The sequence below is a fragment of the Oryza sativa genome, chromosome 11 (genome assembly GCF_034140825.1).
Source record: "Oryza sativa Japonica Group chromosome 11, ASM3414082v1".
In the NCBI taxonomy this organism is placed as follows: domain Eukaryota; kingdom Viridiplantae; phylum Streptophyta; class Magnoliopsida; order Poales; family Poaceae; genus Oryza; species Oryza sativa.
The window spans coordinates 11307578-11444292 of record NC_089045.1 but is presented as its reverse complement, the minus strand read 5'-3'; the positions used below and the strand labels follow the sequence as shown (position 1 = coordinate 11444292).

The 136715-nt window shown below is 42.6% G+C and overlaps 7 protein-coding genes, 2 long non-coding RNA genes and 1 pseudogene across 12 annotated transcripts in view; 1 reads left to right on the top strand and 9 right to left on the bottom strand.

Annotated features, from left to right (window-relative positions):
• Positions 1-25150: 25150 nt before the first annotated feature.
• Positions 25151-29209, bottom strand: LOC4350319 (probable beta-D-xylosidase 7). The gene is made up of 5 exons (XM_015761032.3): positions 28717-29209; positions 27404-27685; positions 27094-27263; positions 26888-26985; positions 25151-26646 (listed from the first exon to the last, which is right to left on the bottom strand). The coding sequence occupies exons 1-5, from the start codon at positions 29140-29142 to the stop codon at positions 25283-25285; spliced, it is 2340 nt and encodes a 779-aa protein (XP_015616518.1). The 5' UTR covers positions 29143-29209; the 3' UTR covers positions 25151-25282.
• Positions 29210-38204: 8995 nt separating this feature from the next.
• Positions 38205-39435, bottom strand: LOC4350318 (uncharacterized). The gene is made up of 2 exons (XR_001541089.3): positions 38761-39435; positions 38205-38641 (listed from the first exon to the last, which is right to left on the bottom strand). It is a non-coding gene; the product is annotated as an uncharacterized lncRNA (long non-coding RNA).
• Positions 39436-43286: 3851 nt separating this feature from the next.
• LOC136354013 (uncharacterized) lies at positions 43287-43871 on the bottom strand. The gene is made up of 2 exons (XR_010737694.1): positions 43598-43871; positions 43287-43480 (listed from the first exon to the last, which is right to left on the bottom strand). It is a non-coding gene; the product is annotated as an uncharacterized lncRNA (long non-coding RNA).
• A 2102-nt stretch (positions 43872-45973) lies between these two features.
• Positions 45974-47767, top strand: LOC107276460 (cycloartenol-C-24-methyltransferase 1-like; annotated as a pseudogene).
• A 2274-nt stretch (positions 47768-50041) lies between these two features.
• LOC4350317 (uncharacterized) lies at positions 50042-54706 on the bottom strand. The gene is made up of 10 exons (XM_015762190.3): positions 54456-54706; positions 54079-54142; positions 53625-53869; positions 52925-53045; positions 52777-52851; positions 52560-52686; positions 51733-52478; positions 51477-51607; positions 51036-51125; positions 50042-50672 (listed from the first exon to the last, which is right to left on the bottom strand). Exons 2-10 carry the CDS (start codon positions 54103-54105, stop codon positions 50567-50569), a joined length of 1668 nt encoding a protein of 555 aa, XP_015617676.1. The 5' UTR covers positions 54106-54142; positions 54456-54706; the 3' UTR covers positions 50042-50566.
• Positions 54707-65061: 10355 nt separating this feature from the next.
• LOC136354156 (uncharacterized) lies at positions 65062-67905 on the bottom strand. Its single transcript, XM_066305836.1, has 3 exons — positions 67732-67905; positions 65719-66336; positions 65062-65631 (listed from the first exon to the last, which is right to left on the bottom strand). Exons 1-3 carry the CDS (start codon positions 67903-67905, stop codon positions 65062-65064), a joined length of 1362 nt encoding a protein of 453 aa, XP_066161933.1.
• A 5090-nt stretch (positions 67906-72995) lies between these two features.
• LOC4350316 (uncharacterized) lies at positions 72996-78750 on the bottom strand. 4 transcript variants are annotated; one of them, XM_026021286.2, is made up of 6 exons: positions 78680-78750; positions 76098-77341; positions 75372-75866; positions 75017-75150; positions 73749-73919; positions 72996-73419 (listed from the first exon to the last, which is right to left on the bottom strand). In XM_026021286.2, exon 2 carries the CDS (start codon positions 77339-77341, stop codon positions 76103-76105), a length of 1239 nt encoding a protein of 412 aa, XP_025877071.1. In that variant the 5' UTR covers positions 78680-78750; the 3' UTR covers positions 72996-73419; positions 73749-73919; positions 75017-75150; positions 75372-75866; positions 76098-76102. The 4 variants fall into 4 exon arrangements, with proteins under 4 accessions (XP_025877071.1, XP_025877074.1, XP_025877075.1 ...); XM_026021289.2 differs by having other exon boundaries at positions 75372-75664; XM_026021290.2 differs by having other exon boundaries at positions 75372-75525.
• A 4674-nt stretch (positions 78751-83424) lies between these two features.
• Positions 83425-86697, bottom strand: LOC112936826 (succinate dehydrogenase subunit 8B, mitochondrial-like). Its single transcript, XM_026021126.2, has 2 exons — positions 86599-86697; positions 83425-83502 (listed from the first exon to the last, which is right to left on the bottom strand). Exons 1-2 carry the CDS (start codon positions 86695-86697, stop codon positions 83425-83427), a joined length of 177 nt encoding a protein of 58 aa, XP_025876911.1.
• Positions 86698-97270: 10573 nt separating this feature from the next.
• Positions 97271-102254, bottom strand: LOC4350315 (AP2-like ethylene-responsive transcription factor BBM1). The gene is made up of 7 exons (XM_066305119.1): positions 101851-102254; positions 99892-99974; positions 99559-99647; positions 99376-99449; positions 99244-99294; positions 98864-98940; positions 97271-98390 (listed from the first exon to the last, which is right to left on the bottom strand). The coding sequence occupies exons 1-7, from the start codon at positions 102189-102191 to the stop codon at positions 97615-97617; spliced, it is 1491 nt and encodes a 496-aa protein (XP_066161216.1). The 5' UTR covers positions 102192-102254; the 3' UTR covers positions 97271-97614.
• Positions 102255-134617: 32363 nt separating this feature from the next.
• Positions 134618-136715, bottom strand: part of LOC9270866 (adenylylsulfatase HINT3) — a 6278-nt gene continuing 4180 nt past the window's right edge. Inside the window, exons 5-7 of the mRNA XM_015762566.3 lie at positions 135797-135852; positions 135394-135447; positions 134618-135272 (exon numbers count right to left, since the gene is read on the bottom strand). Coding sequence (XP_015618052.1) covers positions 135144-135272; positions 135394-135447; positions 135797-135852 — 239 coding nt within the window. The 3' untranslated portion in view covers positions 134618-135143. The remainder of the gene's footprint in view (positions 135273-135393; positions 135448-135796; positions 135853-136715) is intronic.

Sequence of the window (136715 nt, the reverse complement as noted above, 5' to 3'; positions counted from 1 at the left end):
ATAGCCTCCTCAGTCGTGTAACCTTCAATGATGCTCCCCTCGGGTTTAGCTCTGTTACGAACGTACGACTTCAGAACTCCCATGTACCTTTCAAACGGCCACATTTCCCTTAGAAAAGCCGGGGCACATAGTTTTGTTTGCTTCACCAGATGAACAGGGAGATGAACCATTATATCAAAGAAAGACAGTGGGAAAAACATCTCCAGGTGACAGGGTATTCACAATATCGGTCTGCAGCCCATCTAGATCTTCTGGATCTATAACCTTCTGTCCAATTGCATTGAAGAAGGCGCACAGACGTTGGATCGTGTGACACACTTTCAGTGGTAGAATGCCTCTGATAGCAACTGGCAAGATTTGTGTGATTAGCACGTGGCAATCGTGAGACTTCATTCCAACAAGTTTTAGATCGTCCAATTTAACATACTTACTTATCCTTGCTGAATAGCCCGATGGAACTTTAATATCCTTCAAGCATGATAACATTGCGATCTTCTCATCCTTCGACAGTGTGTGGTAGGCTGGAGGGAGGTACACTTTACCTGTCTCTGCATCTCGTATGGGCTGGAATTCACTGCGAATATTCATGTCCTGTAGATCAAGGCGCGCGTTCAACCCGTCCTTTGTCTTCCTGGGAATATTCAACATCAGGCCAACCAAACTCTCACACACATTCTTTTCTACATGCATGAGATCAATGCAATGACGGACATCAAGATCTTTCCAGTAAGGTAGCCGCCAAAATATGGATTTTTTCTTCCACATACCCTTCTCCTTTGTCTTGCTACATTTTCTTTTCTTCCCAAACTCATTGCTTATGTCCTTGACCATATTGTGGACCTCATCTCCAGACAAATCTTTAGGAGCAGACTGAAGTTCTCTGTTACCATTAAAAATTTTCTTCTTTCTTCTAAATGCGTGATGTAGCGGGAGCCACCTCCAGTGACCCATGTATACCATCTTTCATGCTTTCTTCAGCCACCGGCTTTGTGTATGTTCCTTGCAATCAGAGCATGCCTTCTTTCCTTTTATAGTTTGTCCGGAAAGATTACCGAGTGCAGGGTAGTCATTAATGGTGCAGAACAATAGAACTCTTAGCTTGAAGTTCTCCTGACCATATGCATCCCAAGTTTCCACACCTTCTTTCCAAAGAATCTCCAAATCGTCGATAACAGGCTCCAGGAATACATCGATATCATTGCCGGGTTGCCTCGGACCTTGGATTAACAAGCACAACTTAATATATTTCCGTTTAAAGCATAACCATGGCGGGAGGTTATAGTTTGCAATAAGAACTGGCCAAGTGCTGTGAGTACTACTCATGTCACCGAAAGGATTCATGCCATCCGTACACAGACATATCCTCATGTTTCTAGGGTCGGCAGCAAAGTCTTTGTGTTTTCGATCGATATTCCTCCATTCAATCGAATCCGCTGGGTGTCTAAGCATACCGTCATTCCTTCTCTCCGTGGCGTGCCAACGTACTAACTTCGCTTCGTTCGGGTTGGCAAAGATTCTCTTGAAACGATCAATGATAGGTAGATACCACACAACCTTTGCCGGACCACCCCTCTTTGACTTATTTCCTTCGTCAGCACTTTTCTTTCGCTTGTATCGAGAAGCCTTGCAGACAGGACAAGCATCCAAGTCCGCATATTGCTTGTGGTACAATATGTAGTCGTTGGGACAAGCGTGAATTCTACGGACCTCTAACCCCAGTGGACACAGAACCTGCTTTGCTTCGTGTGTCGTCTCGGGCAATGTGTTCTCAACAGGAAGCATAGCCTTCAAAATTCCTAAAAGATCTGTGAAACTCTTGTCTGTCCATCCACTACTTGCCTTCAGCTTCATTAGGTCCAAGGTAACTGACAACTTAGTGTGTTTTGCTTTGCATCCAGCGTACAGAGGCGTCTCGGAATCACTGACCAACCTGCTGAACTTCATTCCATCTCTCTCATTCTGGGTTAGGTCCTCAACGTCACGTAACATGTCTTGCAGCAGATCGTGATCCACATCAACCATTTCACCGCCCAATGGAGAAGGTATAAACATGTCATGCTCATCTTCTTCTTCCTGATTATGCGCACCACTTCTGTCTGCTGCTGCTCCACTTCCTGATTCTTGCTCTCCATGCTTCACCCAACATGTATAGCCCTCCATGAATCCTCGTTGTATCAGATGACCGTGTACGTCCTCTCCGCTATCAAACATATTCTCATTCTTGCAATCTGCACATGGACAACACATGTAATCACTGTTTCTTCTTATCTGATCCTCCTCCGTGTCGTTCATAAAATTTATTACGCCCTTTTTGTACTCCGTAGAATGACGTTTCAAATTTTTCGCATACATCCAACTTCGATCAATTTCTACAAAATAAAAAAAAACAAATTAGAGGCACATATTATAAGATCAGTATTGCAAAAGTAAGACGTGATGAAATTGCTCAATTAATGATTAATATTACTCACTTGATTGATCCATTTTGATCACTTTTGGGAATTTAATTTCTGTTTTCCTTGGAAAAAGGACAAAAAATTGCCCCCTATAGCCTCCCACAAAAATAGTGAACAGTGGGATACAGTTACACTAGGTGGTGGGGGGTATTTATACTGTGCAACAAATATCTGTAACAGCCCTAAAACAATCAACCATGACGGGCATACAAGTAATCTCTATCGGGCCTTAATAAAAGCCCGTCAAAAAAGAGTGTCATCTGTGACGGGCACTAAACTTATCTCAATCGGGCCTCTAGTTGGAGCCTGTCACACCCCGAAGTTCTCCTCCCAAGCCTAAATTTAATTTATAAATGACCCTAAGAAAATACCGGTGCAAAGCAAGAGTAAACCCTTTTAAATCAATGCAAATAATAATCGGAATTGGCATGTGGAATTTTTCTTGAGTTCTACATGTCGAAATTCTCTAACAGGATTTTTAGTGGAATTTTCAGAGCCCTAGAAATAATTTTAACCAATTAAAATTGAGCAAGCAATATTTTAATTCCAGGGAAAATCCTTTTCTCTTTTTTCTTTTTCTTTTTCCCTCCTTTTTTTGAATGGGCCGCTGGCCCATTCTCTCCTTTCCTCCCCCTCCTCCCTGCTGGGCCGGCCGCAGGCCGAGGCCCAGCCAGGCCGCCCCGCCTTCCTCCTCTTCCGGGGTCGCCGACAGGTGGGGCCCACCTGTCGGGTCCTTCCCCAACCCCGCCGCACGTGCCCTCCTCCTCGTGGGCCGGCCCAAGCCGCCCCTCCCTCTCTCCCCGGGACGCCGACAGGTGGGCCCCACCTGTCAGACCCGTCCCCTTCCTCCAGCCGGCGCCGCCGCGCCCGCAACCGCCACAGCGCCCACGCCTCCGCCTTCTCCGGGCCACGTCAGCCACGTCCGCGCGTGCGCCGCATCTCCCACGCCCACTCCCCTCTCTCTCGCGCCCGCGCCCGCGCCCGAGATGGCCGGGATTCGATTTTCGAATCCCGCCTCTCTCTCCTCCCCCACTTCCCACGTTGGCCGGCGAAGCCCCGCCTCTCCCGGCCACGTCCGGCCCTTCCCTCCCCTATTTAAGCTTCTCCGTCACTCCCTCTCGCTTTTTCCCCATTTCGCCAAACTCCCTCGTGCTCCCCATCGCTCCCGCGCCATGCAACCACTCGCCGCCGCCATCTCCGCTACTCCGACCGCCGTTTGCCGCCGCTAGGCTCGTCGCCGCACCGCGCCGTCGCCGCCGTCGGGTTCGCGGGGCCGAGATCCACCCCGTCCACCCCTCCTTCGTCAAGGTTCGTCGCCGGAGCGCCATTCCCATCGTGCGTCGGTGAGGGTCGCCATGTCCGCCGCTTTCGGCCGGCATTCCCGTCTCCTATGGCCCCTCTCTTCCTCTCTAACCTCTTTCTTTTCGCTCTTTAGGTCGTCCCGGTCGCCGTCCGCCGCGTGTCGACCTCCCTCCGTCGCTCCTCGTCGCCGGACGCCGCCGTCCCCTCCGGTGAGGACTCCCTCCCCTTTCCTTTTCTTCCCCATTTCCCCGTGCGTCGCTGCCGCTCCCGCTCGCCGTCGCCTTCGGCCGTTGCCGCCGTCCGCTGCCGCCGCTTTCGCGTCGCTTTTGCGCCGTCGCCTCCGCCGCCGGATGCCGTCGCCGGCAACGCGACGCGCGCGTGCCGCCGCCGCTAGCCCTGGCCGGCCGGTCGGCTTTGATGCCGAGCCGAGCCCGGCGGCCGCCTCTATCGCCGCCCGTCCGATCGGCCCGAGGGCGATCTGGGCCGTCGGTCCCGTGGACCGGCGGTGGATCACCTACGTGGTCCTGGTCCACGGTGAACCGCTCTCCCTTGAGCCGCTGACCAGTGGGCCCCGCTTGTCGGCGCCGCACCCCCTCCGTGCTGACGTCAGCCCTGGGAAAATATTGCGCAATAAAATATTTAAGGATTTTTGTTATAGTAATAAACACAGTGAATCTTCTAAAATTCATAACTAATTCATCCGAGCTCCGTTTAAGCCCATTCAAGTCTCAGTAAATCAAGAAAAATATGTAGAATCCTTTAAAAATGGTTTTGTTCTCTGTTTCAGTAGTCTTATAGCCTGTTTGCAATGTTTGCCTTGTATGTCGCTAGATTCCGGTTCCTCCGACGCTCCGGTGTACTTCGAAATAGTCGCCGAGGTTCCTCCAGCAGCAGAGCAAGGCAAGTCATGCTTGTCACTTGAACATGTTGATCCTATATTGCAAATGCTCTATTGTTTTCCTTCAAATATTGCATTGTTTTATAATGTTACTATGGGGTGTTTACCTATTGTCATAGCCATGCTTTTGTTGTACCATGTCCCTTTGTCAGCTTGGGGTTATAACATGACTAGAAATTGGACTAGGGATTGCTTAGCCATGCTTAGTTCAACTAGTGCACAATGGGGAAAATCTTATTAATGTTCAGATTGTTGGATTAGTGCCACCGCTTTGATGCTGGTTAATTATAATAAATCACATGGTGGGCTGTGGGTGCATGGTTTTGCTGGTCGCACCCATGGCAGTTAAGGACCGGTTCGCGGGATGCCCTGGAAGAACTTATCGTACATACCACAAGCCAGCGTGGGCAACGGCTGGGCTTGTAGTGTAGCTCTCCTCTAGCCGACGCATCCAGGCAAGGGTGGGCGTGATGGAGCGGGGTGGGCCCTACGACGGCCTCTGTTGCTTCCGGATTCACCTAGGCACGAGAGGGGACTGCCCGCTGCCTTGCGAGGAGTGGGGGTGAAACCTGAGGTGTGTGCTTGGTTAGAGGGGGTTATGCGAAGGGTCCTGTCACGGCCTCTTTCCGGTATGTCGTGGTGACATGTCGGCGCACGGTAACGTGTCGTGGGGCTGTGTCTTGTGGGTATAGTTGTACACCTCTGATCAGAGTAAAACTATTCGAATAGCCGTGCCCGCGGTTATGGGCGGTCAACCAGATTCACCGTGATTAGTCTCACCCTAGTGTAATCTTTTGGAATTTGGATAGTTTAGGTGGATGGTTGGGCCTGTTGCAACGTGGGATAACGTTGGACAGTGGATAGTTAATACTAATTAAATATTACAACTGTTTAATCTTTCAACTTCTGTTTATAAATGCTCGCTTTATGCAAATGAACCACTTTAGCTCTTCTTTGATGATTCCCTGCATCATGCCTCTATTCCGGTATGACTTGCTGAGTACAGTGGGTAGTACTCAGTCTTGCTCTACTTTTCCCAACCCCAGAGTACGAGAGTGTGTCAGATGAAGGTTTCTCCGAGGAGTAGGCTTCGTCCGTGCCGTCGAGGATGCCTGTGGAGTGGTGTTCCCGCTGCAGTTCTAGTCAAGGCGTAGCTCCTGTCGTCTTTCTTTTCTTCCGCTGCATTTGTGTAAGACTTTTATGATGTTTGTAAGACGTGGATCTGAATGTCAACATTGTCGTTTGTGTACCCCGGCCGGTCCTGGACAGGGATTTTAATGCACATTCTGCTTGGAATTCTACTCGGGAATTTCTGGGCGTGACAGAGCCCGTCACAGATGACCCTCATCTGTGACGGGCTTCTTTTAGGGCCCGATTGAGATATGGAACCCTCATCTCAATCGGGCCTCAACTATAGCCCGTCACAGATAAGTGCCATCCGTGACGGGCTTTAGTTTTATGCCGATATACCATGGCTGTGCGACCATATCTCAATAGGGCGAAACTTCGGCCCGATTGAGATTACTTCCTTGTGACGGCCCGCAAATTCCAGTCTTGTTATGGGCCGTCACAGATGGAAGGATCTGTACTAGTGTAAAAAAGGTATACTAGGGATGAGCTAAATATTCAATGGCCTTGAGTGCTGCGGTGGATAAATATTATTTTTTAAGCATGCAAATGCAAGTGCTACCGTAATTTCAATTTAATTAATAAAATAAATAAATAATTAAATACAAAGAGACATGAGAAAAAAGGAATAATGTGACTAGTGTATTAAGTAATCTTATATCATAATGGCGATATAATAAATTGGTTGAGATATTCCAGTCCATGTAGCATATATGTAAGATACTTTATTTAGGGGTTAATTATTTATACTGTTTAAAAAATTGCACGGTTCAAAACATACTCCCTCCGGGTTGATAATGCTCGTCATTTTAGACAAGAGCACGATCTCTAAAAAAGAATTTTGACAATTATTTTATATTATAATATGTATAATAGTGTTAACATATATATGATTTTATTAAAGTACTTTTTAAGACTCTATACATGTAATCATCATATTTAAAAGACAAATATTTTAAAAATGATTCATAGTCAAAGATTTTAAAGTTTGACCTCAACCTTGTCTAAAACGACAAGTATTATAAGCTTGGAGGGAGTACTAATTATTTTTTTTTGTGTAGGAAGGTATTAATCCTTTTTCACTTGCACGTGATATACACTGTGATCAGATGAATAGGAAAATAGAAAATCCAAGAAATAGCATTGACAAGCACCCAATTCCAAGAAATACCATCGACAAGTACGAGTTCCATAAATACCATCAGACAAGCGGCTTTATCCTAGAAAAGTCATCGCCATTAGGGTTCCGTTACCAGCCCTTCATTTAGTGTTGTAGGATAAACAATGCATTTTATGGCCTGGAATAGATGGATCCCTAATGGCGATGGTATTTTTGAGACAAAATCGCTTGTATGATGATATTTTATGGAACTTGCACTTGTCGATGGCATTTCTTGAATATGGGTTTTTGTCAATGACATTTCTTAGATTTTTCTCATGGAAAGATAGCACATTGAGCGTGCATCAATGAAATTCAATTTCGGTGCTAGCAAGAATAGTTCTTTTACTTTCTCCCTTTTTTAATATATGATGCCGTTGATTCTTTTAATGTGTTTGATAGTTTGTCTTATAAAAAATGTAATTATCTTTTATTTTGTTGTGACTTGATTTATCACTAAAAGTTTTTTAAGCATGACTTATACTTTTGTATGTTTGAAAAAAAATGAATAAGACGAATGGTCAAACATATTTCAAATAGTCAATGACATCGTATTTTTGGTTTGAGATTGATTTTGTTCAAGTTTTATATATCATTATGATTGGATATATTAATTCCTTAGATGTCATCACATGTTTTCTCCATATGCCATTACTGTCCATGTCCACCCAAGCTAGGCACTTTGTTGATCCTGCAAGTTTTCCTACGAAATGTCCGAAATATCCCTTCCATGGCATTTGCTTTTGCTTCTTCCCATCGAAACAAATGGCTTGGACCGAGGTATGTGTACCACTACCAGGTTATCAGAGTTCGAACAGGAGGCAGTGATGGGAATAATGACCATAACAACAATAGTAGAATAATTAGGCGGTCTAATTGAGGAGAAAATTCGATTCATAGCACAGGAAAAAAAGGTACCAAAAAATAGCACAAGAATTTTTCGCTTTCGATCATAAGCATAGGCCACCAGTTTTTTTTCGCCCCGTAGCACTTCCGTCATGGTCATCATTCCAGTGAACTGTTTAGTTGCTAGTCAAGAGTTAGAAAGACCATATTGCCCTTGTTCTATCTATACCGTTGGGCTAGACCCCTAGCACAGTCCTGCATTGGTTTCGCTCATTGAGCTGAAGAAAAAGGGCGATGGCGGCGGCAGCTGGCAGAGCGGAGACGCCACTCCAATAAACAAAAAATTCATGCCCACGATACTGTGGTAGAATTAGGTTTTCACTCACAATTGTTTAAGACAATGATAATCAGGTTCAACCCAAATAGGCATCCAAGATCAGTGGTCAACAACTAAAGAGTTTATTAAAGCATGCGTGAACCCTCACAGGCATTTCCGCAAGAACCTGGCATGCAACACAGAAAAAGGAAGAGAATCCCATCTCCAGCGCCACTCCTTCTTCTCCTACTCAGCGGCATCCTCGTCAGCGTCGGAGCCGTGCTCATACTCTAACGTGAAGCCCTGCCACTCCTTCCCTGCTGCGATGTCCTCAACGACCTCATCCGCCGCCGCCTCCTCCTCCTCCTTGCTAAAGAACCAGCCTAGCCTGTTCGCCTCACTGTCGGAGGTGGAGTAACCCTCGGGCCTGGTGGGAGGCGCCGAAGCTGCACCGCCGCCGCAGGGCATAGGCCGGGATGGACCGGCGGGTGGCGCTCGAGCGTCGTCGCCGCGGCGGCAGTTGCCGGCCGGGGAGAGGGAGGTGGCGGAGCAAGGAGGTGCATGCGCTCCGCCTGCTCAGCGAGGAGGCCGCCGCCGGAGCATGTCGTCGTGTACTCGTGTCGAGGCTAATAGGGTGAAAACGGAACAGGTAAATGACATGAGAAAAATACGGCGAGGAAGACGAAGGGCAAATCGGTCCAACGAAATTTTGCTGTATTCAATCTAACGATGTTAACTCTAAACCTGATGGAAGTGCTACAGCCGAAGAAAAACCGGTGGCCTGTGCTTCTAATAGAAAGCGAAAAATTCTTGTGCTATTTCTTGGTACCACTTTCTTTCTTGTGCTATGGGTCTAATTTTCTCCTAATTGAGAGCAATGGAGAGGCAATATGGGAGAGCAAACCTCATGTTGTTTGGGCACGTTTGAAATAGCTGAAGTTGATAATGGATTGATAATTTAATTATTGTGATAGCTATTTGAGGGTGTAAATAAATATATTAAATATTGGACAGTTTAAAGGATGGTTTTGAAAGTACTCCAAGAAAATTCTATATATAATATTTTTATAAAATGCACCATTTAAAAGCTTTTGGGTAGCGTGCAAACGAGAACTCAAAATCGAGAATCAGAAAGGAACAAGGCTACAGAGAACCTTATTAAGGGGTCGATCCGGATTGAGAAAAACATCCCGATGGAGCGCCTAATGATAGTATGAATATTGTGATGAAACAAAGGGAAATAGTGACAGGGTCCACATCAATGGAAAGCATGAACGAAAATGTGTCTGAGAACAATGTAGGGGAATTGCCACTTTGGAGGATAATGATGAAGTGAGCCCTCTGCATATTGTCATTAATTTGTATGTCACTCTATTATACAACGTTCAATACAAGTAATTCATCATCTGTGGAGGAAGGATGCAATAGGACAACTGCTTTGTTTGGGGGAAAGCTAAGTAAGAAATGAGGAGACAAGGCTGAGCTATGGAACTATGAGCGGCGCCCATTCAACTCAAAGAGCAAGGTGAGGAAATGATATACCAACAAACAATATCATGAACTTATCAGTGCCAGCACCTGAAGGTCACTAGTGCGGATTTTGGAAACGACTTTTTGGCACTGATGAGGGGGACTCATCACTGCAAACTGGGTTTCCACGAGTAAAAATAAAAACAATGAGCCAAATTGATTTATCCAGCGGATGCTTCAAGCACATTAATTTTGAGCTAGTTAGGTTTGTCAAAATGACTGACACATATGTTGGAAATAACATAGTAAATCCAACAAAAATTGAAATCAGAATAACATAACCACAGAATAATTCTATTTTCTTAAAAGAAAATAAACTAAAGAGAAAGCTTGTATTCACCATAGAAAAAATAGGGATCACATTCTTGATCTAACAAGTAGATCACTGCAGGAGCACTGAATCTCCAGTACTCAGTGCAGGACTTCAAGCTCATTGCTAGTTGAGCAAGAACATGGGCTACCTTATTAGTTATTAGGCTTATCTCTTTATATTTAGCACCTTGACACTTTTGGACGCATGGCAGACCCTTTGCTTCAAAAATTGTTGCTGCCCAAGAGGATCGAGACGATAGATCTTCCACAAGGACCGCTGCGATATCAACATTGTCGGTTTCCCAAATTATCATCATATGAAATCATAGAATAGTTCTAACAACAATTGAATCATGCTTAGAGTAAGAAAAGAAATGAATTATAGAATCTAACATGTCGCAAAACCCATTGGAATAATCACATATCTAGAGGCCATAACTGCAGCAGTGCAGAATTCCCCACTCTCGCCACCACCATGGATAAGCCATTTTCCCATTGTTGTCGAACGGGTCCCCTGTGTGTGGATCTGGCCATACCCGAGCTTGTGACGGTTGGATCTGGCTACCCCCAAGCTCATAGCTGGATCTAGCCCTCCCGATCTTATGACAACCAGATCCCCCATGGCAATGTCTCATCCTCTATCCCATTCTGTAATGTTGTTGGTGAAATGGGAACCAGGGTATCCTTTTCCCCGATAAATTAGTATTCTTTTATAGTTAAAATAAATGGCATGCTTAAACCATTCTTAGAACCGAAATACGTATTTAGAGTAAAGCAGCCAGGGACCCACTAGGGGGTTGGGTCCCGGGGCCTTCCTTGTGTGTTTCGGGATTGTTACATTGGTTAAAGGGTTTAAGTCCCCGGGTTGACCGAAGACACAAGCCCTCTTATGTACTTGTAGGTTACGCGACATTCCTTGGATGGAGTGTTGAGACCTACAAGATGTACATCTTAAATGTATGAGGCGAAGGGAGTTGAGGGTCCTAGCCTACCCTGGGACCTGGGCACGCCATCGCCCTAGTACGTCACACGCACTTCCTTTAGAGGAGCATGGAGACGTATAAGATCTACATATCAAGATCTTAAACTAAGGGGATCCTAGATGACGGCCTGGTCCAGGGCTTGGGGCCCCTGACTCCTTGTAGGTTTCACCGGCATTCCTAGAGAGGAGTGTCGAGACCTACAAGATGTACATCTTAAATGTATGAGGTGAAGGGAGTCCAGGGTCCCAGCTTGCCCTGGGACCCGGGCATGCCATTGCCCTAGTACGTCACACGCACTTCCTTTAGAGGAGCGTGGAGACGTATAAGATCTAAAACTAAGGGGAGCCTAGATTACAACCTGGTCCAGCTCCCAGGGCACCCGACTCCTTGTAGGTTTCACGGCATTCCTAGAGAGGAGTGCTGAGACCTACAAGATCTACATCTTAAATATATAAGGTGAAGGAAGTCCAGGGTCCTAGCCTACCCTGGGACCTGGGCATGCCTTCGCCCTAGTACGTCACATGTACTTCCTTTAGATGAGCATGGAGACGTATAGGATCTACACCTTACGATCTTAAACTAAGAGAAGACTGGAAACGGCCTGGTCCGGGGTCTCGGGCCCTCGACTCCTTGTAGGTTTCATGGCATTCATAGAGAGGAGTGCCGAGACCTACAAGATCTACATGTTATATTACGCGAAGGGAGTCCAGGGTCTCAACATGCCCTGGGACCCGGGCACACCTTCGCCCTACTACGTCGCACGCGTTTCCTTAAGAGGAGCATGGAGACGTATAAGATCTACTCCCTCCATTCCAAAATATAAGGCATAACCACCCCTAACCCAAAGACCAAGAAATAATTATTATCATCTTATAGTTTGAATCATTCTAATAAATACAATGCATGCATCCAATAGAATTAGAGAACATGAGAGTGGAGGACTTAAAAAAGTAATAATTTAATGGAGAAGGGGTCATGGTTAATTGCCTACATGCATGCATGCGTTATATTATGGAACATCTAAAAAAAGTGGTTGTGCCTTATATTATGGAATGGAGGGAGTACATCTTAAGATCTTAAGCTAAGGGGAGCCTAGATCATGGCCTAGTCCAGGGTCCGCCCCCCCCCCCCCCCAGGTCCTTGTAGGTTGAGCATATCTCCTTATTTGGAGTAGTGAAACTTACAAGAAATACATCTTGAAGATGATTAGGATAGACTTGCGGACTAGCTTGTGCTAGGACCCGAACCCACTTCTATCTATGTGTATCTCTCCTCTTATCTAAAGAAGAGTATAGAGACGTATAAAATATTCAATGACTCAAAACTCTGAATATAAGGAGTCCGGGTCCCGGCCTGTAATGGGACCCATGCCCTCCTTATACTCTTGTGAGATGCATCTATCTCCTTGAGAAGAGCGTTGAAACATATAAGATATATATCTTTGTTATCTTTTCATCAAAGACATCTTCGAGAAGCTCATCCAAAAACTACTTAACTACCTTTTTAGGGATGCGGGGGCATGACCTGAAGGCTTGTTGGGGTGACGAATGTATTTCACAGCCAGTTGTGGAGCAACGTTATCCACCATAAATGAAACAGGTTTATGGAAGGAGCTTGAGCCAGTTTGGAGTCGAAAAGATGTGGACTGGACACGCGTCGTGTATGCCTAGTGACACCCGATCTCGCCAAACGGGCAAAAAAGGAGCTATGGTGCTATTTTGGGTAGGTTGGGAGTTGCCAGGCCCACCACTCGCCACGTGGTGGGTGAGCTGGAGTAGCCCATCTAGCCCAAATAAGTGCCTAGGGAGCCCAGGGCAATGTAATCTTGCATTTTGGTAGGTTTCTCGAGGAGATTAGGAGGGAGCCAGCCGATATTGACAAGACGACTAAAAAACAATACAGAAGGGAAGTAGAAAAATAGCACTATGAGCTCCTCCTTGAGCCATAAAAGGAAGGGGAGATGCTATGAAAAAGTGATTGCTTGTTTCTTAGCTTGAAAAAGGCATAGTTTGCATTTTGCAGATCCAGATAGCAACGAAAAGAACAGGAGTAGGGTTTTACACCTCCGATGGTCTGAACCTGTATAATTCCTTGTCTTCATTGCTTGTTGGGGAGCTCAGGCCCCACACATTTTTGTTTCTTTCACGGTGTGCACAGCTAACCCCCTGGTCGGATCTTCACTTCGGGGAGGGGTCTGCACTTCCCCGCTGCTAGAGAATTACTCCTCCGACAAGCGTGTACTCCTCTTCTCCCTCATCCTAGTCATACACCGGTACACGGTGCCCGATTCGACGAAGTTGACGGTGGTAGAGGAGATGGATACGTAGTCGGAAACGAAGAATGGTGCGAGGAGGAGGCGGCGGTTGGAGGAGGCGGCGGTGAGGAGAGCTTGAGTGATGATGGGGTGGGGGAAGCGAGTAGAAAGTGAGAAACAAAGAGGAGGATAAGGCAAGACTTAAAGAATCGATCTCCCTCACACGGCTCAATCGGTTTGGTCCGCGTGTGGTTCAACTCGATTTTCTATGCTAGTTCATCTAAAAAACCGACAGTAATAGTAGGTTTTATGTGCCATTTTTTCTAAAACTGCTACTGAACACATTGGTGCTGGTTCATCTAACAAGCCGATACTGGTGCGAAGTTATTAGTGCTCGTTGTTGTATGCTAGGGGTGCACGTGTTCGAGGGGCGGGAAACACCCCATACCAGTGCTAGTTTTTTTTTATCAGATCAACCTTGCTGGGCTGGCACATTTGAGATGTTCTGCACTAGAGAAATATTACATTGATTTATATCTCCAATGGATTTGGGAGGAAAATCGCCTTTTTCACAGAGTTGGCCTCTATTGAAAATCTTTGATAGAAATGTAATTAAGCTAACGTGGACTACCGAGGAGGAAATTGATATCGAATAATTGAGAAGAAAGCTTTAGCGTGTTGAGTATTGAACACGTACGGAACATCATAATAAACTTGGTATCAAATATTAAGAAGAAATCTCATGAAAGTAAATGAAGTCGTGTCACATAAAAGTTGATAGAAAGAAGATTCCAATGGAACCATGATAAACTTAAGAATGCCGTTCGGTGAGAAAGGTGATATAGCTTTTCCTGCAGTACTACTTATAATTTTGGGACCTCTTATGGTATATAGTAATTGCTAGCAATACCTATAAAGTGGATCAGGATGAAAAAAAAAAGTCCCTAGACACATAAGTCCACAAATAGACCTCATGTACCCGACAAATTAAAAGTGTGCATGGATGCCATCCACACATACTCGTTTATCATTAGTTTCATGTGACTTCCTCTTTGACTTATTGAAAGAAAACAATGGAATTGCTTGTCATTAGGTGTGGAATTATTAATTTAGTAATTAGTTACATCTCCATTTGCAAGCCTGCATCAAGAAGTATATATGTTTGCAAACCGTGATAAGCTAAAGTACAAGGGACTGGACTGTTGCATGCCCAATATTAGACCCTGGGTATAAATAGGTTCACACAATGACACAACCTCTGCAATTGCATGCATATGCTGTCGTCCTTTTGGCCCTTTTCCTCCGACCCATTGTGTACGTTATGCCACACATGTGATCAAGGGCCGGAGAGCCGGCTTGTAATCTTGTGTGTGGCGTTCGATTCTTTATGCTAATCTTTCGAGACTTGTTGAATTGAAAGATACTACTGGTTTTCTTGGTTTCATGTCACAGCGTACTCACAAGTCCTCTATCCTGCAAAACGATAGCTGCATGTGAGGAGGGTTTTGTACTCACCTCTCTGAAAAGCTCGTAGCATTACCAGGACACAGTATATGTGTAGATCATGCATCTTTTGATGAAAACTACTATATGTGGCATTTTGATGTATTAGTATATATATATGTAGTCTACTAGTCTGTACTAGGTTATCCAGTGAGGTTAATTAATTAGGGAGGTTCAATTTTGATGGGATTTTTTAGAGTTCTATTATTTCCGAAATAAATTAAAGCAAAGAAAAAGAAATATACCGGGTGAATTGAGTTCAAAACAGTATGATGTCGATTTGGGACATTTTGGTTTCAAGCCAAAATGTGCCCTACCAAATCTAATTGTTCTTACTTTAAATAGTATTTTCCCCTAATGTTTGGTTTGCTACCAAATGATGCCAATAAGACATATCATATACCACTACTAGCTTAATTTTTTTTTGCAGACACCCCTTTATTTTTACAAATAGGCTAACGGCTTGTTTGGTAACTCGAGGGAAGGGGATTGGGAGTTTACACGAGGGAATTGATGATGAGATTAAGATGGGAATTTGATTTTTAATTCCAATATCTTGTTTGGTAGAGGTGATGAAAATTGATAGGGAGTTTAGTTGGAGATTAGGTCATTAATAAAAACGAATGACTGAGATTTGCTTAGACAAAGTAAAGTAGTAATTCCCTCCCAATTACCTGCCCCTACCCAGGTATTGAAAAGGAGGAGTTCCTTCCTCAATTCCTCATCCCCATCCCACCAAAATTCACATACCTCCTAACCAAACAAAACACTTAATAGTCTCATCCCTCTGAACTCCCAATCCCTCCTAAAAAGTCCCTCCAACCAAACGGGCCGTAAAAGAACATTCATATGCTAAAATGATTTTAGGGGTTTCCAGTAAAGGCCCGCCTGTAAAAATTAATTTTTAAAGGTGTGCTTCTTATTAGGCTGGCCTGCAAAAATATGGTTATTTTTGTAGATGGACCTCTTTAAGAGACCTATATGTGAAAATATAGCATCGACTGGCCACACATCATCTCTCTCGATCTCTGCATTAATTTCTTCCTTCTCCCTCATTTCTCTCTAAGTCCGGTCTACTCTCTCTCTTCTCCCTCGTCTCCACTCCTCTAGAGGCAGCGATGAGAGACGGAGATGAGGACGGAGGGTATCTGGCGGCAGCGGCTGCTTCAGGTGGTGGAGGTGGAGGAGCATCATGCTTTGGGCAGAAATGACGACAAAATCAATGGCAATGCCCACATACGGGAGTGACGGATCCGGCATCATGGGCTTCTAGCAATGGCTTGTCCGTCGCTGGGAGTTCGGCGATGGCGAATGCGACGGCGGGGAGCTCAGAGGAGGGGGATCCCTCCCTCGGGAGCTCGGTGTGGGTGGATCTAGCGGTGCTGACCTCGGGTGAGGCTAATCCGCCAGTGGCAGTCTCGGGAGCTGCGGGACCTTGGCAGTGATGGCGACGATGGCGTACTACCACGGTGGCAGTGACGGACTGCGGTAACGATGATGATGGCGGCAACGATGGATTGGAGCTAGCTAGCGTTTAAATTTTTGGAATTTTTATATATTTTCATGATTCTTTTTTGCAAGTTGGTGGCTTAACTAAGTGCCTGCGAAAATCATTTTCACGCGCGGGCACGCTGCCCGATTGGAAATATGCTGACTTTACAAGCACGGGGGGAGGCGGGTGAGGGTCGCTGATCCGCGGCTAATCGCGTGGCTGCGCGCGTGCACGATCAGCTGCCCCCCTCTAGTCTCTCTTCTCCTATATACTTGATATATATATGTATGTATGTACTATATATACATACGTATAAACTTTGTATACATGTATATTAAATTTATACGTATGTATATAAGTATATACATATGTGTGTGTATATATAATTTTTTATATGTATACACTTTAATGTATAAAAATATACAGATGTATACAAAGTTTGTGTACGTACTTATAAAAAATCTTACATGTATATAAACTTTGTATACGTGTATACAAACACCTATATAAAGGTTGTGTACGTACGTATACGAACACCTATACAAAGTTTGTGTACGTACGTATAAAAACCCAAAAAATACATGTATATAAACTTTGTATACATGTATACAAAGTTTGTATGTGTACATATATAAAGTTGCATACATACGTATTAAAAAACAGAAAATACTGAAAATATAGGAAAAAAAGGAAACGTAAACTGAAAAAGATACGGAAAGTAAAAACAGAAAAAAAGAAACCGTGCGCCGAAAAAAAAGAGAAACCACACGCCGTCCGCCACCCTCCACTTCGCGCGTGACGCGTGTCCAGTCACGGATTAGCCTTCTCGGGAGGTGGGCTGCCCATCCGTTTGCAAAAATAGGTTTTAGCCGTTTGCAAAGCTCCTTTCTGTAGTAGTATATACATATGGAATTCTTGGCCTTAATAACTCTGTGTACAGAGAAAAATAATATAATCTACATTACTAATCAATTCAATCTGGAGAATGACTTATATAAAACTACAAATACGGTTTGCGAAAGGGAGTTATGATAAATGAAGCAAACCCCTAAATCCCTAATCTTTTGACTTTTGAGGATAACGTGGGCCACCGAATCCACTTGGCAAAATGCTTCATTGACCCTTTACAACAAAATGAAAATGACGGGAGAAAGGCAACTAGCGGTCATGGCAGGCAAATCTTGCTTCGGCTAAACGCATTCGGTGCTTTGTGTAACCGGAAAAGTTAACTTTAATTTGGATGACGTAACATGCAGATATCAGATTGATATTGCTCTCTCACTTGTAAAAAGTAATTAAGACCACATTTCCTTCTTTTTCTATCGGCCGTTTAGCTAGATCTCATATGTATGTTGCCTATACGTTGCCGGTACACAATCTATCTATATCTGGAATTTGGTGAATCTGTGAAATCAAAGTGTGTTTTGATTATTATTTTGTGATGAATAATTTGTATGATAGATAATCGGTTTTCATATTTGGAGATTATTGGTTAAGTGGTTTTTGTTCTCTGTGTGGGATTGGTTAGACCAAATGGAGTGTGCCGATCAGACCGACGTGCATGATGTATGTGGTCAAACCGGCAAGCCCGATGGTTTGACCGGTTGGTTCCTGATTAGTGTCGTTTTCGGGTTATCTCATAATTATCTCGTAATTATGACTTGTAGATAATTTCTATACATGTGTAGTACTGTTGTGTGCTAATGTAGACTCCAGTTGGGAAAAGAACTTATGCTCGGAAATGATTTCCTATTTGATTCATGTATAGGTGTGTCTTGATACATCGGGAGAAGATGACGTACGGACGATCATGATATCATACAGGATGCTTTGGCTAAAGAATAATGCATGTGGTTGATGGCGATTCCATATGGCATACAATGGGAGATTATATGCGTATGAAAAGCAATAGTCAAATTGGGAAGAAATCAAAATTTGAGAAGATTGTAGGTTAAATTGTAAGAGGTAAGTTTGTTTCTTTATAGGAAGGTTCCTTAGTGGCTCAGGATTTCTTGTACAAGTTGGATTCGTGGCTTTAGGCTACCTATCTCAGATATAAATAGAGAGTGGGGTTGAGGCCTCCCGTTATCGATTTTGTGAGAGTTGAGTTCAGAGAAAAGTTAGGGTTTAGAGTTTAGTTGAATTTTGTGAGAGGAGTGATGTTGTTTCACTTTGTAAATACGAATAGAAGCAATAATGTTTAATCTACTTTTCAAGGGTTTTCTTTATTTGTGTTTCCTCGGGTTCAGAGGTCACACCGGTGAGAACACGGTGGTTAGACTGGCGAGTCTAGGGCGGTTAGACCAACGGCGGAGACAGGGGACGACGGCTCGGTGTACGGTCAGATCGACGCATGCATATACACCGATCATACCAAAGGATTCGAAATGGTCAGACCAGAGATTCCACGCCGGTTCGATCGATCTCCATCGACTTCAAGGGTAAAAATTTTCAATTTTTGGTGTTCCTACCATTCATCCCTATCTGATTGGCTTAGTTCTTGTTATTCGAACCTACAGAATTCCCCAATCCAGCGGGTGAGGTCCTTTCCACACCTCAATTTAGATCCAAAGGGCAACAACCAACGGAACAAATCGACCCGACATCTTCTCTTGCGCGAATCCACCTCGGCGCCACCTCCTCATTGAAAAAAAGGAAAAATTACAAATACCACCCAAAGTTTGAGATTCCACCTATAAAATGATTTGTTACAAAAAACCCCCTCATAATTTACCTTGGTTTGAGATCCCCTAATTGTCGTTGCTCACCCATTCTCGTGACCGCAAACCCCAGATCGCTTATATGAATACCAATAGACAAGAAGTCTTAATCGCCACTCATATCAGCAATGCCCTATATGGTATGATCATAGCATCCCCACTCATGACGTCAAGTACATTGTTGTAGAATGGTGGTCTTAGTATCTTGATCGCTGGAAGATGAGTTGTTGTGTTTGCCTTATGGGGTTCAGATGCATGCAGCTTTTTTTTTTGCATTCAAGATGAGGAAGATAAGCTTGGTGCGACACTGTGGCGCTGAGAAAGATGTCTTTGGGGATATGTCCATCAAGGGATGCACTAAGCCATATAATACATATGGAAAGAGGACAAAAGAAAAAACACGTGGACATCGCTAAAATGGGGAGAAATATCAAACCAAGGTGAATTAGAGGTGGTAATTGTAACCAATCATCTTACAAAGGGGAATCCCAAACTTAGGATGATATTTCCCTTGAAAAAAATAAACCCTAATATTTCTTAAAAAAACAAAAATTAACCCTATGCTCTTGCCCGAGTCTGCCTCCTCTAGTCCTCAGGGGCACGCGATTCCACAACCACTGGCGCGTCCTCTTGCGCGAGTCCACTTCCCTGCCGGCGATCCCCTCATCCTAACCCTGCCCCTCTAGGCTTCCATACCCTATGGAGAGGTAAAGGAAAAAAAAAAGGGAAAATCCCTTTGGAATTATTCAAACTTATGTTGGAATACCTCTAAAACTCCATTGTACTATCATAAGATTTGGGATGGATCTTGAATAGAAACAGTTGAGGAGTGTAGTCCTCATCTTGTGACGAGCTAATGGTGCCCCCCCATCCATGGTGCCTCGGTCAAGTTAGTTGTCTCATCCACGACACCTCGTTAGCAATGTTCACCGGAGTTGTAAGCTTTGCATCAATTTATTTTATTCTCGTATTGAACATTTTTCATGTAATGTGCCTTGAATGTTTTCTCTCAACTCCATGTTATCAATCGGTCTAGGTAGCGGTTTTATCATGTATTTAAATCACCGGCTATAGCGGCCGCTATAGCCGAAGATAGCTGGTAGGAACAACATCCGTAAAAATATGCGCAAATTGTCGTGCTATGCTTTCTTTGGCGATGTCAGCTGGAGTAGCTGCTAATGGGCCTTAAATTAGCAGCCGCTAAAATTATTGGTGGGCTGAAATTCCACCGCACTAGCAAACAAACCATAGGATATGTGCCCTCTCCTATCCTCTAACCTAACCCTAGCTCTCTCCATCACTCCTCTCATCCTCTCCTTCTCCATAGTATATGTGCCCTCTCCTCTCCTCTAACCTAACCCTAGCTCTCTCCATCACTCCTCTCATCCTCTCCTTCTCTCATCGATAAAAAAAAAGGCGATGGCGATGGGTGCTGATGTGACCTGCTGGCTGCAGTAGCGACAACAGAGGCTGCGGTTGTGGCTGTGAATTGCAGTGGCAACAGAGGTGGCTGTGCGTGGAGGCAGTGGTTGCTAGGTTGCACCAATCCCTCCCCATTGTTCTCCCCTAAGTATGAACTATTTATCTTGTGATGAAATATAATGTCAAGTGTCTTGACTCTTTGAACTGTTGAATTTCTAAGCACATAATGATTTAATTTATTTCATAAATAAATCATGACATTGCAGATATAAACTAGCATAAATGCATCATCTACACATGTATACTAGACAGTAAAGTGTGAACAGATCAAATATACGCAACATGCTGAACACACACCGAGGGTACCGGAAGACCAATTGTTTAGCAGGAAGTACTCGCGGTTGCGGGCATTGACGACGGCGCGTAGCACGTGAGCGAAGAGAAAGATGAGATGTTGTGGTCGAACAAGGAGCAGTTGCACGAAGCGCTTCCCAAAAACCTTATTGCCGCCTTCTCCGGTGCAGGACGTCGAAGGCATAGGTTTTGGAGACCTGCTCTCCTGATCGCCGGTGCATGCTGACGAGCGGGATGGAGTAGACTACGAGCGATGGCGCAGTACAGAGGAGGAGGCAAACCCTAGATTGATCTCGCTCACCGGTGCACACTGACGAGCGGGATTTAGTAGACTACGAGCGATGGCGCAGTACAGAGGAGGAGGCAAACCCTATATTGATTTCGCATGTGTTGCATAGAGGGGGCGGCTTAGCTTATGTAGAGATATCAGGACGCCTGCACGATCGCTGCTCCGCGTAATAGAACCGGATAGGTCGCGCGTAACTTACCCGGACTCCACGCAGTTTTGCGCACCGGATCTTTCGCCGCTCCGCGTAACTGAACAGGATAAGTCACGCGTAACTTATCCGGACTCCATGCCGTTTTACACACCGGATTTTTCACTGCATTTGTGCAATGGTGAAGAACCATTTTTGGCGAACCATTTGACGCGTACGTCATGCATGCCATGCCAGGCGAACCATTTGACGCACGCATTTGACGTGTATGTCATGCATGCCATGCCAGGCGAACCATTTGACGCGTACGTCGTGCATGCCATGCCAGGCAAGGTGAGGCGAGCGAGCGTGCATGTGTTCCCCCTCTTCTCCCCCTAGAATAGATAATGTGGTACTCAACTCTCCATACATGCCATCCCATGAGGTGGGCTTTTGTGATTTTTCAAAGAATTAATCTTCGAATAGGCTAAGGCTATCTATTAATTCCAACATGTACTGTACAAAAATTGCAGATTTTTATGTCTATTTTCGCAAAACCGCTAGTGACTTAGACTTACCTATAGGTATAGCCAGCTATAGCTGATCGTAGCTATCGAAGAGCCTAACCACTAAAGCGCTTAGCCAGAGATTTAAATACTTGAGTTTAATTTGTAGACTAGCTATTAATAATGTTGAATAGGAGTATTTCCTATGGGAATATTGCTCGTGCGGTTGCAAATTGAACTTAAGAGCTGTTTTTGGGTAAAAAGAAAATGCCATTAATGAGCTTGAGCGATTATGAATTTTGTTTACCAAATATATATATTCGTTGGTATTGACCTTGACCATGACTGAAAGTTATTTACAAGCTTCATTCAAAGTACGAAGGACAAAACATTTCCATCTATCTTTTATTATATAGTAAAAGTCTATTAACCTCCCTCAAAACACTCTCGAGTTGCCACATGGCGCTCAAATAAATTATTAGAGAAATTCTTAAAAATTATAAAAAACAGAAAATCTACCTTGATTTCAGTTAAATTGGTGGGTCTACTATTATAAACCATTAGATTAATCTATCCGAGAAAACTAATACCCTTATTCCGTACACACAGACTTTCGCGGCGCCGTTGCCCGTCTCCTCTGCCTCACCCGCGTGCGTGTATATGTGTAATCCTCCCTCCTATTTTTTCTCTATCGAATTTGCTATATATTTGTCGACAAATTTTTCACCAAAAATTTGACAGATGTAACTACAGTACAATCGTAGTGTAATTACACTGTAACTTGCATGTAATTACACTGTAACTATAATGTAACGTGTATGTAACTTTCAAAAATCTCTCCACAACATTTATTTCGGTAAAATGGAGGTTGTGAGAACAAATCCTTTCACATATGTGTGTGATGTGATTTTTTTTCTTCCTCACAAGAACAAATTTTGTAATAGATCTAACGATTCAAAATTACGTGAAACTTATATACAAGTTACACTATAGTTACATGCAAGTTACAGTGTAATTACATAAAAGTTACAGTGTAATTACACTACGATTGTACTATAATTACATCTGTCAAATTTTTAGAAGAAAATTTGTCGACAAATGTATAAGTGGTCTCTTTCTCTATCTCTATAGTAATTAAGATCTGCAGCATTATTCTGTTAACATGAGTAATTTAAATAGTACTATACTCCCTCTATTTCGAAATGTTTGACACCGTTGACTTTTTAGCACATTTTTGACTGTTCGTCTTATTAAAAACTTTTATGAGATATGTAAAATTATATGCCTACATAAAAATATATTTAACAATGAATCAAATGATATAAAAAGAATTAATAATTACTTAAATTTTTTAAATAAGACGAACGGTCAAACATTTGATAAAAAGTCAACGGCGTCAAATATTTCGAAACGGAGGGAGTATTAGATATATCTCTCAAGACGCCTCACGGGGCCAAGGCATAGACTTCCATTGTTATATATTAGCCCAATCTGCCAGCTGCAAGAAGTGTCTTCATGCAAGCATATATGCATGCGTGGACATGCACTACGTACAAATAATTTTTAACTTTATGTTGAATCGATTTATTTTTAGTTTATTTTTTAATATCCTGATATTTCAATCAATTATTTAAGGTGTGAATGGACTATGATTATTGTCAAATGGAAAAAAAAAGTGCGAGCCATGTACCTTCACGCTTTACATTTTACTAGTTAGTTCCTCCGGTTTTTCATAGATTGACGCTATTAATTTTTTAGGTATAAATTTGATCATTTATTTTATTCAAATATTTTTTTTGAAAATATAAAAAATGTAGGTTATGTGAAAAGTACCATTAACGATAAACCAACTTACAACAAAATAAATGATAGTCACGTAACTTATTAAATGAGGCGAATGGTTAAATATATTAGTAAAAGTTAACAACAGCATATATTAAAAACTAGAAGGAATAAAATTCTTAAAAAAATAAATAATATGCAATTAGGTGAAAAGCCCATAACACAGCATAATAATCACCGGGTCTTAATTGCTAGCAAGGCTTCTTTGTAAAAACTAAATTAACTTATTGGAACCACATGAGAAACCCTACTCTTGATAATTAGCTGTCAGTTGTAAAAAGTAAACAAAAATCGAAGATACTAATTAAATTTGAATTCTTACTGTCGTATTTGAAATTAAATACATTGCAAAAGAAACAAACAAATATACGCAAACGAAATAAATTAGTTCCAACCAATTACTTGGATGATTTGTTGGCTTATATACCAAAATTCCTAGGTTGAGATCATAAACTATTTGGTAAATTGGTCAGATTCAACAAACTTCAAACATTTTAGGACAAAATTTGACTTCTCAGGTTTTTGTGATGGAGTATAAGTCTATCTTTAATTAGATGACGTAGTCATATTAGCAATATGTTTAATAAACAAATACCTTCAATTAATTTATCCTAAAATCCAAAAAACATCTACAGTATAAAAAACTTCGTAGAAATCAATTCCATGGTTGCGATTACGACACCATATTTTCTCATAAATAAATTCAAGACTTCACGATTTCACATGATTTTAGTTTACAATTTATATGATGCAAGGGTAATTAGAAAAAAATCATTTCCAACGTAATCCCAAATAAATTAGAATATAGTAAAAAATATATTTCAATAAAAAAAATCACTCACACATATACATTTGTAATAAAATTTTGAGTGGTAATCCGATGCTCTCTACTGATACTATTATATTACCAATAGAAATGATCTGATCCATTTGTTATTTACTAATACATTGATTAAGGGTAACTTTTCATTTATATATTTTTTCGGGCATTGATCAATCTGTGGTTATTTATTGCGCTGGCATCGCTCATATTCCATCGAAATAAGCCAAACAAGAATAAAAATAGGTTTAGTGACTACTAAATGATAATTATACCCCTTTCGCACTTTTTTTACAGTAATGTCCCTCCATGTTTGAACTACTGCTATTTAGGGTGATGTAAACCATTCGATCAAATGAGATCAACGGATTAGATTACTTTCTACTATCAATAGAGAGAATCGTAGTGGGTCTCAAATTTTAAACGTGTTAAACAAGATGCCCGCGCATGCGCGCGGGCTACCTTCCTTATTTTATTAATAGTTCCAAGATTTTGTTAATAATTCCAAGAATAAAAATAGTTATTACAAAATTATATGTAGCATCCATTACTTTCAATGTTTAATTCAATATTTTAAACTTTGATTGCGAGTATTTAGTTGTATTGTTTTTGTGAGCCTCAATTATGCTTCACGATTTGATAATTCCCAAATATGCAATTAATATATACCGATTTAACTCGGTTTGAAGTTTCAGTTATAGTTTCTGATGATTGAACGATTTCAAAATTCACATTCTTCGTTTTTAATTTATATGGACTCTCGATATGGCATAATTTATTTAACATGAATTCTCAAGACGATTTATGGTCATGACAATATACTATCCTCATAGTGCTAAAATAGCACAGATATAGACAAATATCAAATATATAAGTCTAAACCAACCTACATTTCCGACAAAAGAACTTTTCCTTCTCTATTAATTTAATATCAATCCATTGGATCTCCTTTTATGTATCATCTCAAAAGACATAAACAAAACCAAAATTTAAAAAACAAGGAAATAATCTTCCATCTAAAACTCAATCCTGGAACCTAATCTCCAACTCATCCTCCTCAACCATGAGGAAATGCGATCCTCTGTCGATCACCTTCTCGCCGTCCACCCTCGCCCTGCTCAGGTGCTCGCATGGGCTGATCTCCATCTTCAACTTCTTCTTCTCCCCTACCTTGAGATGCTGGTTCCTGAACCCGATCAGCTGCCTCACCGGCCGGCCGCCATCCGTGCTCGACCACCGGACGAACATCAGCACGGTGTGCTTGCCATCCATGGGGCCATGGTTCTGCACCTCCACCATGACCGGGAACCTGAGCCGCTCGCACCGGTCGTCGCCGATCTCGTCGACGCGGTAGACGGCGTCGCCTTCTGGTGTGGTTGCTGCCCTAAGGCCAGCGAGCGCCGCCTTGCCGTAGGATGACGAGTTGCCGGCGCCGGAGACGATGCGGCAAGCGAACTTGGAGTAGCTGAGGCCGTACCCGAACTTGTAGACGGTCTTGCCCTTGTAGAATCGGTAGCTCCGGCCGGGGTAGCCGGTGGCCGGGTCGGGGCGCATCCGCATGTCGGTCATGGTGAACTTGGTGAACTCCTCCGGGTACCATGTCACCGGCAGCTTGCCGCTGGGGTTGAACTCGCCGAAGAGCACGTCGGCGATGGCCTGACCGCCGGCCTGGCCGGGGTACCCCGCCCACAGGATGGCGCCGATCTTGGGGTTGGTCTGCGCGAACGTGATGTCCACCGGGCCGCCGGTGAGGAGGATGAGGATGACCGGGCGCTTCGACGCGGTGGCGACGGCGGTGATGAGGGCCTGCTGCTTGCCGGGGAGCAGCAGGCTCGTCCTGTCGAGGCCTTCCTGCTCCTGCTTCTGGCTGAGCCCCATGACGAGGAAGACGTAGTCGGAGGACTTGGCCAGCGCGGTGGCCTGGTCGGTGGCGGCGACGTCGCAGGCGGCGGAGCTGCAGCCGGGGAGGAACTTGGCGCTCTTGACGTACTTCTGGATGCCTCCGAACGGCGTGGTGGTCTCGCAGGGGAGGCCGTAGTAGTTGCCGAGGAGGGCGAGGATGTCGTTGGCGTTGTGGCCGATGACGGCAGCGGAGGCGACGGTGGGGGCGCGGAGCGGGAGGAGGCGGGCGTCGTTCTTGAGCAGGACGACGCCGCGCCTGGCGGCCTCGAGGGCGAGGGCCTTGTGCACCGGCGTGCAGACGTCGGCGGCGCTGAGGCGGCCGTACAGCTTGTTGCCCCTTGGGTCGCCGTCGAAGTGGCCCAGCCGCATCCGGATGGCGAAGAGGTTCTTGAGGGCCTTGTCCACGTCCTTCTCCGTCATCTTCCCCTGCTGCAGCGCCGACGCCGCGTTCTGCTGCATGTACACGCCGCAGTTTATGTCCAACCCTGAAAATATTCACCAATAATTCATTCTGTTTCCAAAATTCAAATATTCAAATCTTGCTTAAAGAGATGCACTTGATAGTTCGGTGGGAAGGAGTGCGTGGTTTCAACTCAGAGAATCCTGTGTTCAATTTCCAACACGTTTATAATTTATTCTTTAAAAATTATTTGGAGGGACATATCTCCCTCCAAATCATGTTTTTTTAAATCTTGTTTAAAGTACTTGTAATGATTTGCTACTTACCGGCCTTGAGGGCGACGGCCACGGCTTCCTCCGCCGTCCTCGTGAAGTGTTCCGATTTGTGAAGGATGGCGACCGCGTCGCAGTCCGACGCCGTGTAACTGGCAAGTACATATGTCACGTTGATTTTAGCTATTCGTCACATGATTATTTCAGCCACTGATCTGAGCGATGAAATGAAATGAGGTCGAGCTCGATCGATCACTCACCCATCTAACTTCCATTCTCCCCTGACGGTCTTGGTGAGGAGGTCAGAACTAGCACACGCCGGGACGCCATTGATGAGGGTGTAGGCACACATGATGCAGCTCGCCTTCCCATCCACCACACAGCTCCTAAACGGCGGGTTGTACGTGTCCGCTAGATCTTGCGGTGTCACCTGCACAACTCATCGCACCCGACATATGTCATACTCACTAGTCACTACTTCTCATACATAACGAAAAATTAGGGGCATGTAAGAAATTTTCTTTCTCGATCTATTTTTTTGTCTTTTTTCACCGTGCAGTCATCGCTCACCTTTGCATTGAAGTTGTAGCGTGAGACGCCCTTCCACTCCTCGATGTCGTAGGCGGTGATGTGCTTGCAGCACGCGGAGGTCTGGAGGTTTGTCAACGAGCTCCCCTGCAGGCCCTTGACGAAGGCGGCGCCGTACTTGCTCGCCGTGGCGGGGTCCTCGCCGGGGGTCTCCTGGCCACGGCCCCACCGTGGGTCCCTAAAGATGTTCACGTTGGGGGACCACATGGCCAGACCCTCTGCTTGCCCCAGGTTGTAGAACGCCCGACCCTCTTTGCCGATCGCCTGTGTTATGATTTATAAACAAAGTTCAGTGACTCACATACATCACATACATACATACATACATACATACATACGTGTGTGTGTGTGTGTGTGTATATATATATATATATATATATATATATATATATATATATATATATATATATATATATATATATATATATATATATATATATATATATATATATATATATATATATATATATATATATATATATATATATATATATATATATATATATATATATAATCCACGTGGATTTGACATGGTAGGCACATATTTAATGTGATCAGACAGAACAAACCAAGCAGGATGTCAATAAACTGACAGAGAATGAATATATGCAGAACGTGATTGGTTGTACAATGTGTGCATAACCATCCAGGTCATATAAATTTATACAGTTCTGTTTCATGCATAGGAAAAAATATACAAGATCAAGAATATAAAGTTTAAAATTATATCATTTTAGCTTATTTTTCACACATAAAACGCTGATTTCAAAATAAGCTAATTTCGGCATGGAAAATGTGACAAAGTAAAACTTGCTATTTATTTTGAACTAAAAAAAGAACTGCAAAAATGCCAATACGATGTATTAATTAATTCCATGATAGATCACTACTCCCTCCGTTTCACAATGTAAGTCATTCTAGCATTTCCCATATCCATATTTATGTTAATAAAACTAGACATATTTATTTATCTAAATTTATTAACATCAATATAAATATGCGAAATGCTAGAATGACTTACACTGTGAAACGGATGAAGTAACTAATAGTAACCACGTGCAAAAGAGAAAAAAAAATACTGAAGCAGAGTATTGTGATTTGTATCTTGTACAACATGAAATGGAAGTTAAACAGATTCATTAAGTGTTCCCTTCATTTATTTTCCCTCTCAGATTTGCAAAAAAGAAAAATCTTTTCAAATATAAAAAACATGGATCAGATATGTACACAATCGTAAATGGCGGCGGCGATCGATCAGCGCGCCACCGCAAGAACACATGTGTATATACGCGTACCTGGCCGATGCGGAACCAGAGGCCGTCGTCGAAGGCGGCGGCGGTGTGGATGACCTGCGGGAAGCTGGTGGCGGTGCGCGCGGGGCCGTTGCCGAAGTGGATGCCCTTCCCGGAGATGGCCAGCCCGTGCAGCGCCTCCGACCACCACTTGTACACCGGGATCCCCAGCCTCGGCACCCCGGGCGCCTGGTCCCCGAGCTGCCCCACCTTCTCCGCCGTCGTCAGCCTCGCCACCAGGTCCGCCGCCCGCTGCTCCGCCGGCAGCGCCGCGTTGCAGAACGCGAACCCCTTCTGCGCCGACGCCGGCCCGCACGTGAACCCCGGGTTGCCGCCCCACGCCACCCCGCCCAGCATCGCCAGCGCCGCCACCGCCGTCACCACCGCCGCAAGCACGCCGCCGCCGCGCCTGGAGGTGGAGACCGCCATTGGCAAGGTACGTAGAAGGCGAGAGGAGGTCGATGCGATGCGAGTGAGCTGAGTGAGTGAAGCGCCAGCCTCATATAGGCCACTGCGGCCAATGGGAGAGAGCCACGTGTCACCCCACGAAGACAAGTTCCTCCTCCGATCTGAAGACATTTTCTCCGCACATAGAGCGGACCTGAGTGCGAACGACAGGAGAGATCCAACGCTGACGTGGACGCCATGCATGTCTCAGTAGAACTTGTCAGTGAAACCATGCATGGAAGATTAAGATTTGGTATGCACGGCCAAATTCCTCGAGTTCCACGATGTCCTCTCGACCAAACATGTATGTTTAGGGCTGGATCCATAAAATTCCTTGCATCTTCAATTCACTACATCAGGTGAGTTTGTTTAGTGCTGGATCCTAAATTTGATCGAATGAGGTTAAAGAACATGTCGACCATAAAAACCAACACAGCTATGCTGAATTTGCATTTCTAGTTAATTACAACAAACAGTAAATCTAAGCATGCATATTCTATATGATATAAATTAAATGCACCTAGATATTAGATGTTCAAGAATATTCATTACCAATGCAAAACATGTTGCCGTGGCGCTTGCACGAGTTTATATGTTATTTAATTTACTTGTGGACGAAGCAAAACCTAAGTTTTTTTTTAATCTTGATAGATATAACGCGGGACACAGAATCCACTCGGCAAACAATAGTATAACATCACTGAACCTTTATGACAAAACAAGAACAATGGGGAAAAAGTACTTTTTTTTCAAACGGTCAGGCCGTTGCCGACGTTTTATATAAAGAAGAAGGTGTCCCATTTTGAGGAGAAAACGGGACCAAAACCTTACAATGCACAGTTAATTAGGGGAAACTGCGCGAAAACCACAACCACAACACTCTAACTAACCTAAGCTAACAAGACCGTAAGAAATGGCGAAGCCCAAAACAGCCATCGATAAAAAGCTTGTTGTAAGCAACACAAAGGCTTCGACTTCGCGAGGCGAGTGTTATCGTTGCCGAGCTTGTCGCCTAGCGACACAGTAGCTTCGACTCCACAACTATCACATCATCGTTGCCAAAGGCATCACAGAAACAAGTAAGACACCGACTGTCCACTTTGAGCATCAGCCCAAGCCGTCAGAGCTCCATATCTTGTACGCAGCAAACACCAACACCCCTCGAAGACTACAACGTGTTATCGTTGCCAAGCTTCATCGCACCACAACAAAGTAGCTTCGACTTCACCTAGAAGAAAACGAAGGAAGTTGGACGCTCACCACATCCAAGAACAGAACCCAAGATGCAAAGGCCTCGCCGAATAGCTAGGCTTACAGAGCTTCGACACAGGGGTCCATAAACGACCATCATTGCACCGGAAAGGTTCTAGAAAGCGAGGGAAGACGCCATAACGACGCCTCCAGAAAGGGGAACGACGCCTAATGGCGCCGCCGTCGTCAAGCCAACCAAAGGCCAGCCAAGACTTTCGCCGGCGTCAACCAAAGCCACACAACCCACCCGCACAACGTACGTCGCCAGACCGCCACATCGTCCCTCTAGTCGCCAAGCCTAGCCCACCACCCATAGTTCAGGCAGGCTCACGAGTCCGCCATGCCGCCGTGCCGCCCCATCCTCTACTGCATCGGTTGACCAAGCATGAGACGTCGTCGTGGACACCCGCAGCGCTACCGACCCAGTCAGCCAACCACTGCCATCGCCACGAGCGCCCGCACTCCGCTACACCGCTGCCACAAGCACTCACAGCTTTGCTGCGCCGCCATCACCGTCTCCACGCCGACGAGGCATGCACCCGATCCCCCCGCCTCCGTCGCACGTCCGGCTTCCTCCTCCGTCGCCGGCCTCCTATAGCCGCCCCAGCGCTGGCGAGGGCGCACCGGCCGGCCAGCCCCCACCTTACCTTGGTCGCTCGCCGTCGTCGCTTCCGACCGAGGGAGCGCCGGATCTGGCCAAGGGGCACCGGATCCGGCCGCCCCCAACACTGGACCGAGGGTCGCTGCCGCCTCGCGTCTCCCGGCCCCTCCAAGACCCTCGCCGCCACGGATCCGAGCTCGGCAACACCGGAGCTCGCCGGCAGGCCCAGATCCGGCGGCGCCCGGCGCAACCTCGGCGCCAGCTTCCTCCTACCCCGCCTCCACCTCTTCCCGTGCGCGTGCCTCGACGCCAGTGTTGCTTCGGCCGGCTCCACCTTTGGTCCGCCGCGCCGGATCCAGGGGTGACCACCGCCGTAAGCCCCGCCGCCGCCATCCTCGCGAGCCGCCGGCTTTGCCGCTACTCGCTTAGGCGTTGGCGAGGCAGAGAAGATAGGTGGAGAGGGGCGGCGGCGGCGGCTGTTAGGCTTTCGCCGCCCGAGTCACCGACGCGGGGGCAACGCGGGAAAAAAGGATCAGGGCGTCAGCATTTTGATTGGGGAAAAAAGTACTAGTAGCTGCACTCATGAGTAATGGCTGCAAAACGCATCCGGGGCTTTGTTTAACGTGACAAGTAAACTTTCTTTCAGGTCGTGAAAAACTGTGATCGATTCGCTCCTGCAGAAACACACAAAATGAACGGCACTAGTATAGATCAGTAACGGGTGAATAGCTAATATGGTCCCTGAAGTTTCTCTTTGGGCTCAGTTTAGTCCTTGAAGTTTTAAATCGTCCAAACAAGTCCTCTAAATTAATCATTTGGGTTAATATAGTCTTTGGACCCACAAAAAGTGCCACGTGAGCATGCCAAATCATCCTCACATGCAACGGTCTGAATGAAATGACCATTCTACCCTTTTATACCACATAGAAAAGAAAGAAAAAAAGAACATAAATGTTTTCACACGTGTATGATCGTTTTAGAACTGTCACTTACGATTGCCGCTGCAATGTTATTTTTTTCTGTTTGTGTCTTTTCTTTCTTTTCTATATGGTATATAAGGGTATAGTCGTCATTTCATTCATACCGCTACATGCGAGGATGACTTGGCATGCTCACGTGGCACTTTTTTGAGTCCAAGGACTATATTAACCCAAATGATTAATTTGGAGGACTTGTTTGGACGATTTGAAACATCAAGGACTAAACTGAGCCCGAAGCGAAACTTCAGGGACCATATTGGCTATTCACCCATCAGTAATTAAGAAAAACCAACACTTACCTTTTCCAACCAGAAACGCACAACTGCAGGACACCATACGGTAAATTAAAACCGATACCTTCATGAACCGACACCTATAACTCCTTGCAGAGAAAAGTGTTGTTCCCTATTAAAACCAACTGAGAATGTTGTCCCATGGGAGCAGTTGTTAGTAGGGTCGGGATAAAAGTGACCAATTTTCTTTAAAAAAAATCACAACTTTTAGGTGAGGAGCGGAACCAACCCAGTCATCCTTATCCTTTTCTCTGCCTCTCTTGCTCCCGTGCCCTCCCCCCTCCTCATTCTCCCTCTCAAGCCCCTCATTCTCTCACCCCTCTCTCTGTAACTACCGCCGCACCTCCTCTTCCTCCTCCTCCCCTTAACCCTCCATGCTGCAAGATGACGGCGATGGCGGCGTGGCCAGATCCGGCTCCGCCCCTTAACCTTCCTCTCGCCCCTTCATATCATCCATTGGAGCTCGGGGGTGGCCAGATCCGGCTCCGCCCCTCCCCACCAGCACATGGGAACGGCCAAATCCGGTGCTCGGCAAGCGGTCGGATCCAGCGTGGCCCCTCCTCCTCTCTGTCCCTTCCCATTGGTGCTCGGGGGTAGCCGGATTCGGTGCCCCCCACCACCCACCCACCAAGCGAGGTGCAGATGGACTTTATATCTTTTTTCTGATCTGTTCATCTTGTTCTTTACCTTTTATGCATATAAATAATTCGTGTAATTGGAGTGATGGAATTCTTCATTTGTACCAAAAAAATGTGATTTAGTTTCTTCAATTTGTGCTGTGGATGGATGTGGGATGGATGGATGGTAATTCGAGCCGATGCATTGAGCATACCTTTTCTTTCATTTTAGGAACCACTAAGGTATAGTTCTTAAACCAGCATCTTTAAGTCCACCTCAAAAATTGCCGCCTGTGAGGTGCAGGTTCGTAATTAGTTTATATTGAGCAAAAAACGGTCGGATCCATTAAAGTTCCCTCCTTTCCCCCGCCGACCCACTCCCCCTCCTCTTCCCGCACGCCAGCTGGGCTGGCCCGAGGCCGAGGCCCAGCCAGCCGCCGCGCCACCCCCTCCCCTCTCCGGGTCACCGACAGGTGGGGCGGGGCCCACCTGTCGGGCCCATCTCCCACCTCCGGCCAGCGCCGCCGCGCCCGAAACCGCCGCTCCCGCCCTCTCCGCGCGCACCTGCGCATACGTCGCCCATGCTCCCGCGCCACCTCCCACACACCCCGCAACCGCCGCTCCCAACCCTTACAGTTCGAGTATGCGTCCGATGGTGGTTTCTTCGAGGAGTAGGCTTCATCCGTGTCGTCGAGGATGCCTGTGAAGTGGTGTTCCTGCTGCAATCCAAGTCAAGGCTTAGCTCTAGTTATCTTTAATTTTCCGCTGCATTTATGATGTTAACTTTGTAAGACGTGGATGTTTATGTCAACTTTGTCGTTTGCGTACCCTGGCCAGTCCTGGACAGGGGTTTTAATGCACGTTCTGCATGGAATTCTATTCGAGAATTTTTGGGCGTGACAGTTATGGCTACCAACCGTCTCAAGCAACATACAGACGGTCGAATGTAACGGACAGCTCACAGTGAAATTCAACTATAACATAACTTTTTTAGGCCAATCCTTCACCCAGTCCAGCAGTTTCCGACTGTTCATTTGAAAACTGAATGTAATTATTTATAAAATATTCAAGATGATATTAGGGTATACACAAGATTGCGTTAAAGAGATAGGAGATGCTCACTACTGGAGAATGCCTCTTTTCTCCCGGTTCGCAACCCCCTGTAATCCCGGATTGCAAACCGGGAGAAGGAATCTGGGACTAGAGATGATGATGATGATGATCTTTAGTCCCGGTTTAAATACCCGGGAGTAATGATGCATCTCTACTCCCGGTTGGTGTTACCAACCGGGAGTAGAGACATTTTATTTTATTTGCTTGTAGATTATTGTTTTTAGCTATTTGCACTTGTTTTCCGGCTGAACTCATACACGGATCATCTCCCGACATCCCAAATCATCCACAATCCCAAATCATTCACGACAACAAAATCATCATCCATTATCTCAAACCATCCACAACAACAACTACAAGAATCTATTTAATCTGTGACGAAAAAATTCGTCATGGATCACTTAAAATTCGTCACAGAAATTTGTCTGTGACGATTCTACTTATCGTCATCTATTGAGCGTCACAGATTAAATCTGCCGATGTTTTCTCCGAAATCGTCATGGATCAGCACAATCTATGACGTTTTTTAACCGTCATGAAATGCTTTTGGGCTCGTGTAGTCCAGCCCAGGCCCAACCTTTGTGACAAAATTAAACGTCACATATGGTTGCCACGTGGTGGCCAACATGGCAGGTGACGTGGTTGTTGACACGTGTGTGATGACGTGGTTGACACGTGTGATGACGTGGCAACCAACTGTTTTGATGGCCCATTAATTATTTAACAGCGGCCCATCATTTTTTTTAGAACTAGTCCATTTTAAAATAGGCCTATTTTAAAATTGGCCCATTTTGTTAACCAATTATCAGATCAAAGCCTACTAAACAGTCCCATTAAATTTGAGCCCACCAAATTCAATCCAATTTCTCATACCATCTCAGATTCAAACATAATAACAGATACTATCTCAGATTCAACTAATAACAGATACAATCAGAATACAACAGAATTCAAACAATAGTTCATCTCAGATTCAACCTAATAACGAAATCTGAAAACAGAAAACCAAAACAAATCTTTCAAACATTCAATGGAGTCACTCCATGCTTCTCATCCTCCACCCATAGCAAGTAGAGGATTGAATTACAGCAAGGCTTTCTTGTTGATGTGCAAATGGAATTTTTTGCTACAACTTATACATAGCTTCTTGAGATGTGCTGCAAAAATACAATTTTATTGTCAATACCGGGAGTCAACAATATTAAGTCACTAAACTACTCAACAATATTAGTCCTCCCTCCTAATTTTCTTTTTCTAAATGTGAGGGAAAAGCAAAAAGGTACCAGCCAAAACCAAAGTAATGATTTATCCATACTAAAAGAACACAACTGATAGGTAAACAATCTAAACTGTTCACGTAGTAATTTTCTCATAATCAGGAAAGTAAACCAAATAATTTATCCAACATGATGTTTATTCAGCAAAAAATTTTGGAATGGACAGGACTGTGAACGTCAATATGTCAAGTTAAACTATTGGTTGTGCATCTTTTAAGTATAGATTATAGGTATGCGATCTTAGTACTTCAATCATTGCAAGCACAATATTTTTGTGAGCAGATACAATATGTTTGAAGGAATATGGTGAGTGCAACATAGTCAAATACATAACTTGGTTATAATGGGATTTCAACAAAGAGGGCAACACTCAATGTCTTAAACTGAAGCTTTATGGTAGCATGGGAAGTTGGTTACCTGTTGTTAACGAACTGAAATGAAGATAAGCAGAAACAAACCAAGTTTCCACTAATTTTTGCACCTATAAAAAAGAAAATTAATCATCAAAGATCAAACCATACGAGTTTGATTTCTTATCACTTAAGTTAGAGAAAGACCTAATCCTTGTACTCCTAGCAGCCATTAATATCTTACAGGCAAAAGGAATTCCAAACAGACAATGCACAGGATTCCTAGGGCAGGAATTCCAAGTGTAAAATGAACTAGGACTTTTGGCGCGCTTCGCTGCGCCCCTCTGTTCATTTAGGGCTATGCAGTTAAGGGACAAATATACACTAACATGGTAGATTACTTTGAGGAAAGCAAATAATAGGAGCATAATAATAGATGAAAAGAAGGAATTTCAAGGAATAGCCAATATAAGGGACAATGTTGAGTACAACAGGAGTAAGATTTCCTACCGTACAACTTGAAACTTGGAAAATTTTTTGAAAATATACAATTTTTTTACTGAAATTGTAAGAATATACTGATTAGGGAAAGATTTGCGGAAATATACCGCCGTCGCACTTTGGTTAAGCGAGAGCGCGATATCACATAATGTATTAGTGAAGGTGCCAGCGTTATCGTTAATTGAAACCGCGGGAGCGCTAATGCATCGGTCTCGCATTCCAAAAACGCTCGTAGAGCGATTTCGCGGCCGTCTGACGCGAACCCAGACCGGCGGGGCCCCAAGCAGTCTCGCGCTTTGACAGCGTGAGAGCGTGTCCCACCTGCTAATTGAATGCATGAGCCATGCATGCACGTACTGGCATATGTCCATCTATATGTGTGTTCAGCCATATATACATGCATGCTTGGCTAATGTATATACGTATACATGCATGAGCCAACAAGAAGCTAGATGATCTATTTGACGGCTATATATATGTGTATGCATATTCGTATATACGGCATGTTCACTTGTGGCCTGCATGGACACGATTCAGCGGCCGTATTCACTAAGGCTATGCACGTATTCGCTGGTATAGCCGGTATTGATTTTTGATTGAGCGATAGCAAAGCGCTCTCTCGCTTTGCCAGAGCGATACCGCCGTCGGTCTCGCGCATTGGGACAGCGATACCAATATCGGTCTCGCACTTTGCGCGTGCGAGACCAACGGCCCACTCGCGCCCAGTCGTTTCGCCAATGTGGGTCCCGCGACATGCTCGGTCTCGCGTGTTGGGATTACAAGACCGATTTCGCTCTCACGCTTGCACACCGTGATACCGGCGTGACAACGGATCAATTCCTTCACGTGGCGCTCTCGCTCTACGAAAGAGCGATATCATGACAGTCTCGTTGTTTCCACAAGCGACACCGCCAGCTCAAATGCACCCTCGCGAGTTGATAGTGCGATAGCGTGGCGGTATCGTATTTTGTTGTCGCGAACCTCGGTATCGCTCTTCCAAGCCGCGATACCGATACTATATTTGTGCAAATCATTCTCCATCCGGTATATTTTAGCAAAACAAATCTATAAACAGTATATTTTCAATTTTTTTCTTGAAACTTGCAGGTAGATAAGAACATCCCAGCTAACTAATTTGTGCAGCAAAGCTCTATTATCAGTCTGTTTGTGCAGCAAAGCTCTATTGTGCAACTAATTAGCAGTGACACCCTTAATATACTTAAGCTAAATGGCAATTCTCACATATACAAAGATTGTTATAAAATGAGATGGCAATGCAACTGCTTAGGACTGAGAAAGCACAAGCTCAAGGCTGATTGATAGCCAAGCATGCACTTACAGTCTTCACAAGCCTGAGCACCTTCTGTGGTAGCAACCAATCATTTTTATACAGATATGACAAAAATAATTATCAGATTCAATATTCACATTTACAATTAGATTGCACTTATTTCTCTCTAAAAACATATTCTACATATAATTTCAAACTACCATCTAGAGTAGAAGGTAAACTGGAAAAGAACATAGATATTAGCAATATTTATCCTTCTTGTACATAGAAACACAACTGTAATGTACATTCAAATCTAGTAATCTGCTTTTTAATTAGCTAATGACGATGGCTCGGCGCCTTACCGTTTGTTTTAGACATTGTAAAACTAGAACTTATATGAGTAGAACGTGAAAGCATCTAGAGCAGACTAAACTTGATAGGAACCAATGTGTTTCTTGTGGTGTTTCAAGGTTGTCAGTGAGAAAAAGTTCTTATCAAGAACATGTAAACAGATAAAAGGCAAACATATTTTTGGCACATTGTGCGGCACACTAATGGCATTACAGAGGGCACCTGATCATATCTATAACGAAGCACAAAGGGTCAAATGATCACCACAAAGCCATTAACCGAATTAATTGGCTTCCCTAAAACATCTCTACTAAACTAATTATTTCGGCATTAGGTAGCAGAAAGGTAAATTGATCAGCTAAGATATTCTTCAAAATATCTGGCAAGTATGAAACCCTTTTATCATTTATGGGTTTTGCAAAAAAAAAGGCGTTCTATTGGTCAATCAGGATATATAAATCTTCAAGGAAAAAAAATACATACTTCATAGATAATGTCAGAGAAGGAAGAATGGCAATGGGCAGCTGCACATGTGAACCATAGAACATTCGTAAACAAAATTCATGCAACGATACCAACACTGAAATGTTTGCAGTTCGACCAAAAAAATACAACCATTATAGCTAGTTTTATCACCATGTAAAGGGAAAATCTGGAGGGCTTGACCAAATCTGGCGCTATGTTCTGCTTTGAGCCATCGTCAGGCCACCACACGCGCAGCACGGCGGCACCGCTGGGCGCTGGTTTGCCACGCCATGAAGAGCGAGAGAAAAGAGCACGAGGTGGGGGATTAGGGTAAGAGGCCACTGAACCCATCCACATCGAGATGCAGAAGGGGCGCCAGCCCACTGGAGCTGGAGAAGAATTGCACCGGCTGAAGAGAACACAAAGCAAAAAGAACCAAATATGAATTACAGAGACAAAGAACTACTAAACAACGGAGAATTCATCACAGCAATAGCCCATGGCAATGCAACATCACTGGATCCAGACCTTCATGGCAAGCTTGAGCTCATGTACCCACCGCCTGCAGCCACAGCAGGTGCTCGAACAGCAGCGCGTCCATGGCGACCGCCACCGCACCGCCGCGGGCCCGCTGCCCAGCCACCGCGAGGAAGCGCCGCACCGACCCGGTCTCAAGCACGGCCGAATCGACATGGAATAAGCTCCTATCCCCCTTCGTCGTCCCAACCTCCACCCAAATCACATCCGTTGTCGTGGACACGGAGGCGGAGGAGCCGAGGCGCCGGTACCCGCCCCGGGGGGTGGGGGGATGAATAGGGCGGCGAGGCGGCGACGAAGGGGCTGCATCTGGCCACCTCCTCGTCGTCGGCGGTGAGGAGGAGATGGCGATGGCGCCGCCACCCACTCTTCCCCCAAGGTCAACGAGGTCGCCGCCCACTCTTCCCCCGAGGCCGCTACCGGATCCGGGCGGGACGAGGCCCGCCGTCGCCGGATCCGAGCAGGACAAGGCCTGCCGCCTCCGGATCCGAGTGAGACGAGGCCCGCCACCGCCCACTCTTCGCCGAGGTCGTCGCCCCCGCCGCCGTTAGCTCCAGGCAGAGCCGCCCCAGCCACCGCCAGCTCCAGGCCAGAGCCCGAGGCGGCCGAGAGCCCCCCTTGACGCCGCCAGCTCCTGCCACCGCCGCCCGAGGAGGAGTGGAGAGCAAGAGAGGAGAGAAAGAGAGAGTGAGGGGAGATGATAGAAAGAGAGAGTGAGTGAGAAGGGGAGATGAAAAAATTTGAAGGGAAGAGAAGGGAAAAACAATTAATTTTAAAATATTAAAACTTCGAATCAAAAATTTATGGTATTAAATGAACTCATATGAAAAATTTTTGTAGAACTCGTTGAGATCTACCAATTTTCTTTTAAACATTTCTCCATACGAGTTTGATTGAACTATGAAAAATTTGAATTTTAAAATATAAGAAATTCAAATAATATTTTGAAGCAATATATGATTTCAAATGAAAAAGTCATCAATAACAAAGTTGTATAACTCATCAAGATCTACAACTTTAGTATTGGTCATTTTTTCTATATGACTTTGTTTGAATAGTTTAAATTTGAATTTCAAATTATGACAACTTCAAACAACATTTTTAAATACTAAATGATTTCAACTGAAAAAGTCATCAATATCAAAGTTGTATAACTCATCAAGGTATATAACTTTTATTTGGGTCATTTCTTTATCCGGCAAAGCGACTTGTAACATTGTTCACAAAATGTACATATCTCTCTAATAGTTTATAACTTTTATTTGGGTCATTTCTTCATCCGGCAAAGCGACTTGTAACATTGTTCACAAAATGTACATCTCTCTAATAGTTTATAACTTTTATTTGGGTCATTTCTTCATCCAGCAAAGCGACTTGTAACATTGTTCACAAAATGTACATATCTCTCTAATAGTATATATACATATCTCTCTAATAGTATATACTATTAGAGAGATATGTACATTTTGTGAACAATGTTACAAGTCGCTTTGCTGGATGAAGAAATGACCCAAATAAAAGTTATATACCTTGATGAGTTATATAACTTTAATATTGATGACTTTTTCAGTTGAAATCATTTAGTGTTTGAAAATGCTGTTTGAAGTTGTCATAATTTGAAATTCAAATTTAAACTGTCAAACAAAGTCATATAGAAAAATGACTAAAACAAAAGTTGTAGATATTGATAAGTTATACAACTTTGTTTTTGATGACTTTTTCAGTTGAAATCATTTAGTATTTAAAAATGTTATTTGAATTTGTCATAATTTGAAATTCAAATTTTATATAGTACAATCAAACTCAGATGGAGAAATAACCAAAATCAAATAGGTAGATCTCAATAAGTTGTACAACTTTGTTTTAGACAAGTTTTTCACATAAGTTCATTTAGTAAGATAAAATTTGATTCGAAGGTTTAATATTTTGAATTAATTGAAAGAAGGGAGGTAAAATAGACTTCTCGGTGAGTGAGGAGCAAAAGGCCTATTACGGGCCAGCCCTTTTGCTCATCTCTCGCCGAGAAGTCCATTCTGCCTCCCTATTTTCAATTAATTTCAAAAATATTAAACCTTCAAATCGAATTTTGTCTTACTAAATAAACTTATGTGAAAAAGTTGTCAAAAACAAAGTTGTATAACTTATTGAGGTCTACCGATTTTATTTTGGTTATTTCTCCATATGAGTTTAATTGACCTATATAAAATTTAATTTTCAAATTATGACAAATGCAAACAATATTTTCAAATAATAAACGATTTCAACTGAAAAAGTTATCAACAACAAAATTATATAAATCATCAATATCTACAATTTTTGTTTTTATCATTTTGCTATATGACTCTGTTTCAATAATTTGAATTTGAATTTCAAATTATGACAAGTTCAAACAACATTTCCAAATACTAAATGACTTCAACTGAAAAAGTCATCAACAACAAAGTTATATAAATCATCAATATCTACAACTTTTGTTTTGGTCATTTTGCTATATGACTCGGTTTCAATAATTTGAATTTGAATTTCAAATTATAACAACTTCAAACAGCATTTTCAAATATTAAAAGATTTCAACTGAAAAAGTCATCAACAACAAAGCTATATAAATCATCAATATTTACAACTTTTGTTTGGGTCATTTTGCTATATGACTCTGTTTCAATAATTTGAATTTGAATTTCAAATTATAACAACTTCAAACAACATTTTTAAATACTAAATGATTTCAACTGAAAAAGTCATCAACAACAAAGTTGTATAAATCATCATTATCTACAACTTTTGTTTTGGTTATTTTGGTATATGACTCTGTTTCAATAATTTGAATTTGAATTTCAAATTATGACAAGAGCAAACAATATTTTCAAATACTAAATGATTTTAACTGAAGAAGTCATCAACATTAAAGTTCTACAACTCATCAATATCTATAACTTTTATTTTGGTCATTTCTTCATCCGATAAAGTGATAGTAACATTATTCACAAAATTTATATATCTTATAATGGTTAAAAATAATGGATACAACAATTTAATTGGATTTTTTTTTAGAATTTTAGGATATGATACACAATGAGTCATGAGCGTTCTAGAGGGCGGTTATTGATTTTTGTTATGTACAATGATTTAGTTCAACATGTTACATATTTTTAATTAATTTTTTCGTTGTTATTTAATTGGCATGCAAACGATAGTGTCTACCTTCAAATGATGCATTTTTAATTTTGTATAGTAAAATATAGCTAATGTGATCTTGATTTATTTATTTAGTTATAAAATAAAACAATAGCTATGACTGTTTTTATATTATGTTAGTTAAAACAAAATAGAAGATGGGATAATTGAGCTGGAGAGGAGAGGATGGGAGAGTCAGAGAGGGAGGGCCAGAGGTATATTTAAGGCAAGAGGATACGAGGAGATTATTGTTTTTCAAGATAGATCGAATGGATCCTATAAATACAATTTATCTTACGGCTACTAGAAATACTTTGGGTATTGTATTTTCTAATTAAACTACTTAAATTTTTATAATTTAAGTGCATGTTATTAATCAGAAGATTTAAAAATCTATTTGATTTTTTCTTAAAAATTTATGGATGAGTGAACCATAGCTAGTTCGTAGAATATATATGTCCCAAATTAATGAATTTCTATAATAATATTAGCTATATGATTTTAATAATATATGTCCCAAACTTGGATCTTCAATCTTAAAATATATAATAGTAAATAATCTATTGGAGTGTACCAATAAAAAATTAGCTATATGATTTAGATAATACAGTTGTTTAAAATTTGTTATCATAAAATATTTTTTCCATCTATCTAAAAGAAGAAAATAGTAGAGAAAGGAAATAGGTGTGGAGGTATGCACGCACGTACGTACTGGACTGGCGGGGATGAGATATGCGGGCCTTTTTTTGTCATTTTCTTTTTGGTGAAATAAATATAATGACAAAATATAATTGGTAAAAAAATATTTCCACCTTTCTAATAGAGGAAAATAGGAGAGAAAAGAAATAGGTGGTATTCCTTTTTTACTTGGACAAATAATTTAATAGTAGAAAACAATGGGTCCACCGTATATTACAGAAAATCGACGGCCAAATGTTTTGTTTATTCTCAAAATTTTTGTGATTTTTCTAATTTATTAAAATGTCATGCGGCGACGTAGGAGCATTTGTAGGAGTGCTACGTGGTGTCCTGAGTACGATTGTAGGATGTTTAATGGACTACTAGTATATAATAGACGATATTACACTAGTGGAGAAGTGCTTTTTAGTCCCGGTTCGCAACCCCCCTATAGTCCCGGTTTTCAAACCGGGACTACCAATCTATCTTTAGTCCCGGTTCAAATACCCGGGACTAAACATCGATATTTAGTTTCGGTTAGTAACACCAACCGAGACTAAAGAGAGGGTTGGGGCAGTGAGATGGTCCCCTTTTTCTTTTTTTTTCTTTTTCATTTTCTCCCAAATCAAACCCCCAATCCAAAACTCAAAGTAACATCTCAAATCTACATCACAAATCAAAGTTACTTATACACACAAATTAAATACATCACAAATCCTATAAAAATTACAAACAAATCAAATACATCGCAGATCCATACAAATATGCAATGAATCACAAAATTATTCATCCAAAAGTACATCAGTGAAATCACAAATAATTAAAAAAAACAATACGGGCTGCCGCTGCCGCCGGCCGCCTGCCCGCCGCTGCTGTGCGCGGCCCACCGGCCGCCACCAGCGGCCCCGCCGGCCGCCTGCCCGCCGCCGAGGGGCGCGGCCTCACCGGCCGCCGCACGGCCGCCTCGCTCCGCCACCGCCGCACGGCCGTCACCGCCCGACCGGCTCCCGGATGGCCGCCGCCTCCCGTCCGCCGCACGGCCGCCTGTCGCGCGGCCACCTCGCTCCGCCGCCCGACCGGCTGCCGCACGGCCGCCGCCACCCATCCACCGCACGGGCGCCTGCTGTGCGGCCGGCTACCTCCGTCGCCGCCGCCCGGCCCGCAGCAGAGAGGAGAAGAATCGGAGGAGGCGGGGAGGGGAATCGGAGGAGAGGGGAAGGGGGAGGAAGGGGAGATGAAGGAGAGGAGGCTGGTATACCGAGGAATTAAACAATGGAAAAGGAGAGGGAGTCTTAAAATGAAGGAGAGAAAAAAGGGGAGGGGTACCGGGTACCGAGGAGAGGGTAGCGGCATGCGCGCGGCTCGGCAGTTCATTTTTTGTCCCGGTTTGTATAAACAACCGGGACTAAAAATAGATCTTTAGTCCCGGTTGTTTATACCAACTGGGACTAAAGATAATTGGAGCTTGACTCCACCCACCAACTTCTTTGAACCGGGACTAAAAATGATCTTTAGTACCAATTGAGACTAAAGATCAAAAATTTTTTAACTGGGACTAAAAATGATCTTTAGTCCCGGTTTTTATTGCATCCGGGACTATTGTGGAATTTGGTCGACCGACCAAAGATGGTTTCTCCACCAGTGTTAAGATGAAGCAAGCTAATGTAAAGGTATAAAATAACGGATCCATAAATTTAAATATAGTGCTACATGAGATTACACAGTGCCACGTGATGACCTAAGAGCGCTTATGGAAGCACCATGTGACTATATTTATAGAGTAATAAATTTTATTTTTTATAGTATAGAAGATCTTATTTTAAAAAGACCGTCTATTTTTTTTCCGATGGTTATAACATCGTACATATATTTTCCTTTAAGGCTTTATAGCATTTTTTTTTATCGTGCGTTCACCGTACATATGTACGCATGTTCCTTTGTATATTTCCATCCAAGTGAACAGTTTATCAATGTTTTTTTTGTCTCTATAGGTTTTTTATCGTACACACGTATGTTCTTTGTTTCTTTTTTAATAAACAGTACCTAAAGATTCATATATGTATGTACTTCCTCCGTTTCATAAGGTAAGTCTTTCTAGTATTGTCCATATTCATATAGATGTTAATAAATCTATACATATATGTGTGTCTAGATTCATTAACATCTATATAAATATGAGTAATGCTAGAAAGTCTTACATTATGAGATGGATGGAGTAATTACTTTCATACGTACACGTATGTAAGTATTTCCATCCTACGTAACTATTTTCATGTAAATAAGTATTTTTGGTAAATTGCTCGGATATAGAAAGCATAAACTTTTCAAATAGATCTAATCCGACGGTTTAAAATAATGAGTCCACCATTTTAAATGAAAATCGATGGTGGGATTGTAGAATGTCACATGGCGGCCTAGGAGCGCTTGTAGAAGTGCCACGTGATGGCTTTGGAGCATTTATAGAATACTTAATAGATTTTTAGTATATAATAGAAGATAGATAGATGTTATTGGTGGTAGGCCCATACCAAACATAGCAACAGGTGAAGATTGTGACAGCGTAAGAGAGATCTTGCACAGCAAGTATAGTAAGGTTGAGTGATCACTGATCAGCAGGCTATACAAATTGGTCCACATTAGCACAATCCTATATGGAAGGGAGAGAAACAAAAGGAGCGATCAGAAGAGAGTCGGAAATTCATCTGTCGTGGAGCACTAGCACAAGAAACAAGCTAGGCTCTATCGCTCTTCTGCACCCAATGCACTTGAGAGGTTATTTGGTTAAGTGCCACACAGACACACAGTATCACGTCAAATGTTAGACATGTTATAGTTTATTAGGTTAGTTTTTATTTGTTTGTTTCAATTGTGATAAGCCACACTTTGTTCCTCCATTGGCTTGTATACCATATACCTATTGTCTAGCCAGACATTGCCTTACTTGTGGCCAATAAATTGTTGTCCATACTTATAGCAACTTGAGTTATGTCAATGTTATCCAGGGTTTCAAATTTTGAAACTGACACTTCTACCACAGGTGGGCGATAGAACCGAAATTTCTGAAATTTTGGAAATTTCAGAAAAATTTTCTACGGAATTTTTTGAATTTTTGACAGAATTTGAATAAAATTTGACCAAATTCAAAAAAAGAAATTGCAAAAAACCGAAATTTTCGGGCGAAACGTGAGCATTTCGGTGAACCCTGATGTTATCCAACAATCAAGCAAGTGCTGGTCAATATAGTTTATGCGTTTTGTGGGCCTCTATTTTCTCTCCACCATCCTGTGTGACCATAAGATAGAGAGAGATGTTTATATCTGATCCAAATATTCTGTACACACGCAAGAATAAAATGCTTGAGAATTTATGCACAGATGGATTTCAAGTTGTAATAAGTTTTGTTTGCTTGAATCTTTTTTTCAGATGGCATGGAGAAACTTTACGCGAAAGCCTTAAGCGCCGGGAGCATTTTCTGGCCCTGCAACTCGGCCTCAAGAAGGGGATGAAGGTCAATGTTCTGTTAATTAACAACCTTGCATGCGATGGGACATGGCAATGTGATTATTGCTACTGATGACACAGTTGAATCATGCATTCCTTCTCTGTATATACTGCAGGTCCTAGACGTGGGGTGTGGAATTGGAGGGCCCTTGAGAGAAATTGCCAGATTCAGGTAATGAAGATTCTATAATCACCACACAAATTTATGCTCATGTGTAAATTGACTTTAGTAAAACAATAATTCAATGCTACCCAAATTTAGCTCAGCATCGGTGACTGGATTGAACAACAATGACTACCAGATATCAAGGGGCCAGGTAATGAGTTCTTGTTTCTTTGTTTTCTTTTTTTTTTAACTTTTTTGTCGGGAGTCATAATATACTCCTTCAAGTGGAAAAAAAAAATGAAACTGCCACCATGGCGAAATAAACAGTTGAAATTTGATCTTCAATTTCAGGAACTCAACTTTTCTGTCGGTTTGAGTGAAACTTGCAACTATGTGAAGGTAGACACGTACCCTCCAACCACCATTTCAATATTCTAGGATCATTTCAGCAACAAAAAAAACAAATTGCCATGCAGGGTGACTTCATGAACATGCCAATCCCTGATTGTACCTTCGACGCAGCCTACGCCCTCGACGCGACGTGCCACGCCCCTGACGCTGTATGCATAGTAGCTCACAGAGATCAAAGAAAAAAAAATTTCCCTTTAATTTATCATATCTCCAGCAGATTTGGTAAAATGAAAATCGTTCTCGGTGTGTGAGTTCGTTCAGGTCGGTGTCTACAGTGAGATCTTCCGAGTGTTGAAACCGGGAAAGTTGTTCGCGATGGACGAGTGGTGCCTGACTGACAAGTATGATCCTGACAACGCGAGGCACCTGAGCATCAAGGGGGAGCTCTAGCTCGGCAATGGCTTGCCGGACATCAGAACCACCAGGCAGTGCATCCAGGCTCTGAAAGATGCAGGCTTTGAGGTGCAAATGAACTTAATTGCATCTTAATTTCAGAGCCCAGCAAATTAAAGCTTCTGAATTCTTCAAACCTGCAAATTGGCAAATCATTTATTTATGACCAGATCATCAGATTAAAGCTTTCTTAACTCTATGATCTTGTGTTTATGAAGGTTATATTGGCGAAGGATATGGCAGAGGAATCGCCGTTGCCATGGTACCAGCCTCTTGATCCCAGCCAGCTCTCGCTCACACACTTCCAGTTCACCCGTATCGGCCGCTTCCTCGGTCAAACACTGGTTAGTAAGCAGTTCATCACCCAGACTGAAGCAACTGAATTTTTAGCATGTTCTTGGGAGAGACTGTACAGTACAATTGACTTCTTTTTACCTGCGAAAAATCCACAGTTGAAGTCGCTTGAGTTCCTCCATCTTGCCCCGGAAGGAAGCCTGAGAATCTGCAGATTCCTTGCGACATCGGTCGATTCCCTCGTGAAGGGCGGGAAGTAAGTCGATCAGCCCTGCCATCCTCGAGCAAATTTGAAGCAATAAAGTTTGAATTCATGTCCAACTTGAAACAAAACATTGCTGATTGAATGGTGATTTTTTTGTTCCCAGGGAAGGGATATTTACACCCCTTTTCTTCGTCTTGGCTCGCAAACCTCTGCAGAAGCAGGAAGAACAAATCTGAAAAGAGCAAGTGTGGTACTAGTATCACCTTTACTACTACTTTTCTACTTTCAATGGTGTGCCAAGTGTTTGTCATAAAATGCAAAACAGTTTGATCAGAGTGTACTTGTCTGAACCTGCCTGTGAACAGTGTGTACATGGAAAACATTGGTTGTAAACTTAGTAATTTTGTTATGTGGAATAATTTCTGTATGTACATGAATTCAATAAAAAAAATATGTTCCATCTTTCTCTTTTTCCAGTAAATTCAACATCAACAACAGGCGGAGTGTTTCAGTCAATAGTATTTCACCAAACCGGAAATAGAACACTTTAAAGACTATTAGGACTACTTTGAATCAAATGATTTACGATGGAATTTTAAAGGATTCAAATCCTATTTGGCTATTTGACACAAAGGATTGGAGCTGTCCAAATCCTATGAAAATCCTATAAAATAACTCATTGCATGTAGATTTTAGAAGAAACTTAGCAAGTGCTTCAACATCATGGAAAATTCCTTTGAGTATCTATCTCTCTCATTCGATTGCAGTATTTTTATGCGGTCTAATCAAACGACTATTCATGTGTTTTGCAATCTTCTATTTTGCACTTACATTCCTATTAAAATCTTATATTTTTCCTACTCTGTTTTTCCGCTTCCAATTTGAGTACAAATGTCCATGTTTACATCGAAGTAAAATACAGTTAAAACCTACGGGGCATTGCAGAGTACCTGAAGTTCTGAACATGATCCGCATATTTCTGAAATCAAAAATAAAAAAACAACACCGAAACATAATTACGAAAGAATTGACAAGAGATGGATGCATCGATGACAGCGAAAGAATCAAACGGGAGTAGATGCATCGATCAGAGCAAGTTCTATAATAGAGGTAACTACTGCCTTTAATTTTATCCATATCATCCACCAATAAATTAAGAAGCAACGTATACAGTAATTCACCTCAAATATATAAATACCAATGCCTCTATTCCTCTCGTACCTTTTTTGGAGTTTATGTGGTTGTTAACTTTCGCATCAGAGCCTCCATCTCATCACCCAATCAGATGTGATATTCTTAGAGGCAACGCATCAAACATTACCATTACAGTACTTGCTCTCATGCATCTGCATCGCCACAGTAGCGACTCAAATGCTAACAACACGTTGGTGTATGAGTCCTCCCCTAGGCCATACTGCAGATCAAGTGATCTTCCGATCCCCTCAGACATCTCTGGTACAGATCGAATGCTCCTTGATGGCGGCACCTAGGAGGAAGCAACGTAGATAAGTGACAATGGCAGCGGCAGTGCAAAGAGAGGTGACTCACCTAAAACTGTTTAGGGGCCTATCCAGGTGCGCTTTTATGGGCCCAACTGAAAAATGTTTATGTGCCTGTATTTTATATTGGTTTAAGCTCTAAAACTGTGTTTCTAAGTAGGCCCTTACCGCGGGTAGAGCAGCATATGCATGATTCCACGCCTACAGGTATAAAAACAGCAAGAATAAGAATTTCAGAAAGAAAAGGAAGAAGCTTAAAGTTCAAATATAAAGGATGAGAAGTACTAACATACATGAAAGAAGTTAGACTTTAGACTTAGGGAATGTGAAGAAATCGCAGCATGTGCTTACTCAACAAGGGCATGTTGTTGCAGTGATGCAATCGGTGAATAGCTAAATTAACATGTAAATATCGAATTGTTACAACATTCTTGCGCTGGCAGTATCCTAGCGACTATTCGTACATCAAAAACTCCAAAATTGAAACTGGAACGAGTATAGTTAGCTATTTCTTTCATGCTATCCACTATAATACAGAAATTAATACCCTTATGAAATGAGAATTTAGTGGAAAATAACAACATGGAGGGGTTATTTAGAGTTTGACCTCGCCCTTAAATTGCGCCCTCATTATAGGCTAGTGCAAGTTCTCTAAGATGCTATTGTACAATCGATTTTGTTTTGTTTTGGCCAGCAAACTCCGTAAACATCTGGTAGAGAGAGGTGCGCGCTTGAAGATGTAAGGGCCCAAAGAGGAAAAAAATTTGGGCAAAGTCCTTTCTAGTGAATCTGATGCAGCGCTATCCACGGACAAAATGGCAGAACCGTGGTTTCATACTCTGGGAGACCGTTGCACTCTACTGCGTCGGCCGTTCTTGCGTGGTCCTCCTCGCAGGGCCAAAATACTACGGTAACAAAATTGCTTATACAATGGCATTTCCTCGTTAGGGACAAACCATAAAATCAGACGTTTATCATTTATATGCAGAAAACGGTGGCGATAATTCCGGCTAACCGATAATCGCTTCAATAATTCATTCAACCAGTCCAGTAATAATTGTCTAAAACATTGTTTATTAGAACACCGGTATATCCAAATCGAATCCAAACACGGACAGGCGCCAGTTGATTTCTGGCATCTTTAGTACTCGACCAACAGAACGAATCAGCTACATGAGGAAGAATATCATGTACAACCCAACAAAGTGACAAGGTGTAGGGACGTTGGCATCACCACACCCTCACGGGAGAAGTTTCTGCACGATCAGCGTCAGCATCAAAAAGATCTGTAGTTGGCACAGCTAACAGTTTCAGCACAAGCTACACCACTTCACATTACGTTGGAGCATCGTTCTCCTGCCGTTTTGCTTGATCCCTGCCGTTTTTTTCTTGATAGATCTCTTGAGAAATCGCACGGCAAATAAATGGGGGTAAAGCGTGCTATCATCTGCAAGCACCATGGCCCGTACGACCGTGGAATTGCAGTTCAAGCCTTGCTCAAGCTGTAACTCAAGCATTTGTACAACTTAGCTGCTACTATCGGCCACGCGCCATCTTTCGCCTCTTCCTCTCCTGCTCACGTCTTTCTTCCTCCTCAATCAGGCGAAGTTGCTCGTCATCCTCCTCCTTTGCAATTCTCGCGCTAAGAGGTAACAAAAAAAAAGCTAATAAGTTAAGAGATTAAAAGCAAAATATCCATATGACAAGTGAATTTGAATGTACAGCAGTCCTGCAGTTCAAGTTTCTGGAAATGATACTCAATCATGATGTCAAATGCATCTTGATCAAGTGCATATGCAGCGCAAAATCATGCATAAATTAGCATGTGATAGTACAATATTATAGCGAAAATAAGCATTCTTTTTCCATTATGTTCCTCACTGAGGCAGAATATAAGATAATCCTTAATGATCCCTATTTTTCTTCACTTACCATAGTTTAACAGATTATAATGTTCTAAATGAAAAGAAGGTATTGTGTTAGAAAGCAATAAGGGAGTACATACCTTCTTTGCTCTTCCATTTCTATAGTAGCAAAATCTGCTTCCATGTCGCTATCATCGTCATCTCTGCCTGCATATTTACTAGGATCATACCTGCACAGGACAACCAAAGTTTTCATATAGTGTCCTTCAAAACAAAAAATAGTATGGAAGCATAGTCCAAAATTAGCTCATTCGCATGCCATAAAATTTAAAGCAAATGGACTTGATTTCAAGAAATCACCAAACTGAAATGCATAATGGCAAGCCTGATCTATCTTTTCAGCAGATCTTGAAATCAGAAAACAATGCTTAGCATAACTAGTGCAAGGTCCCTGTTCAGAGTATCATTCCAACTCTTTGTAGACACTCAATAACAACTAAAACACTAGCCAACAAAGTATATAAGACTAGCCCAGCTTGTGCAGAAAGGACCACATACAAGAAATTCATAAACTGACATACCTAAACATGCTCCTGATCATTGCCAACGGATCTTCCTCATCTTCGCTAAGATCATTAAATCTTCGTTTCATCGGTTGCTTTTTCTTTGCATGGGCATCACGCATTCCGTTGGAAGGTATTTGTCGTGATGGCTACAGGAACATGATAGCGAAGAAATAAGCTTCAGAGAAACATATGATCCTAAATAATTGCCCAAATGCATGTGAAACATGACAACAAAGGAAAAGCTGACAAATTTGCTTCGCAGAAGTATTACCATGGGTTTCGAGGGAGGCCTTATCTGCCTTTCTGCCGACTTTACTCTATCATTTGCCTGGATTCTTCTTTGCTCGGAGTACTGGCGGCCTTGTACTGAACTAGGCCTCTGCCCTTGCGACGACTGTGGCCTGTAGCTTTGTGAAGGTGGCCTTTGCCTCTCCGAGGATTCCAATCTCTCATTTTGTGAGGATAGCTGTGGTCTCTGTCTCTGTAATGATTGCTGCGGTCTCTGACTCTTCGACATCAGTTGTGGCCTTGTATTTTGTGGTGACTGCTGTGGCCTTCGGCCCTGCAATGACTGCAGCGGCCACTGACTTTGCACAGGTTGATGTGGCCTCTGACCATGCGAGGTCGACTGCATCCTCTGACTCTGTGAGGATTGTGGTCTCCCATTCTGTGACAAAAGTTGCTTTGAAGCTGAATGATTTGCCCTAAGAGATTGATCACTTACACTCTTTATAGGAGGCCTGTTGGCAATAGGAGCCTTGCTAGGAAGCTTTTGACTTGCAGCTTTGCTTGTAGTAGCCTGGGTGGATCCATTTCTAACCACACTATGCATTCTTCCATTGTCAGGCAAGACAACCCTTTCTCTGTTTGCACCAGCCACCTTTCTGTTGGAATCTACCCTACCTTCAGTATGCCTCTGACTGGACAATGTGTTCTTCAATCCATATCCATTAGACAATCTAGCAGTTTGGCCTGTCGGTGCTCTGCTCTTCACAGCTGAATGTGTCGACTCGCGATCTTCGATGTCAACGAACCAACTATTAGCATTACTTCACTAAAAATTAAAGAACAAGTTCAGTGAAATCGCAATTCACTCACCAGACTTCTGACTCAAGGAGGACCTAGCCACAGGTTTCTCCATTGGAGAAGGTGAAATGTCAGCATCATCTGACAGTAGAAATGAATAGTCTCGATTATCCTTAAGTGCCTCAGCCTTTCTTTTTGCCTGCAAATTCCAGCTGCTATTTTATGACACAACTCAAGTTTTAACATAGCAAACATAAAAATGATCCAATGAAAGAGAAGTTCATTGTACCTCATTTACAATCTTCTGTTTGTGGTGATGTCCATTTGTTTTAGATTGCACTTTAGATGATGATGGTATCTCCTTCTACACATAGTTAAACACAATTATTACAAAAGTTGAATCAAAGATAATTAGGGTCAGATGTAGGGCTACATACTGCAGAAGGCCTTCGATCCCTGGACATTGACGCTGTGTTCTGTAGTTCTTTCAGTGATTTTCTTTCTTCAATTACCCGCTGGGAAATCACCGGCTTGGATGGCCCAAAGAAGGATCCAAAACTACACAAATAACATAACTATAACAAAGGTCTTGGAGAAAACATAAAAGATATTTGACCTCACATATCAGAAAATACAAAGTATGCAGAGTAGAGCAATAGCATAATGTATACAAGTGTGGTGTAGTATTTAAAAATAACACCCCCACCCAAATGCATCTACGGTTTGTTTCCTGCAGGAATCCAAACGAAAATTGATTCGACACGTTCGCATTAAAAAACAACTATGATGAAACAATCCAATTTCAAATACAACATTTCAAAAAGGATGTACCGGGGAATGTATTAACTGATAACTCTCAGGCTCCAAAGCAATAGTAATAAACAATGTAACCAACAAATGAAAAATACTCAGCAAGTTTTGATGAACTAAACTTAACATGCTAAAGATTGTGATGGGACGTAGATAAAGGAGCCATACATTGACTACCTTTTTTCAATCAACTAAAAATTTCAGCATTATTCAAGTTCCTGGAGAAAATCAAATATGATGCTTGAGAAAGTTTAACAGAGGTTTATTGATCCTAGAGACAAAATTGCATAACAATCAAAATGTAGAAGAGACATACTTAACACTTACGTGGATTGAGGTTTTCTATCATGTGAGGAAGATGAGCGGCCAGCAGCGCTAGCACTAGCAGCCTGCGCCTTTCGCCTAATCTGCTCCTTTAATCGTTCTCTAATTTGAAGGAACTCTTGCTGTCCCTCCGGCGGCTCGTCATCCTCCTCGGCATACTCTTGACCAGCACCCTCCCCTTCCTCATCATATGGATCTTCACTGTAGTACTCGTCTTCATAGTCATCCTCCATTCCCCGATGATAACCCTTCAAGATGATCGATCGTCATCAGCATGGGAAATAGAAGCGCTTTCACATTGAAATGACTCAAGTTCCTATTGTTCTTTCAAAGGATTTAGGTACTATACTCATGATTATAAACGTAGTATTCAGCAAAGTTTGATTCCTACTGTTTATAAGAATCGCATCCAAAATGGAACTGAACAGGATATATCGTGCAAAAGAACAGATCTTACATTGGTCGCGTACTCGTAACCCCCCATTTCCAGCAAGATCCCGGCCGTATCAGTCCCGCAATCCCTGAATCAAAGCCAACAACTTGGTCAGTTCAAGAACTCGTCGAGAATTCTCCACGGCGCGTTCAACCTCGAACCAATTAAGCACCCCGATCGGAACCAAATATACACCGAACAACGCAACAATCGACCAAAATTCCCGCTGCAACAGACCCCTCCACTGGAAATCCCCGCTCCGAATGCAAAGCAGCAGGCTCCCCCCACCAACCCATCTAGGGTTTCGACAGGTACAGCGACGCGAATCTGGGACACCCGCGTGAGGCGAAAGCAACCCGCGGAGCCGCCACAACCCGGATTAGGAGAGGGGGGGGTCTCACCTCTGGCCGGGGGGAGCACGGAGGGGGCAGGCGCCGGATTGTCCGGCGGCGGCGGCGGCGACGACGACGGCGAGGGCGCGGATTCGAATTCGATGCCCCCCGGCGCCGCGCGCGACGCGGCTGGCTGGATCAGAAGGAAAAGGCGCCGGGGCCGGCGGGGAACCAGCGAGGACGACGACGAGGGGCGGCCTGCGGGGGGGCGGATCCCGGCGGCGCGGCCGGGTGGAGTCGCCGGAGCGAAGCGGGCGCCCGAGGGGGTTGGGGGGGGGGGGGGCGCAGCTAGTACTAGGAAGAGGAGACCGAGATGAGGGTGGATTGGGCGCAGGGTTAAATAGGCCATAGTAGATGGGTAAGAAACTGACGTCGTCGTCCTTCCGCCGTGTCTCTAGAATGTACTCATGGGCTGTCTGGCTGGCTGAGATGGGGGCCCAAACTGATCGAGGTCAGGAAGGCCGTTTTGTTGCCCGAAATGCGAGGGGGGCCCAAATGATGAGAGGATGTCAGAAATGGCCTTTCTCCGACTACAATCCTCCCCCAGGTACCCGATTAAATTATTCTATATGAAAAATCGAGGTTGTCTCCCGATCCGTATCCATACTACAATTCTACTAGTCAAAGCGATACTGACACCATCTAATATCTTAACTTTCATAATATCTCGATTCTATTATTTATTACCACACGATCTTACAAAATCTTAGCTATTGTATCGATTCAACAATCCTTAAGATTGTAAATAATGTAAATAATCTTAGCTACTATTTACATTATTTTTAAACCATCTAATTATGCTCAAGTTTACATAAAAATCAGTTGAATATGTGGTTTCTCTTGATAAATATCTCTATTTGCATGGCATATATTATTACTATATTTTTTATATAGAATGGCTATATGTAATTAATACAAATATTAATTAAACTTAAAAGAAAAAATCTCATAGTATCTCGATACTACGATACAATACTACATTGAGCAAAACGATATTACCTAGGATCCCGATATTGATAACCTCAGCGGTACCTCCCTATTTCTCTCTCCATGCATACATAGCACTGTAAGTTAGCAGCTCTGCATGCACATTAGTACCATGTTGCACCTGTCTCCTTTGACTACCACAATACATGCATGCATAAAAGATTTCGCAAATTTTTAGACTTTTTCTCCTATACTATATATCCGATCTACAATTCGATTACACAATGACTATTGTGTTTATTGTAATTAATTCTTCACAACAAGATCTTACTCCCTCCATTCCATAATATAAGGCACAACCACTTTTTTTAGATGTTTCATAATATAAAGTCATACATGCAATTAACTATGACATCTTCACTCTCACATTCACTAATTCTATTGGATGCATGCATTATATTTATTAAGATAACCCAAACTACAAGATGATAATAATTATTTCTTGGTCTTTGGATCAAAGGTGGTTGTGCCTTATATTTTGGAATGGATGGAGTATATGATTATACTTCGATGTAAATATAGTTTTTCTTGTTTTTGTTGTTCGGAGCTCTCTGCAGACAACGGCCATGGTCACACAGCAGCTCCTGAGGTACGAGTTGAACCATACCTCGCGACCTCGGAGCGCCTCCACGGCCCGGTCCCTCTTCACTTCCAATATAGTCCTCTCAAGTTCGGCGACATCGAACTTCGTCTTCCAGTACTGGATGCGATGGTCGCGATCAGCAAGCGCACTTTCGAGGTCTGCTTGACATGCAAATATCTAAGTCAAGCTAATCGAGACAGAAGAGGCAAAGGAAATGGAAACGACAAGAACCAACCTAAAGGAGTCGTCGCCACGTCCATCTCCCCGGGAAGATCCTGGTCTACGCTGTCCAGCGGCACATACGGCTCAAGCTCAAGTGCCGGAACGACTATAGGCAATTCAGGCTGCCCGCGCTACTGGACATCCTCGACATCGGCATCTCTACAAACAACAAACAAAGTACCCGGAATCAAAACGCCAAAGAAAACTAAGGTGACGATTGCACACACAAAAGCAGTCGGAACCAACGAAAAGTTTTACAAAGCGTGATTGGTTAAGAGGTACAGACAAGCGGCGGCCCTACTCTTCAAAAAGCGGGAGGACGGACTCCCCTAGATCGCCGACTTCTTCCATCACATCCTTGCGCGCGTCGCTAGCCGCCCCCTGATCTAAGATCTTATGGAGATCGAGTTCAGGGTGCGCCAGCCTCACACATGCAAGGACGTGGCACGCCCCGGTATAGATCCCGTTGGATGTCTCCTCTCTGATCCTGCCCGCGTGCTTGGAGGGGATCGCCTCCATCACTGTCGCCAGTTCCGCAAGCGAGGTCATTAGCGAGAACTCGTCGGGATTCGCCGATATGGTGGTCGTGACACCGCACTCCCCGACGAGCTGGTGCAGACCAGTGTAGGTGACCTGCAGTGAGCCACGGATTTTTGACAGGTTGTTCTTGACGTCCGACATACGGTGCTCGAGCCCCTGCCGTTGTCGCTTGTTGCCGGCCACTAGCTCCCTCATCTTCTGGAGGTCCTCGCGAACCTCCGCCAGATCACACGTCAGCTAGTCGGCGCGCTCATTCGCCGACGACGCCGCCGCCGCCCTCGCCTCCGCGATCTCGCGACTAATGCCGCGAGCACCAGCCTCGAGGATGCACCCCATCTCGACCTGGAGCTCCTCCCAAGTGAGGACGGCAGCTGGCGGACCCCGACCAGCCGCGAGGTCGCTGGCTGCGCCGTTGGGTGTCACCTCGCGGCTCCTAGGCATGACCACGACCTCGGTCGAGGCCACTGCAGGAGACGCGCTGGAGTTTGCTCCAGACCCATCTTGCGCCGCCTTCGCCTGCGCCCTACGAAAGACGACCATGTCGGTCATCGCAACAAGACGATAAAATCCGATCAAGTCAAGAGCCTCAAATTTCGTCCACTTACTTCTTGCCGAGCGTCACCAGCCTCTGCCGTCGCAGAGGCGGGCGAGACGCATCCGAGGCCTAAGTAAACCGAGTACGACATGAGGGCGACATTCTCCGACTATGTAAATCAATAACCTAGGAAGCTTACCGATGGAGCGGGCGTCTTCCGGCGGTTGCCAAGCACGGAGGAAAACTTCCTCCCCTTCTTCGGAACCTTGCCGCCACTGGTTGTGGCAGCAGCAGCGGCAACGGCTGCGTCGGACGCCTCCTGGGCAACGCCCTCCTTCAACGAGGCCGCCGTCTGGTGGTCCACGAGTGGCCCGATGATGTCAGTCAGGGGGAGAGCCTGCACAACATGAAGTCACGATACGATCAAGGAATTGAAGGGTAAAGGACCATCGACTACACTCACATTGATCGCGGCTTCACGCTCAGCCGCCTCCCTCTCGCAAAGAGGGGTGGGGACGTTGCTGCCATCGTGGGACCGCTAATCATCACCTGGGCAACACGGTGCTCCACGGTTGCGCTGCTCAGACCTGCAGATCGAGAACCAAGTTTCGACAAGTCAGGAGGAATGCACTTAAAAGGAGAGAAACCCAAAATACAAGAAAAATACCCCGAGTAGAAACTCGGGTCGCGTCCTCCGGCCCAGAGTAGTCAAAGGCTGGATGGGCTCGAGTCTGGAGCGACTGGGTCCGTCTACCAACAAAGTCGGCAGCGACTTCATACCCCGACAACCCTCGTACTCGGAGGTCATCAATAATATCGATGAAAGATTGGAGGGATGGGGTCAAGGCGGGTTTGGCGGTCTAAGATGGAATCTTGTCTGGTTGCTCCTCATGAACAATGAAGATTGGATCCGAATCTTCTATCTGAAGATAGAACCACCTCCCCCGCCATTTGCTACGAGACGAGGGGCACTGGAAAGGAATGTATCGCGACTTCAGTCCATCCCGAAGTCAGAAACCGACACACCCGGATACCTTTTTGGGTTCCATCCAGCGCAACTTGTAGTAAAAGCGGAAAAGGTCAAGAAACGGCTCTACCCCAATGTAGGCCTCACAGAGATGAGAAAAAATGCTGAGGAAGGCTATGGAGTTGGAGTTCAGATGAAGCAGAGAAAGACCGTAGAAGTTCAAGACGAGAAGGAAAAACTCGGAAGGCGGAGGAAGAAAACCACAGAGAATGTAGTCCTCAATCGCAACCATGCGGCCTAGGACGGGTTCAGGTTCAGTACCTCCCGGTTCCCTCTCCATGGTCCCGTGACCGGGGAGAGTGCCCTCCTTCTGCAGTTTCTTCAAGGACGCGTTGCTGGAGGTGGACTTGTCGAGGTCCATCGCCGTTGGAGATCGCCGGAGAAGAAGCTGAGGCAGACGAACTTAGGGTTTGTGTGGAAACGGAGAAGACGAAGAGCATTTGGAGGCAAGAAAGTTCTCACAACAGCCGGACCCCAAAATGGATTCCCAAAACTCCCTTAAATAGGCGCACTACCGACGGTGCGAATTCCAAGGAAAGGAGAGAAATGGCCGCCGGAAATTTCTGGGTCCATTGCGCGAAGCGGTTTCTTGGACTTCAATTTAAATTCACTCATAACCGTTGGACTTCGCATGGGGTTGTCGATCACTCTTTGTCTCTACGGTCCTCACACCGAGATCGACCAGTCGAGAACGACAACAACTTTGACATCAGAAGTTGCGATTGGTTACACGAGTTCATTTAAGAAGAAGTCGGGGGCTCACTGTCAGGGTTACGGATAAGGTATACCCTCTACCCTTGGATGTACGCTATACGGCAATATGGTATATCGGCGCATATAAGGACGTTCTCTGAACACGCTAAGGAAATCCATCACGAAGTCTACCAATGGGAAGGTTCCTACCCGTATAGGACTGGGTCATTACTATATCGTGCAGGGTCCGATGTCTCCAAGTCCTACTTGGAGACCGCCTGACCTGCGATATAAAAGGACCCCCCGAGGGGACCTAAGGCATCCAATCTCAGAGCTTACACAATGACCACAGCCTACGAAGTCGAAGACTACAGGGGCCAAGTCGCCGAGTGATCTAGTCGAATCAACTTGACTACGATCTCGTCGGTACCGCCGAGTTCTACTATTCCCTTTGTAATCTGTGGTTCTTTCCATATAATCCCATATTAACTAGATTAGGGCAATTACCTGCTAAGGGGACTGAACCAGTATAATCTTTGTCTTTTGTTTCCTTGATATCGTATTACGTAGATCCTCGTACCAGCGTACCCCAATACCCTCTATATCCGGTCTACGGGTACCCACCGTTGACAAATTCTATAGTATAATTAAATTATGTCCAGAATCATCTTTAGATTTGGTTTTTTTATAGGACAGAAGATCTTTAATACTTGTATATAAGTTACATAAAAAGATGTAGTTATAAATAGTTAAACTACAATTATTATACTTTAGTTACATTTAAAAGTTTTCTAGGAAAAACTTGTGGAATTTCTTTTCTGAGAGTCCTAAAAAAACTAAGATTTGAGCATCATTTGAAGACGCCGCTCCTTGCCCCATCACCATTTTGTCGAGGAGAATACGGATCGGACGCCCTATTTTTCTCCAAAAATCGGGTACCTTATCACTACTACGCGGCTCCTTGATCTATTTAGTACTGGATTGCTGCTTGTATCGGCCCCACCTTCCCCTAGGTGTGCTGCTGTACTTGGCTTCACTACATGCCCCCAAAAGTTGTTCATCTATCTCCTTTTTAATAAAACTAATTTTTTAGTAGTAAGTTTCAAGCCACTTTTTATGCTAAACCACTTACCTAATCTATATTCCGATTATATCATTGTATTCATTACAATTAAATAATTACAATAAGATCTTGCACAATTATATTTTAATAAAAAATAATATTAAAAATTGTTTCATCATTTGGTCAAATGTTTCAATTCACTTCGTGAAATGTTTTAGAGATATACAACATTCAAAAATAATACTAACCGCAACACCAAAAACCACTATATGAAACATTGAGTTCCAACTAGCTAGAAAATTGAAACATAAAATATATTTGCAAATATATAATTTTATTGAAGCATTAGTATATTACGCATGAAACATCAAGATGTTTCAAAAAGCATTGAAACATAAAAAACTAAACAAAACATTATAAAACATGTGTACCATTTCCAAATAATAATAGTGAAATATCAGAAAATGCTTATAGAAACTTTACAGACTACACCATATGCAACATTAACACAATCTATTACAACAAAAACAAGAAAAACTATATTTACATCGGAGTATAATCATATACTCCATCCATTCCAAAATATAAGGCACAACCACCCTTGATCCAAAGACCAAGAAATAATTATTATTATCTTGTAGTTTGGGTTATCTTAATAAATATAATGCATGCATCCAATAGAATTAGTGAATGTGAGAGTGAAGATGTCATAGAATTGTCTGTAGAGAGCTCCAAGTACCTCGCGGGGATCCCGAGGAGTCAGCGGCTGGCTACATCTCGTGGCTGAACGGGGCTTGTGCTCAGCTTGAAGGCATCGGCGGGCGTATCGACGAGGCCCTGAAACAGGAGGAGTGTCGTTGATCGAGCCGATACGCCGGAGGGCACGTGCTGGCGTGTATACGAGATCATCATCCACAGTTGCACCTCGAGTTCCTTCACGAAGGGTTTTCCCGTTCTCGGAGGAGTCCTGCGGAGATAGACAACCTAGCAAAGTCGATGGCTCCGCTAGCGGAGAAAATCTTTCGGTCAATGGACTGGCGTTGGCCTTCCTGGTAGTGCTTGTATATCTGTGACAAACATCTTAAGAAAAATGTAATATATTTTGGAATTATTTGCAATCTGTAAGAAATGCTTGTGAAATAGAAGGGAAATCTATCTAACTAAGCTTTCTTACTCTGGATGCGGTGTGCTCAAGTGTCTTCTCACTTCGCGACTTCGATCAGTCACTTGAGTTATACACTCTTCCTAGCCCCCAGCCTTGTCGTCGGAGAGCTCCTCTCGGAAGATAAGGCTCTTGGACCTTCGACTTGCCTTAGTTGAATAAGCACTGATCCTAGCCCCCAGCCGTGAAGTTGGAAAAATCCATTTCCGATTACACGGCTTGGTTAATACGAACGGCGAGAACTCTTACACGACCAGATCTTACATGGTCTTTTGTCTCTGAAGGATCCGACAAGGCCTTATCAGCTCTGGACGTCCCCAGCCGAAGTTCCCTTAGGTTCCTCGGAGGCCTTATCAAAACGGCATAAAGGGACATGAGGATGGGTTTCAACGCTAGGTGTCGTCTGGGTAAGGGATCATCGGGAAGGGGCACTGTGATTGAAATCTGTGCCTTAAAACAGACTTTATTGAAGTTGTAAGATGTCTTACAAGTGTGGACACTATTGACTTATACATAGAATTTATGTAATTGGTCAATGTTCCAAGAATTTGCTAACTCGCGACCATCGCCGTCTGCAATTTTAAATGCGCCTGGCCGCAAGACTTGTGTGATCGTGTACGGTCCTTCCCATTTGGGCGAGAGTTTGTTTCGCCCAGCTTGGCTCTGAACTCGTCGGAGGACGTAGTCACCGCTCGAAAGTATGCGTACTCGGATACGCTTCTCGTGATATCGATGAAGGGCCAGTTGGTAGCTAGCTGCTCTGACGGCAACCCGTTCTCGATGTTCCTCGAGTAGGTTCACGTCGTTGTTTCGCTGTTGCTCCTGATCCTCGTCGGAGTACTTCTGTACTCGTGTACTTTGATGTCGTAACTCGGTAGGGAGCATGGCCTCCGAGCCGTACACGAGGAAGAAGGGTGTCTCATTGTTGGACGTTGTCGGTGTGGTGCGTACGGCCCATAGTACCGAGGGGAGTTCCTCGACCCACTTCTTGTCATGTGACATGAGCCTATCGTAGACACAGGTCTTGATCCCTTGTAGTACTATACCGTTTGCCCTCTCGACCTATCCGTTACTCTGAGGGTGAGAAACCGAGACGAAACATATCTTGACTCCCAGTCCGACGCAGCAATCTTGGAAATCGGCGCTGATGAACTGGGAGCCGTTATCCGTTATGATGCGGTGAGGCAATCCATATCGGCAAAATATCCCCTTAATGAATTTGATAGCGTTGTCAGCCTTGATTTCCCCCGTGGGTGTTGCCTCGATCCATTTGGTAAATTTGTCGATCGCCATGAACAGGAATTTGTAGCCGCCCTGTCCTCGTAGGAATGGACCGAATATGTCGAGCGCCCAGCATGAGAACGGCTAAGTGAGAGGGATGGTTTGTAGTGCTTGCGCTGGTAGCTTTGTGTGTTTGCTATGAGATTGACAAGCTTCACACCGTTGTACCATGTCGCAAGCGTCTTTGAGGGCGGTTGGCCAAAAAAATCCTTGTCGGAAGGCTTTTCCGACCAATGTGCAACCGGCGGCATGTGACCCACAGACTCCTTCGTGGATGTCGAGGATGAGGTGTTTGCCGTCGTCGGACGAGACGCATTTTAGAAGTACCCCCTTTGGCGCCTTCTTATATAGATCGTTGCCGATCATATAGTAGATTTTTGCTTGACGGGTTATTTTCTCGGCTTCTCCGTCGTCCTTGGGCAACTCGTCGCTGCTTATGAATTTAATGAGTGGGGTCTGCCAGTCATCCGTGGTCTCGATGTCGGCAACAGCGCGCTCTACCTCTGTAGCCCCCGAGCTGATGTCGGGGGTGACTGGGCTATCTTCGTCGTTTGCCTCTTTCACTGATGGTTTTGTCAGGATGTCCAGAAAAGTGCCGGGTTCAAGTGGCTCTCGTCTGGACGCACGCCGTGCTAGATCGTCCGGTTCGATGTTGTCCTTGCGATATACGTGTCGGACCTCGATCTCATCAAATCTTTTTTCCAGCTTCCTGACTTCTACGAGATACTTGGACAGCTCAGGGCTAGAGCATTTGTAATCTTTGTGCACCTGGTTTGCGACTAGTTCGGAATCCCCTTTCACGATCAGTCACTTGACTCCAAGTGCAGCTGCAGCTATCATTCTAGCGAGTAGTCCTTCGTACTCGGCTGTGTTGTTAGTCGCCCTGAAGTTGAGGTGAATTGCATGCTTGAACTGATCTCCCGAAGGTGATGTCAAGATGAACCCCTCACTTGCTCCTTGGCTGTTGAGCGCACCATCGAACGCCATTGTTCATGTTTCGTTGTCGGTCTGGCTGTCTAACCTGTTTTCAGGCATAGTCCAATCGGCTACGAAATCGGCGAGAACATGGGACTTGATGGCTGTTCGTGGTACAAAGTGGACGTCGAACTGGCTTAGCTCGACTACCCATTTCGCAATGCGACCGACAACATCTTTGTTTCTCACGACTTTGCCAAGAGGGAAGGCGGAGACAACTGTGATCCTGTGGGCTTGGAAATAGTGGCGTAGCTTTCTTGACGTCATGATTACTGCGTAGAGCAATTTTTGGATCTGTGGGTACCTTGTCTTTACGTCGTGTAGAGCTTCGCTGACGTAATAGACTGGTCTTTGCACCTTTTCTCTTTCAACAACAATGACAGTACTCACTGAGTAGGGCGTGGCGGCGATATAGAGGAATAACTCTTCATTAGGTTGGGGAGCAACAAGTACAGGGGGATTTGACAAGTAGCGCTTGAGTGCGATGAAAGCCTCTCCGGTTTCCTGTGTCCATACAAATTTGTCTTGCTTTTTTAGCAGTGCGAAGAAAGGCTGTCCTCGTTCTCCCATCCTAGCGACGAACCTACTTAAGGCCGCTATGCATCCGGTTAGCCTCTATACTTCCTTGAGTCTTGTGAGCGACTTCATGTTCTCGATTGCCTTGATCTTCTCGGGATTTGCTTCTATTCCTCTGCCAGAGACGAGGAACCCGAGCAGTTTGCCCGACGGTACCCCGAACGTGCACTTCTCAGGGTTGAGCATGAGGCGATATCGTATGAGATTGTCGAAGGTTTCCCGTAGATCGTCAATCAATGAGTCGTCTGTCTTGGTCTTGACAACGATGTCATCGACATAGGCCTCAACGTTGTTACCCAGCTGATCGCTAAGTGCCCCTTGGACCGTACGCTGGAAGGTATTTCCTGCGGTTATGAGTCCAAACGGCATTTTAACGTAGCAGAATACACCGAACGGCGTGATGAATGCTGTCTTCTCCTCGTCCTTTTTTGCCATGCTGATTTGGTGGTAGCCGGAGCAAGCGTCAAGGAAGCTTGACAGCTTGCAACCTGCTGCTGAGTCCACTAGTTGGTCTATTCGAGGTAGAGGGAAGTGATCCTTGGGGCATGCATTGTTGAGGTCCGTGAAGTCGACGCACATCCTCCACTTCCCGTTGGCCTTCCGCACCATGACTAGGTTGGTTAGCCACTCTGGATGGAGTACCTCTCAGATGAAACCAGCCTTAAGAAGTTTATCGAGCTCTTCTCGTATGGCCTGTTTTCGATCTGGTGCAAATCTCCGCAGTTTTTGCTTTACTGGTTTGGCATCAGGTCGCACGATGAGTTTGTGCTCAATCATCTCCCTGGGGACCCCCGGCATGTCGGACGGCTGCCAAGCGAATACGTCTGCATTGTTGCGGAGGAAGGTGATGTGCGCGAGTTCCTATTTCTCGTTCATTGATGCCCCGATCTTGACTGTCTTGTCGGGGTTGGCACTGGAGAGTGGAACGATTTTGATTGCACCGTCTGGTTTCGGCGTCTTAATCGTTTTGATCACTTTCTTGGGTGGCCGTCTGTGGCGGGTGGGCTGGGAGTGTGCTCGACTATGTCGAGGCTCCGCTTGTCGCATTGGACCGCCAGCTTTGCGTTTCCTTGAATAGTGATTGTTCCCTTCGGCCCGGGCATCTTGAGTACCTGGTACGCGTAGTGAGATGCGGCCATGAACTTCGCGAGTGCCGTTTTTCCGATGATGGCATTGTATGCTGTGTCGAACTCAGCAACATCAAATGTTATCTGTTCCGTTCGGAAGTTGCTCGCTTGGCTGAAAGTCATCGGAAGCGTGATCTTGCCCAATGGCTTGGATGAAGATTGAGGGGTGATTCCATGGAAGGGTTGATCGGTAGGTGTCAACTCGCCTCGTGGAATTCCCATTGCGTCCAAAGTGCTAGCGAAGAGAAGATTGATGGAGTTGCCGCCATCGACGAGGACTCGCGCCACCTTGACATTCCAAATAGTGGGTTCGACCACGATCGGATATCGTCCTGGTATAACAGCAGCCTTGGGGTGGTCTTCATCTGAGAACTCGATCTTCTGTTCAGACCACTTCATCTTGGATGCAGTCCCCTGCCATGTCGAACAAACCTCACGCTCCACTTTTTTGTATTCTCACTTTGAAGAGTACATTGTGGAACCTCTGAAGATGTGTGAGACGTGAAGATCGGAATCTGGGTACGCGGAGTCCGAGTCCTGAGTGGTTGCCTCAGTTGCCTTCTCGACTACACGTACTCGCTTGCCCTTCTCCAAAGCCAGCTGCCTTTCCAACGATTTTTTGAAGATGAGGCACTCCTTTAGAGAATGTCTGTCCGACTTGTGTATGGGGCACCATATTCTCTTTGTATCATTGCCTTGTGGGTCTGGGTGTTTGGGCGGGCGCTCGTATTCAGATGCGAGGACTACTGCTTGAGCTTTCCTCTTCCCACTCTTGCCGCTTTTCTTCTTGCTTGGTTCGGGTGTGTCTTTGGCTGGCTTCTTCTCTCCTCCCGCCTTGGGTTTGTCGTTTTTGCGTCTCAGCGCATCGTCTCCATGGGCACATCGATCGACAACCTCGAACAACCTTCGAGTAGTAGTGATTCGCCTTGTTGCCAACTCCTGGGTAGTATAGCGATCTCTGACGCCGGTTTTGAAAGCGCGGATCAGAGAAGCATCGGTGATATCGGGGATCGTATTTCTGCACTCATTAAAGCGCTGAACATAGTCCCTCAAAGATTCACCCTGATTCTGTGTTAACGCGTGTAAATCGTCTTCGATCGCGTGGCGCTTGTAAGTTCCCTAGAAGTTCGTGATGAATTGTTGCCACAAATCTGCCCATGAAGAGATCGAGTAAGGTGGGAGGTGCATCAACCACGAACGTGCAGAACCTTTCAACGCTGTTGGCAAATAGTTTGCTAACGCGTTGTCGTATGCCCCAGTAGTGTACAGTACCATGGAGTAGACCTAGAGGAATTCTTCAGGGTCAGTACTTCCATCGTACTTCTCTATTGCTCCGGGTCGGAATCTCTCGGGCCATCGGACATCACGTAGAGAACGGTTGAAAGCTCTACACCCAGCGCTGGGGGCAGTGGGTTGTCGGCGATCGTGTGTCCTCCGTGGACGTCTATCGGATGACGAAGATGAAGATGATGATGACGACGACGACGATGGCTTAGTCGGCTCCAGCGTGCGATTCCGAGGGCGACATTCAGGTTCTCGAGAATTCTATCGCCGTCCACCGTTGTTGTTCTGGCGCCGGTCACCATTATCATCACCTTCATGCTAACGCCCCCGACCATCATCATCCGGTGTCCGCTGCTCGCGGTTATCGCGATCGCGGTGGTTATGACGATCACGGTGATGTTGGTCCTCGTTCAAGCGACCTCCTCGCTCCTTGTTCTCGCAACGTCGTGAAGACACGCGATGTCGGGAACGATTCTCGTTGTCTCGCGTGCGTCGTGCTTCTCGGCGGCCGTTCAGATGATCGTGGAGATCGCCGGTGCCGCGAGGTGGACGGGTAGCTCGTGCAGGCAATGTTCGCTGCTCCGGTGGTTCACCGTCGGCACCGCCAGCTGTCAGTCACTCCGGTTGTGCTCTGGTAGCAGCTTCCTCGAACGCGTTACTGAGATTGGCTACCGATTCCCGTAGTCGTTCCGTCCATCGTGCGAGATCATCGTTAAGCACGGGGTCATAGGGAGCTTGTCTCAATATTGCGTTGACAGTGCCGAGATGTTGAGCTGGCATGGCCGTCTGATTCTCCGCCTCTGCGTTAGCCTGTGCAGACATGCTAGTCCCACCGATGGTAAACACGTCGCGTGGTGTACTGGAAGATGACGAGCCATAGTCTTCGAGCAAGTGTAGGACTAATGGTTCGCGGGGATCGATGTCAATTACTCCAACGAATCGATCCGAGGTCAACGTCGCTCCTTGTTCCTTGTCTGTACCCTTGAGAGAGGTTCCTCACTGTTGGACCTTCGGAAGCGTCGTCTTCATGGCACGGAGAAAGATCTTGCAGCTTGAGAAGTCGTGATTCTTCGTCTTGTGAATAGGACAATAGATATCACGAGTTGGAGAAGTACGCTGGATTCCACGTTCTTTGCAAGCACGGATTTCAGCTTGTACGTTGAGAAAAACCCAACAAGCTTGCAAGTTGTGCTTCCTGGACTTGTGGATAGGAGAACAGGACTTGGTTACCTCGGAAGCTGTCCTCGTCGGCTCGTAGTACTTGTCGGAAGGACAAGGCTTGGCCGCGCTAGGAACCTTCTCGGGCTCGTATGACGTCGATGTTCCGTTCTCCGCCACGGCGGGAGAATTCTTCGACATGGGATCGTCTGGGTTTACAACCACGGCGTTCTCGTTTCCGGTCATTGATGGACCAGCCCGAGATTGGCACCGTGGTGTAAACCGGGAAGACGATTTTGCCGACTTGAGTCCACAGCAGCATTGTCGAAGCAGGGATTCCTTGGATGGGGCCGGTGTTGACGCTGTTGTCGACGAAGCTCGATGTCATAGTAATAGAACCTTGAGCACCAAGTCCCCCTACCTGGCGCGCCACTGTCGACGGTGGGTACCTGTAGACCGGATATAGAGGGTATTGGGGTACGCTGGTACGAGGATCTACGTAATACGACATCAAGGAAACAAAAGACAAAGATTATACTGGTTCAGGCCCCTTAGCAGGTAATAGCCCTAATCCAGTTGATATGGGATTACAAAGGGAATAGTAGAACTCGGCGATACCGACGAGATCGTAGTCAAGTTGATTCGACTAGATCACCCGGCGACTTGGCCCTTGTAGTCTCCGACTTCGTAGGCTGTGGTCGTTGTGTAAGCTTTGAGATTCGATGCCTTAGGTCCCCTCGGGGGGTCCCTTTTATATCGCAGGTCAGGTGGTCTCCAAGTAGGACTCGGAGACATCAAACCCTGCACGATATAGTAACGACCCAGTCCTATACGGGTAGGAACCTTTGCATTGGTAGACTTCGTGATGGATTTCCTTAGCGTGTTCAGAGAACGTCCGTATATGCGCCGATATACCGTATTGCCGTATAGCGTTCATCCAAGGGTAGAGGGTATACCTTATCCTTAACCCTGACAGAATTACATGTAGTTATACTCAAATTTATTCTATAGTTACACTTGAAATTGTTTTATCCAGAAAACTTGTGATATTTTTTAGCAATTCCTTTTTTTCTAAAAAAAATCCTAATTTTTGGCCAAAAAAATCAAGTGTGTGCATCAAAATTCATAAAAATATCTTAGGTAAAATAGTCTTACAAAACTATTTTGTCTAGAAATTTTATCCGTATAAAGTTTCCTCTTAAAAATAAGTTTTTGAAAATATCTTTGTCAGGGTTACAGATAAAGCATATCCTCTATCCTACGACATATGGAATATACCGATAAGATATACCTTCACGTATACGTATACGGTTGGTTTCCATATATGCCGTTAGGAATTCGCCTCAAGTTAAGGAATATCTCCACGAAGTTAAGGAATTGCAGAAGTCCTACTTGGAAAGGGTAAAATCTCTAGTATATCGTGTCGGTTTACATATCTCCAAGTCTTACTTGAGGGTCAAGGTATCCCACGATATAAAAGGGACCCCTAGGGAGAGGCAAAGGGCATCGCATCTCATCGCCAACACACCCACCAGAGTTTATGAAGCCAAAGTCTACGGAGCCAACTCGCCGGGAGATTTCATCGAATCCCTCGACTACGATCTCATCGGCATCGCCTGTTCGGTTACTCTCTTTGTAATCTGTTCTCATCGTCATTATTCCCATATAAACTATATTAGGGCTATTACCTGATATGGGGCATGAACCAGTATAATCCTTGTCTTTTGTCTATTTTGATGTCGTACTACACAGATCCCTGTTCCAACGTACCCCAATACCCTATTCTTCCGGTCCACGAGTATCACTCGTCCACAATCTTGCAAGATATATTATGAAGATACCTTCAAAAGAAACCTTGAAAAACAACCATAGTGCTTAAGATCCTCTTTATCTAGGCTTAGGCTTATTGGTTTAGACTGTTAAGCCGATATTTTCTTTTGTGTTTTATAAGTTGGTGGTTTTAAAGAATTAAATTTAATGGTGAAGTTCTACATCCACTTCAAACAAGAAAAAAAAAAGTACCTCGCGACCTAGATTTTGCTTAGGGCATCTTTGTTTATGCTTAGGTTTACTGGCTTAGACTTTTAAGTTAGCCTTTTGCTTATATAATTAACAAGCCGATGAATTTAAAGTTCTAAGATTAAGGATAGAGTCATACATCTACCTCACATAAACCAAAAGGCTTCTCCACGGCTTAATAATTTAAGAGTGGCTTATGGATTGGAAAAAGCTAAATGAATAAACTTCTTGTTTGTTTGTTTATGGTTAGACGTATCGACTTATAGGCTGGTTTATAAGTGTAATAAAGAGGACCTTTAACATTGTAAAATGAGCTTACGGATTTCAAAAAGCAAAACAAAAAATAATTGTTTATTTCTGATTAGACTTTTTGCTTATAAGAGGTTATAAGCCTAAACAAAATGATCGCTGTTGAGCTTAATGCCAAATGAGTTGTACTGTTTTGACTTCAAATAATGAGAAAATCCTCTATATACGCTTGAGAATTCGTCCAATCCCTTATGTACCCCTTAATTTTGCCTCATCCTTTATATACCCTTGAGTTTTCATTTTGATCTCCTTTATGCCCATTTTGTTAATTGAACATGAGTTGACCGTTAATTTTTTTAAAATTGACTATATTACCCCTCTTATATTTATGTGCTAGTTTAATGATAAAAATACAATTCTTATATTTAAACTCGGGAGCTTGAGGTGCTACTCAGGTCACTGCAATCACTAAACAATATTGTTCTTTTGACAAGTCAAACTAAACATAGCAACATCTATAACATCAAACTAGTTTTATTAAATGTAACATTAAATATAAGGGATATAAGGGATTCTCTCATATGTTCCTAGTATGTTTGTTTTGTGTTAGAAATGTTGCTATGTTTTTCTAAAATATTTGACTCAGAAAATAGTCTAAATGCCTCATAATATAAAGCAAATTTGATACACTTTTACCCGGAAGTAATATGTGCACTTATTGATCTTTGTAGATGGCCGCCATCGTGACCGAGGAGTTGAGCTGAGGGCATATCGTTCCAACTGAACATGCATCTGCAGCTGTTGTCAGCCACCGTCCACCGTTGCTGCTTCGTTCCAACCACGGTCATCGTTTCATCTGCCGTAGCACAATTAATCTGGTACACCACTCCGAGATGAATGAATGATGCTCCAAGCCGACTTTGGGGAGGGGAGCCTCCGATCAGCTGATTCAAGGGGCAGGACGTACGAACACACAGGAACAAAGGTAGCACAACAACAGTACATCAACGTGAAGATAAGGGCAGGTGCTTTCCTTTCTATTGGGACTTGAGGGAGCCGGAGGCACTGAGCATCGATCAGTTTGTGATTTGTTTTAAACATCAGCAAGTTTAAAGCTTTTGTTGGCATGCTTGTGTCCATTCAAACTTCTTTTCCTTTCCTTTCTAAGCAATTGAGTTATAAGTCTGGTGATTGTAAAAAAAAGTGTAAAATGCACGGGCGGTCCTTAAACTTGTAGCGGTGTATCATCTAGGTCCCCAAACTCTCAAAATGCATATCCAGGTCCTAGAACTTGTCAAAGTGTATCATCTAGGTCCCAAACCGACACATCCCCTCTTGGATCCTACGTGGTGCTAATGTGACCTGCCACATGGACGTGACGCGTCTTTTTCTTCTTCTTTTCTTTTTCTTTTCCGTTTTCTTCTCATTCTTCTTTTTTTCCCTCTTCTACTCGGGTCATAGAGAAAGGAAAATACAAGAGAAGAAAAAAAAGAAAAAGAAAATTTTTAAATGGATCCCATTTGTCAGTCAAAATTATGCCACATCAGCGCCACGTAGGATCCTGAAGGGATTGTGGTGATTTGGGATCTAGATGACACACTATAACAAGTTCTGGGACTTGGATATGCATTTTGAGAGTTTAAGAACCTAGATAACACACCACTACAATTTTAAGGACCGCCCATACACTTTACTCTAAAAAAGCCTTCATAATCGTTGCTAATATGGAACCAAACCTGGAATACTTTTGTTACTGATTTGGGTGGTTTAGGGGACTTCCAGTAAGTCACAGCTCAGCTCTTGTCTTAGGCTGTGATCAATTGTGGGGGTTTAACGCATAATTAATTAAGTAACGACGGTTTAACGCATAATTAATTAAGTGTTTGTAAAAAAGACTTAAAATAGATTAATATGTAAAAAACTTAAAAACTGCTAGATTAATATGATTTTTAAGACAACTTTCCTATAGAATTTTTTAAAGTTAATGTACCTTTGGAAAACATGTACGCAAAAAACGAGGAAGGAGATGTTAGTTACCTAGACAATCGAATGCAGCCTTAGCAGGGTTAATCGGTCAACTGCTGATTCATTTTCAGATATTGGTGTGTTGGATAGTGCTGCTTGGTAACTTTGATTTCCCCACGAGGTAGCTCACTAACGTATGATTAATTAATTATCAGAAAGAAGCTTGAAAAATAAACTAATATTATTTTTGAAATAACATTCCTATAAAAAATATTAAATAACATATTGTTTAACCGTTTGAGAAATACTCGCGTGAAAACGACGAAACAGAAGTTAGGAAAGTACAGTTGAGAACACACACAAGGACACTTCTTTTGACCAACATTCATACTTACTAAATTTGGAATAGAACTTATGCAGTGTGAATTTTTCTAACACAAGTCAATTATGTGTGGAATGGTACTACAATTCTACATTATGACTTAGGCCGTGTTCAGTTGTTTTGGAAAAAAAAAAATTTGACATATACGGACACACATTTGAAGTATTAAACGTAGACTAATAACAAAAACAAATTACAGATTCCTCCTGTAAACAGCGAGACAAATTTATTATGCCTAATTAATCCGCTATTAGCAAATGTTTACTGTGCACCACATTGTCAAATTATGGCATAATAGGCATAATTAGGCTCAGATTCGTCTCGCAATTTACATGCAAACAGTGCAACTGGTTTTTTTATCCATATTTAACGTTACATACATGTGTCCAAATATTTGATATAACGAAAAAGTTGAAAGTTTAAAGGGAACTAAACATAACCTTACCACTACCAGAGGGGTGCCACAATGTCACTGCCCTTGATATTTGAATGAAGCTTACATATTGCCTGATTCCCATTTGCCACTGCCTTTGATATTTTAATGAAGCTTACATATTACCTGAAACTATTCTGCCTTAATAAGTTTGCAGAAATAATCCACTGTACATACCCTAATAAATGATCAACCATCAAGATTATCCGAATAATAGCACAAACACTTGATACCAAACTTCAGCTACACATGCTTGCTGGTTTCCACGATACCAGGAAGAATTAGAGATACATACGAGAAATTAGCATCCATGTTCTGTGAATATTTCAGTGCGCATGTAGTATAAAACATGACAACACAAATGTTATGTGAATATTTCAAAATACATGTATAACATAATAAAGTGAACGGTAATTAACACATCGCAAATAATCCAAAATGCCCTACAACATGGCTCTCTCACAAGTCATAACTTCACTAAATCGCATTTTATCTTAAACAAAACGATTTATGAGATAAATTTCCTATTACCAAAGTATGCAAATCACATTAAATCAAAGGGTGAAATGCAACTCTTTAGTTCACTTGCAGTTGGTCTGCCAAGGGCCAGTGCATTTTCTAGTTGTTCGCTAATATCAGGCAAGCAGGCATTGCCATCTTCCAGCAACTCGTTGCACAGAGCCTCATGCGACAATGGCTTACCTCCTTTATGCTGAAAAGAATACATAGAAAAACATCAAGGGCTGATTAGATAGACTTAGCAATGGAGTTGCAAACGCACAACAGATAATTGCAATCACACAATTTGAAATAATAACATATGGTTCCGTTTTGGTGTACTAAAGCAATCACAAAGCTGTAGGAAAATGATCATATTTGGTTCCAGTTATTAGTAAAACATTCTTGACATTAGATGGAAGAGAGAAAAAGGAACAATAGAAGTTGCGTGGCTTTACGATGGTAATAAATCAGAGTGGTTCATAAACATATCAGCATATTCAAAAATAAGAGAAGCAGTAAAAGGGAGGGAAGGGGACAAACATTTAAACAATGCTTGACATTAATGTGCTCGTTGCAGTTCTTATCACACATATGACCATCCTGACATGCAAACTATTTCATGATGGAACCTCCATCCCTTGTCATAGAAAAACCTGAATGCCAATTAGCAACACGCTCCATCCTCGAAAATGGACCCTTGCTTTCTTGGGACTGCACATAATAGCATAAATTTTCAATGAACAAATTTACTTTTGACCTTCATCACTGCAGTCACCAAAGGCCAAAAGCCCACAAGAACCAGAACTTATTGGTAGTGACAGTACAAAAGAATGAAAATTGCAGTGCCATCAATGTTTTTCAGGATTCAGGAATAGACATCCAACGAAATTACCAACCAATTTCTCTGTTGATGCAGATTCACTAAGAAAAGGCTGCTGAAGAATATTTCTAACCTGAGACAAACCATACCAAACAACCTCCAGCAACTTACTGGAAACCTTCCAATCAAAACATGAGATAGCCTGAGAGTGTTCAAACAATTATTGCGACACAGATAGCCTGAGATTTCAAAAACAATTTCTACAATACTGGTGACGGATACAACTCTATAGCCATGAGGCTTCCTTTGAACATAATGCTGTTAAATCTTTAATCCATTACAGTTTTATGGAACACGATATTATTAGTGTTTTTTTCCAACTTCTAGGATACATCTTAAAGATCATTAGTCTGTTCGTTTAACATTTGGCAACAGAGGGATGCAGACTAGACGTGTGAACCAAATATGCAAAACCATGGTTCTGATTGGTGTTTTTGTACTAGCAAAAATAGAAATGACTAAAATATATGGTTGACTTGCACTTTATAGGCAAGAGGACCCGAATCAAAACTAGATAACCACAATGCCACCGCCTTCGATATTTGAATGAAGCTCATATTGACCTGACACTGTTTTGCCTTAATAAGTTTGCATAAATAATGCAGTGTACATGCACAGCTATACATGCTTGCTAACTTTAACTATATCAGGAACAAGACTTCCAGCTATTAGTAAGAATTATAAAAAAATATCATCCATGTTCAGTGACTATTTCAAAATGCATGTATATAGCATAACAACATAAATGTTCAGTGCACAGTAATTAACACATTATAAGTATCAAAAGGTCCTACAACATGGCTCGCTGATGACATCAATAAAAATCACATTTTAAATAAAACAATACAGATTGTGGGATAAGTTCTCCTATACTAAGTATGCGAAACATATTAAATCAAAGGGTGAAAAGTGAAATTGTATGTCATACTTTACTTGCAGTTGGTGCACCAACGGCTCACTTGCAGTTGGTGTGCCAAGAGCCAGTACATTTTCTAGCTGTTCGCTAGCAGGCACTGCCCATCTTCCAGCCACTCATTGCTCAGTGGATTAACTCCTTTTGTACTGAAAATAATATGCAGAAAAAAATGAGAACTTATCAGATCAATAGACTTAGCTATGCAGCTATACAAGCACCTATTTTTTCAAAAGATAATCACAATAACACAATTTAAAATAATAAAATATGATTCCATTTGTTTTAGCAAATCAATTACAAAGCTGGCAGGAAAGAATGCGATATTTAGTTCCAGGTAGTACAGTAAAAGGAAGGGAAGGGAACAAACATCTATAGAATGCTGATAGACATCTTGTAGAAGCTCAGCCAACCAGTAGATTAAATGGTGAACCATGTTCAGGCTTGACATTGGTCATCTTGTTGCAGCTCTTATCACACATATATGATCTTCATGAGGTTCCGTCCCTTCCCCATAGAAAAACCTGAATGCCAATTTGCAAACGCTCCATCCTCAGAAAATGGACCCTTGCCTCCTTGCAACCGAATATAATGGCATATATTATCAAGGAACAAATGTGCTTTGAAACTTGATCGATGTAGTCACCAAAGGCCACAAGCACACTGGCAATGCAGAAGAAATAAAATTGTAGCACCATTGATATTTTTCAGGAATGGACATCTCATAAAATCTGGATGAAGAAACAATTTTTCTGATGATGCAGATTTGTTGGGCAGATTGCTCAAGAATATTTCCATCCTGAGAGAAACCACACGACCATACAAAACAACCTCCAGTAACTATGGAAAGCTTACCGATCAAAACCTGAGATAGGCCGAGAAATTTTGTTCAAGCAATTTCATTGCAACACACGGATCACTTGATATTATTCAATATCAAATTCTACAATACCAAAGATGGTTATGGCTCTACAACCACAACCTCCTTTGAATATCTGATAAATCTTTCATCCATTACAATTTCACGGAACAATATATTATTAGTTCTTTTTTATCAACATCTATGTTAAGACAAGTTTGCTCGATATCAACTTACATCAGTCATTCCTTCCTCTGCCGCTTTATTGGGGATTGGGAAGTACCTGAGTTGATTCCCTGTTGCTTTTGAGGACATCTATTTGCATAATGACCTTCCTCATGACAGTTGAAGCAGATTACACCTAACACTCGTTTTGGTGCCTTATATGTCATAGCTGTAGAATTGATCTTATCAGAGGATGATTCCAGACTTTTCATGGGATTATTCCTACCACAATGGCTTGCCTCACCACAATTCAGGCTTAGGACAGTTGGTACTGTTCCATTATCCGCTTTAGGTTGGCGTTCATAGGTATCATCATGTGGCTCTAGTTCTGCAGTCAACATGACTTCTAGTAGATTTTGAGGACATGTATAAGAAAAGTGACCTCTGTCACCACAGTCGAAGCAGGTCACTCCTGTTAGGTTCGGTGTCTTATCTTTCATAGCTGCAGCATTGGTTGATCTGACTCCATGTTGCTTTTGCTTTTGAGGACATTTATTTGAATAGTGACCTTTGCCCCCACAGTTGAAGCAGGTTACTCCTAAAGATTGGTTTGGTGCCTTATCTGCAGCAACGTTAGCCTTGTCAGAGGATGGTACATGGCATCTGTTAGGGTTCCTCAAAGCAGAATGGCCTTCCTCTCCTTGATTGAAGCCTAAGACCCTGGGCACCATTTCATTGTCCCCTTTAGGTTGGCCTCCATTCTTATCATTATATGGCTCTAATTCTCTGGTCAATGTAATTGGTGTGACTGCTGTGTTGCTTGTTTCTCTCAATGCTTGTCTCAGAGTAGCTCGGAAACTCTCTCGTTGATTCTGAGTTATTGCAGTGAGCATTGGACTCAAATGACATTGAACAGGGACATGTCCATTGCCTTCACAAAGAAAACATGTAATTTTTCCCATAGGACATCTCCCGAGTGGATGATGCTTCTCACAGCTGGAGCAACCTAGGTGATGCCAATTATCATAGTGTCCTTTTTCTCCACAACGACGGCAAGCACGCCTCTCACTCTCATTCTGATGGCAGCACCATAAGTGACAGTGGCCAACCTTGCCACAAAGAGTACATATGACATATTTTTCTTTATTCTTCATGGGGCACTCACAAGTGTAGTGTCCTTCTTTCCCACATACCATGCAAGTGATCTTCCCAGTTTGTTTGTCATTGAGATACAAGAGAATATAGTCAGAATTGGGTATCTCCCAGGAGTCATTATAGGGTACCGCCTTTGGACGGCTAAATTGAGTGTTCTCCATCTACGAAGTTGATTAAAATTGTTACCACATCCAAGCGAAAACATTAAGGCTAATGAGGAATTAGTCAACTGCTTAAGTGAAGCAAGTTGACCAAAAAAAAAAGACTTGCATAACATTCATGAAAAAAAAATCCTTCTTGCCACAAAAATACAGTGCCTATAGGTTCACTAGGTGCAGCACGGCAGCACACATGAGCAAGTCAAAACATAACTGGCATTACTACCGTAAACAGGTGTATATGGAAACCATTTGCGATTATGTGACGTCAGATGGTTCTAAAGGAAAATCATCTGACTTTGTCAAGAAGGTTAGGAACTATTAGTAATGATGTGTTGTTTCTAACGGATTTCTTTTATAACCATTAGAGATTATAGAAAAAAGAAAATTATCAAAAGGAGTGCTTATCTCATTGAAGAATGGATATCAGAGATGTACAACTGAATAAAACTTATTTAGTCACAGCGGCATCAATTTAAAGCCTGTAATTTGATCGCATATATAATACATGTGTTAGGATCTACAGATTGTTTGCAAACTAATGAAAATTAACAAGTAAATATTTCCATATGTAACGTAATGCAGTGCTTAACCTTTTTCCTTCCTAAATTGTTGTCATCCACTTTCTCTGTCATTTTGTCGTGTTTTAGTCTTACAATGGCGAGCTTAATTTGAATGGATGTACACATATTCATTTGTTCAGCATTTAAACATCAACCATCCAACATCACTTTGACTACACTATTGTTAAAAAAAAAAATCAACCTCCTAGTTTCAGTGCGCTCATTTCTCCAAATTTTGCTTCGCGAGATGTCTCCTAGCAACGCGGAGCATACATCAAACTAGTAGCCTATACTCTTCAGCAACGATGTGAATCTCTACTTTGTGCACCTCTAACGCATGCTTCATCAGACACCCTCTTTCCATTTCCCTTGCAATGCGCAATAAAACCACTCACGAACTCACTCTCCACTAATTTCTCAACAAGTCTAAGCTAGCTAGCTTCCTCTCTACAGCAAGGAAGCTCTCCTAGTACCAAATTCCCCAATTTCCTTTTCTCCCCCAACGCATCCATCGGTGGTTGGATTTCCAGCCTCCAAAGCCCATGACGGAGAGCGGTGCCGGTTCGATTCACCGCATCAGCGTAAAGCCCCTCATCGATCAATCACACGGGGGGTAAGGAATCCGTCTAGCTAGCAGGTAGATCCTCCTCGCGCGCAGAGCGGAAAAGCTAAATTAAGCCATCCACCGGTGGGCGCGGGCAAGCAAAGAAAACACCCCCCGCGAGAGGAGGAAAACGACAACGAGTGGTGGTAGGTACAGAGAGCGTGTGGCGCATACCTTTGCCTCGCCGGCGGCGAGCGCTTGCCGGAGCAGCGGCTGGTGTTCCGTTCCGTTCCGTTCTTCCGCGCGAGAGGGGGGAGGGAGGGGGGGGAGGAAGAGGCGATGCGGAAGAGGAAGGAGAAGAAGAAGAAGACGCGTGGGTGAAGCGAAGAGACGTGTAAACTGCACGTGGCGCGGCGGGTGAGCCCCACTGGGTCCCTCCTCGGATGCCTTATCCCATCTTCCCCTCACCGTATCGTATTCGTTCTCTTCCTCTACACCGTACGAACGGCAACACAGCCCCTTCGGCGAGCTCGATCCTTGCTCTTTAGGTCTTGTTTTGTTCGGTTTAAAGTGGATTGAATAGGATTAGAATGTCACCTAATAGGGATTAATAAAACTAGCTAAAACCTTGCACGTTACTGCAGGTGTTCAATATAATTATAACAAATAAAAATAATGTGTAAGATAGCTAAACTACATAAACTTATATAAGTTAATAAGTTAATATGGTTTATAATAATTTAAATTTAAATAGTATATAGAATGATGATTCAAATGTAAAAGTAAGATGATATGGTTTTATGAAAGAAGAAAGAGAGATACTTTGGACCATAGATTAATCATCTAAGACTAAAACCAATTGATGTGATATGATTTAATGGGAGAAGAGAAAAATAACACTAACTAAGTGAGGATGAATCATATAGGTATATATGATATTATAAAAAATGATGAAGAGATATATTGAAATATTATATGAATTATATGGGATGATGATTTAACATGCTTATATCTTAAAACTCTAAAATTTAATAAATTATAAAATTATATATAATATAACATGCTTGCATGATGTTTAAATGTAATAATTGTTAGTGGATGATGATGTAGCATCTTTGCATGTTGAGCTTTAGAATTTAGTGGGTTATAATTTTATAGTAAGATAGGATAAGATCTTGTGAGTCCCCCTTTCTCCGGTGAACGTGAACTCCTCTAAAGAAGAACAGAATGTAGTCGAGCGGCTTTTCTTTGGCGAAGACCTCTCCCCAATGAGGCCCCTCCTTCTCGTTCTGCGAGCTTACTCTGACGAGATCATCCGGAAACTATGTCAATTCTTTTTATACTCATCCCCTATCTTGGTCATGTGTAGTTGGCTGGCCTCGCTGGCACCGAAAGACGCCAACGTGCCAGCGAGCCCTGTCTGCCCGGCCTCATCCTCCTCTTCACCCCGCTTTGCCCAGCCACCAACACTAGCTCATTGTCCATCTTTGTGCACTGCCCACTGTCGGTCCACCGCCTCTAATGCTATCCCTCTAAACCCGATCCCTCACTTCCCATCATCATGGCCTTCCTCCCCCACCTACCCCTGAAACACTAACCCTCACCCTATAGTTGTGACGCGGTCAAAACCACACGTGTGAGTTCGACTGCTAGCGCATATACACGAATTAATATTCTTGTATCATTTATATCAATGCATTGTAATTGCAAACGGCTTTATCCCATGACCTCGGCTCTAATCATCTGATAAAAACCTAAATTTTTATGAGAATTAAATAAGGCATTACGATGCTATGATTTTCTTACTTATATCACTGTGGCATGGGCTTCATTATTCAGTAATAAAAGAAAAACCGTGATGCTTAGAGTGAATGATTCCATGGGTGGTATATGCCTGTAATTTTTGAGAGGAAGTATATACCTATATTTGATATAAGGAAAAGGTTCATTTTGATTTCTTAATTATGGTTTTGGTTTAGTTTTGGTCCTTTAGATGTGAAACCAATTAAAGTTGGTTCCTCAACTTTTAAAATAATCTATATCCCATCCTTAAAAAAACCGAGGTGTTTTTCGATGATGTGACACAATGTGTCATTATTGTTAAGCAAATACAACGGCCCAGGGTGAATGGCCATACCAGGGTACCCACACATCCATCTATGATGTTTCAGGTTCAAATTGTTCAGAATCCCCAACGCAAACCTTTTTTTCTAGGGTTAATTAAATACATGCCATTAAAAATTTACCAGTTTTAAAATATATCATTAGTATTCATATATTTAGAAATATACCAATATAATTTCATATATATTCAAAAGATACCACTACTTGACTCTTCTATGCATTTCCAAGAAAAATTGGATCAAACTACCACCTTTCCTTCTTCCTTCTTCCCCTTTCTCCTTCCTCCTCTCTCTTTCACCTTCCTCCTCTCTTTCTTCTCAGTGGCGCGTCGGCGGCAGCGGCGGCGAGCGCAGCAGCGGCGATGTGCGCACGGAGGTGAGTGGCGGCGCGGCTCGGCGGCGGCGGTAGCAGCGACGGCGGCTCGGCGGCGGCAGAAGCAACAGCGGCGCCAGCTGCAGTAGCGACGCGGCGGCGGCGCGAGCAGCAGAAAGAGCGCGCGCGGCGGCAGCACGAGCGAGCAGCATGTGGCGGGGATGGCGGCGGAGTGAGCGGTGAGACGGCGGCAGCAACAGCAGCGGCGTGCGGCGGCTCGGCGGCGAGCGCAGCAGCGGCGGCGCGGCGGCTCGGCGACGAGCGCAGCAGCGACGGCGCGGCAGCGGCAGCTGCAGGCTATAGCAGCGACGGCACGGCGGTGGCAGCTGCAGCAGCGACGCGGCAGCTGTGCGGCGAGCGCAGCAGCGACGGCTCGGCGGCGGCAGCTGCAGGCTGCAGCAGCGGCGGCGCGGCGGTGGCAGCTGCAGCAGCGATGCGGCCGCCGCAGCAGCGCAGTGGAGGAGAGAGAGAGGGGTAGAAGATGGGGAAGAGAGAGAGAGGTAGAAGATAAGGGCATTTTTGTCTAATACATGTAAAATACGTTGCAGTGGCATCGTTACAAAACACAAATAGTAATAGTATATTTCAAAATCAGTAAATTTTTAATAGTATGGATCTAATTAACCCTTTTTTCTAACGCCTTGCGTGTAGCAATTCGAAAGAAATCTTAGAAGTTTCAACCAACATTTTTCTTTTTCTACACGCACAATTTCAACTCAAACTCTGGAAACTTACAAATAGCACCCTGAAACTTCTACATTCAATCAAAAGTTTATATTCAAAATATAGAACTTTCATTGACAGCTGTTAATACTTTGTTTCAAAACCTAACATTTCAAATCAAATTTTCAAACTTTCTATTCACAACATTAAACTTTCAACTCAAATCTGACCGTTACAAACTCATTTTTTTTTAAAAAAAATACTTTTAAACCTAGTTACAAAACTTTCAAACCAGAAATTATTGTCAAAGTGTGCACAATTAAATGGTGGAAGAGGGTGGCGTGGAGCTTGTCTGTGGCAGGATCTACGAAAGAAGATCCAGCATGCACCTCATCTGTGATAGCATGAAGGGGATGCCGTCATCTTGCTCTAGCGGCTTGTTTGGCAACTTGAGGAAAGGGGATTGGGAGTTTACATGAGGGAATTGATGGTGAGATTAAGATGTGAATTTGATTTTTCATCCCAGTCTCTTGTTTGGTAGAGGTGGTGGAAATTGATAGGGAATTTAGTTGGAGATTATATCATTAATGAAAATGGATGGCTGAGATTTGTTTAGGCGAAGTAAAGGAGGAATTCCCTCCCAATTACCTGCCCCTACCTAGGTATTGAAAAGGAGGGAGTTCATTCCTCAATTCCCCATCCCCATCCCACCAAAATTCCCATGTCCCCCAACCAAACAAAACAGTTAATAGCCTCATCCCTTTAAACTCCCAATCCCTCCTAGAAACTTCCTCCAACCAAACAGACTGTAGGAGAAGTATGCAAGGGACTCGAGTTTACTCGATGTCTCGTCGAGAGAAGAGGGGTAGCATAGAAAAAAACAATTTTCACAAGCCCTCACCATTAATTTCCTAGGTGGATAAAATATGAAACGCTTTCTTTATGGTTACCACGGTGGTGTGGGGGAGGGGGGTGGGTGGGGTGGGGTGGGGGGCTTTAAAGAGCTGCCCCGTGTAAACTATAAATACACTAGGCAGCAGATGATGTAAGCTGCCCGTGAAAAACGTTTCAATTTACCCGGACGGCGCTTGTTGGACGACTTCCCATTATAGCACAATGCACATAGGAGGTGCCGACTAGAACTTCGGCCTTGTTTAGATCCCACTATAAAATTTTTCACCATGTCACATCGAACGTTTGAACACATGTATAAAAAATTAAATATAAGCTAAAAAAATAACTAATTGCATAGATTGCGACTAATTTGCAAGACGAATCTTTTAAGCCTAATTGCTTCATGATTTGACAATGTGGTGCTACAGTAAACATTTGCTAATGACAAATTAATTAGGCTTAATAAATTCGTCTCGCGGTTTACTGACGGATTCTGCAATTAGTTTTTTATTAGTGTCCGAACACCTCATGTGACACCCTATATAATACTCGATATGACACGCCAAAACTTTAAACCCCTGATCTAAACACCCCCTTTAACATATTTACATGTCCCATCAAATGAAACCACCTTATTCATTCAGAGCACCCAAAACACAAGTTGGACATCGACATGTCACACAAGTTGATCAAAACGAAGTTAAAAGCTATGATAAAACAAGGGCTATCAGAGGTTAAAGCGAAATCGTCAATCGTTTTACACAAATGCTGCGCAGCAGCCAAAAACTAGAGCTAAAGCTCATTCCAAGCTTCAGCCATGAGCATCAAGATTTATTGGAGATAGCTTAGAGGGAAAGCCATTGGAGGGATAGCTCTAGGAGAAGAAAATTTGGTCTGGTACAGAGAGATAAATACCATGGCTTTCATTAGTTCTTGCCCATCGCCACTCCGTCCTGCTGCCTAAGCCTTTGACCTTCAACGGAAAGATAGTTCTGGAATTTCTCCTGCCAGAATGCAAGAAATGGTTATACTCCCATAACTGTAAACACATTAATCGGATAGTTGTTGACATCCAAACTAAACAAACAAACTCACACAAGAATTGTATAGCTGTTTGTCATCCAAACAAAAAGAGACTGAAAAAAACAAGGAACTTAGATCAGGCATGCTTGGATTTCTTGTGACAAAAGTGCAGTCACACTTGGATCAGTTCTAGAAGGCAGCCCAAGAACAGGTGGCTGTAGGCAACTTGGCATTTACAGGTTGGTCACCAAGGGAAACCAAATTCTGAAACATATTGACGGACTTTGGATATTGAAAACAAGACTAATTCAAGCTGGACGATAAGAAACAAGTGTTCCCAACTATTAATTGAGTCCTCATTCCAGAACATTATTTTACGGAAAGCATAACTGGTGAACAGATCTGCGTCCCCCCGCGTCGCCCCCGTGCAGGCGACCGGGGGGCGAAACCCTAGCCCCACCGCTGCCCCACCTTTCCCCTCCCTCCCCCCTCGCCGCCGCCGGAGATCGCCACCGGCAAAACCGGTTGGTGAACGAGGATGGCGGCGGCGGGGCCTTTCTCGCGGCGGCGCCCCGTCTCTGCGCGGGGGGCGCAGCGTCCGCCGGCGGCGGCGGGATCTCCAGGCTGGGCGGTGGCAGATCTGGGCCCGCCGTCGCCGGATCCGAAGACGGCGGCGTCGGGCGGTGCTTCGAGGAGGGGGTGCGGTCTTCGGAATCTCTGCGGTGCGTGGCAACGTGGTGGCTGACGACGGCGGCGGCTGGCGGCGCTCGCGTGGCGGCGTGGTGGCCGGCAGTCGCGAGCCTCTGCTGCGTTGGGTCGGCACCGGGTCGGCGCTGTGCCCTGGCGCATGGCAGCTCGGCGAGTGCGGTGGTTTCCGGCTCCGGAGGCCTCCCCACCCCCATCCCCTCAGACCACCTCCCTCTCTCTCTCCCCTCTCCCACCAAGCGGCGGGGTCCCGGCGGCGCTAGGCACTCCTGTGGCGGTGGGATTGTGCGGCAGTGCGGCTGCCGGCGCACAGGCGGCGGAGTTCGCCGGCGCTAGCGTGGTGGCGATGCGGCGCCTGCCGGCTTCGGTGGTCGGTGGTGTGTCGGCCTTCTGGGGCGCCGGCGACTCTGGTCTTCGGCCTCTTCTGTCTCCGGCGATTCCTGAGGCCGCCGCCCCCCTATCTTCTTTCCTTCCTCCCTTCCTCCTTTGCTCTCTGTGAAAGAAAGGGGCGTGTGCTTGTGCCGGCGCCCCAGCCCCTCCATTCCTTCCCCTCGCCAAGGTTTCTTCTCAGTTGCTCTTCTGCTCACCCCCAGCACACCTCTCTCTGCGCTGGTGGTTTAGTTGAAGGTGGTTGTTCAGTTGTTTGGTTTGTCTCGCGAAGCCTGGAGACCCTCGCCGGATTCATGGAAGACATCGACGTCTTTGTTGCCCTGTCTCAGCTATCAGTTCCTCTCAAAGCGGCCTAAGCCTCCTTCATCCTTGGTGCTCCTCCCTTCTTTTGGCTGTCTGCTTCCAGACCCGGCTGTGGAGCCTTTCGGTGGCTGAGGTGTTGTGTTTGTCTGTGTTGGTGGTTCGGTCTGTCTGTAGTCAGGGCTCTTGGGCCTCGTCATGTTTCAAGTGCCCTGTGTCTGTGTAAACCTATCGTAGTGCCGAGTGTTGAGCAGGGTGCTTGTCCTCTTTGTTGCTAGAGTCTTTGTGTTTAGGTGGAGTCGGAGCTGCTGCATCGGATTCAGCCGATGAGCCGGGCAACGATAACTCTAAACACTCCGGCTCTGGCTTCTTAGAGGCTCTACACCTTTTAAGGGAGTCTTAGGTGAAAGCCTAGTCTGGTCACAGGATCGGCGACATCGACATCTGCGGGCGCCGTTTCCTCCTTGGAGGTGTTGCCTTGTGGACTCCCTCCCCTTTCGGGTGAAAACCCAGCCCAGTTGGGCGGGTGTCGGCATCAGCCTCTATCGTTGTTTACCTCCTTGGAGGCTTCGCCTTGAAGGTCTTGCTCTTCCCTCGGTGTCTACTATGGTTCGTAGTTTTGTCACAGGCTTTTTGTGTCTTCTGTGTAAGGTTTTGCCGGTTTCCCTTTAGCAAACTGTGCAGTTGTATGGTTTTTGGGCCCGGTTTTCCTTATAAACAGGGTTAACTCTCTTCTTCTAATATATCCGATAGATCTCCTACCGTCTACTGTTTCAAATTAATTGAGTCCTCATGGACATCTAATAACTGTCATGGTTCTTACTGTCCACATACTTTGGTTTGCAGTGAATTGTCAAGTTTCCCATAAAAATAATAAAACAAGATTAAGTATTGAGATTACATGGCTAACATCAACAGACTAACAAGAAAGTTGTCACACCAAAAATCTGAGACACCTCAAGGAGAAAATAGCTGACATAAATGAGGAGTAAATCCATAAATTGTACTTCCTCTGTCCTAGAACAAGTTAATCTAGTATGATATGTGACATATCTTAAAACTACGAATCTGGATACATATATGTCTAAATTCGTAGTAATAGGATATGTTATATCCCGTACTAGGTTATAGGACAGAGGTAGTAGTATAGAACAATCTGGTGTTTAGAATTCTTATATTACCTAAAGAAATAAGAAGTCACGAGCTAAGAGTGTTAAAAGATGACAATGAAGTACGAGATGCACCAAGGATAACTACTACTCTTCCTGCAAGCATTGAAATGAACAATTTGGTGTGCAAAAAATCAGAAGGTGCAAGTGTGCGACAATCTTCCGAATAACAAGAAACAGTCGAAGTCGAGCATTCCAGGAGCCAAAAGATACTGTAATCACCCACATTATTGTCCTTAACTATATCATCCTTACAATCAGAAACTAGAAAATGCATCATATATTATCTCAATATCCTAAAGAAAAGAAAAGAAAAGAAAATTTCCGCCGCAAACCTAGCGAGTTATTAACGGGGTCGGCACATGAACGCCCGGCCCAGCCACCACATGAAGCCACCGGATCCACGCTCATCCAACAAGTAGACAAATGTAGCAAGGGAGGGAAAGCGCAACGGAGCGAGCACGGATGGATGACATGGGGATGGGGGGAGGGAGTGGGGTTGCGCAGGTAAACCTTGGCGTTGAAGAGGAAGAGGCCGGTGAGGCCAGCGGTAGTGACGCCGCCCCAGATGAGGACGGTGGAGGAGAGCAGCGACCACTTGTGGTAGATCATCCTTGTGTTCCTTCTCTTGCGGCGACGGTGGATGGGAGATGATCAGACGAGACGAGCAAACGTAGATAAGAATAAGTCCAATATTACTTCCTTAAAAGTGACCTGAATCTAATCCGCGTGACCTTTAACCGCCAAACCAGATATCTTTGACCCCTAAAATATTAAAACCGGTGCAATTTGACTCCCTTGATGGTATTGAAGAGCGGCTTCGCTGACGTGCAATCTACGTGACAGTGTTGACCAACACTGGTCTGCCGTTGACCTGTGTCAAATCTAGAGTTGCAGCGAAATTCAAACCACAAAACTAGGTGGCCTAGGAATAAAATCACAGCAAAATTCAAACCACAAAATTAACTAGGTGGCCTAGGAATTTGGCGCTGCAGCAAAACTCAAACAAAAAAAAAATAGGGGATCTAACTAGCTGCTGATTAGATGGGGGTGGACTAAGAGAAATTTGAGCATGCCTTATTACACGATTTGTGCCCAGCGGTTTGAAAATTTTCATCGGAAAATCTCCTTGACGAATCGGTGTATTGAAAGAAGATCACTACCTCTGCCATTCCAAATGAATTAAGGTATTTGCACTTTAGAAACTTATTGTACCATATAGTACTTGTTTCCTGAATTTTAACGAGCGTTAAAACTAATGCTATTACTGAATTTTAAAAGGAGAAATAAACTATTAATGTTTGTAAGCCTGCATCAATAATTGGTCTCGTTTAATTTTCGTCCTACAGATCCTTGTTTACATATTACATATTGTATCAAGAATTTTAGTAATTTTTCCTAACAAAATTTATGCAGTGGCTCAACTAAAAGAAAAGCTAAAGTTAACTGAATTTGGATGAGATGGTATGGGACCATAGCGCTTCATGAGCCTTAGGACCATAGCTCAATCAAGTTTTGTTTTAGTTCAGATTGCACTGTTTTCACCTGCATATTTTGGAACGCAGAACACGTGACATGATGGACTGTACAGAATCAAACTATGTGGTTATGTGCTACTAACTGCTAATCCTTTCTTGAGTTGAATATCATAGTTCTTACCAAACTGAGTAATTACTCTTCAGTAAGTGCAACGGAGTTCAGACTGAAAAAGAAGTTGCCATGGCCTTCAGACTTTCAAAGTATATGTAACATGGACTATTGAACAGTTGAACTGTATATGTTGAATTTGTTAACTCTTTGTGAATGGAAAACCACAAATTTCCTACAACTAATTTATTGGCCATCAATTAAGCTCAACACAGTAGTGTTGTTGATACTGAAACTATACTTTTTCTTTCCTATTTAGTTTGATTATATCCTGAAGTCTGCCTGTAAACAACGTTTTCTTTGTTACAATGACTCAACAGTATATACAGTATGAGGCCCTAAGCGAGTGAATAAATATAGTTGTGCTTCAAAATCTTATAGTACCATATAGTATTTCTTTCCTGAATGCCTTTAATTTGATGCTAACAAAATTATAGTATTGTAATAATTATTGCCTTTTGAACAAATTTTGTAGAAGACGAAAAACGTAGTTGATCCTGGGCAGGCAGGAGCATGGCATCATCAACACCGAATGGAACATGACGGGGCAAGAGGGCTCTGCTGTGAGAAAACTACTATTTTTTGAGTTAGTTTCTCCTGTTGTTTTTTGGGTTAGTTTCTCTTGTTATCTAGGACTGCCTCATGGGAGATTTGCAATGGGATATAGTTTGATAAGCCCAAATGATGTTGATTCTATCAAGTCCAGGAAAAGATTGCTTCCAAACCCACAAACTAGTGGTAAGATTCTTTTGAGTTCCAATCTTCAACCATTGTGTCCTCTTAGAAGGTTTCAATTTATCAACACCTAAGGAAACCTGGACAAATAGACCTTACAAGAACATCAACTTTTGCTTGTATGTGTTAATTCTGCTCTTTTTTATTTTTCACCTTCTCAAATAAGGATTTGTCTACATATGAAGTATGGAACACCCTATCCTAGGATACCAATCGAAATCATTTAACCTCACAGTCATAACCAATCATTTATTTATTTATTTATTTATTTATTTATTTTATAACCTTAACTCATAAAACTTGATTCTTTAAGCTTAGTATTAGAGGAATCAAAGCAATTTTGATAATATTAGGTACACCCAACGTACTAAATCTTTTAAAATTTATCAACTCTACAATGACTTTTAGAGCTGAACCCTGCTATTTAACCTGTGCTTTCTTGGATGATACAACATGCTGACTGAGGCCATAGGAGCCTGAAGAATGGACAAAGAACACTTACTTTATACATGTCTGATCATGGGAGAAGAATAGTAAATAAATAGATCTGGGAATAAAGGAATTATGATGAAATTATCGATCAAAGCAATTCATTGCAATTTTGTACTAAATATGAAATTATCTATCAAAGCAATTCACTGCAATTTTGTACTGCTTTCAATGAACTTTATACTTGCAAATTCAAATGTTCCCATTGACTTGGATGCTCCCTGATGATTCCATCAGTTTCTGTAGTCTATACATGTTATGAGTTGATGATATGAATCACAGTTTTTCATGCAGCAAAATACTAACATATATGTGCTCTATCACCAATTTCTTTCATTATAATCTCGGTTAAATGTTTGTGTATTGACGGTACTATAGAAGTTAACTTGCCATTATAATATGGGTTAATTTTGTCTATGAATGGACAGTCACCATCAAGCTTAATGTATGGTGTATCAAGCTCCTCAAAAAGAAAAGCGTATGAATCAAATCATGGAGATGGTGGTTTTGCTCATGATGATTTAGAGACTATGGTGCTGATCATGATGATGATATTGGAGAGTACTATGGTGATGATCATGATGATACTATGAATAGCTGAATTCTTATTCTTGTAATTCATTCGAATTGATTAGCATGAGATTCATTAATGTAACGCCCCGACATTCGTTGGCCATAAACACAGCTAACTCACACCGGAGTGCTATGCATTACCTGTGAGATAGTACCAGTCCCAGGATACACTAGCTGGTATACACAAAATAAATGTAGAATCAAAGTAAACAGCTTTATTACATCACTGGATAGTAGTCCTTACATAAGTTGTCATCATGGACAGGCCCATAGATGAGCAACACAACACTACAGAAAACCATAAAAGCGACGGCGCAGAAACGAACAGCATGAAGAGACTAAGCGACTAAGCAACTACGCAACTACGCAACTACGCACTAGGCAAAGAACCTAGGCAACTAACTTATTCCATAGGCAAGGCTTAGGGCTAGGCACGAAACATCTAGAAGTCTTCATACTCGGCTTGCTCCTGGAGATACTCCTCGGCGGTCAGGATGACGTCTTCATCTTCGAACTCTATAGATTATTGTAAGGGGCAAGGGTGAGTACTTAACGTACTCAGCAAGCCAGGGGAAAGAATGACATGTTTGGTTTAAATAAGGAGGCTAAGGTTTTATTTGCGAAAGCTGCCTTTTTGGCAAAGTGATTTATTTCACAAAACTCCTAATGAGTGAATCAAGTTTTAGTTGTCAGGAGGAGGCATATTCTATATCGCTGCCATTGTTACTTTGGTGTGGAGGGGAAGATTATGTTGTCTGCAAGATAAAAGGAAAGTTAGTTAAGGTTTAAATCGGCTAACGAATTGTGCAGGCAAAATAAGCAAAGTGAAGATGTACCTGAGGGACAACATCAGGAAACAGATCTGTCATGTACATGGAGGCTGGCTGATGGAAGATATGTTGCTTCCATTCTCCCCACCATCTGTCAAAGTTTCTGCTCCTAAACCTTGCCAGCTCTATGTTCTCAATGCTGCCTAAAGGAGGTCCTGGAATGTTGAGCAGCCGATCCATCATCAGGGTTGATGAAATCTCTCCTCAGCATTGAATTTTGTCAGCAAAGAACAAGCTGATTGGGAGTTGGCCCATTCCAAATTGCCTGGCCGAGCTCATCGGATGATAGAATTCATAGAAGACATGAATGTTACTCTCTTGATGAATGTCGACAGGAAGGATGCATGGGCTGATTGCAGCTGAGAAGACTTCTCTGGATTTTTGGTATCTCTCATGATTGATGTCTTCAAATCTAAAATCTGATGGGAGATCCAGATGTACTGAGTCTTCATAGGGGAACCAGACCCGAGCATCTTTCTGAAAGCCTTCATAAAAGCTACAGAACTGGTCCTTGAGCAATTCGGCTGTTAATTTTGCTCCTGCATCGGCTGGTGTGGTGGCATACTCTCCATAAGACATGCATCTGCGATGCGTTCTTCTCCATCGTCTTCTGTGATCGGCTCCAATCTTGGGAATTCTGCTCCTGTCACGGATGGCCGATTGACAGCTTTCATGACTATCAAATTTAGCCAAGTTTGCAGTAGCCACCATGGTCCACCTGCTCCAACCACCGAGCCGACAGCTATCTTAGCCGATGCATTGTTCAACATTTGGTACAGATAGCCGATGAGGATTTTGCCTAAGGGGAATTATCTTTTTGATTCTAAGGCTTCGGCTACAAACTGTTAGTTGGTTGTAGGGCCACAACTTGATCCATAGAAGAGAAATTTCTCCAGCCACATCAGTAGAAAGGCTACATGCTCTCGAGAGGTGACTGGCCCTTTGCCCATATATGCTGCCACATAACCAGGCCAACCACATATGCTCTTGGTCCTGAAATCGAATTGATTCTTGGTGTTCAAACTCATAGGATTAGCCGATGAGGTCACATCTAATCCAGTGATCATGGTGATATCGATCAGAGTTGGGGTCATCGGCCCATGGTTGAACAAAAAGGCGTTGATAGTATTGGACCAGAAATAGGTGGCAGCAGCCATCAAGGGTTCATCTTTAGCCGAATTTGCTATAGTGAGGGCGAGTGCTTGGCCGAGTCCAATTTCATCCCAGTGTGTCTGCTTGCTAGCCGATATGCGCTTATAACATGTGGTCCAGCTTTTCTCAGGGGAGGTTTTCTGGAGAGATGGCCAAGATTTGAAGGTGTTTTTCCAATGACCTAGGTTAGGGTTGGCCAATCTGAAAGGGATTCTGTTGGTTTTGGCAATGATGAAATCAGTGGGGTCAAGATCGCCGATCGGACCAAGGAAATAGTGATTCTCATGCGATAGACTTGGAACTGCGACTAGATTGGATAGATGCTACGAATCCAAAAGGAATAGAGAAGAAGAAAACAAGATGAGATGAAGAAAACCGATCTATTGCGCGGGGAAAATGGATCTAGCCGATGGGCACGTACCTCAGCGTACTCGGCTCATGGTGCGACGGACGGGCTGGCGGAGGTCGACATCGCTACGGGCGGAAATTTGGCCGGAGAGGAGATCGCCTGGAAATCGCCTTGCACACCAAGGGGATTGCCGGAGAGAGAGAGAGAGGACGGAGTTTGCTTCAGCAGTGAAAACGGAGGAAATGGTGTGAAACTTCTCGGGGATAACGGTTAGTATTTAAAGCACTAAGTAATGGTCGGAAAACGGCAAGTGTGGATTTCTCTCGGAGTCGATGTATAGCAAATCCGAAACATTATCCAATATTCCGGACTTGGGAGGCATGTGTTAACGACCAAATTTGGTAATCCAAGTATCGGAGATGGAGATGAAATCGAAGTGGAATTCAAGATGGAGATCGCTCCGGAGACAGAGTAGGATCAACTGAAGTCCGAATCGGCTGCGACCAGGATCGGCAGAGTCCGAGTTAGACAGGGTTAGCCGATCGAGCCAAATCCGACAATATGACAAGGCATACGTTGTCGGGTTGAGTTAATAAGCTTCATGAGGATTGCCACGCATGGATAGAGTCATGAGAAGGCAATTGTATCTACGCCCTCCATCTACTTTTGATAGTCCTATTTCCAAATCTGAAAATTTTATTTTTGATAGTCATATTTCAATCCAACAACCTATCCTCTTAATGGCTTTCTCGGATTTAATGCGTCACTCTCCATTCTTCCACACAAGATTGGCTGCATGGGCATCGAGAAATGTAAATATTAATGAATCGCTTGTTTACGAGGAATAACTAGTAGCATGTTTAAATGGACGATAAGTAGAATTACTTATACTTGGTCTGTGTGCCAAGATGAAATATGATGATCAAAAGTAGACGGAGGGAGTATTAATTAGGATATTTTATATAATTTCCTTAGAGATATGTTTGGGCAAAAGTCTGCCGCAAAGACTTATGGTATCTTAGAGTTTGTCAGAGATAAGAGTCGTGTCCGATATGGACATATTTTGTAATCTCGGGTATAAATAGACCCCGAGCCCCATGTAATCAAACTAACACACGTTCAATACAATCTCGGCGCATCGCCACCCTTTTACTTTTGTTTTGTTTCGACGAGTTCTTGCTTTCGGGTCGAGCTGCATCGGTTTCGATCTTCAACGAGAGGTAAAACTTGTTATGGCGGCTTGCGTTCTTGTGATTAGTGCTTCCATCTTTATGATACTCTAATCTTGTTTATGTAATTCGTCGAGTTATCATATATCTTATATAATCTCTGGCAATATCGCTATTTATCCTACAATCGGCTAATGTCCGTCACTAGAAGGCGGCCGATTAGGTTATATATTGACGTTGACTTAGATCATATAGGATATCTACCACCTTATGAAACATCCAACGGCTTGATTGTCCAGATATAGTCCTTCTTTTCATACTTATAGCCGCATCAGTTGAATTTGATCTTATGAGTCGTGATTAGAATCTCAATCTCTAGCATGTCTTTGGTTGCCGATTAGGATAACATCGGGGTTTCAGCCGATCTTACATGATTTAACTACATTGATCTTATGTACTTGATTGACATGTTAAATCTGCCCTTTATATTAAGATCTTGTTGCATTTAAGTATATTAGGCTTTTGCTTGGTACATTCTACTTGCTTTAATATCCTAATATAGAGTGGTATCGGAGTATTAGCCGATACATGCTAGATCTATCTGATCGGCTATGCTATGAACATATATAGTCTCATTGTTAGTATATATTTTGATCTAAGTGATTTATACTGTCTCGGCATGGTGACCGATCTATCCCAATCACTTGATGTAAGTATATATCGACATAAGGATTATATATTGCTAATATCTACAGCCGATCGAATAGATTTAGTTCTTTCTTATTTATTCATGACTGCCGATCGATCCACATATGACATTGGCTCGAGGATAAATGATATGCCATAGGCAACTAGCCGATCGGCTATCGTTTATGGATTTAACCGCGGTTTCTTTGTCTTTGTTTCTTGTTGATTGTAGGATCAAATCAACTGGCACGCTCATATACTTAAAGGCAAGCTTTTGGACCTGCACTGGAGTTAAGCAGATCTCCTAGGCCTCATGTTTTTACATCAACAGATGGACGGTCCTCCACCTGGTGCCTGCGTCCCCTTTTGTGTTGTCCCTTACTCTCCTCTATTCCCTCCCGCAGTTATAGCGGGAGTGTCATAGACGATAGCGACGACACGGACGCTTTTGACTGGAGTTTCCGTCAATGATTTTTGTTGTAGACGTTTATTGATGTAGCTGATCATGAAGTAGCCGTGGTTGTCGGTGTAGCCACATATAGCCGAAGGCGAAAAAAAATTTACGCCATGGTGTGAAGACGAAACTGCAATTGTTAGCATCTTGCACCTTATAGATGTCAGAGGATGCTATTGAGGACATCTTACATATGTCAGAGGACGTCGTTGGCGATGAAGCCACCACTTTGGTTGGTCCTTCTGCGTCGTGTAGCAGTCATCATAATAGTGATGCCATGTTGATGCAGCCGTTGTCATCGTAGATGATGTTGATGTGGTCGTTGCCGTTGTAGAGGAGCGTCTTGCAGATTAATCTGTCCGAGGACGCGAGGTGTCCATCTATATGAACAAGTTGGTGGCGGCAAGTTGATGAGGATTACTGGTGGTTTTGAAGATCACTGGTGATGCAGTGTCGGCGGATGATAACAAACGTGTGATGGTCGACGCGGATGGCTTGGTGGCTTGGCGCTTTGATCTGATGCTGGTTGTAGTTGCTTCTTCAGGTCAAGAGGATCGCTTTTATGTGGCTAATGAAGGAACTAATCTAATCTAATGCTAATTAATGGAATTGGCGCGCGGCCGATGAGATGCTTCTCGGCGGACTCGTCAACGAGCCGCTCAGGCGCTGCTTCTGTAGATGATAGGCCGTCAAAGCTAGCTAAGCTACGCGATGAATGCGGTGCCCCAGGGAGAGCACATGAATTGATCTCGTCTCCCCGGGGCAGCGTGGACAGATGATGGATGGAACAAGGATCTATAGCTCTGATACCATATGAAAAATCTATTTGTTGTATTTTAGTATTTCTCTGATCTATTACTTCATGATCGGCTACATCGACAAACGTCTACAAGACTACAATAAAAATCATCGATGGAAACTCCAGTCAAAGCGTCCGTGTCATCGCTATCGTCCATGACACTTCCGTTATGACTGCGGGAGGGAATAGAGGAGAGTCAAGGGACGACACATAAGTGGATGCAAGCACCAAGTGGAGGACCGTCCATTAGAGATGCAATCGATGATGGTGACTTGAAAAAGATGAAGAAATAGAATATTTCAAATCCAGTCGCAATTGTTCGTTTAGCTCCCGTTACGACTGAGGGGGAATGTTAGAAGTATAATATGTTAGTTAAAGATAAGAGTCAAATACAAATTATAGAGATAAGATATATCCTAGAGATATAATTTTAGAGATAAGATAGAGTTCTAAAGATAGAATCCTAGAGATAAATCTACTCTTACTTGTATTGTATTCCAAGTCTCTGTCCCCTATGTACTCCTATATATACTCTATGAAAGGGTCAATGTAATAGATCAGAAAAATACCAAAATACAACAAATAGATTTTTCACAAGTTCTAGAACCCTTTTAGAACTTGTATCCCTTTTCTTCTTCTCATTTTCTCCACCAAACAAAGAGTTGTACCGATATTTGTTGCAATTTCGCTTAGAGAAGTGGGTCTCTAATACCCGTTGGCAACCTAGAAGGCACATAAGCCTTTGGCCGATTCGCAGAAGAAGCCGCCAACTCCACCAGTTTTGCACTTGAACCGAGCTTGTGCATCCCTTTCTTTCTTGGACTCATTCGGTGACCTGGACCGAGGCGAGGACGCAGCCCAGCCCAGGGCCAAGGTGAGCCGTCGACGCCGGCCGTTTCCTCCATAATTCCTCATGTAGACACCATTGCCGGACGGCAACAGTGATGGCAGAAGCTGCGATGACGACCGTGATCGCCAGCTCCAGGAGAGAAACGGAAAAGTTAGTTGGTGATCAATTTGCAAAACGAAGTTGAGTTTGAATTTGGAAGATTTGGTGATAATGTATTTTATATCTACACCTATCTCTAATAATTTTTTCATAAATATTTAAAACTTTTAGAAATGATCTTCACGATCAAGCTTCCAACAGTTAATTCGTTTTCATAACTACTGCATTCATCGGGACAGCTATTATGTTGTTGTTTTCCCCAAAACAGAGCTAAGCGAAAAAGGAAGTAAGGTACAACGCGACACGCGACAACCACAGGATTCTTTGCATCGTGAACCATCTGATTTTCATAAAGCTATTGCGAATCTATTTTGATTAATCAACACATGTATATGCTGTGAACGCGCGTATCTAGCTAGCAGCTGCGTCAGGGGATACAATGTATGACAATAATCTTCTGATGAGGTATCGCGAGAACATTTTGAGAACCGTAATATATGGGTGTGCTTGGTATGAATAAAACAAACACCAACTGAGCAGTAACCTGCACAGACGACCGGCCTGTTTTAGAATTACCGTCCAGCTGGTACACCGTACAACTTTGACTGTGAATTCGGGAAATTTACCAGTCCAAACTGAACACATTACCATCAGCTAGATAACTATAACTATATTGTTCACGGAGAAAGGATCAAGACAATGCACCGTGCATTGCAGGTGAAGCAACCGTGCGTAGGTTTAATTTGACTTTGCATGAGCACTAGTACACCACATGCATGCAATGCTTAATTTGGCATATCCTAACAACAATTGGAGATTCAAGCAATTTAGCTCTAGCTGCTGAATTTCACAGGTCAACTGTATAGTAGTATGTAACTAATTTAAGACAAGCCCAAAAAAAGAACTCAAATTTTCATCATGCTATACATATATATACAGCAAATGGAACTGTTTAATTAAACAGGATTTTTTTTCCTTCAAATAGTATGTGCATTCACTGAACTCCATTAGCTAGGTTGCTCATTCCTGAAACTATTCCACATTCCAAATGGAGCAGCGACCAGCATAAATTCCTACGGTTTCAAGAAAAACTACTACTAGTGCTCGATCAAAGTCCCCAACTGTTATTCTCAATCTCATCAAAGAGCAAATAGCTAATAATAAAACCTGGAAACTCATCAGGCGAAGTGCAACATTGTAAAATCTTGAAAAAGAAACAAAGTCGATCCAGCACAATAGTTACACTTAGCTTTAATTTAACCTGCTGACTGAATTATCAACAGTACTGCAACATAAACCTCTTCCATACGAAAATTTATACATCACCTAGCTCAGAAAGCAAGAGATGATAATGGCTGAATTATCAGCTCATATATATAATCAAGAGCCCTAAGTAACATCAGCATAAAATTCATATCTCCATGAGATATTTAGAGCTAATATTTCTAGCTAAAGGCAAAACTATAGATTGCATGCATGGTGGTGATAAGAAAGCAATACAAAATCAGCAAGCATGCAAGACTTTGTATGACTACTATATATCCCCCAGTTAATCAATCTGCCCAACAACTGTTAATATCACCTTTTCAGTAACTACTATAGCTAATTCTCCACCCAGCTAAGCATCATTCCAGACTGAGAACAGAGGCATCCCATGGCAAACCGTCACATTGTCAGCCTTCTCCACCATCTCTGACTACGGTGTCGGCAAAACCCAGCTGTTGCCCCCCACAGATTGGCCATAGTCGCCTTCTTTTTCGACATCGGCAAGAAGCGAACCCTCGGAAAGGTAGTACACATTACGGCTGCCATACAGGTCATGTGTGGTGTCAATGCCTGCCACACCATCTTCTCCATAGCCATGGATGCCCTGACCTTGGTCCACCGCTGTCGCAACCGGCATAGCATAGCTGATTCCACCCGGGAGACCATGAAAGCCATTTGTTCCATTGTACCTGAAGGAGTATGAGTCACTGGACCTCGAAGGCGCATCAACGAAACCTGTGACGTCTGGAACATCAGATTGCTGGAAGAAGTTGTGGGTGTAGCCCAAGGAACTAAAATGATGTAGATTGTGCAGGTTCTGCGCCGCTGTAACCACAGAGCTGTCCTGCTCTTGTTTCAACCATGCCCTGGGCTGGCCGTTGGCGTACTGCGAGGGGATCGGCTGCATGCTAATTGGCGACCATCCATTGTAACCATAATGCTGCGAACCATAGTTGCCAACCCCATTGGTGAAGTGGGATGATACCACATTATTGGGTTCGGTATTGACATTGATGTCCATGACATTATCAGTGTGATCAGAGGAGTCCTTCAATCGCCGGGTGGTTCCAGTACCAATTGGGAGATTGCTGCTTTCAATGATGCTCTTGACATCGTACCGGCTCATGTCAAAGTTTGTCACAGCATTGAGACCACGGAATTTGATTGCAGCGATATCATATGCCTCTGCAGCTTCCTCTTGGGTGCCTGCAAGGTTTGTTAATTAATCTCAGTATCAGCTTTGAAATGATTTTTAATCATAATTAAGGGTCTGAGTGATCAGTGATGTGAGACATACTCCATCCATACTCGTAAAGGAAGTCGTTTTGAACAGCGACACGGTCTCCAAAACACAACTTTGACTTCTTGTTTATATAAAAATATTTATTGAAAAGTGATATATGTATACTTTTATGAAAGTATTTTTCAAGACAAATCTATTCATATAATTTTTACATTTTTAAACTCAACAACTTGAGAGTTATTCATAATTTATATTCCCAATGTTTGACTTAAACATTGTCCTAAACGACCTACGAGTATGGAGGGAGTATGTGAAGAAAACAAAAGAAAAGATGTTCCAGCAGCTTGCTTTGTGCTTTTCATTCTTGCTTCCTTTTTTTAGGACATTAGAGATGATGGATTTGGTTGATGCTTAAAATATTAGGTTTGTGACTTACCAAATGTGCCCAAATACAGATCCTTGTTTCCTGCCACCCGTCCTATCCTTGCTTGCCACCTTCCATGCTGATGGTGTCTGTTTCACATATTTGATTCACTATTAGCAAAGCAACGGCATGTAATATAATATAGAAAATGGCTTTGAAGTTCATTGACACGGGATTCTTAAAAGTTCGATGTCAACACTTGCAAATGTAAGATTTGGTGCAACAGTTTAAAAAAGTTTCAATGAGCACAGTTAGAAAATTAACAGATCAACACAAATTATATTAAATTAATAAATTGTTAAACTAAAGTTTTCTTAAGACAAATATAACAACAGGAAAAATTAGACATCGCACAAGATAAAAGAAAACGACTCCAATAAAAAACTATGTACCTTGTAACACCACGATATATGGAAGCACCACGTGAAAATCCACTGCTTTTTCTGCATTAAATTATCTTATGTGAAGCTTAACCAATGTAGAAACCATTATGCTACTCTGTATAAATTTGTAACTGCACGTACCTTCTAAGGGATGCAACAAATTCCTGCCTATTCATGTGCTTCATTTCATCCAACTCTTTTTCGTAGTTGCTTACCTAATTAACAGCAATGACAATATATCATATACTAATAAACATGTATATTTATATATATGATTAAAGGTTGACATGCATTGCATTTTAAGAAAGAAATAATTATTTGTACCGGAAAATTCGTCGTCGTTGTAGTGCCCCAGTATTTAAGGGCAGCCAAATCATAAGCCCTAGCAGCTTTTTCTTCCTTATCATATCCTCCTGCATTGATTGCATATATGCCACTCATTTAATTTACACATACTACGCGCAAATGAAAACATGACGAATATATTTGCGTAAACAAACTTAAATATATACTTACCAAGATATACTGTGGAATCCAAAACAAAATAGTCCCAAGTTAACCAATGCAACAACAGAAAACAATGTAATTAGTTAATTAAGCAGCAAATTAGAAGCAAATTGTTCGTAGAAAAATAAGCATATATATGGGGATGTTTACCTTGTCTGCCTTTGCGAGTCTGACCTTCTCTTCTGCAGCTGTTATCCCAAAGATGGGCTTCATACCTTCCTGTCCACCTGTGCCTAATGAATAGGAAGAAAAGATACAAAGTTAGGTTTAAAAGGTTTTATTGATTTAACATAAGGGCCGTATATAACTACAACTAGCAATAACGAGTAATATGTGATATTTAATGCGATGTCCTGGCCAGTTTGATTCATCATAGAACTAAATTGATTAACCAGAAAATTGGAAACATGAAAGCTATAGCACCACTAGTAGTAGCAACTGACAAGCAACTACTGGTAATCTATTGAAGTATAATGGTTTGCAAATATTACTACAAACAATACTTCTTTCGTCTTAAAATATATGCACTCCTTTAACTAAAATTTTAAATTATGGAAGTGCACTTGTTTTTTTTGTTTCTTTGAGAGAAAGGGAGTGTAGTGTACTACAGTACTAGTTGGAGTGGGTAACGTATACTAGTCAGTTAATTAATCCAGTCAAACACGAGAACAGCAGCGGTTCTTGTCTTCTTGAGCCGATAAATATGACATGCATACAATGATGAGGCTAAAACACAATTTACAAGAAAGACATTAATGGTTCAGTCAAATCAAATGAAGGTGCACAACTCCCGCAATTAAACAAAAAAAGGCCCCGTGTATTAGTTAAATCGTTGATCGCGATAAATGAATATCACCAACTGGAGAACTCGTATATGCTCTCCCTCCGATTCTTTTTAATTTTACGTTTTGGACAATAACACCGTCTACAAGATACATCTTTAATTTTACTTTTCTATTATAATATATATAATAAATAAATAAATACATGTTTATTTTTATTATAGTATTTTAAAAGACAAATCTATATATGTTGTTCTAGTTACTTTAAACTAAATATTTTTAAAGTTATTGATAGTCAAAGTTATAAAAGTTTGACTTCAACCTTGTTTAAAATATTAATTAATATGGAACCGGAGAGAGTAGTAGCAGAGTATGAAAGCATAAAGAAGTTCTTGATAAAAGTTAAAAGTTTGAAGAAAGTTGAAAGTTTGAAAAAAAAAGTTAAAAATTTATGTGTGTGGAAAATTTTTTAATGTGATATAATGTGATGGAAAGTTAGGAATATTGGGGAAACTAAACAAGCCTCGTACTATCTGTTTCAGGAAAAGGCAAATATTACTGAGATAAAATTCAGAATAGATAAGTATCCAAGCAAGCAACTGAACTTTTGTATAAGGCCGAAAGTCTTATATATATGAATTACTAGCATACACGTACTGTAGAAATAAGAAAAAGCTAGAGCTATAGAACTCAGATTTTCTAATATTCTTCAAATATAATAAGCAGCTAGAGCATATCTGCGGCAATTACTTGCCAGTTGTAAACAAAGGGGAAAGATACAAAAGACAAAAAAGGAGAAACAAAAAATCTTGTCAGTTGTCACTCCAATAATACTGATAGAGTTGGTGATGAACAGTGAAATAATAGGGCAAAAAAAATACTAATGACAAATCAAATAAAAAACCCCAGTACGATCATACTCCTATATGATATACCTATACATACGTTCGGCAAAATTCATGATAAAATGTCAGGGCTAAATCGATGCGTACTAGAAAGAAATGAAGAACATGTAATATACACCTTATGTGTGCATTAAAACTCAAATACTATTATATCACAATGCAAAAAACACAACGAAAAAAAATATAATAGTACAGTAATGCATCGAAAAACCAATCGAATGAGCAATCCGATGAATCAATCGACAAGAGGAACAACCCAAGATCACAATCCAAATTAACTAAAGTGCATGCAATCCAAGAAATCACACCAGAAACACTACAAGCAAGAATGCAATCCCTACAAAGCTCAAAACGATTAATCTAATCAATTAATTTTCTGCACAAAACAGCAAGACCAAGATGCATGGTGAGAGACGACCTACTTGGTGACACCCCGGTAGATGGACGTCCGCTGCCCGAACGTGTCCATGGCCGCCTTCATCCTCTGCGCCGCCGCCGCCGCCGCCGCCTCGGCCGCGCCGCCGCCGTCGGCCGCCTTCGACCCCATCCCATCCGGCGAAATGCAGGCCGGCACCGTCGCGTCCACCGGCGGCGACGCCGACGTCGACACCGCGAGCGCCATCATAGCGTCTTCTCCCCCAACCACCGCGGGCGGCGGCTGGCTGCGTAGCCAGTTCTTGATCATGGACAGCCCAACGACCGACGAGCTGCCTCCACGGCCGTGCCCCGCCGCCGCGGCGGCCGTCTCCTGCTGCACCTGCATGCCGAGGAAGTCCTCCAGCTTCGGCGCCGCCGTCTCCTCCCCGCCGGCGGCCGCCACCGTGCCGCCGCCCTCATAAGCGCTCCCCCACTCTGCACATCAACACAATCAATTTTCCCATCAATCAAAATACAGAGAAAAAAAGATGATGAAAAGGGAAAAGATTTGAGCCACGGTGCATGAGATGGCTGGTCTTGCCTTGCAGCGGCGGGTGGGGCAGGACGGGGTCGGCGCCGGCGCCGGAGAAGGAGGAGGAGGAGAAGCCGAGCCAGTTGGTGATGGAGGCCATCTGGGGAAGAGTTGCTGCAAGTGTGTAAAGTATTTCTCTTGTTGGAGAGATGTGGACAGTGAGAGAGAGAGAGAGAGGTGGTTCTTGTCGTCTTTATGGGCAGCAAGCCCTAGATAGACTCTTCCTTTCTAGTCTCAGCAAATAGCAGAGGTAGAGAGAGAAGCCCTGCATTTGTATTGGGGTTATCAACACAGAGAGAGAGAGAGAGTACTAGTGCTACGCGTGTGTGTGCATGCAAATGCATGCGGTATGAACGCGCGCGCACGAGCGGGATGGTGATTATTACTGATGCCCCTGCGACACGCCGCGCTGCTTTGATTTTAGTACAAGTTTTTTTAAAAGTAAAATTGACATCGATTTTAGGTTGAAGTGCATGCCATGCAAGGTGTTTATACCTTTTTAAAACTTTTTAAGTAACTATCATATCGGATGTTTTGATACTAATTATAAATATTAAACGTAGACTATTAATAAAACTCATCTATAATCTTAAACTAATTCGCGAGACAAATTTATTGAGCCTAATTAATCCATGATTAGTCTATATAATGCTACATTAAATATTCTCTAATTGTATATTAAATAGGCTTAAAAAATTTGACTCGCAAATTAGCTTTTATTTATGTAATTAGTTTTGTAAGTAGTCTATATTTAATACTTTAAATTAATATCCAAATACAGAGACTAAAGTTAAAGTCCCTGTATCCAAACTCCACCTTAATTGCTTCACCGGCCAACGCAAACTACGGGCATCGGAGCATGTTTGGGGAGCTTCGTAGCTGTATTTTCTTAATTTCAGCTTAAATAGTTTACATTATATTTAGATTATAAGAATACATAGACGCAAAATTAAAAAATAAACTAGAAGTCAAAAACCGAGTTTAACAATAATATTTGTTAGGACCAAGTCAAAAACCGAGTTTAACAATAATATTTGTTAGGACCAAGAGAGTACGTAGTTTCCTATAATATAACAGTTCTGAAATTTATGATTAACGAGTAAAAAATGTATTCATCAAATCTTAATTTTAGTTGTTTTCTCAAATTAGTAATAAATTCATCAAATCTTAAGTTTAGTTGTTTTCTCAAATTAATAATAAATACAAATTTGTACTCCATTTGCAGTTATTGTATTTCATGAGTTATTTAAATTATTTTAATTATAAAGTTTGTTGTATTTGGTGTGGAGTCTTAATCTTTTGATAGAAAAAAAAATAAAGTTTGAATCCAAAATTAGTATATACATAGTTGTACTAAACTTCGAGCCTACGCTTTAGTTTTCCAGATTATAATATTTTAAAACTTCATAATTAATAAATTTGAAGTTGTGCATATTTTGGAGTATGTTAAATAAGTATCTTGCTAATTTAATTCCAAAAATGGATAGTGTCAATTCTTGCTTTAATCTAATTAAGCCAATGAATTATACTGCCTTCATCACAAAATATAAGCAGACTATCAGTCTACCTAATGCAAAGACAAAAAAAAAATTATTATTACCTCCACGCTTAGATCACTCTAATAAATATAATACATATATTCAATAAGATTAAAAATATGCACGCCTCGTATTATAAAACATAAAAAAAAGGTTACGTCTTATATTTAAAATGACGTAACTAATCATATATATATATGTTTGGTTTAGGAAGAAAGTGAGATGGGTTAGACCCATACTGCTAGTATATTCGTTTGGCATGAGGGATACGATGGTTCTACTTTTAAGGGATGGCTCAAACGTGAACAAGAGAGAAAATTAAAGAGTTAAAAATCATCTTATTTCACATGTCTTTAGACCAAACATTCATTTTAACTCAACTCGATCAATCCCAACTCTTGAACAAAAACATACGAAGAATACGAAATTCTAGTTATTTCTCAATTGATTTCTTCTTTGAAAATTGTTGTTAGAAACAAAGGAAGAGTAGTTGGGACGGGTGGAGAGGAGTTGTTCAGTAAAGTTGAGAAGACGAAATTGAATTGGGCCACCTCTTTTACCGCGAGGCCGTTGATACGCCGGCCGAAGCGTCGGCGGCGGCCAAAATGCCCTCCGCTGGCCGAAGCTAGCCTGACGCCCACCACTCCGGATGGACGACCGACGGCTACCTAGGCTGGATCCAAACTTCTAACTTTTTCCATCACATCAATCTATCATATACATAACTTTTCAGTCACATCGTACCAATTTTAACCCAAACTTCTAACTTTATAAGGAACTAAACACAACCCTAGAATCAAACGATTCAGGGGGTGTTTAGATGGGGCTAAAACTTTTTAGCCCATGTCACATCGGATGTTTGGACGCTAATTTAGAGTATTAAATATAGACTAATAAAAAACTAATTTTATAAATGAGAGCTAATCCGCGAGACGATTTTTTTAAGCCTAGTTAATCCATAATTATCAAAAGTTTACTGTAGCATCACATTGTCAAAATCATGGCGTAATTAGACTCAAAAGATTCGTCTCGCGAATTAATCCAAACTTATGAAATGGGTTTTGTAATTAATGTATGTTTAATACTCTAAATTAGTGTCCAAACATCCGATGAGACAGGGACTTGAAATAAGTCCATGTAAACCAAACAGCTCCTCACTTATTTGGTCTGGTATTCTGGCCACATTGCGTCCCAACTCGCAAACCGTACATGTTGGTAAACAGTTATACAAATGTCCATTTTAGATTCACGCTTAATAATTTGCTACTGGAGAGAGATAATTTTTTAACTATTTGTCACTTTTATCTATGTAGCATGCCCGTGTGGAAAGCAATGTGGATCCCACCCGTCAGCCCCTCCCCTTTCCTTCTTCTCCCTCTACAGCCTCCTTCAGATCTCGGCCGCTGGAAGCAGGCCAGCGATGCGGCGCCGTCAACAGTGGTGTCCGAGGTGAACGAGGAAAGGGTGGCTGCATCTCCGTCAAGGCCCGCGCCATCGACACCCGCCGTTCCCGCTTTGTCGATGTGCTCGTCGGCTCGGCAACCGCTCGCCCTGCTTCTGTCAGCTCCGCATCGGCCCCGCGACCCCCACTGACCCTGTGCCCATTGGCTCATGCGCTCGCTGGCCCCTCACCCTTTGGCTCAGCGCCTGTCGGCCCCGCGACCGTCAGCTTGGGACTCGCCGTGCCCGCACTCATCGGCTCTACTCCAGTGGCCCTCTGTTCAGTGGCGGCAGCCCTCCTCTTGGCGGTGGCAGTGGAGAGTCAGCGTAGACAACGGCCACGGCTCGGGCGAGGCATTGAGGAAGGTGTTGAAGTTGGTGGCGTTGAGGTCGACGATGGCGTTGGTGTTGACCTCCCCCGCGCCTTCCTTGGCTTTGAGCGAACGCGCGGCGCCGCAACGAGGGAGGCGGCGACTAGGATGATGCAGTGTGCCGTCGCCGCCATGATGGATCGGGCCCTTGTTCACCTCGTCGGAGGCCGGAGAGGAAGAGGACAGGTGAAGGGCTGATGGGGTGGGGTCCACGTTGCACGCGGGCACGCCACGATGGCACATTACATAGGCAAAAGTAGCAAATAGTTAACAAATCATCTCTATCAAATGGTAAATTATTAAGTGCAAATCTAATAGGGGTATTTAGATAAGTGTCACACCTAAAAGTGGCCAGCAAATAGTTAAATTCCCCGTACCTGCTTAACGTATCAGTCAAGAATACACCCTGTGAATATTTTCCTATCCTAAAATAATAGAAAATAATAAAACTTAATTCGATCTATACTAATATAAATTTATCCGTTTTAAAGAATTTTATTATAATTTGTCTAAATTAAACAGTGCCATTATAAAACTACCAAAATTCGATCCATGCCATGTTTAACATCAGATACGTGTTTTGAATCCTTTTTGTCTACCTTAGTATTTTCGTATCGATCAAAACACCCTGCAAAGTTTTAGATGATTATATCCATATGTGCATATGCTTCATTTCTGATAAAAAAAATCCCAAATACAAATTTAAGGGTACTCATATATCTACCATACTTTTTTGAAAAAAATAGATATATACAGCATATATTACGTATTTCTTAAAAAACCAAAAATAGACTGTATTCACCCAAAAAGCAAATAAACATATTATAAAATATACACTTCTTGAATTATATATTAATCAAGTGAAATATTTTATTATTAATACTTAAAAAAATATGCATAAAGTATACAATAATAAATAGCCAGTGCAAATGTCGCTCCGTCCGTTTCATATTGTAAGACTTTCTAGCGTTTACCACATTCATATATATATATATATAGAGAGAGAGAGACAGACACACGTATATATACAAGGTGGAAATTCTCGTATTTCGTATGTACATGTTCCTGCGACTCGGATGAGTATAGTTATTTATATCGCGACAGCTGTGAAAAATTACCAAAACAACTTAAGCCTACATCCCACTATCGACATATCAGTTGGAAAAATCATAGGCAAATTACTACCGGTCAGAATCTGGAGAAAAACAAAAACAGAATGGTTCCGCTTACTCACAACTCAGAGGGTATGCCACTTTTGGCCCTACGAATGAAATAAGCGTGAAATAGCCGTAAGCGGTGGTGGTGAGGAAGTCAGTCAGGTTAGAATAGAACTAGCCGACGCTTTGCTTTTTCAAAGATAGGATCCCGTATGCTTTTGGGAAGGTATGCCATGCCCCGTCTCACTGTCCAGACCTGTGTTTCACCATTGATGTGATTGATGAGTGTGTTACTTAGACATATTAGAGTTCAGAGGATGTGTCATCATTGGGGCATGAGAAGTCTATTCTTTATAATGAGCATACTTCTCTTCCCATGGCATATAAGCTACTAATACGTTTTTTCCTAAAGCAAGTTCCCCACCAACCGTAGCAGCCCCCTCCGCTAAAATTTCTCCTTTTTTAATGGATTTACCCCACGGAACCCGAGGTTTTTGGTGCATACAAGTATTTTTGTTAGAGCGCCGATAGGATTGGTTCTCATAATTAAAAAAAAAGGAATTTATCGAAAATTTTCTTTTATTCTTGTTGAATAATGCCAAATCAACACCAAAAAAATATCCAAAAATCCAACAAAAGTCAAAAGGAAATGAATTAGTTAATTCAATAAGAGAGAAAAGGGGACCAACACTTTTGATGTTACTTGACGCACAATAATCTCGATATGTCTATTATGGATCTGTACTCCCTGGTATCGAGAAAATCGGGAAGTGATCTAGCTCCTGAGATATATGACATTCTTTATCCTTCTCTTTTCCTGGTCTTCTCGGCTGGAATCTACAATGGACTACAGGTCCTTATGATGAGTGAGTGGGGGTTGCTCAATCCTCAGCATCTCTATCGCCACCACCGAACACTTCGGCACCGAAGCACCACGCGAAAGGACCGGGAGAGGCCAACAACCGGCGACCCCCCCATCCTACCTACCTACTATTGGATTTGAACCAATGACTCCCGCCGTATGAAAGCAATACTCTAACAACTGAGTTAAGTAGGCAATTTATCACCACAAAGGAAGACCCTTTACTTCGATCGCGAGGCCAAGTTCAATCTAGAAGAGTATGGCCTGACTATTCTAGAGGATTGTGCGATAGTATTGCGGAATACTGAGTAGAGGCTAGAACAACCCATAGAAGTGTAGGGGCTGCTTCAACCAGGCGTACCCGTATCCATTGATTTACCTCCTCTAGATGAGTCTATATACGTGTGTGTGTGTGTGTGTGTGTGTGTGTGTGTGTGTGTGTGTGTGTGTGTGTGTGTGTGTGTGTGTGTGTGTGTGTGTGTATATATATATATATATATATATATATATATATATATATATATATATATATATATATATATATATACATATATATATATATACACGGTGGCGCTACCTAGCGCCACACACAGGCGCTCCGTGCCACGGTTTAAATGGCGCCACACACAAACGAGGAATGTCAGCCCACCAAAACCAAACCAGCCAAGTAGGGAGTTAAAAATTAACTGATAGAAATTGTGGCGCAAACGATACCTGCAGTCCGCCTGTCAAAGGGAGATCGAATGTGATTGTAAAAATTTAATTGTTTTGAATAATGGTGATGAGTTAAGATGTTACAGATAACAAGTTAAATTTTTACCGTGGTTCCCCCGTACGATAGAGTCATGTTTAGGTTAAATTCAGTTGTGGTGGCTGATTATGCATTTGATGTCAAATAGTTAAAAATTAACTTGCATAGACCGAACGGTGATGAAGACGTTCCGAATGTGAGTAGTTATAAGAGAATTGTTTTGCCTTTCGATGTCGCATGTAAGGAGTTAATAATTTGTCTTTGTTTCGGGAGTACGATAGGGATGGGGAGAATTTGAATAAACGTTGGCAAAGTTAAAAAAATAAGTGGAATGAGCCTATCGATGCTGAAAGACGTACCCGAGGTTAATTTTTTCTTGCGGGTTTTATTTATTTTTGGTTTGTTATTGTTTGTAATGTCAATTGCATAGAAGTTAGTTTTTTACACGACATGATGTACATATAGTTATTTAATAACTTTACGACGCTATGCTGTGGTGGCATTATGGTTGTTTATCCATGCACACGTTACTCTAGAAATATCGCGCATGAATGCAAACAAGAATCGCTAAAAAATCGTTGAGATTGTTTTCCCTGATATGTAGGAATCAACCATCCTGATAATTCCCCCTATATAAACTGCCCAGCTCATCATCTGTATTATGCAGCCAATACAACCATGGGTGATAAACAAGAGACCGAATCCACGAAGACACATTTTGTCGTTCCCACTCACAACCCCACCACCGATGCCACGCCGCAACAGGATGAGCATGAGAGTAATCTCCCCGAAGAGTTTAGGGTGACAAGCCCTCCTCCACTGTCGCCACCCCCTTACCCGCTGTCGCCATCGATGGAAGATGATGGCATGATCTACACGGAGGACTTGGGGCACATGTCTACCCCATGCCCTTCCCCCCTTCGGACGTCGAGGATCTAAATCCGCCGGAAGACCCCAACAACAAGATTATTTTGCACCTAGCTTTCATCGACGACGACGGTGACCTTGATATTATACAAGAGGACATTTACAACTTTCATATGACCAGACCCCGCCAAGAGATGCTCAGTCACCAGCAACCCGGTTCAAGCGCCATAAACGTGATTAGTTTTGATATGTCTATTTAATTTTTGCAACAAACCATTACATATGATAGACCATATGTTTTTATGATTACATTACCCATAGTCCAAAAGGGTTAAAGTTTTTAGATGTTGGTGATATGTCTGCCGCTTTTTAAAAGATAATAAAGAATGAATCGTTTAGTCATGATATGTTTGTTGGTTTGGCTGAGTTGATTCAGTGGGTGAGTTTTAAAAATATCACATATGGTTAGTTGTGGTATGCCAGTTATATTTTAACTCACAGAGTCCATATGTGAGTGTGATCAACATGGTATTGAAAAAATATATAAAAAGGAGTTAAAATTTAACTTGTTCTCTTGTAAGATGAACTCGAGTGATTTGATCAAGTATGTAAGTTGAAAAATTACTTCGGTTTTGGTGTCGATCGTGCGCAAACATGCTATGGGTTTTTAACTTTAGTTTCCAGAACCACATTGATCAAACTGAACATACGACGATGAACAATGAAAATGGATATAATTAAATAAGGATGGAACTAGTCACTGTTGAATTTAAAATATGGTTTCATAGATGAAAAAAAAGACAAGTATCATATAGATTGTGTTATATAAAATTGAAGTGTCTATACTGTAATCATGCGGAATCGCTTTCATAACTCCCAATATCATCGTCTGCATTTGTTTGATCGTCATCTGTATACCTAGCAGATTCAGCCGCATCTTCAGCCCACTCGTTGTCCAAACATCTTCGCAGCGATGGACCCTCCCTGGTTGATCTCCTTGTTGTTCTAGGGACTGCAGTACTAACTTTGCATCCAGCATTGGTACCACGGCCTCTACCCCTGCCGGATCCTCGTGGCCTGCCCCTCTTTCCCTTACCCCTATTAGCGGCCTTCATGACCTTGTTGAAATTTGTTGGGTTCATCGGACATGTATTCGCATAATGCCCATCCCTCAGATGGCACCACCCACATTCCCGTGTGCACATCTTTTTGCCCTTGGCTCCAATTTGAACTTCCTCATCCGGGTCACGGGTCCTTCCTTTTGTTCTTGACCTTGGGGGGGGGGGGCTCCCTGCTTATTTCGGCATTTTCAACTCGTCCAGCGACGCCATTCTGCGTATTGGTGTCAACAGTCGCAATAAAGTCACGCGGTATCTCCTATACATGGCTGCGCAATCCCTTCAAAACAGCCATAGCCCTGTTGAACGCTACCTTCGATTTGCACACTGCCCTAGCCACTCCAAACGCTTCAATCATCATCATATTTGTCCTGTAACTTTCTTGAACACCATCTGGTCCAGTTGTCTATCGATCCTGCCTAACAAAGGGCACGTCGCTCTTCGCTTTCATTGTGTACCTCTTTAGGATGTAGGCAGCGGGTATCTTCTCAAGTTGTACATGAACAAATGCCCAGGGCATGTGTGTGCAGAACATGCCTAAATTACATCCAAAAAAAAGGAGAGAGCATTTAAACCAGCGTATTGCGACGTGTGATAACGGAATGCTGAAAGTGTTAGACATACGTAAAACATCGATATCGAGTTTGTACTGTAAAAATACCTATATGCTCCCATTTTTTGCACTCGCATGTAAATACCCCTTCGTCCACATCTGCAATAAGCTTGAATTGCTTCTGACACCAATTGTGTTTTTCGGACAGTTTGGTGTGTGACACTAACCACCCGTTGCGGAAATTGTCGTCTTGTGTGATCCTGAAGTCGGTGCTGTCCTGAAGCGCGTCCTCGAACAATCTGAAAGCGGCCCTGGTGTAAAGTCTCGACATCTGTATAACAAATGGCCACCATACAGCCAACACCGGCTTCCCCTGTACAACAAAAATATAATTAGTTGGTGTGAGTTAAAATTTAGTACAATTATACGATTGATGTCAGACCGTTTCCCATAGTAAAAATATCACTAACCGACCATGCTCTTGTCTCAGCAGCCTCCTTCTCCTTCCTGTCAGTTATAACCTCCAACATTCTCCGAGCAAAACGGTGCAGCGTGGTTTGGTGGTCAACAAACTTGTGCTTCACCAACTTGTTCATGCTCTCGCTTCGCTGCGTCGACGTCATCCTCCCGCAGTATTCCTTCCTGGAGAACGCAGGCACCCACTTGTCCCTGATATCATATAAAGCTTTCATGGTGGGACAGCCCTCCAAATCATACCTCTTTATGAATTGATCCCATGATGTTTCAAACTCATAAGGAGTGTAGGTTTGGTTGATGCACAACATCATGTCTGGTTCAATTTGAGCGTCCCGTGAAAAAATAGTGTTCAACGGGTCAGAGTGGTGGTTGAGGATATGCCACCTACAGAGTCAGTGTATTATCCCAGGGAAGCACCGCCCGATAGCGACTGCCATAGCAAGATCTTGATCTGAAAAAAAAAGTTATAAATGGCGGAAAAACTATCGTACAGGAAGTGTAGATAAATTGGAGACACGGAAAAAATTAATGGTGGATGGCAATAGGGAGTTATTTGTAGATAGACTTGCCTGTTAGGATGCAGTGCGGAGCCGGGAAATTAGCCATGCACTTGTTGAAGGTGTTGAATAACCACTCAAATGACTGCCTTTTCGTCTCTGAGCAAGGCACATCCGAACAGTGTGCTCTGCATATGGTGGTTTGCACCAACAAACATTGCAAGGGGCATTTCATAAATATTAGTTTTGTAAGTGGTGTCAAATGTTACCGCGTATCCAAAGTCAGCAAATTCATCCTGGCTGCTAGCATGACTCCAAAACAAGTTCTTAATGACACCATTTTCATCGAGCTGGGCGTCCTAGTAGAACTTAGGGTTTTGCAACGTGCACTCGTTGAAAAACTCCAACAACTTGTTGATGTCATCCGCATTTTCCTTCCGGACATTGGCTGCTTTCATGCATCGGTCAGATGGGAACGTCCTAATTATAACCCACATTTGTGTCTTCGTGCAAGAAAGCACGAAAAGAAACTTTCATGAAAGCAACATCACAAATCAAAAAAATGGAATAATTTGAAAAAATCACCTGTTCTCAACGTTGTGGGAAGTGAAAGGGATATTTTCTTGGCCTCCATGGAGATCAAATAGAACGCCCATGATACAACTTTTCGGCACGTGACTTTCTTGCATAGTGTCCATAAATTGCATAAATGTGTCGTCGCGGTTCTTATGTGCACGCATGTGCTTTACCGCCGAAGGGGACGGCGTTAGAGGGTGGTTGTGCTATAGCTCGACCACATCATACACCACCGATGAGAGCGCGCCGCCGTCATAGTTGTGCCTCAGCTTCACATAAGCCTTGCACCCCATTTTCTTGGACGGTCTCCTCCATTGTCTATCACCATTGTTGACCTTCGACACGTGCTTGCCCTCCCTCGTACAACACACCTCACGAAACGCTTTGTGCATGCGGCTCTTCTTGATGTCAAATCCAGCGTGACATGCATATCTCTGGTAGAAGTTGTATGCGTCGTCGTATGTAGGGAAAGCCATGCCTTCGGTGGGCACCATATGCGGTGGCACGCTAGGACCCTGTTATATAGCAAAGATAAGTTTTGTTAATTGATTATCAACGAAATAGTGGAAACATTATGAAAGATTAGAAACCATTTCTAAAATTATTGTGGCTGCTGAGTATAACACGTGGATTGCCAGTTAAAAAATGGCTTGTATCCAGTTACTAGTGTATTCCTTAGGCATGGGATTCATTTGGTTAATAAAACAGAAACGTGCGTTCGAGATCATTGTGATAGTTAAAAAATAACTTACGTATTCATGAAGTTAGTGATATAAAACAACCAAATTACGTAGCAGGAGTGGTAGGTTTAGAGATAAAAAATTACTTATAGATCGAAGTTATCGTACATAGATGTTTGTTGAACCTAGTTGTTCGAGGAATGGGAGTTGAGTTAGTTTTTAACTATTGAAGGCGATGAGAATTGCTTGTCGTTAAAGAAACAATCGGTGAATGTGATTCATGAGTATTGGCAACCATATATAAAATATCAAAATGGTCTATTTTTAGTGGGAGTACTTAGTATCGTCACACGGCGATAGCAACGAAAAGAAAAATAATCGTGGCTCGAAAGAATGTGCTGTTGGTGCAACACTATCACAATCTAGATGTTGAAAATATTCACCACAGAATAAAGTGGGATTGAAGTAGTGGAACTTACATGGCTGTAGACCCTATTCGGCGTGGGGGTTGCAATGTCGTTATCATCCAAGCATGGCGGCATCCATCGAGAGGGAACATCTCCTGCTTGGCGCGTTGGGGTACATTGTTGGTGTGGAGGGCTCGCCGGAGGGCAACCCGTTGATGAGCGAGTGGCTGGCAGACAAGACGACGTGGCGCTGGTGATCTCCGGCGATGTCATGAGCAGCCAAGAAAGATAAAGGAGTGACTGGAAGGATGTGCTCCGAGAGCCCCCACTAACTTGAAGCTAGCTTGGTTGCCGATTCTTTTTTTTTATTTGTGTGTAGTGTTACGCCTTGGATGTAAGCAGTGGCGATAATGACGGATATGCATGTGTTGCACGCCCAGTTGTTCGGGTGTTTTTTTCAAAAATAACGGATCGTGGGTTAATTATATGATAACGGCTTGTCCGAATAATGCTCAGCCCGTTTCTCTTTTTTTTTACCGAATGAAACGTTCTGTAACAAACAATGTGGCGATAATGGACGCTGCTACGATGTAACGAGTTATAATTTAACTACATTGTATTTAAATCATGTGACATGAGACCTTCATGGTGTAGATTTGAATAAAGTTATATTATAGATGATGCTACGAGTAACAATGAGAGTTAAATATTTACTTATGTACGGAAGCCGCGTTATATTACTGCGTGATTAATTGGGTGGGTTGTGCTTATTGAGTTGTTTTTTAGCTTTAGTCCCGTGCATACGTATGAGTAATAACACATAGGATTTTGTAACCATTTTTTAATCTCATCATATCATCAGTCAGGAGGGGGATGGCGAGATATTATGTAACTACTTGACCCATAGCATTGGACGGTTTGTTGTACGGGATGCTCCCTGCTCGAGCAATAAGTAATTTTTTAACTCATCGTAGGGTCCGGACGATCTCGGTTATTGGTATGGTTTTACCGGGTAAATTTTTAACTTAGATTCTGCTAGTCCATCGATGTATGCTACACCCTTTTTGGATGGGTAACTATTTAACTCTTCGCATAATAACCTTGCAAATGTGTATAGACACGAGGCGTGCTGGACGACTAAGTTAATTTTTAACTCTAGTCACGTAGGATATCTAATTTTGATCCTGTCCCAGACTGTCTACTTGTTAACTGTTTAGTTAAAAAGTAACTTGTGTGTCCGGACTCTGGTGAAAACAATGAACGTTGCTGCCGACAAATAGACCCATGTTTGTTGTGCTGAGCAAGTTAAAAAAAATCTCCAAAAGGAGTAAACCCAAAAATTATGTTGTTTGCTTTATCAGGAATTTGGAAAGAAGTAGGCAGTTAGAAACATACATGACAGCATATTGCACAAAAGACATGCCAGGAGATAATATATATGGGGGTTGTCATTCTGACCAAAAGGATCGAACTGTACAATGACCAACAACAATCTCATGTCTTGTATCCTGAAAATGAATTGGTACCACACTAGTTGTAAACTGTGGTAAAGCCTGAAGACATGAGATTGTAGCATAAGACACATCCTGTATCCCAATGAAGAAAGTTTTTCCAAAATGGTAAAAAGCACAACTATTTTTTTAGGCGGCAGGATTGACAACATCGGAACAGCGGAACTCCTCGATGTCAGGATGAAGAGGCGCGGCTTGTTTGTACTTGCTGAACATCAGCTGGTGGAGGATGCTTGATCGGACAAGCGACGAGTTGGTCTGCGAAAAGAATGTTGATCGTGAATTGGTATATAATAATGTGAAACTGAGCGATGAATGTGTCATTACACCGATGCTAGGGTGTGATTGATGTAGTTACCGGGATGGAAAGAGTCTCGATAGACTCCCTATTGCCGTCGTAAGCCTCCATGAACCGCATGATGTAAAAGGCACAGTCGTTGGAGCAGATTTGCATTTTTGGGCACTTCATCATGTTCTTCCTGAATCCGCCGAACCGGCAGAAACTCTTAGGCGCTACCTCATGCAGCGCATCGCTCAGACGCTTGATGATGCGTTTGGACAACGCACAGTGGTGGTCGCTCTCCAGTGTTCCAATCAAATTGTAGTTGTTCGAATCCATAATGTCGACCCGCCCATGTGCAATGTTGATTGCATACAGAGACCAGTGGTCGTGGTGGAGCACGGGTACTATTATCTGTCCATCCAGGGATTGAAAAGTAAAAATGCACGGAAAAATGCAAAATATATTTGCTGGGTTCAAGAGATGCTCTATGCAGTGGGGGAAAATATACATGGCATTAGGCTTGATGCGAAAACTAAACCCTAACTAATGAAGAAGAAGGGGGTTACCATCTGAGCCTTCGTCGTCTGAACGTTTTAGATGTAGTCGCGCAAGTTTTCGGCCAAAGCATCGGGGGAGAAATCATGTGTCTCTCCATTTATTTTGATAAAGTCGCTGTTCAGGAGATACTGCAAAAAAAATGTGAGGCCATTTGTTGTTGTGACCCAAAAGAGTAAAATCTTGTGAAAACAGGAGAAGAAAACAGTAATGTTGCTGCACCGTACAGAATAGAGAAGGAAAACAATTTAGCTTGACATAAAATCACGTTACCGAGACAGAAGTCGGAAAGAAAATCCTTTTTCCAAATGTATCTGGCATGTTCCTCATGTCATCCTTGAAGAGAATTGAGCTGAACGCGTCTATGAATAGCCACTCTGTTAGGTTCCCGTTCGAGAACGATTTGAGTTCATCGTTTCCATACGCAACGGAGCTGTCAATCTCTAGCAATTTCACGCTGCAAGCATACCAGGAAAAAATAACACGTAACCCCCGTAAAATGAAAGCAAGCCAAAAAAAGGAGGGGGGAACGGATGAAAACATGATGCACCATAAGTACATAACCAATGTGGTGATGAACACCGACCTGTCCATACGACCACCATTGGTCAGTAAGAAGTCCCTGAGCTGGACGCTCAGTGACACGTCAGATGGCATGATACTTGGGCCAACAACCACCGGCGAAACAAATCTTGCAGGCTTTTGAATAAACCGCTTTGGCTGAGACCATGGTGTTGAATTTGTGTCATCGGTGTCCTCATTGTCTCAGCCAATAGCTGGCAGAAAGAAATAATTGTTTTAGGTGGAAAAAAAAAGGTTAACCCAGTGTAGTTGTCGCTCGAACTAAGGCAAATGTTAACTTCCATCTTTCCGTGAATCACTGTATGACTCCACATGCATATCACACTATAATTGTTGACTGCTCCTTTTATATGTGACAAAAAAAAGACAGATAGTTGAAAACATGGGTGGAAAAAGGGCATTTCAGTAATGAGTTAACTATCGGTTGTGTCATTGGGATAAGTCTATAACAGAGTTTTTTAAGTTGGAGTTATTTGTTTACTCTACAATTTTGCTTAAATGTACACTAGCAGATTTACCCTTGTGTTGATCCTAATAGAACAAATGAACTAAATGAAATAGTTATAACTTAACTGACAATGAAAACTTGTTGAGTACTCATCCATATGTAATAAGAGTATTTGTTTGAACCACTTGCTGAGTTATTGCTTGGTCAGTGGAGTTAAGAAATGACTGCCTAACTATAATTTATTACTCTACTATTTGTTATATTGTACACTAGCATATATACCCTAAGTGTACATGCTCCAGCTGGTGCATATAAAAATGTGTGCAGAGGAAAACCCAACTATGTGAATAGGAATTAATGCTATGAAGCACAAGTGAACTCATTAAAAATGGATGGTTGGGAGTTCAACCTCTGACAGTGTAGGAGCCCCCTCCACCTTGCAAATCTCCTCGATCTTATCGTACACTTGTGTGTCGATCATGTCCGTGTCTGGTGGGAGTACAAGTGACAGTGCCAGTGTGGGCTCAACGTGTGTAATTTGCGAGGCTATGAAGTTATGAAATGTTACTACAAGTATATCACTTTGCTGATGAAAGTATAACGACATAAAGGGGTAACGATTTATCCTTACAATGCGTGGTGTCGTCGGCGTGGGGTAGCTCAGTTGTTACCTCCGTCCCGTGTGATTCTTGATCAATGGCGCGAGGAGCATCTTCCGTCTGTATGGCGGTTGATGCACCCGGGACATTACCGATTACACCCCCAGCCTCGATGGCTGGTGGCTCTTCCGCGGTGTCTGGCGCCGAATATTGAGCTGAAACTTCCTCAGATGTGAGTGGTGCACTGTCCATGGGGATTGGTGACCGCTGTGTCAGATCCGGTGAGTGAGCACTACCAGGATGGGGCTGATCTGCAACCTCTAGACGCACAGGAGGGATGTAGGGCACAATTTCCATGCTTGGGCTCACATGCGTGGGTGCGTTAGGGTGAATAGTGTGTTGATCGAACGCACTCGGTGAACCGTTGCACCCGTGATGCTGCTGCTGCTGCTGGTCCTCGCTATCGTTGGGATTGATGTCGGCGCTAGTGAATTGCACGTCACTCTGCCTACGACTGGCTTCTTGGCATTGAGCAGCCTGGGGCACAACGAGTGGGGGTTGTGCTGCTCGGTTTGCTTGCAACACATCAATGACACTCTGACATAGCATGTGCTGCTTGTCAACAACGAGCCTGAATTGGCGCTCGATCTCCAGTGCACTCTCTTTGGCCTGCCTGTCATACTCGGCTAGGGACTCCAACAATCCGAGCCTCTGGTCGCTGGGCAGCCCCGCGAGGGACAAATCATGGGGTTAGCGGCGAACAAAAAAAAAGTATTGTCGGGATTGTCAATGATAAACGGGTGTGTGTGTGTGGAACACTGACATATACAGAACATCGAATATTTTAAATTAAGACATGCAAAACCATAGAATGGTGACCCTTGTTCTCGAGTTTTAGATGATGTTGTACTACACACTGTAGTTATACTACATACTATTGAGCTAAAAAATATCAATAAAATAAGAGGGGGGACAACACGTACGGGGAGGTTGCCAAAAGGCGGCGTGCCGTCCCCGCTTGCTTCCTGATCAGCAGCAACGAGCTTATCCACGATGTCCTTGGTAAACATCTGTATACGTGGGGTGAAGGTTAAATCTAGCCCAATGTCTCTTGGTGGCAGTATGTTGTCCAGATATAAAACCTGTGTACGTTGGCACAAAGTTAGAAAAAAAGTTGACAAATCGCAAACAGACCAGCGATTAGCATTGAAATAACAATTTGGTGGTAAAGCAAGATTTGATAAAAAAAAGGAAATGTCAACGGAAGGGCTTACTACGAGGAATATGACACAAGAAGCTATTGACGATGCCGGGTTTTGGCACCAACACCTGATGCTGTCATTTAAAGCCCGGAACACAGCCTTGGACCAGTCAATAGCAGCGACCCGATCGAGGTCGGAGGCGACCCAGACATCGCCCTTGGGCACATAAACATCGGTAGTTGGAACTAGGAGCTTTGACATAAGTACCATGATGAAATATCGAACGGCCCGGGAGTCATCTTTCTGGCTCTTGATCACCTCGATCAACTGTTTTGTGGATAACCTAGCCTTCTTATGAATTCCCAGTTCATCGGTGATGCTTTCGTGAACGGTTCGCACAACCTTGTGGGATGGGAGTACAATGTCATTTCCACCGAGCGGGGTCCCCAGGACAAGCCTCACGGTGCGAGAGGTGATCGGTATCTTCCTGTCATCATCTATTGAAATGCACATTGTGTCGGGATCAGTCCTGTCCATGAGCCATTGTATTAGGTCTGGCTGCTCAAGGCTTTCAAGAGACTTGTACGCTACCGCATCAAGTCCAATCTCCTCCAATTTCTCATGGTGTACGGTAGATAGCGCTCTACAAGCCTGCACCACTAGAGCGGCGCTACAGCGTGTGAGGTTAGGACCCTTTGTCTCAGATGGCTACAAACATAAAAATAGGAAAGTAAATAACAAAGTGAAGAGATATGGCGAGCAGCAAAAACCAAGGGAGGGTGGTCAGTACCAATGGTAGCTCTCAAGGAGACAGACTTACATGGGGTGATCATGATATATCAGATCAGCAATTTTTTAACTGACATAATATTTAGGCAACTGGTGTGTGTGTGCGAATCAAAATATAACTTGATCACCAGTCTGATTATACCCACTCCAAAAAAACAATAAACTTTTAACTCAATACATTGTGGGCTCCCCCCACACCCCCCCCCCCCCAAGCAGGTGTACAAGGTCAAAATATAGCTCATAAATGACAAACCAGAGCACTGTACGCGTTTTAACTGAAACGATTTGGACAACTAGAGTATGCTTTGACATATGCATTTAATTGTCTAATAAACCGCACCAACCCAGTAAACTTTTTACGCGTGACCCCGTGGGCAACCCATGATATGTGAGCATGAACAATGGTTGCACTATAATGCCAAAAACAAACATTACAATCTAGTTGCTGATAGTATTGGTGGAAAAAAGGATGAGGAAATAACCTATAAGGGAAAAAAAGGAATGTGGTGCTCACCTCGTCACCTGATGGGCCCTCACCGGCCGACGTAGCGCGCCGTCTCCTTTTTGGCTTGCTCTGTGTTGCTTCACCGACCGCCCTTGATGAAGACGCTCCGCCGCTAGCAAGTGTTTGGGGCAGGACGACCTCGCACTCGTTTTGCGAATCGGCAAACCTAATCCGCTTGACCCTAGCCGGCATTTTCCCGGTCATCTCCATCGGACAGGGCTCTATATCAACAACAAAAAAGGTTGGCCCAGCAATAGGGGTGAGGAGGCAAACTCAAGCGGCGGGGGATAAAGATATGGGATGAGGAAGAGGAATGTGTGGAGGGTGATATTGCTGGTACCCGCCGGCCAACTTTGTGGGAAGGGAATCACTGGGGAGAAACTTCGTGGTGCCGACGATCTCCGAGAACTGAATCAGCGAGAAGAGGGGCGATCTCTAAAACTCAAGAACGGGGGAGAGAAAGAACTGTCCGGAAGAGGAGTGGGCGGCGATAACAACGGCGGTTTTGATGTGACTAATCTCTGAAGATTCGCTGCCATGGACACTGTAACTGTCAAAAAAATTTTAAAAAAATACGGGCATGCATTTAATGACCACCGATCACTTGAGAGTTAAAAAGTAACTCAATTTAACGACCAATGCCATGTGCCCCCACCACGCAGTGACGCGCAAACGAGTTAAAAAAAACTGCCTTCGTGTCAACAATTGAGTTGCGTGTGTTCGGACGGAGTTAACGAATACCTCACCGGAACAAGCACGACAAATGCCCCCCTCTCCCCCCCCCCCCACGCGGACCTTGCCGCACCACATGAGTTAAAATATAACTCAAAAAAATAGGTAAGCCGTGTGACACCGTCGATACGTGCCATGTACTGATGAGTTGAAAAATGACTGGCTACTTAATCTCACTCGTGCATGCATGCCCATTTTTGAGTTAAAAAATAAACCATGGCGTTATGTGGGCGCGGGCATGGTGATAAGTTAACAAATGACTCATGAAAGTTGGGCGCGGGTGGGATGTGAGATAATGTGATTTAGTGGTGGGTGCGGGTGGACGCGGCAAGCTCATAAGTTATCAAATAACTCATGAAATGGTTGGCGCAGGCGGGATGTGGGGAATGTGGGGTAGGGTAGGGTGGTGTTTGTGTCAGGCGCCATATAGTAGTTATATATATATATACATATATACATACATATATATATATATATATATATATATATATATATATATATATATATATATATATATATATATATATATATATATATATATATATATATATATATATATATATATATATATATATATATATATATATATATATATATATATATATATATATATATATATATATATATATATATATATATATATATACATACATATATATATATACATATACATACATATATATATATACATACATATATATATATATACATATGTGTATATATATCTATGTGTATATATATGTATACATATACATATACATGTGTATACATACATACATACATATATATATATATATATATATATATATATATATATATATATATATATATATATATATATATATATATATATATATATATATATATATATATATATATATATATATATGTATATATATATATATATATGTATACATACATATATATATGTATGTATACATATACATATGTATACATACATATATATATATATATATATATACATATATATATATACATATACATATACATATGTATACATACATATATATATATATATACATACATATATATATATATATACATATATATATATATATATATATATATATATATATATATATATATATATATATAGACACACACATATACATATACATACATACATATATATACATATACATATACATATACATATATATATATATACATATATATATATATATGTATGTATCTGTGTGTGTATGTATGTATGTCTAGATTCATTAACATATATATGAATATGGGCAATGCTAGAAAGTCTTATAATATGAAATGGAGGAAGTAATAGTGATGACAATAATGGACACCTGACGTGGAATTAATTTTACTTGCAAATTAAGAGTAATGCCTTGTTTAGTTCCCGAATAAAAACTTTTCACCTTGTCACATCAAATGTTTGGACACATACATGAGTATTAAATATAAAAAATAAACAAATTACACAGATTGCGTGTAAATTACAAGACGAATCTTTTAAGCCTAATTGTCCCATGATTTGATAATGTGGTGCTACAGTAAACATTTGCTAATGACGGATTAATTAGGCTTAATAAATTTGTCTCGCAGTTTACAGGCGCAATTTGTAATTTGTTTTGTTATTAGAATATGTTTAATACTTCAAATGTGTGTCCGTATATCCGATGTGATACGAAAAACTTTTCACCCCTGAACTAAACAGGGCCTAAGTTTTTTAGAGGGTGTTTGCCTTTTGCAACTTGCTCATTAGCGTGCTTTCCAAATGCTAAATGAAATGTTTTTATTTTTTTAAAAAAAATAAATACTAATTCTAAAATAATAATATTAATACTTAATTAATCATATCATAATCACTTGTTTCAAAATAAATTAACTTCAGACTATAAAGCTGGACACACTACTAGAAAAAGCATTTTCGTCGGCAGACGAAACACGTCTTCCCAGGCTGATGGCGGCTCCGCCTGTAAGCCAATGACTGCGAAGATCGCCGATCTTCGCAGGCGGGGCAGCCGTCCGACTGGGAAGATAATTTTCGCAGGTGGAGGTTAGCTAAACAGGTCCGCCTGCGAAAATAGATTGTGGCCGCCTACAAAAATTAAAAACATCCGCCTGTGAAGATAGGTAGAAAATTTTCAAATTTGATACAATAATAATTTGCCCATAAATTCCTTTTGAATTATGTAATTGAAATTGATGCAGAAAGATTATTAGTAATTAATAAGCATTTGGTACTGAGAAATCTACTTATGTGAAGTTGTCTAGTCCATAGTCTGACTTACATCCTCTGTGTTAACCCTGTACCTCCCATTAACCCTGAGGAATTCGCATGCATAATACCCGCAGAGGACAGTACCTCTAGGTTGCTTGTGACACTTCACGACATATCATAGAAAAAAAGGGTTAATTGGATACATGCCATTAAAAATTTACCGGATTTGAAATATACCACTAGTATTCATATATTTGGAAATATGCCATTATAATTTCACACATGTTCAACAGATACCACTACTTACCTCTTGGATGCATTTCTAAAAAAAATTGGAAAAAACTGCCCCCTTTCCCCTCTTCTTCCCTCTTCCCCTTACTCCTTCATGCTCTCTTCCTTCTCAGCGGTGCGTCGGCAGCAGCGACGACGCAGCGGCGAGTGGCGGCAGAAGCAGCCGCGTATGCGGCGGAGAGCGGCGGCGGCAGCAGCGGCGGCGCAGTGGCAGGAGCAGGAGCAGACGCGGCTGCGAGCGGCGGGCATATTATTCTAGTTCGGTTGATCGGGAGAACCGGAAGTAAAGCGGCGGAGAACTGCAGATGATTGATCGAGGAGAACGACGACGCCGGCCGCACAGTCCCTTGTCTGTAAAACGAGGCATCATTTTTCCTCTTACAGGACCAAACGCTGATCTTCATATCGAGGATCGATCTCTCGGCCGTCCTTCTCGTATCATAGGTGCTGCTTTCCAGCTCTATCTACTATGGGCGACACGGCGGCGAGCGGCAGCGGCAGCAGCAGCAGCGACAGCGGTGACAACAGATTGCAGCAGCGGAGAGAGAGAGGGGTAGAAGATGGGGGAGAGAGAGAGAGGTAAAAGATGAGGGTATTTTCGTCCAATACATGCAAAATACATATCTCAGTGGCATCACTAAGATCATAAGCAAGTACCAATGGCATCGTTACAAATACGTAAATAGTAATGGTATATTTTAAAACCGGCAAATTTTTAATGGCATGGATCTAATTAACCCTAGAAGAAAATAGTTAAATTTTGCAATTAGTGAAACAATTGGAATACATTAAGTGAGTGGGGTATTACTGGCCAATATGTATGTTCTAGCAACTCCTCCCTTGTTCGGATCTGTTCTCCACCCTTAAACTTGTAGTTGTTGTACGCACTGTATGGATGTCGTACCGTTTCGCATTTAGGAGGATATTTAATTATAATACATTCATATTATACATGCAAGAGCCAAAATCACTTACCACTTTAAGATTGTTAGAAATTCTTTGTATGAGTGGTGACTGTAATCGAGAGGGTCCAAGACTATCACGGTTCCGTCCATCGGGTAGATGATTAAACAAATGAAATGATCGCTACATATTAACGACAGCGTAGTTAGTCGCGGCTAAAATAAGACATAGATGTAGAAGACAAATGTACCGGACTTACTTACAATTATAAGTGGCCAGGATGAGTCACTTATTTTGAGAGTGCAAGAAGGCTCGTCCAATGTACTATGCGACAATAATCATTTTCTGCTTGTGCAAGCCCAACTTGTATTTAGCTATCTCTTCGGGAGTTTTGTCCTTCAGCTGGTCTAACCCTGGTGATAGCCTCACAGTATGTTGTGTTTGACAGATCCTAGTTGGATCCAAGAATCCGATAGGTTCTTTTGTCTTCTTAGCATCCATGCATTGCATCCTACAAAAGAAGTTTGTTAGTAATAATCACATGGCTTTGTATTGTACATATTTTTCGTGTAATTAATGTAAACTCATACTCACAAGCACCAAACAGCGACATAGTTGATGTCCATCTTGTCCCAACAATATATGGCGTGGAGATCTTCGAAATCTAGCCAGAAGTAACCTTCGCTGGAGAAACACTCTGCCGGTGATCGAGCTGTTATATTACCCAGGCCTTTCTTGCCGGCGTCCATGTACCATTATTTAATCTTCTCATCTCCCATGGACCTTCCTCAAGTGCCCAATCCGGCAAGATTGCTTTCCCATGTTCGTATTTTTCTGGACAATCATCAGTTGGCAAGTATTTTTTTTCCTAGCTAGTGAAGCGGCCTTCTTGGGGTCATCTTCTCTGAGTTTGGCATGTTCCTTACCCCCTCTGAAGACGGTTACCATGAACTTCTCCTTTTGATCATCTTTGGACTTGGAGTTGTGGCTGCTAACCACTCTAGGCACTTCAGACTTGTCAGTGGCCTTGTCACTGACCGGGGGTTCTTGCACCTCGGGGTCTTTTGCAGGAGAAGGGTCTTCAAATACTTCTAGCTCTGTACCGTCCCATTCCAATCCTAGTACTTCTATATATGTCCCGACTGATGCCACAACTTGCACATCTGGTTCTGCCAATGTAATCTCCATGGGGACATCCGGTACTGAAATCTCCATGGGCACCTCCGGCACTGAAATCTCATGTGGCACTTCCAGCACTGTAATTTCCTTAGGCATCTCGGGTTCCTCCGCCTTATCAGTCACTACTTCGGAGGAGGAGGTCTCGGTGGTCTCGGAGGTTTTTGCACCCCCCCCCTCCCCGCCCCGGTTTTGGCACCACGTGTTTTTGCGTGGCGTCGGTGCCCAATCCAAAGAATATGTCATTCTTGTGCCAAAGAATTATAAGATTGACCGCATCCCCAAGTACGGATACACCATCTAGAGTAGGGATGTCGATGTCGTACGACTCAAACCCTTCATGGAACACTTGCAGCTGCACTTTGGCATACTCATCGGGTATGAACTCGTCATTAAATGTTCTCCCAGGGATAGCAATGGCTGTAGTGGCCTCAAGAGTTCTTCCGGAGCGTCCAATTGGAACGTGCAACTTGCAGGGTGTATTCTCCTTTAGGTCATCGAAGGGGTAATCTGGCTCAGGATGCGGGGTCAGAAAAAATGAGATGCCTGACACAGAAATCCATCATTTGCCTTTCAAATTCCTGAGCCCTTCGTCCCTTAGGCTATCCTTGTATGTATCACGTTTGTTGTAGGGGTCATGTTTGAACCCTTCCTCCAACTCAGCTTGGACGACACACCTCGAACCCCTACTCCCGTGCTTAGTAGTACCCAGCGTCGTACTTAGCATATCTTTCTCCCACTTTGGCTTAAAAGATCCTTTCTTCTTTGCACTGGATAAAGTCTCTATTTTATCGGCAACCCCCTGCAGCTCAGGATCTTCAAACGAAACTTTGCCTTCTTGCATGATCTTAGGAGTTCTAGCTTTTACCTAGTTCTTCAATCTCTGGCTCCATCTTTAGTCTTCTTTGGCATGTCCAACAATGTTCCAACTACATTGTCAAAAACTTTCTTTTCTAGATGCATGACGTCTATGGCATGCCGAACCTCCAGATCTTTCCAGTACGGGAGGTACTTAAAGAAAATAGAATGCTTCTTGAATGGGGGAGGGAGTTTATCATCTAGCTTCTTACTATCTTTTGGTTTCTTAGTCTTGTCGGGTTTCTTGCGCTTTGTCCCCTTTGAAGGTTTCTTAGGGCAGGCGCAATGGTAGTTGCCCAATTAACCTTAAGGTGGGGCCCAGACAAAATTGGCAGTAGTTGATGCCTATAACACAATGTGTGAGTCTTAGTGCGGGTCCCATGCTTCAGTAAACAAATCAGCAATTCTCCCAACCAGCAACTCACAATGGTCAATAAACAACATTTTTTATTGCTTACGTTCAGCCTTAAGCTTATGATGCACCTTAGCTTATGGTGCAATCTCACAATGTTTGATGCTCTCCAACTGTGCTGCATTTATTGCTTAATGCTAACTTTTTCCAACATTGTGGTTGCCCTTAGTCACTTTTCCAAATTCGCAAACAATTTTCTCTGTTATTGCACACACTTTTTCCCCGGATGTAGGTTTTGGTGGAGGATCACTCTCTTCAGTGCCATCGAATTCCGCCTTCATCTTGTGGTACTTGTGATTTGTGCGTAGGGACCGCCGGTGCCGCATGTACACAAGCTTGTTGTAACCCGAGAGATACCTATAGTATGTTCCATTCAAGCAGATCACACATCCTGTTTTACCTTTTATTTCCCCTGAAACTGAAAACATGGCTGGATAATCATTAATGGTCATGAAGATGATGGCCTTCACTGTGAAGTATTCTCTTAAGTAGTCGTCCCACACTTTCAACCCCTCTTTCCATAAATCAGCCATATCTTCCAATAATGGTTCAAGAAATACGTCAATATCAAAACCAGGCTGACGGGGTCCCTGTATCAGGTTACAGAGTAATACGTATTTTCGCTTTTGACAAAGCCAGGTAGGAAGAATATACATGGTGACAAACACTGGCCAAGTACTATGTGAGCTGCTCATGTCTCCAAAAGGATTAACTCCCTCAGTACTCAGGGCAAACCTAATATTTCGTGGGTCTTTAGCAAACTCTCTGTACTGAGCATCAAAGTTTATCCACTGACGAGCATCTGCCGAGTGTCGAATCATCCCATCTTTCTTGCGCCCTTCTTGATGCCAACGCATTAGTTCCGCATCTCGCGGATTTGAGTATATCCATTTAATACGGTCTTTGACAGGAAGATACCACATCACAAGCTGCGGGATTTTTCTCTTAGTTCATGTTGGTATTTCTTAACGACATTACTAGAAATATAGTTTCCAGCAATGGCGCAAAAATACTCCTGGTATATTATGGTTATAGAGTTTATCCACAAGCACGCGGATATACCATTGTAGCATTTCACCCGAGAGTATTCCAAGGGTATCGTATTTATTTAATCCCATGGGAAGATCACAGTAGAGAGAACCGTACTAATAATTTATATATTACTTGTAATAATCATAGTCTAAGCAGGGTTAATATAATCCATAGGGTAGAATGACACAGAAGCATAGAACTACTCATTCGCATACTAAATTATCTAAGCTAAGTGGAAAGAAAGTAGAAAAGAATCTATTCCTATACTTCTAATATACATAGTACACATACATTCTAGTTATATGATTAACTAGTTAATACCCTCTTTCCGATGCCCTCCTAGTACTTCGAGAAGCCACCCCCTGACTACCGAGTTCCTTACGACAGCCCGTCATGACCATACAACCAGGGCTAAATACGGAGTAGTACCCTACCCAGGAAATTAACTTAGGACTATATACACGCGTGGAGGAATTCCCATACTGAGTTGTCACCATCAGCGGCCCACCTCTCATCCGCAACATATAACCCCAAATAATAATACCCAATAATCTAGACACCATGCCTAAACTACCAGATACTACTCTAATATCATCGTCATGGCATAGAGTAACTGCATAAGCAAACATTATACACATACCTATGCATCTCCCAGATAAGCTAGCAGTATAATCAGTATAATATGAACATAAAGTAAAGTTGGCATTCATATACTCGGAAAGTATTTCAATACCAGAAATGTATAAAGATGAATATTCTAAATAAAGTGCAAAGCTTACAAAAGAGGAAATGAGAGCTACTAGAGCCATACCCGAACTCTTCCGAAGACTTCCGGACTCCGATTTCTATTCTATTTCTACTCCACTAGCTTAAGACTACTAAACTGAACTTGAGAGAATATGAGAGAGCTCTTGCTTGAAGTGTGTGAAGAAATGGAGAGAGTGAAGGGTTTATATAGATTGAGAATGACGGTTGGAAAGGTCTGTAATACCCACCAACCATCATTGGGGAGTCATCTCAGCCGTCCCTCCAATCCCTAGATCAAACGGCCGAGAGGGGGATTCGGCCAAACCCGAGGTTCGGCCCAACCAGCCCACAATTCGGCTGGCGGCCTCCTCTCTTGATCCCTGTTGTAGACTTGTGAATTTTGGCCCAATTGCCGTGTCATTTCTGAGTTCTTGGCCCATTCATGCATAAGTCTGATTCTTGACATCGTCCGATTGATTGATCGTCTGATTTGATGTCGATTCTTCTCCACTTTATGGTTATTCTCTGTAAAAGGTTAGTAAACCTAATACTAGTGGAATATTATTATTCTAACTTAAATATGCATTACAAGCATAACTAGTTCTCCTCTATTTTGGTAATATTGACGATCGAAACTGATCGCTAACGACCGTCAACAGTTCCCTCAGCTGTGTCAGACGGTTCTAGGCCAGTATTGCTATTCGATTTGTACCGGCTAGCACCGCATGTTGGACATTCATCCAAAGAAGTGTACTCTTTCCTGTACAGTATACAGTGATTAACGCACGCATGAATGTTTTTCACACCAAGTGAAAGGGGATATATGAGTTTCTTCGCTTGATATGTGTTAGATGGTAATGAGTTAGGCCTCGGAAGTATTTTCTTCAGAAGTTCAAGCAGACTGTCGAAACTACTATCAAACCATCCATGTCTCGCATTTAACCTCATAAGTTCAAGAACCGACTGTAGTGTTGTGAACTCACTGTCACAGCCCTTTGACTCATCGTACAAAACTTCCTTAGCTGCCTTCTGTAAAGCATCAAAGTTATTTAAACCTCTAGCCAACCCAATCAGCACATCGGGTTCTGCATGACGTAACATTTCCTCTAGATCAATTTTGTCCTCACCACAACCATCGTCGTATACCATGTCTTCAACTTCTATCGGAACTACATTTTCAGGCCTGTCCACTTGTTCTTCGCCATGACGTATCCATATTTCATACTTCTCCATAAATCCGCGAGTTACTAAGTGCTCCATCACTGTAGAAGCATCTTTCTAGGCTATTTTATTCTTACAATCAGCACATGGACAAAGTATATCTCCCTCATATTGTACTATTCAGCGTGTGCCTTCGCAATACCAATAAATTTAGACACTTCATCCCTATATGGAGCCAAAAACCTCGGCGAATGATACATCCATTGCTGCATGTCCATATCTCTAAAAAAATGAACAACAAATATTTGCACTATTAATACCAAATTTGTAGGGTTCATTAACAATAACATATCTCTATTCAAAACTAAGTGAAGGTGATTTATAAATTAATAAAAACCAAAGATTATTTTAATTTGGTTTATACAGACATACCAAATTAGTATAATAGGAAAATCTAACAAAATCATATCATCGGCATATTAAAAATAATACATTTTTTTTAATAAACCAAATAAATAGACATAAACAATTTTCTTCTCTCTCATATATATGTCTAGATCTAGATCTAGATCTAGGAGGTGGATGTGATAGCAAAATAAAAAAAATTGAAAATTTATGTTACCACATTAAACCACTACAACAAGAGTCATCAAGTATTACACATATATCTAACATCAACATATCAAAAGAAAGTAAATAAAAAAACATGGAGCTTTTCCTTCACAATTTTGCATACATAGATCCATCACAAATTAAGGTCTAAAAGCCTAAAAAAATGCATACCTAGGGTGGAAAGGAGTAGATCTAACCACCGTAGAAAAATCCCTCGAAGATTTGAAGTTCAAAACCTCCCCCTGTATTTAAGTCCCTTTAAGAGAGAGAAACACCAAATAGAATGAATAGGGCTCGGGGAGGAAGATGACTTTATAGTGCCATTATCGCAGGCGGACCACATAAGCGATGCCTGTGAAGATCAATCTTCTTCACAGGCGCACGGTCCTTGCCGCCTGCGAAGATCGATCTTCACAGGCGTCGCTTATGTGGTCCGCCTGCGATAATCAATCTTCGCAGGCGGACCGCCAACTCCTCCCCGGTTATCGTCTTTGCTGGCGGGGTTTTCGCTCCGATGGTCATGCCCGCCGGCGAAAATAAAACCCCTACGTCACCGAAAATGCTTTTTCTAGTAGTGGCATAAGTTCACATCATTGTCTTCAGCTCTTTATAGTGACTATGTTTATATCCATCGATCATTTGATTGAACCAAATTACTAAAAGAGGAAGGACGGAACTTTTTAAAAGTCTTATAAGATGTATTTAGATCGACATGCTAAAATATTTACACTATAAAAAAACCTCTTTTCACAGCACCATCCTTTCATTTTAACTAACGGATTTAACAAACACACCCTTGTAAAGATAATTAAGAGAGATTTCTGCTACCAACGATCAACGAAAATCAATTTTCATTGGTTGTCACTTAATAGACCCGCTTACAAAATAGAGGTATTTGTGCAATCCAGTCTCTTAAGTGACAGCCAGTGATAATTGAATTTTCGTTTGCAGCTACTAAATCATTTTGCAAAGCCAATTGTTCATCACAAATATTAATCATGATAATGATTTCACAAAGAGTACCGCCCTTGAAAAAAAAATCACCACACATTAAAAAAAATTTACCGCGCATTGAAAACATGCCACCCACTGTTCCTCCTCCTTTTCCTTCTCCTTCTCCTCCCTCCAGATCCACCCACCGTAGCACCCTTTCCTCCTCCCTCCCTACCTGCAGCGACGATGGCTCTGGCGACGGTGCTTTGGGGGGGAGGGGGCGAGGGAACTGCGGATAGGCGGATCCGGCACCTCCTCCTTCCTCCCTACCGGCGACGGCTCGCGTAGGCAGTGTCGGCAAAGGGGAGGGATTGTGGCGGTGAGGCGGCTCGCTTAGGCGACGACAGTGTTCGAGAGGGTGGGGAATTGCGGAGAGGCTGATCCGTTGCTAGCGGTGCTCGGGAGAGGCGGATCCGGTGTTGGCGGTTCTCGGGACCTCGAGCGCATGATGGGGCACGGCGCTGGTGATGCTCAAGTCCGACGACGACAACTCCAAGTCCACAGTGATCACAACAACAACCTCAAGTATGACGACACCGGCGGTCGTCAGATTCATGTTCTGTTGATGTTACTCTACTGTTGTTGATGACGCTACTGTTGTTTCTTATGGCGATGAGACTAATATTGATGTTTGTGATGCTCTGTTGTTGGATTGATGCTTGAATGATGTTCATGTTTATTTTCATTTTTTTTGACAATTTCCTAGATGAGATGGTAGAAAGGGATTCTGGGGATTTATTTTTTCCCTGGAAAATCATTTTCGCTGGCGGTTAACTTAATCTTGTCACCTATAAAAGTTGATTTTCGCTGGCGGTCCACGAATGAAGCCCGCATGTAAAGATAGTGTATTTTCTCGAGCCTTTGGTTGCTGGCGGTTAGCCTAGCCGCCAGCAAAATTCTATTTTAGCTGCTAGAAAAAGCTATTTTTTATAGTGTAGTGCCCTAAATAATTTTGGGCTCGATTCCATAGTCATCTCTATAGAAATGTTTGGCTGGCTACTCCGTACAAGAAAGGCTGGCTGCTCCGTACAAGAAAAAGTTTTACCAGTAATAAAACATACTCCTTCCATTTTAATTTGTTCATCCCTTAAACAAATAACACCAAGATAAAAAACATTAAAACATACATTATTCTGAAATTAATTCTTATCGATCAAGGTGCTCCATCATTTCATATCTGATATATTTCATATCTGATACTTTCTACATCCAAAAGTTTAAGATATATTTTTTTTCAAAAGTCTATGTCTTATTTCTAAATTAAATTGTTAACCGGAATCGAAGAAATTAATACTTGTTGGTTGCATGCATATGTATAGTTTATTGGTTTTTGGTTGCATGCATATGTATAGTTTATTGGTTTTGTCACCTGTTGGATGAGTTAGTTACTCATTGATCTTGATGAAAAAAGAAATATGTCTAAGGGCGTTTAATCGTATAGTTAACTACTAGCTCCAAATAATTTAATAGTCAATTCATACAATAATTACCTATAAACATATACTACTATATTATTAATATATGGTCCCACCTATCATATACACATTGTGTTTTAGAGTAGTCCGTGTTGCAGCTGGTTACAAATCTGTATCACGTTCCTCTTCTCTCCTCTTTTATCTTCTCGACATGTGTTTATAGCTGACCTATAGTCTCCTAATGTACCTTCTCTAAGACTTTTGGATGGAGGGAGTAGTAAAAATTAATTCATATTTTAAATATTGTTTGGGTTGAATAAATAGAAATTAATCTTGATTGATTGTATAGATGTATCTCACGATGCACATTTAATATTTGTACGAGACACTACATCTTTAGATGAATATTCAAAATCTCAGATGATTAAATTGGGATGGGAGAGTATTTTCACTTCGGGTTGTGAATGCGCTGGTTGATGCAACTTGCAAGAAAGTTTGACCGTCAGGTAAACAATCAGGAAGCAGAGACGCGGTGAAAGTGAATCACATTACACATGCAGCCGGCCGTCGCCCAGGAATCCCTACGACCCTGCCTTCTTATGTTTCCACTTGCTCCTGCCACAGTAATAAAAATTTAATGCTACTTCTAGAGTACTTACCTCGGTAATCTAAGTCGTCTTTAAGGCAACACCAATATATATAGCTAAAGTAGTCCATATAGATGGGACCCACATTTGTGGACTTTAACTATTGCAACATTCACAATGTATATGGTTAGTAAGTAGTATGAGGAGGAGAGAGGAAATAGAGACAAATGACATATTTTATTCTGTATGGGTAGCCCATATGCTTATGGATGACTTTTGTTATTTCTCTCCTATGGACTACTTCAACAATGTGGTTAGATAGCTAAATGTATTATTTTATTGGCTATGGACTGGTTTTGAAGTACATTGTGGATGCCCTAATAGCTAGTACAATAGCAGGCTATAAGCTAGCTATAAACATATTTTAAGAAAATAAAAGAGGAGAAAGAAAAGCAGCGGGCTATAAATTTGTAGCCAGCTACAGCACGGACTCCAAGACGCAATGTGTGTAAGACAGGTGAGACCAGGTATTGATAGTGTAATACTCCCTCCGGGCTAATAATACTTGTCGTTTTGGACAAGGGTGAGATCCAACTTTAGAATCTTTGATTGTGAATCAAATTTGAAATATTTATCTTTCAAATACGGTGACTACACGTATAGATTAGTCTTAAAAGGTACTTTAATAAAAGCATATATTTGTTAACATTTTTATACATATTATAATGAAAAATAATGGTCAAAGTTGTTTTTTTAGACCGTGTCCTTGTCCAAAACGACAAGTATTATCAACCCGGAGGGAGCATGTAACTGTTGTATGAATTGGCTATTAAATTAACTATAAATATATTGGAGCTAATAGTTGGCTATACAATTAAACTTGCTCTAACTCCAACCACTTGGTAAAAAAAGAGCAGACGCGTTTCTCACTCTCTTGGCAGTGAAAATTTGGCGCTTGATCAAGCGTTCCGGTAGGCAGCTCTAGAAAGCTTCGGATCCGCTAGCGTTTGGTTGGGCTCTAACCTTTTTGGATGACAAATGTGAAATACTAAATCTTAAGTTACTTTCTTCGTCCCATAATAAATTTCTTTTTAGTTACTATTAAGTTTAGTTTTAAAGTAATCATTACATTGGAGTTAATGAAAGTATAAAATAATTATATTGAGAATAAATAAAATGAAAAATGGTTATATTGGGATTTGATTAAGTAAGGGTATTCTAGTTTTTGTTTTAATTGGTATGTGCCATATAGGTGAAAGATAAACTTATGCGGTACTAGCCTCATAACCTGACAATTGAGAATCAGAATGCACTCGCAAGGATAAACATAAGTATATGCAAGAGTCGTATGAAGAATAGATATACTCATACGATGAATCGTACCTATAAACATAAGTGAAATGATGCTGCGCATCACAACTGGAGAAGCAGATCGAGCCCACAACAAAATCCGCGTGGCCGCTGCCGTGTGAGAGTCCAAACACACTTCCACGCATCAAACCCAACACAACCCCATGCTCTGTCCACAAATCTTCAGCTTCGCCATGGCTATCATCCACTACCAGCCAAAGTGCCAAACACAGTACAACATGGCTGTTGGATTTCAGCCCCACTCCAGAAAGTGAGGAAACCAGACAGGCAGACACCCGACAGCAGGGCATAACAATGCTGTACTGAGTCCTTGTTGTCTGATTTATACACCAGATACAGTTGCAGACCTATGAGAAACTATTACAAGTACAACAACGCCCAAGGATAAATTACCATACACCCTCCAACTCTGAAACTGAATCCCACACTCCCAAATGGGGCAATTTGATTTCAATATGCAACTGAGGAGCATTATGTACCGGACTGGATCACAGCTTTGGTGTCACCGTTCCTTGGGCAGTGAAGATGGTGGTTCGGCTTTACAGCCTTCTGGTGAAGAATAGAGCTGCTCTTTGATGCAGCTAACAAGGCCTGGAGTTTCGTTAGGCTCGATGGAGCGCCTTCTCAAACTCTGTGGTTTTGGTTCATAAACCATGATGAAGAATACCAGTAGATGTTATTTCTCTTTGAGGCGATCAGAACACTGTTTGTGGCAAAAATACACATGCATTCTACACATCAAATCTTATTACCTCTGTAGGCCACAACTTGTCGCCAGATCTTCGAGGAATTATGTGGAAATGGGTCTGCAATAATAGCACAAAACATGGCCAGGATTATTACAAATTCATATAAGTTCATGAGAAGCACTTTTGTAAGTATCTGAATCCACCTTTAAGAGATCACCTTCTGTTTTGTAAATGTAAGCAACTTACATGTCTCATAAATGAACTAGAAAACTAGTTACAATTTTAGAGTTGACACTAAACTCCATATCAAATTGAATTCAAGTGTACAAGGAACCATTGTGTGACCATGTTAACACTCATGTGATCATTCAAAATTTATAAAGGAAGGTGTGTACAACACTCCCAAAGAAGTGTACCGTATGCAGAATATTGATGGGCTATTTGTTAAGTTTATGTTATTGCTTACATGGAAAATAACTTGTCCTGCAGCTGCTCCATTATTAACCACCATGTTAAATGAATCTGTAATCCAAGGTAACCAAATCAAAGTAATCTGTCAATATTATAAATTAGATAAAGTGTAGGAGGGATCGTATGAATGTATTCCTGATTTTGATCAATCAACCAAACCAAAGCAGAGATTGAATGAAACAGCTGCGTCATTCAAATATATTGGTAACTGAGAATAAATTTAGGCTTCTCATCAGCTCATATGTCCATCCATTTCTTATTAACACAGATTAAAAAAAACTGAACACACATGCATTTGCTGTTGGGTTGGATTGTGCCTTAGTTGGTGGCTACAGGTAGCAAAGATGCAGCCATGTAGGCAAATAAGCAAATGGAAGAGAAATGGTCAATATGGACTAATGGGACAAGTAACACTCGAAAGAATCAAAATGTTCCTTCAAAATCCAAGGAGAATACTTCTGTGATTCCAGAAATAAGTCATTTTAGACTTAAGGAAACAATTCAAATGACTTTGTTGCCTTTCATTTATACTGAGTTGAAAAAGACAAGCCATTCATTTGTGAAAGTGATATCATTTGTTTGGTAAGGGCAAACATTGAAGAAAAGAACAACAAGTACCTAGAAGTTTCAAACGACTTGTATTTGGGGAAGTGTTTGAGAAGTTAAAATGACTTATATTTGGAACCAAAGGGGCAGTACAGTAATTCAAAATTACTATGTATGATCATATTAGTCCTCAGAGCATATTGAATCCTGGCCAATCTATAGATTCCTAGAGAAAAAACAAACAACTATTCGCCTATCTGTGCAAATAGATAATAAAAGTTGTGGGTGCATAACAGCAAAAGAATGACCAGAATTCCAGAAAGATCTAGCAACTCAACAGAATAACAGGTAGACTGTAGAAATTTACT

Excerpts from the sequence above, each read along its gene's own strand:
- LOC4350316 (XM_026021285.2), bottom strand. The coding sequence starts at position 77,341 with ATGGAGAACACTCAATTTAGCCGTCCAAAGGCGGTACCCTATAATGAC.
- LOC136354156 (XM_066305836.1), bottom strand. The coding sequence starts at position 67,905 with ATGACCGGAAACGAGAACGCCGTGGTTGTAAACCCAGACGATCCCATG. Across the intron at positions 66,337-67,731 it reads CGACGAGGACAGCTTCCGAG|GGAACTTACAAGCGCCACGC; the intron begins GTAACCAAGTCC and ends ACGAACTTCTAG. Across the intron at positions 65,632-65,718 it reads ACCCAGATTCCGATCTTCAC|GGGACTGCATCCAAGATGAA; the intron begins GTCTCACACATC and ends TCGACATGGCAG.
- LOC4350315 (XM_066305119.1), bottom strand. The coding sequence starts at position 102,191 with ATGCAGGTGCAGCAGGAGACGGCCGCCGCGGCGGCGGGGCACGGCCGT. Across the intron at positions 99,648-99,891 it reads GACTCGCAAAGGCAGACAAG|GAGGATATGATAAGGAAGAA; the intron begins GTAAACATCCCC and ends CAATCAATGCAG. Across the intron at positions 99,295-99,375 it reads TTTGTTGCATCCCTTAGAAG|AAAAAGCAGTGGATTTTCAC; the intron begins GTACGTGCAGTT and ends AATTTAATGCAG.
- LOC4350319 (XM_015761032.3), bottom strand. The coding sequence starts at position 29,142 with ATGGCGGTCTCCACCTCCAGGCGCGGCGGCGGCGTGCTTGCGGCGGTG. Across the intron at positions 27,686-28,716 it reads TCTGGTTCCGCATCGGCCAG|GCGATCGGCAAAGAGGGTCG; the intron begins GTACGCGTATAT and ends ATCATAACACAG. Across the intron at positions 26,647-26,887 it reads GGCCGTCGCCCTCAAGGCCG|GGTTGGACATAAACTGCGGC; the intron begins GTAAGTAGCAAA and ends GAATATTTTCAG.
- LOC4350317 (XM_015762190.3), bottom strand. The coding sequence starts at position 54,105 with ATGGGGGGTTACGAGTACGCGACCAAT. Across the intron at positions 52,852-52,924 it reads GGGATCGAAGGCCTTCTGCA|AAGGAGATACCATCATCATC; the intron begins GTATGTAGCCCT and ends AACTATGTGTAG. Across the intron at positions 51,608-51,732 it reads GGCCTCCCTCGAAACCCATG|CCATCACGACAAATACCTTC; the intron begins GTAATACTTCTG and ends ATGTTCCTGTAG.
- LOC112936826 (XM_026021126.2), bottom strand. The coding sequence starts at position 86,697 with ATGATCTACCACAAGTGGTCGCTGCTCTCCTCCACCGTCCTCATCTGG. Across the intron at positions 83,503-86,598 it reads TCTTCCTCTTCAACGCCAAG|GAGAAATTCCAGAACTATCT; the intron begins GTTTACCTGCGC and ends GCATTCTGGCAG.